The 121,896-nt window shown below is 36.0% G+C and overlaps 5 protein-coding genes, 4 long non-coding RNA genes and 2 pseudogenes across 9 annotated transcripts; 6 read left to right on the top strand and 5 right to left on the bottom strand.

Moving 5' to 3' along the window:
• Positions 1-2,360: 2,360 nt before the first annotated feature.
• Positions 2,361-7,115, top strand: LOC103407879 (ankyrin repeat-containing protein ITN1-like). The gene is made up of 4 exons (XM_070827431.1): positions 2,361-2,433; positions 2,958-3,116; positions 4,497-4,732; positions 6,519-7,115. The coding sequence occupies exons 1-4, from the start codon at positions 2,361-2,363 to the stop codon at positions 7,113-7,115; spliced, it is 1,065 nt and encodes a 354-aa protein (XP_070683532.1).
• Positions 7,116-13,234: 6,119 nt separating this feature from the next.
• On the bottom strand, positions 13,235-20,753 carry LOC114826735 (uncharacterized). The gene is made up of 2 exons (XR_003775781.2): positions 13,604-20,753; positions 13,235-13,527 (listed from the first exon to the last, which is right to left on the bottom strand). It is a non-coding gene; the product is annotated as an uncharacterized lncRNA (long non-coding RNA).
• A 1,138-nt stretch (positions 20,754-21,891) lies between these two features.
• Positions 21,892-23,524, bottom strand: LOC139188113 (uncharacterized). The gene is made up of 2 exons (XR_011571286.1): positions 23,213-23,524; positions 21,892-23,047 (listed from the first exon to the last, which is right to left on the bottom strand). It is a non-coding gene; the product is annotated as an uncharacterized lncRNA (long non-coding RNA).
• A 1,707-nt stretch (positions 23,525-25,231) lies between these two features.
• LOC139188072 (uncharacterized) lies at positions 25,232-25,924 on the top strand. The gene is made up of 2 exons (XR_011571227.1): positions 25,232-25,425; positions 25,513-25,924. It is a non-coding gene; the product is annotated as an uncharacterized lncRNA (long non-coding RNA).
• Positions 25,925-35,067: 9,143 nt separating this feature from the next.
• On the top strand, positions 35,068-36,536 carry LOC114826943 (xanthohumol 4-O-methyltransferase-like). The gene is made up of 2 exons (XM_029107936.2): positions 35,068-35,946; positions 36,130-36,536. Exons 1-2 carry the CDS (start codon positions 35,152-35,154, stop codon positions 36,427-36,429), a joined length of 1,095 nt encoding a protein of 364 aa, XP_028963769.2. The 5' UTR covers positions 35,068-35,151; the 3' UTR covers positions 36,430-36,536.
• Positions 36,537-49,850: 13,314 nt separating this feature from the next.
• LOC103442882 (ankyrin repeat-containing protein ITN1-like) lies at positions 49,851-57,641 on the top strand. The gene is made up of 6 exons (XM_070827430.1): positions 49,851-50,148; positions 51,033-51,149; positions 51,251-51,751; positions 54,093-54,200; positions 54,290-54,696; positions 56,909-57,641. The coding sequence occupies exons 1-6, from the start codon at positions 49,851-49,853 to the stop codon at positions 57,461-57,463; spliced, it is 1,986 nt and encodes a 661-aa protein (XP_070683531.1). The 3' UTR covers positions 57,464-57,641.
• A 243-nt stretch (positions 57,642-57,884) lies between these two features.
• Positions 57,885-59,751, bottom strand: LOC103429065 (uncharacterized). The gene is made up of 3 exons (XR_003775963.2): positions 58,757-59,751; positions 58,212-58,659; positions 57,885-58,118 (listed from the first exon to the last, which is right to left on the bottom strand). It is a non-coding gene; the product is annotated as an uncharacterized lncRNA (long non-coding RNA).
• Positions 59,752-61,765: 2,014 nt separating this feature from the next.
• Positions 61,766-65,790, top strand: LOC103411414 (uncharacterized). The gene is made up of 6 exons (XM_008350050.4): positions 61,766-62,701; positions 62,828-62,960; positions 63,461-63,564; positions 63,670-63,841; positions 63,958-64,089; positions 64,317-65,790. Exons 1-6 carry the CDS (start codon positions 62,661-62,663, stop codon positions 65,520-65,522), a joined length of 1,788 nt encoding a protein of 595 aa, XP_008348272.2. The 5' UTR covers positions 61,766-62,660; the 3' UTR covers positions 65,523-65,790.
• Positions 65,791-69,162: 3,372 nt separating this feature from the next.
• LOC103411245 (LOB domain-containing protein 41-like) lies at positions 69,163-70,748 on the bottom strand. Its single transcript, XM_008349892.4, has 2 exons — positions 70,248-70,748; positions 69,163-70,131 (listed from the first exon to the last, which is right to left on the bottom strand). The coding sequence occupies exons 1-2, from the start codon at positions 70,435-70,437 to the stop codon at positions 69,404-69,406; spliced, it is 918 nt and encodes a 305-aa protein (XP_008348114.2). The 5' UTR covers positions 70,438-70,748; the 3' UTR covers positions 69,163-69,403.
• Positions 70,749-106,511: 35,763 nt separating this feature from the next.
• On the bottom strand, positions 106,512-107,697 carry LOC103421666 (AP2/ERF and B3 domain-containing transcription repressor TEM1-like; annotated as a pseudogene).
• Positions 107,698-107,860: 163 nt separating this feature from the next.
• LOC103411413 (AP2/ERF and B3 domain-containing transcription repressor TEM1-like) lies at positions 107,861-108,739 on the top strand (annotated as a pseudogene).
• The last annotated feature ends 13,157 nt before the right edge of the window (positions 108,740-121,896 follow it).

Below are 121,896 nucleotides of genomic sequence, written 5' to 3'. Positions count from 1 at the left end.
TCACTAGGACTGTGAACCTAGTCCTTTACCTGAGCCGGATTCGCTTCCGGGTCCTGCCGAGACTCCTTATCGCACTAGGATTCGACCTCTTGCGTTATGACCTAGCCGACCTAGGTTTGGAGGCCCACGTACTGAACGATCCATGGTATTCTTGTCGCAAGGCCTCCCGGGCCGAGAATGACCCTACACTTGGCCCAAACTGTTATTTTGGGCCCAAACTGTTTCTACAACCAATCATTTGGTACGTATATAAATTTATAAAAAAAAAATTAGATTTTAATCCTTAATGAACATGCAGTTTAGATTAATGCCGTACAATATTTAAAATTGAGTTTAGTCCCTTCATCTATTTAAATGCCATTTATATTCCAAATTTTTTTGTTGGTAATTTCATGATTATTCTGTTCCAAGTCTATACTAATTCATTATAATATATTTTGGTAGAGATATTTAGGTACATTAACTTATTATAGCTACTTAGTACTACGGTTTAGAAGTATTCCTCTTCACTTGTAAATGAGAGATTTTAGGTTCGATTCTCACCAAAGTCGAATTTGAATCACATTATTGTTAGCCAATTGTGAGGCTAAGCTCACTTCCTCCTCCTCCTTAATGTAGATAATATCGTTTGTTCAAAAAAAAAAACCCTCATTATAAATACACTTTGGCACAAATATTTAGGTACACACACATTCATTATAATATAATTCGGTAGAAACATTTAGGCACACTAATTCATTGTAATTATTTCGTACAAATATTTAGGTACAAATATTTCAGTACAAACAAGTCAATTTAATCTAATTTGGTACAGTTCTTTCTGTACACTTATGTATTTACATATTGTTCCTATGTGTCACTAATTTCTTTTAATGTTTTCTCATTTAGGCCTAGTTATAATTGGAAGAACTAAAATGTGCATATTAATAAAATCAAAATTTTAATGTGAAGACGTTAAATAAAAATACATATTAAACAACAAAAATAGAATTTGAATTTGTTTAAAGTACACTTCAAAAAATTAAAATTATAGAAATGTTAGCGACCTTTCTCGTTTACTTTCACCTTTGTGTCCCTCATTCCTCTTCGCGTAAATATCATTTGTTACAAAAAAAAAAATCAAATAATACAAACTAGGGCCCACCCATTTATCTCTCTCACCCTCTCTCCTCTTTTCCCAAACTTTTCGTCTTCACTTTCCTCCGTGGGCACTTGAGCTGACTCCAGGGCTCAAGCCTCAAGCTGCTATCACCCATAATCCTCCTTTTTCTATCGCATTCACTTTCACTCATTTACTTCCACTCATCCCAGCAAATTCCTTTCATACCTTCGAAGATCTAATTGGGTATTCTCACCTGTGTTTTCTTAAAAACTCATGAAATAATCAGTCCTGCCACTAAAGTCCAATGGGAAAATTAAGCTCATAAGCAATCTGTGGTTCTCTATTTTGGGTTAACAATGCTCATAATCGCCGTGATTTCCAACACCTACGAAACCCAGTCGTGTTCATGCAGTATCAAACTTCTGTTAATGGGTTGAAAATGAAAACTTGGTGGTAGTTAGCCGACGCCATAAAGGCTGCTCAAAGAAAAAAGGGTATAGGGGTGGGAGCTCCCAAAAAAAAAAAGGAAAAAAGGGTAGAGATGTAAATGGATGGGATGGGGATAATTGTTTAGTTTAATGTGTAGCTATGACAATTTAACCCGTCAAACCCGATCTTCGTAGGTAACCGATCCGAACGGTTCGGTTTCGAGGATTAATTTTCGGATTTTTTACGGTTATGGACAATAGTCGGGTAAATTTTTTAGTTTCGGATTCGGTTATGGTTATTGATGTATCCACACAAACCCATACTTAAAACCAAACCATTTTAATTTTTTAACAAAAAATATGAATTGGGGAAACGGATTATCATTAATCATGCGTTATTAAACATGTTATCAATAATTATACATTATTAAATATGAAAATCTGTGCTAGTAATTATATACAGTATATAATTAAAAATATAAATAGTTAATAGTTAATAGCCAGAATTAAATACACATGCGTGCATTATGGAGGGTGCATTTGCATTCAATATTCACAACTAAATGGAGCGGCATTTGTTTGAAACAAAACCCCTCACTCGTTGGGTTCGTCTTTTTAATCCAACATTTCTTTTTACGTGTAATCCACAAGGATGAGAAAATTCAGTAGGTGATGAATAAATATCCCAGATAACGGTAGGCCATTTGTTGGTAACAAAGGGGTAAAAGAGCCCCAAACAACCTAACCCAACTCATCATAACGCAACTTACAAACACCAAGGACATCAACCATCAACCATATAAATATCAAATGGGGAAAACCGTTACCCGATGGTAATTCCGATATCCAACGGGTTTTGTTATGGAGAAAACCCGTTCGGGGATTCTTCGGTTTTGGGTTTCAGTATGGGGAGAGCACATTCTAAACCGATCTGCCCCCATTGACATCTCTATTAATGTGCAAATGAAGGCCGGGGAAGGCACAAAGATGAAAGGAAATGGAGAAAGTAGCTAACATTCTAAAATTAAGGATAATGTTAGAGATACCAAATTTTTAAACCAAATTTGCAAGAGTAGTGCTACACTTACCATCTAGTTGTAAAATCACTTGTATCATACTCATTTTTTTACAATTCACTCTTATATTAATAGTTTTTATCCTAGTGTTATGTGTATATATACACACTAGATATTGCATGGAATTTGATTCAACGTTGCCCAAGCTTGACCCTTACTACTGACCACTTCGGGCATTCCCCTCTAAATGCATTAGTTGGTGCGCGTTCTGCATTCTTATGTGGCGTGAGACTCAATTTCTGGCAACAATGAATCTATAACTGTTAGAACTACTCTCTCTCTTTCTCTCCCTCAAGTTATGATCATACTTCTTGTAGAAACCATTTATCTTGTTACGTCTTATCTCTACAGTGATATACGTAAAACCTACTGCGGCCGAAACATCTACCCCCACCAATGATCTTTGTCTAAATGTTGAGAATCCACAAGATGACCAAGGGGATCAAACGGGTCTAAATGTTGAGAATCCACAAGATGACCAAGGTGATCAACCGGGTCTAATTCACTCAGGTACGTTGCCCGTTGGAAATGCCATTTGCTTTGCATGTTATTTGGACTCTTGATCAATAATTCTAATACGTGGATACTACATATATAAATGCGCTTAGAAGTGTGTGTAAGAAATGGTCAATAATTAGATTTTTTTTTCCTTTTAACATTGAAATAAAAGCATTCATAGACAGTTGCCATGAGGCATCCGTCATGTATATAAAACATTCATGTCTTGAAGAAACCCAAAAAAGTTATAAACAACTAGTAAAGCACAGTACTAGGAGGTTCATATATATTCTCGAAAGATAATGCGAAAAATAGCTTTTTTTTTTTTTTTTTTTTAAATGTATACTCCTCTTTGCTTAGTATATCTCGGAATGATAGCCAGTTTAGATGGTCACGAAGCACAAGCTAGCAAGGGATACAAACGTAACCCGTCGAAAATAATGCTCTGAAATCCACTAAATTTTGAGAGAAAACCGAAAGGTTTATTTGAGTAATTCTTGAACGAAGTATTACAACAGGTGCCAAAAGGCTTAAATAGACTTAAACCCAACCCAAGGGAAGTTCAGGGGTCATAGGGAATTCAATTGACATAAATCGGATAAAAAACTAAAGCTCAGATTTTTTTTTTTTTTTTTTTTTACAAACTTTAAAACGCTGTTTTGGAAGTTTAAATGACTTTGAATCGGGAAGGTATATGCGCCCAAAAAGGAGCTCGGATGCCAAATCTGTAAATTCCTGTTGCGTCCTTTTGTCTTCCTTTGATCCATTCCATTTTTAGTCCACTCAGTCATCTCTTTTACATATGGTACTCTACATGCCACTAATTGATATCAAGGAAAAGAAATATTCTAAAATAAAATTGCGATTGTTATTTTTATTTATTTTTTATTCTAAGAAAAAGAGGAGAAGCCAAATTATGCATGAGTAGATGCTTTTAAGCTCTTGAAGTACAACTGTTTGATTGAAAAGCTCTTGAAGATTAAGCGCCTTGCAAAAGTTACAAATGTATTGTTATCTAATTAACATACCCTTGTATAATTTTTTACCTAACATATTTTTGTACTAATCTGCAATGCAGTTGTGGGTTTATTTCCAGGACTTGCTAAACTTTTGGGTATGCTACACCTACATTGTTGATATTATTTTTCCATTTTAATTTTAATTCTAATTCTTTTGATACTTTGCTTGCTGTTTCCATTTTTAACCTAGGTGTCAATCATATATATGAAATGAAATCGGTCCATCTTCGAACCCGAGAATTTTTACGTTTCATGGGTGAACACTTTACATATGACACCCCAAAGCAATATATGTTCCTGCAAACTGCAATCTTCCGAGCTGTGGAACAAGGACAAGTTGACTTCATTTATCATCTTTTTAAGGTTTATCCAGGTTTTGAGATACAAGATGGAAAAGGCAAGACAGTGTTGCCATATGCCGTGGAATGTCGTCAAGCAAAAATTTTCAACCTTCTACTCAGGATGCTGAAGGAAAGTGGTAGAACTTTGATTTTGATTCCAGATACATTTAACAATAGTATTCTACATTCAGCGGCAAATCTATCTGCGAACCTTAATCATATTCAGGGTGCAGCGCTGCAAATGCAAAGCGAACTGCAATTGTTCAAGGTTAGTCTTAATTTCTCACTGCATATTCACGAGATAAATTGTTCTCGCCCAACATGTATATATGGCCATGGCTCTACTTGCCAGCTAACAAGTCTAACCCAATATCAACTGACAGTGAGTGAAGCTAGCGGTCTAATTACTTTTGATATAACACACAAATACTTTAAACTGAAAAGCCGAGAAAACTACATCTTCTATTATAGTATTAAGAGAGAATAGCTATTGTTAAATTCATTATACATGTGCATAATGAATTGTCCATAGCCTACATGTACAGCGACGGTTCTACTTGTGAGCTTACAAGCCTATAGGGAGGGCGATTAGAATGTGATGAGCATCAAACTCAAAATCAACACAAAATGTCCTCAAAAAGAGCCATAGGCCAATCATTAGTTTTTTTTAATTATATAAAACATGTATAAATACAATAAAACCTCTATATAGTCAGTGTTTAGTGTTTGGGACCAAACCAATTTTATAGCTACAGGGAGGTTATTACTTAATAGAGATGTTGTCAAAATAAATTTTTTTGACTTAGTTATACTTAATGAAGTTTGTGTGTACAAAAAGAACCACATTAACAGTAGTGCAGTAGTGGAACATGCCAATTTGCAAGATGTAACGTTGGAAGTAAGACATCTAATCTCTTAATGAAATTTGTATGCTAATTTACAATATTTACCGGTTAGTTAGGGTACCCATTAAAACAAGGGTATCAATATCCTTTAATTGAAACGATGATTTTGTAATTATGTTCACACATAAGATCCTACCTTGACAATGTAATAAGATGTTCACAACGGAAAAACCAACTTTGTTACAATAATAACAATGATATTTTGTGTTAGTAACTATAACGTTACAATTATTATGTAAGGCTTCACTGTAAACTTTGATGATTATAGTGTAACTATACATTTTTTTTGTAATTCAGCTGAATGTTGACGTTATATTTTAATATTGTTTGACAAAAAACCACATTTTTACACTAAAAAGTCAAACATGGTACTATTTATTTTACCCTTTATTTTGTCCTTATCGTTAAAACTCAAAGTTTTCAAACCCTTTTCATTAGTTTTCCTTATATTTTAATATTGTTAAACATAGAAGTAAATAGCTCAAAAGTCAATAACGATGATGGATAATTTCACATTTTTAGATTTTTATTGGAATAAATGGTAGGTGATCTGTAAGATATAATTATAAAATAAAAATATGTTTGAAGACACAAAGCATCGCATATTTTAAGGGTTTTTTTGCAGGGTTTAGAGTGGAATTGTATATATATAACCCAAAACTCAATATTTTCACTAAAACGCACGGTTACAATATTTACATATACAAAACCTAATTTTATAATAAAAGAAATATACATAATCTTTTTCCTACTAAAATAAGGACTCCTGAAAGACCTAGAATCCCTACAATTTAACTCATGCCAACATTTTTTTTTTAACAAACAATATTATTTACATTAAGAGAAGATGGCGAGATAAGGGTTAGCCTCTAGATTAACAAAACCTATAACTATTTAGAGGCTGTGAAAATCATCTGACCTTTTACGATGGGTTACGTGGACACTGGACACCCCTGATATACAGTAACCCATGGCTCTGATAACGACACAAGCCATGAAACATGGTTCGGCCATGGCAACTATCGCTATTGCGCACGCTTTTCAGTAGTCTTATGAGACAATTGTTCAGACATGCGCTTCAAGAAACTACTATCCTTCATGTACCTCTTAAATGGCGTAGTTAGTAAGTTTTTATTTAATGAAATGTAGGAGGTGGAGAGCATTCTACCTGTCATGGCCTCTGAATTGATGAACAATACTGATCGCATGACAGCTCGAGAATTATTTACGAAGAACCACAAAGAATTGGTGAAGGAGGGTGAGAAATCAATGAAAGTGACTGCAACTTCTTGCACGGTTGTAGGTGCTTTAATTGTTACAATGATGTTTGCTGTAGCATTTACAATTCCTGGAGGAAACACTCAAGACAAAGGCTATCTCACATTTTTGGGTAAAAAGTTGTTCATGGTTTTTATAATGTCAGATTGTATATCGCTATTTTTTTCCACAACTTCAGTAATGATATTCTTAGGAATGCTCACATCGCGTTATTCCGAAGATGACTTCCTTAAATCTTTACCCAGAAAAATGATATTTGGCCTTTTCACCCTTTTTTTCTCTATCGCCGCTATGATGATTGCCTTCTCTTCTGCCCTTATGCTTGACAAACAATCATGGATTGTTTTCCCAATTATTCTTCTTGCGACTCTTCCAATCGCCTCATTTGTGTGGATGCAATTTCCCCTCCTTGTTGACACATGCATTTCTACTTATGGACCAGGAAAGTTTGACAAAAGAATACGCTGAAATTAAATTCTTCATGCCATGTAATTTTATGTATTTTTTTCCTCTTGATGTAATATGTGTGATGTTTATCTTTGGTTTTCCAATGTTAAGATGCTTCAATGACTTATCGAGCTAAAATCAATTAAGTATTTCAATTATATTTGATTGATTTTGTTCAATGTACGAAGTGATTAATAATATCCAGTTACCTCTTAAGCTAATTTACTGGTGTTTTTGTTGTAATTGTTGGAAGAGAAATAAGTAATGATCTGTTTTTATTTTTTAGAAATTGAATAACTAATTATTAATCGAACTCTTCTTACGGTAGACTCGCATATTCTTTGTTCTGCTTAGAGTATAGAACTGTTCAGTCAATGGCAAGTCAAAGAGCTAGACTATGAGCTTGTGATCGTACTACTTAGAGTTCTTAACAAAATAGCAAGAAGAAATGACATATCAGAAGGAGAGATGAGAGAGAAAGGAAAAGAGATTTCTGCATTTGACTGTGTACAATCACATAGGATCCAAATTTAATCTTCTTAGATGTGGAGACTATATTGAAATATCCACATCCTTTATGTAATTATTATTAGAAGATATGAACATCTTACAAAATAATTAATGAAAGCTCCCGAGGCATGGGTACCCCATGACTGAAAATTTCTTTATCTTATGCATTCATAAAGAGACTTGTAGAATTATACCAACCATGAATGATACTAGGCATTTTCCCCAGTGGATGAATTATGCAATTCTGAGAGAGAGAAGGCATATGAAAGCTTCCTGTTCCTATCTTCGGTTGTCTTGGTTTCCCAGCGAAGCCAACCAAGTACCTGATTGCGTGGCATCGCTACACTTGAGTCATCTGACCCCAACCTCCCTCGTGTTTTTTCTCTCGACGGCATGCCTTCTCCACCGCCTTGCTAATGTGTGAAGAATTGCTGGTTTTGTTCTAGTTTTTTTTTTGACTTTGAGGGTCTAGGACTGCTCTCCTCTGTTCAGTATTTTGGAGGTTTCAGGTATGTTAGTTTACCGTCGAAGTTGGTGGGTTGTATCTCAAGTCTGTGTATGGTTTTTCCCTGTTCCATATTTTTTAGATAATGCTAGGAAGATCAAATTTACAAATCAAATTTGTAAACGAAATAATGTGGTTGTAGATGATTGAATTATTTATTAAATGACGATTAACGTGTTTATTTTTTATTGGTGACGCATCATTTAATTTTCAAATTTGATCGATAAAATTTAGCCTTCATAACATTACTCGTACTTTTGTTATTGGGAGTGGCCTTTTTGAAATGAAGCTTTTCTTTACCCAAAAAAAAAAAAAATTGAAATTTTGGTTTATTGGAGAGCGATCAATCCACATTAATGAATATGAACTGGAAACTTAAACCAAGATCAACAGTTATAATCTTCCCCAACCCACCGCCGAAAAAACTCAGAAAACCAAAACAAACTAACATTTTACAACCCAACTTCACTTGACCCACCACGTGAAAACCCTTAAAATCCGGAAAATCTTCAAATAACAAATCAAAGAATATAAATATAAATTTACATCTCAATCGGATTAGAGTTCATCTTGGATTCAAAATTACTTCTCTTCGTGGCGCTGTCGGAGTATCAAGAGCTCAAAGAAGAGCAGAATTTTGAGATCTGGTAGGGTCGGCTGGCGATGGTGGTTTTCTCATCAACGGTGCCTGTGGAGGTGGTGACTGAAACTGAATTCTTTTCTCTCTTCCGATTCGAATTCCGGGTTCTTCTGCCTTCAAATTTGTTTGAACGCCGTTTGGTTCTGGGTTTGCAGCGCACTGCACTGCTGCGCTGAACTGCAGCGTTTAATTTTATTTTTTCAAAATACCCAGGCCAGACTACGTCGTTTTGGTCCTGGGATTTAAAAAAATAAATAAGTGAAACGGAGTCGTTTTGGTTATACAAAGCAGCATCCATGAAATGAGGCAGAATCTATGTTCTGCCATTGGAGAGCACGATAGTCAACAGCAACAGCAAGGCTGAAAGCTACCGCCGTCCAGCCATCTGAGAAGAACCTTTGTTCTGCCACTCGATCTTTGCTTGTTCTTAGAGCCTTCCACTTAATACAATTTGCTTCCAATGCAATAAACCTGCAAAAACTCTGATGGGTTTTGATGTTTTTCAATTTCCCTAATGGGTTTTTTATGTTTTTCGATTTCTCTGATGGGTTTTTTAGGGTCTTCAATTTTGCTTCTGATTTGTTCTTGTGGGTATGCTTTATTCCTTGATGGGTTCCTTCTGAATTTGTCTGTGAGATTAAATCTTTAAATTTCATCATTTTGTGTGTTGAATGTACCCACATATTGTGCTTATCTGTGATTGTTATGGACCATCCAACTTTAAATGGAATTCCTGATTACATGAATAGTTTTAAGTATTCCTGATTACATGAAGGGGGAAGGAGGGTGAGGATGGATGTTCGAACGCCTTCCCGGAATCCCGGCGTCAAAATCTCTGGAATTCCATGGTTCGATCCGCCATGAACGGCGGCCAAACAACGGGAAATCTGAGTGGGTCTTGTTCGTGTCACTGAGAGCAGTGGAACGGTGGTGGTGGCGACGGTTCTTGTCGCAGGAGTTCGCCGTAAAGTCACCTGCGAAACTCGCCTAGGAAAAGGGTCGGGGCAAACGGAAGGGGAAGGAGGGAAGGTTCAGGGAGACGGAATGGGTGAGGGTAATGGGTTGGTAGGGTGGGTCCACAAAAGAATATCCATTATGTGGTCCGCTGGATCTGAGAGAAGCTCCCCAGCTGATATGGATCCCATGGTGATGATTGTCGAAATGCATTATTTTGATTTATAATTAGGCATTGTATCTAATTAATTATTATTTCGGTTTAATTCAAAGACACATACATATATTTTTGAAGTACTTGACAACACAAATGCGTGGCCAAATGGAACTGGATTCGAAGCTACAACAAAGATTTAACGAAACTATAAAATTGAAAGGCACTTTAGTAAATTTATTATTCTAGATATTTTTTCTTTTTATTATTTTATACTTTATTGGTGAAATTTTGTGTCTTGTGGGGCCCACACCCCACTTCTCCCGGAATTGGATTCTCTCCGAGGCAAACCTTCGGGATCCATTAACATGAACAGTTGGATTTCGATCAAACGGCTACAATTATTATAATTTTAGATAGAACTCCTGTTTGTAGTCGTTGGATTGAAATACAACGGTCCGTGCTAGAGGATCCGAGGGTTTGCCTCGGAGAGAATCCAATTCCACTTCTCCCTTGTCCCGTGTCCCCTTTCTCCCACCTTCTCGGTCCTTCTCTCTCATTTCACTCACTCTCCCTCTCTGACTCACTCTCCTGCTGTCTCTACTCTCTAATCTCAGACTATCTACTTCCTCTGCAAACGCAGAAACAACGGGATCACCACCATCGCCATTTTCATGGCCGAGAACCACTCAACCACCACACCTCGTCCTGCTCTTCCTCTCCTCCTCATCTCAAACTCTCTCACCTCACTCTCACTCTCACTCTCTCGGTTTTGCACAGATCCCCCGAATCACACCACCACCTAATCTCGCCAGCTCGACGAGGTTTACCAACCTTCGAGCCCAGAAACCTAGACCTCGGGCTCGGAACGCGAACCCAGACCGTGACCTCCATCTGATTTTGGGACTGGTTTTGTGATAGATTAACCCTGGGGAAATTTCCCCAATTTTTCTGGCGATTGATTCGAGTTTCAGGCCGTTCTCAGGCCATTCTCCGGCCACGGCTTGGCTTATTAAGGATATACTACTGTTCCTTGCTCTTTGATCTGCATTTTGATATAAATTGTGTGTATTTTGGTGGAGATTTCAGTGTTGAACGGAGTCGGAATTGTGTGTATTTTGGTGGAGATTTCAGTGTTGCAGCAGTGCAACCCGCGACTCAGACCAGGTCGACCCGACCTGCGTATCAGCGAACCGACCCAAATTCGAATCCGACCCGGATTCGACCGGGATCCATTTCTGAATCCGGTTTGGAATATTCCTAGAAATATTATGTTAACATAATAAACTCTACAAAATCTTGTAGTGTCATGGATACGTCGTCTCAAGATGTAAAAGCATAAATAGCATGATAAATAATTTATGCTTTTATTCTTACTAGCCTCTCTGCCCGCATTAACGTGCGTGAAAGAAACATTTTTGCATCACGGACGCTACGCGTCCCTAATGGTGTATTGTGATAATTTTTCTTCCATTGTAATTATCAAAATATATTTTAAGTGTATTGTGCAAAGATGAACTTTTTCTTTACCATGTACGTCCCAAAAAATTGTCATATTTTTCGTTTTCACTTTGCGTAGTTCATGCAATTGTCAAACAACATGGAATTTTAAATGCAAGTTCCAACCTAAAGTCCATGAACATTAGCAAGTAGCATCCACTTTCCAACACATATAAACATAATTAAAATTTACAAAAATATTAACAGGCCGAATTCCTGGATTAGAGGAACATAACAAAATAAAAAAGATAGTGTAAAACAAAAAGTTTAATTATCAAAAACGTAAAATAACCAAAAGAAAGAATGGAGCAAATTCCCTCACAAATTGCATACCAATTGATTGTTTGCAAGAACATTCTCTCTCTCTCTCTCTCTCTCTCTCTCTCTCTCTCTCTCTCTCTCTCTCTCTCTCTGATTGAGGCAAAAACCAAAATGAAAAACCTAATAACAGTAATGGGTAAAAGACTGTTTACTACCATAATGTTTCGTGGTTTTCAACATTTAGTACATCAAGTTTTTTTCGTCTCAGAGTCATACCTAAACTGTAAATTTTGGGACAGTCTCATACATCCGTTAGTCAAACTGTTAAGTTTTTCGTTAACTTTGACGTGGCGCACTGACTGGGCGCCACGTGTCATCCACGTTTTTTTTTTTTTGCTTCTTCCTTCTCCTTCTTCCTTCTTTCCTCCTTCCTTTCCCTTTCTTCCCCTTCTTCCTTCTTCTTCCTTCTCATTCTCCTTCTTCTTCCTCCGAAATCTGGGGAAGTTTGTTTGTTTTTTTTTTCTTTTGTCTTCTTCCTCCTTCTTCCTTCCCCTTCTTCCTTCTTCTTCCTTCTCCTTCCTTCTCCTTCTTCTTCTTCTTCTTCTTCTTCCTCCGAAATCTGGGGAAGTTTGTTTTTTTTCTTTCTTTCTTTCTTCTTCTTCTTCCTTCTTCCTTCTTCCTTCTTCTTCTTCTTCTTCTTCCTCCGACTGCAATTTTTTCTTCCTCCTTCTCCTTCTTCCTCCCCCTTCTTCCTCCTTCTTCTTCTTCTTCTTCTTCCTCAAAAAAAAAAAAAAAAAAAACACTTTCATCTTCCCCCAAATTCGGAGGAAGAAGAAGAAGAACGAAGAAGGGGAAGGAAGAAGGAGAAGAAGAAGGAAGAAAAAAAAAATAAATTGAATTTGGGCAGATTTGGAGGAAGAAGAAGAAGAAGAAGAAGAAGAGAAAAAAAAAAAAAAAAAAAAAAAGCTTCCCCAGATTCGGGAAGAAGAAGGAGAATAAGAAGGAAGAAGAAGGAAGAAGGGGAAGAAAGGGAAGGAAGGAGGAAGGAAGGAAGAAGGAGAAGGAAGAAGAAAAAAAAAAAAAAAAAAAAAGTTGCAGTCGGAGGAAGAAGAAGAATAAGAAGAAGGAAGAAGAAAAGAAAAGAAAGAAAAAAGAAAAAAAAAGAAAAAAAAACGTGGATGACACGTGGCGCCCAGTCAGTGCGCCACGTCACAGTTAACGAAAAACTTAACAGTTTGACTAACGGATGTATGAGACTGTCCCAAAATTTACACTTTAGGTATGACTCTGAGACGAAAAAAACATGATGTACTAAATGTTGAAAACCACGAAACATGAGAGTAGTAAACAGTCTTTAACCCAACAGTAAAATACCAATCAAACATTCAAGAGAAAGGAGGAGAGAGAGGGAGAATTCCCGACTCTAGGAGTGTGCTTGAAATGTTGTAAAACCCTGAAATTGGTGTAGTCTAAAGTTTAAGTTCGTATGAGTAGAAAAGCAAATGAGAAAGAATACACATATGAATAAAATTAGATATCTATAAACCTTTACCATCCTGACCATTGTGGAAAATCTTCATTACAGCCAGAGTCATAAAAAAAGTACGACACTTCAATACTTTTTTAACAATATACTTGTAGGCTTGTAGCAATGAAAAGATTAAACAATTAAGCGGAGAATTACCTGTTAGAACTGAAAAATTATTACAAAAAGTTTGAAAATTGCCTAGTTAGATACTGAAAAAGAGAGTGATGAGATGGAGGATTTCAATCAAACTAAAAATTTGCAACATGCAAATGTAGTGGGGGTGAAACTCTTTGGAATCATACTCTTCCTCTTCATACTCTTCGTCATCCTCATCGTCCTCGTATTCCTCATATTCATTGCCTGACTGACCATATTCCTATGCTAAAAGAACAGCAAACAATTATCAAGCTAATCTCTACCAAAAATAATAGAGTATCAAAATAAAAAATTTACATACCAAAACGTAGATAGATGAAGATTGGAAATTTGCTTACATCTCTATCATATCCTGCAGTTCCCCTTCAAAATTAAAAAAGAAATTCACACATAAATCCAAATTTCAGATCATACCCAAAAAGAGAAAAGAAGGTGAGAGATTTTATGATACATGCAATTGTTTTTCTGGATACATGATTTTCCATGGCAATTTTGTTAATTTGGTTGGGAAAATTGACTGATGAAGGCGGAAGAGCATTTTGGAGTTGAAGAGAAAATAAATTTTTTTTTTCTGCAAGAGTGAACATAAACCAATGAAAAAGAAACTACAAGTTATTAGTGAGATAACTGTTGTAACATCCCACATCACTCAGGGGAGTGGATCCTCTATGCTTTATATGTATATTCTCATCTCTACCTAGCACGAGGCATTTTGAGAGCTCATTGGCTTCGGGTTCTGTAGGAACTCCGAAGTTAAGCGAGAAAGGGGCAAAAGCATTCCCAGGATAGGTGACTCACTGGGAAGTTCTGCTCGCATGAGTTCCCAAAAACAAAACCGTGAGGGCGTGATCAGGGCCCAAAGCAGACAATATCGTGCTACGTTGGAGTCGGGCCCGGGATATGGTGGGGGCCCGGGCTAGGATGTGACAACTTGGTATCAGAACCAATCCGTGGCCGGAAATGTGCCAACGAATAAGTCGGGCCCCTAAAGGGGATGGATTGTAACATCCCACATCACTTAAGGGAGCGGATCTTCTATGCCTCATATGTATATTTCCATCTCTACCTAGCACGAGGTCTTTTGAGGGCTTATTGGCTTCGGGTTCCGTAGGAAATCCGAAGTTGAGCGAGAAAGGGGCAAGAGCATTCCCAGAATAGGTGATCCACTGAGAAGTTTTGCTCATGTGGGTTCCCAGAAACAAAACCGTGAGGGCTTAGTCGGGGCCCAAAGCGGACAATATCGTGCTACGGTAGAGTTGGGCCCGGATGTGGTGGGGGCCCAGGCCGGGATATGACAACTGTTATTCTTATTCATCTCTAAATACTGGTGGTATGTGGATGATTAGTGTTGAACCTCCCACCAAACTCATATCGATTATCGTGGAATGTTTGGAGGAGAAAACTGTCCACTATTGCAGCAGTTTGTGACGGTTATGCACGTTCGTTCTCTTTTCTATTTTTTTTTTAATTTTCTTTTTTTTTATATTTACTGTAACTGTTATTTTGAACAATACTGTAACTTTTTTAATTTCAGTGTTGATTTTTTTGTATATTTTTTTTTGCACATGTGGTAAAGATGATTTTTTTATATTTAATTTGTGTTCTTAAATTGCCCACTACTGCACATCAGTTTGTGAGGGTTAAGCACATTCATGTTTTTCTTTTTTTTCTTTCAAGTTTTTTGTTTTCATTCCAACATTATTTTAAATTTTCTTATGTTTAATTTTTACTGTAACTTTTTTAATTTTAGGTTTTTGTATTTATATTTGTTTTTTACATATATAATATAAAAAAATTAATTTGTGTTTTTCCATTAAAGTTTTCATATTTGTTTTTTTTTGTATTTATATTCGTTATTTACATATATAGTAAACTTTTTTTTTTAATTTGTGTTTTTCGATTAAAGTTTTCTATGTATTTTTTTTTTACCAATTAGTCCTAGTTTTTTGAATTTTTTTAGGTTTGATAGTGAAGAAAACATAGGGGCGTTTTTTTGAAATTGAAGGCCGTTTTAGTAAATTTTCTTTTCTAGATATTTTCTTCCTTATTATTTACTAGCCTTCCTGCACGCTCTCACAGGCGTGTAAAACATATTTTTTGAATCACTACTTGTTACGCATGATTTATATATTTTAAATGTATTTATATGTATAAATTGCTTCATTATTTTTTTTTTATGAATCAAATTAGAAACATCAAAGAAACGCGCTCATCATCACTGACGATTCAGTTTATTTTGATTTGCATCGTGAGAGAAAGGTCCCTATATATCATATTTCTGCTAACCTAGTAGCAATGATTTCGATTGACACAAAGGGCCAGGTCTCAATCACTCCAATACTTTTTTTTTTTTTTTTGGAAACAAGGGAATCACATTCCAGGGCTAAGAAGCCAAACAAGCACAAGAAAGCCTACAAAGAGGCAAACACCAAGAAGGAAAAACCAAGACTAAGGCAGTGCAAGGGGATACAAGTTAAAGACACTTCTACCAAGCAAAAGAGTCACCCCAAACACCACCACAACAGAACTAATGAGGACACGGAAGACCATCATTACATAAAACATGAATTAACGAAGATGGGGGCATGTCGACCTACACAACATCACACATCTCCGTAAAACCAGCCGACGCAAGTATATCTGCTGTAACATTGGCCGATCTTGACACCCAAGACCAGCGACAGAACTGGAAGGCCCCACTCAACCTTTGAACCCTTCCCAAGATGGGGAAAGCCTCCCAACTGCCATTATTAAGAGAACCGCTGAGACAAGAAATCGATTCCCAAGAATCAGATTCGAAAATAACAGAGCTCACACCCAACGAGGCACCCAGCTCACAACCACGAAGTAGCGCCAAAGCCTCAGCCACTGCAGAAGAAGGAGCCATCAAAGGGTACCTCACAGTAGCCACAAAACGCCCTCCCTCAGATCTAGCAACCACACCCGCGAAACCCAATCTAGACACCTTTGACCAGCTAGCATCCATATTAATTTTGATAAAAGGAGAAGAATGAGGACACCACCTGGAAACTTGGGCCTCCCGAGCACCACCCTCAAAGCTGATGGTTCCCGAATCCTTCACCACAAGCAAAAAAGATCCCACAGCATTAACAATAGCAAAAAGCACCTTTGAAGGATTAACAGGGACTTGATTGAACACAAAATCACACCTGGCTTTCCAAATAAACCAACAGGTAAAAGCAACATAAGCCTGAAACCAATTCCTATTTGGCGGGTTAGAAGACATAACAGCTTGCAACCAAAGCAGCCACGAAAAAGTACCGGCTCGATCAACTTTATAATTAAGAGCACCTCCAAACCAAATAACCTTCACCCAAGGACCTGAGAAAAACATACTCAATAAATTCTTCATTGCAAAGACAAATAGGACAGGAAGGGGAAAGGGAGACCCGCCTATTGAAAAGAGCAACTCTAGTAGGAAGACTTTGATGCAACGATAACCACAAAAAGTGACGAATTTTAGGAGGAACCTCCAAATGCCAGATTATTCTCCACACTTCCTTCGGGACTAAACGAGCACCAGGGAATCTGTGATCCCTCGAGGCTAATGACCTCTATTGGAGGCACCGATAACCCGACTTAATCGAATATCTACCATTCTTGCTAGCAACACAAACTAAGCGATCCTTCCTCCTAGGGTCTCCGACTAGTATGGCTTTAATAGCCTCTTGATCTGTTGAGGAAAGAAAAGGTTGCAGAAACTCAATATCCCACTCACGGGAAGATGAACTAATAAGAGAGCTTACCTGAAGATTTTTTGTGATCTCGACCTCTCCAAGTGGCTCTGGGTGCCCCGAAGGTAAGTCTGGCAGCCATCTATCCACCTAAACACGCACATCCTCACCCCCCATTATCTGCCGATGGGAACCATTGCAAATTAGCTCCCTACCCAAAAGAAGACTGGTCCAAGCCCATGAAGCTCTGCCCCTTTTATTAGCCTCCCAAAAAGAACAATTCGGGAAGTAACGGGCTTTGATAATCTGAGCCCAAAGAGAATGCGAATCCGATATCAAGCGCCATCATTGTTTGGCAAGTAAGGCATTATTGAAATCTTGGAAGTTCCTAAAACCCAATCCACCCAAATCTTTAGGCAAGCCTAAAACCTCCCTAGCCACCTAATGGATCTTCCTCTTTTCATCCGAACTTCCCTACCAAAATCTAGCAACCATGGCATCTAATTCCTGACAAACAGCCACAGGAAATTTGAAAATACTCATAGAATAAGCAGGAATTGCCTGGACCACAGCCTTAATCAAAACTTCCCTACCTGCTCTTGACAGAGTGCTCTGCTTCCACCCTTGGAACTTCCCTAAAATTCTCCCCTTAACATAAGCAAGGCCACCCTTCTTCAAACGACCCCAAATAGCAGGAACACCCAAATAAGTACCCGGATTATCCACCACCGACATACCGAGAATACTGCCCAACTCAGCAGCAACCTCATTTGGAACATTCGCTCCAAAGAAAACACTGGATTTCTGTAAATTCACTTTCTACCCGGAAGCATCACAATACCTGTCAATAAGATTGATTAAATTCCTACAGTTCTTAACATCTGCCCTAAGAAAAAGAAGAGTATCATTCGTAAAAAACATGTGCGAGATGATGGGCCCCAAACCTCAAATCCGCACCCCGTCTAAATTTTTCGCATCAACCGCCTCCTGAATCATCCGGGAGAGAACTTCCCCAACCAATATAAAGAGATAAGGAGATAAGGGATCGCCCTGCCTGAAACCCCTAGAAGGAACAAACTTATCGCCAGGTTGCCCATTTAAGATAACATCAAACTTGACGGAAGAAACACAACCCATAATAAGCTTCATCCACAATCTGAAAAATCCCATTCTCTCCATGATCGCATCAAGAAAATCTCGATCATAGGCTTTCATCATATTAAGCTTAATGCCTAGATCAAACTTTCTTTTCTCTGTCATCCATTTGAGAAAGTGAAACATCTCATGGGCAATTCCAATAATGTCTTGAATTTGTCTACCCGCCACAAACGCGTTCTGAGAATGAAAGATAATCTTAGGCAGAATAACCCACAATCGATTCGCCAAAACTTTTGACAGAACCTTATAGGAGTAATTACAGAGACTAATAGGCCTGAATTGCGAAACCGACTCCGGATTCGGAACCTTAGGGATCAAAACAATATGGGTAGCATTGATAAAGCAAGGTCTAGGAGAGCCCTGCATTAAAACACCCACCAAATCTATGACATCCTCATGAACATGCTCCCAAAAAGACTGATAAAAATCCCTTGGAAACCATCAGGCCCAAGAGCTTTAAGACCCCTCATTTTCAAAGCCTCCTCCTTAATTTCAACCTTAGAAACCGGCTTCAAGAGGGCCTCATTCATATCAGCAAAGACGCTCGGAATGACACAATCTAAAAGCGTTCCCCAATTCTGCGACCCCTCTGAAGTGAAGGTATGCATGAAATGGTCCTCAACCAATTTACGAACTCGATAAGGGTTCTCCACCCAATTCCCCTCCTCATCCTTTATTGTGAAAACCTTATTCCTTTGCCTTCGTTGCAAAGTAGAATGGTGAAAAAACTGAGTATTCGCATCCCCTTCACACAGCCAATTAACTCTTGATCTCTGCATCCAATAACATTCCTCCTGAGCCCACAATTCATCAACAATCAAGGTATTAAATATCGATGATATCGGAAATATCGGTAGTTCAAAAACACGGAAATTTCGATGGAAATATCGAGATATTATCGATATCGATAAAAATTGAATAAAAACCACGGAAATTGTAAGAAAAACTTGGAAATTTTTATTGAAACTTAGCAGGATGTTTATTTAGTCAATTATCTATTAGTTTATCACAAAAAATTGGAAGGAAATGCATTGCATGATAGATATAACTTATTTAAGTTGATTATATAGCGAGCTGGCAAACATTGTGAGTGTAGAAAATATGTAGTAATTAATGAAAGAAGTTTAAACACACCATAATCATTTATATAATGAATTAGTACAATATTTTACACTTTATACATTGCATGGTAAGATACATGAGTAACTTAGCAAGGTCTAAAATATTGATGATATCGGAAATATCGGTAGTCCAAAAACACGGAAATTTCGGGATATTATGGATATTTTAGACCATGTCAACAATGCGTTAAAAGCCGTAAATGGAGGAAAAAGCAAAGGAGAAGCATTGAAGAGATTGAGGCTTGGGAAGTGATAGTCTTCGCCGTAGCTGTTTAGGTTTTAGACCTCTATATTTTGATCCGAGTGAAAAAGTGTGTTTTTTTCTTTTTTGTGAAGGTAAATGAACTATACTAATGTAAACAAAATGAAAATTGAAACGTTAAACAAAAAAATGCTAAAATTTCTTTTAGATTCCATCATTTTGAATTTCTTTGATCTCCACTATCAGAATGCATTGTTAGAGCAAGTCCACCGGAGTGATATTTTCCCAGCACCCAATCCAAATATCAAGCTAAGGGTCAGTGAATTCACTCCAGCCCGTTCAGTTGCCTGGCACCTAGCCCAAGCCAGGCAACAGACCAGCCCAATTTTGACAAACCCAAGAGCCGGCCTATTTGGCTGGCCCGTGGCTTTCACTCGCAAGTGGGCCCGAGTAGGAGACAGGATTGCAGACGGCGGGGCCCGCTGTCAGCGCACTCGCCCATCACTCGGAGCATGGCGACGTGGCCCTCTATTTGCCATTGGATTTCCAACGGCTAGTTGTTCTAGACCGTTGGATTTCCAACGGTAAAAAAAATTTAAATTTTACTTTTAAACTAGACCGTCCGATCACATATCAACGGTCCACATTTCCCCCCCCCCAAAATGACCCAACGGTCAGATTTATGACCGTTGGCCACGTGGCAGATCCTTGGCTCTTGGATTTGAATATTTTTCAAATCCAACGGTTCAGATTAATTAACTACATTAAAATTAATTAAAAATTATAAAAAAATACAATTTTTTTTTTAAAATACAGCAAAATTTTAAAAAAGTTATTTTTTTTTCTATAAATACCTAACCCTCATCTTCCACCTTACACCACATTTCAATATTTTCTACACTTTAAGAGAAAAAAAAGTCTTCGTGGATGCTTATTGAAGATGTTACATTGTGTGAATGTTAGGTTCACACTACTCATGACCCGATTACGGGTAATGAGATGGATAAGCGAGAAATGTGGAGTAAAATTACGAAAGCGTTTTGCGATGTACATGGAAAAGACGCCAGAACTAGTCAAGGTCTTCAAGGTCGTTGGAAAAAACTCAACGCATCCCTTACTTATTGGAAAAACGCCATCTCTCATGCTTTCAGTAACCTGCGTAGTGGGACAAGTTTAACGGATCAGGTGACAATATTTTTATTTATTTATATGCATTCCACCCACATCAAAATTTTAATTTATTTAATTTCGTATGTAATTTTTATGTTATTTCTTATGTAATTTTTATATGCATTCCACCCACATCAAAATTTTAATTTATTTAATTTCTTATGTAATTTTTATTTAATTTCTTATGTCATTTCTTATGTAATTTATATGCATTCCACCCGCATCAATATTTTAATTTATTTATTTATTTGTGTTACACCTACATTTTTTAACACTATCTTATCCCACATTTTTATAGACACTACAAGCTCAAGCATTCTACAATTCAAATAACCAGAACAAATCATTCAACAAATGGGAATGTTGGGAAATTGTCAAAGATTGCCCTAAATACAGAATTGTGGCAACCGGTCCAGAAGTTGTCATGCACGGCATGGGTCTACATAGTTCGCCAGAACCAGACATGACCGAACAAGAAGCCAACACATTTGAAGACACGAAAAGGACGCCTGAACAAGTGCCCGAGACCCAACCGACTCGTCAGTCCCTCAGGCCTCAAGGTAAAAAAGGCATCAAAGAAAAAAGGTAGTTCTTCCCAAAATGACTACACTAAATATATGGAGGAACTTGCTCGCCAAGGTGAACTGAACATGGCACGGGAAAAGGCTAGAGATGAGGAAAAAGTTGCTGCTATGGCAGTAATAATAGCAGCTACTAAGGCCTGTGATGCAGCGGCTGAGAGACAAAGAGAAATAGTTAATCGAGAGAACGAGCTGGTTAGACAAGCACTTCATCGAGAAAATGAAATGCTTAGAGATGAAAGGATGGCTCAAGCAGATCGTGACACTATGAGCAAGTCTCTAATAGGACTGTCTCTAAATTCAAAATATTTTTGGACATCGGAAAAAAAAAAAGATGTCGTGCGAAGGAGGCGTGCAAGAGATGCGGAAACAAGTCAAGGGGGTTCTAGCTACACAAATCATAGCAACCAAGATCCTAGCACCACATATCCTAGCTCCAGAGACTTTGTATAATTTTTATGTAATTTCTTATTTTTTTTAGAATTTTATTTAATTTCTTATGTAATTTTTATGTTTTTTCTTTTTTTCTTTATTTAATTTCTTATGTAATTTTTATGTTTTTTCTTTTTTTCTTTTGAACTTCATTTAATTTCTTATGTAATTTTTATGTTTTTTCTTATTTATTTTTAGAACTTTATTTATATTTATTTAATTTATTATGCAATTGTAATGTAATTATTTATTTATATTTGTACTTTATTTAAACACATGAAATAAGATTACATAAACTCACCAAATAAACTTAAAAACAAAACACACTACATAGAATTACATAAACTTAAAAAAAATAATACACTTTATTCTTCAACCACAAGCCTCATTTTAATTATCTTCACCTTCTTGCAATCCCCACTAGTGCTCAATCAAGTCATTCTGGCGAGTTACGTGCCAGTATGGCTCTTGCAAGTTCGTGTACCACTGAACGATCAATTCATTGTAACGTCCATCCCGTTCCAATGGGTCGTGTCGCACGGGATCTTCAGGATTGTCATGAGCACAGTAGATACGTGTTCGTGAGTTGTTGATCAGATCCAGCTCGTATTCATTGATGGCATCATAATCATACTCATCTTCAACAATCATGTTGTGAAGAATAATACACGTCATCATGATGGATCGAAGAGCCTCGACATCAAACATTCTAGCTACATCCCTGATAATCGCCCAACGAGCTTGCAGGATACCAAAACAACGCTCGACATCCTTCCTACACCCTTCTTGACATTTTGCGAAGTGTTTTTCCTTTTCAGTCTGTGGATGTGGCACTGTTTTGACAAACGTTGACCATCTTGGGTAAATGCCATCTGCAAGGTAGTATGATCCCTCTTATTGGGTACCATTAACCCAATATGTGCATCTCGACGATTTTCCTTGCAATAGTTCGTCGAATACTGGGGATTGGGCAAGGACATTTAGGTTATTCTGAGCTCCTGGAACACCAAAAAAAAGCATGTCAAATCCATGTATCAAATGAAGCCACTGCTTCCAAAATGATGTTTTTGGCTCATTTTCTGTCGTCATAAGCTCCTTGCCAAATGAAGCCACAATTTTTCCAAGTCCAATGCATGCAGTCGATGCTTCCAATCATGCCAGGGAAGCCTCGCATCTCACCCTTCCTCAGAAGCCTTCGCATGTCCCTTGGCGTGGGTGTCCGGAAGTACTCATTGGTGTAGAGGGCTTCAATTGCAGAGGAAAACCGCATCAGGAACTCTAGAACAGTTGTTCTTCCCATCCTCGTGATCTCATCCACTTGATCTGCAGATGCTCCATATGTAAGCATTCGCAAGGCAGCCGTAATTTTTTACTCGGGAAGAAGATCTAAAACATGAAAAGCATCATCTTTTTGCACAAAGTATGAATCAAGGTTGCAAATGGCACTCATGATTTTGTTGAACAAACTTCGTTGCATTCTAAAACGACTTCTAAAAACATGATTAGGGAATATACTGTTGGGAATAAAATAATCTTCCAAGAGATCTTTACCTCGTCTTTCCCTTTTTCTATCGAGGTTTGCAGCACGTCTGGGTTTGGCTATCTGACCCACGGCTTCGATGACACGGCGGGAATGTGAGGCCCTCTGCCTTCTATGGTGATCATCCTCATGCTCCTCCATGAAGAAAGCCTCATCTCCACCTCCACCTTCCTTGAGATTGGCCAATTCTGCCTGTTGTGCCAACAACCTTTTCTGTTACTCCTGCAATTGTTTATACATTCTCCTTGAAGAAGACATTGTAATAAGAACTCAAGATTTGAAAACGATGAACAACGATTCTGAGCTAAAAAGAAGGATTAAGCTTGGTGTGAGGATAAATGCAGGGTTTATATAGACAAAAAAAGAAAGGATGAGGTTATGGACAATGCCACGTGGCACTACGTGATTGGTTGAAAATCTTATCGAAATATTGGCTAAATTATTGTAAACCGGAATGACACGTGGCGCGTTGGAATTGGTCGAAAATCTTAGCGGAAATCTATCCACAAAATAGTACGTTCGGATAATGACAAGTGGCATGATGTGATTTGTTGAAAATCATATCGAAATCTTGGCTAAATTATTGTAAAACGGAAGTGACACGTGGCACGTCGGGATTGGTTGAAAATCTTAGCGGAAATCTATTCATAAAATAGTACGTTCGGATAATGACACATGGCATGACAAGATTGGTTAAAAATCCTATCCGAAATTAAAACTATTTTATTTTTTTATTCTTTTAGAAAAAATTTAAAAATATTTTAAATAGGTTGGTTGCCAGTGCATTTTGTAGGGGTGGAGATCGTTTGTGTCAACGTATTTTTTCACTGGGTGCCAACGCATAGGGGTGGAGATGCATTGACCTATTACTATTCATTGGAGTCTATTACTGTTCACTGGGATAGATAAATTGGCTGGATGCTGGTACAAAGTCCTTATGTGTGGACTTGTTCTTAAAGGTCCGAGAGAAGTGTTTTTACTTTTAACAGTGACAAACACTTTATTCCAACATTTGAAAGGACCACAACATACACAAATAAAGGTTTTTGGTTCAACTCTTATCTATTATCTACTCAAAATACCCAATTCCGCAAAGTTAAAAAGTGAAATTTTTATAAACAATTAAGATTTCTAAAGTAACATTTGGAACTTAGATCTTTAAAGGGTTACTCACACTTTTACTTTCTTCACCCCATCATTTTTTCTTCCTGACACCTCCACGACTTTTGTCTACTCTCTGGATTCCGCACGTTATGTATGTCCTTTCTGCCATCATATGTCCCCTCCCATTATTTTTTCTTCCTCACACCTTCACGACTTTTCTCTACTCTCTGGATTCTGCGCGTTATGTATGTCCTTTCTGCCATCATGTGTCTCCTCCCATTTCAATTTGCCATCATTACACACACACACACATTTATGCACACACAAGGGTGACATGACATTTTTGTTACTAAATAAGCATTTATGTGTAAATTGATAATTTTACATAATAAATAATTTAAGTTAACTTTAGAGGGGTGAATTAGTTGTTAGCAACCAACCTATATGAAATGTTAAACGTTTATAAACGAGAAAATGATAGTATTACAATCTAAAATATGCTAAATGACTTAAATTAAAGAAAAATTAGATAAAATAGTTTTAAATATAATAGTAAAAATGAAATTAACAACTTTGAACGAATTTGGACACTTATTTTATCAAAAAATAATTCAGTTAGATATTTTTTATTGATGTGATAGTTCAGTGACAACCGGCACTTCACCATATATACAAGGGAACTTTAACGAAAATCAAGGGGAGATACTCATCAGGAAGAGCATTCAAAACAGATCAAGATTTTAAAGAGTTAATCAAATACTTGTGGCCATCCAAGGGGGAGTATTGTGATAATATGTGGATGGTCCACATGAATAGTTTGTTACTATTTATGTACAGTATTTTCACTATTCATTTGTGGAAAAATTGTAAAGTGAATAGTGCTTTTTTTTGTTTATATAAAGGAAGAAGATAAGATGAAGTGAGATGGGTTCGCGGGGGAGAGAGAGGAAGGAAAAGAAAGAAAGAAATAGAGGAAGGGAGAGGAAGAGAGAAAAGAGAGGAAGAGGAGAGGAGATAATAGAGAGAGTTATCTTTGTACTCCTATTATTCTAAATTATAATGAAAGCATCACTGCTGCCCCGATGACGTACTTCAGTCACACTGACTGTAGAGGAACCTCGTAAATTTTGTATCTTGTTTCATTTATTTCACTGCACCCGCCGTCGATTTTACAACATTAAGGGTTTTTTTTTTTTTTTTTTGTCAGCAATTACTCAATAGTATGAACAAGTGGATAGATATCCAGCACAGCGTTGATGTGGGAATGAGTTGATCTTGAGATTGAAAATGAGAGTGGGTCCCTTCCAGTTTGACGAGTAGCTTGATGGCATTGTGTTTTGTCGGTGATAAGTCTGACAGTGATGTGTATGAACAAGTAGGAGATCATATGCATCCGAATTTTGTGCAGATAACAACACAAAAGATTAAGACATTTATTTAATCTTAGTTTAGAAGACAAAGTTTTGGGACTTGGATTGTCTGCCCTCCCATTTCGGTGCCCTTCTCGTGCCTTCCTGTTTGTGTGATCACGGTTAAGCCACGTCAATATTTTATATTACTATTTCTTTTTGTTTTATTATTTTTATAAACAAACAATATAAAATATTGAAGTGGCTTAACCGTGACCACACAAAACAGGAGGGCACGGGAAGGGCACCGAAATGGGAGGGGCAGACAATCCAAGTCCAAAGTTTTGGGGTGTGATGTGTCTTTTTGGCAACATGTTTCACGCTTTCTATGCTTCCTTTTTGAATAAAAAAAAAGAGGGTCACTTTTATCTCATTTTCTTCAGTTACCTTTGTACTATTTCAAACCTAGAATTAGCTTAATTAACCTAATGGATGGCTCGGAATGATGATTTGATATTAGCGATACTTAATTTTCACTTTGCTAAAGAGAAAATCTTGATTACTGTGTTACCATGTGAACTTAGAAATAAGCATAGTATTAAAGTAATTGAAATTATGATGGAGGCTAGCTAAACCAAAGCTTTATAGTTGTTATTTGTTCAGAAAAGTTATTGGTGATATCACATTAAGCACGATTTGAGTCTTTAAGTTAGTAGGGCACAACTCCATCCAATATATACGTAACAAATCAACTCATCTCACCTTGAAAAAATCTCGAGTTCAAATCATATAGACAATGATTGTGCGATGAATAATGAATAATATAAGCAAGTTGTCACATCTCTCTAAGGATTGAGATGCTAAATTCAAAGTAAAATTTTAAAGAATTACTACCATTGCTCTGGCTGAAGTAAAAATGAAGATCTGTCGCACTTTCGGTGTCAATGAGGTTTTATAATAGAGAGAGTTATCTTTGTACTCCTATTATCCCAAATTATAATGAAAGCAACACTGCTGCCCCGATGACGTACTCCAGTCACATTGACTGTAGAGGAACCTCGTAAATTTTGTGTCTTATTTCATTTATTCCACTCCACCCACCGTCGATTTTACAACACGTTATCAGCACGAGAAGCTCTTGTGACAGTGGAAAGCACAACGTCACAAATCCTATTCACTTCCTTCAGCTGGAATCTCACAGATAAGAAAATCTTTTCATTTCATCTTAAAATATTTGTACTACTGGTTTTCCTGAAGCAAATATATATATGTTGTTGCATGACTGTATATCGTCCTTTGCAGAAGCAAAAAAGTACAGACTCAAAATTCGTAAAGAATTTGACAGCCGTGTAAACAGCCTCGAAACTCCAAGTTATGGACCTCGGATTGAAATACTTTCTTCTTAAAAGTTGTTCATCCGTTCAGTATCTACAACATATCAAAATTTCAGAAAACTTTAACGGTGCGATCGTCGCAGATGTCTGAAATACCAAACCAGTTTCCAATTTCCGCATAAAACTGGACAGCCACCTTATGAGTACCACAACTCTATTTCGGTAGCTCAGATCGAAATTGTTTCTTCACGAAAGTTGTTTGGTATCCTCTTATCCATATCATACTAAAATTTGAACTAAATCTAACGGTTTGATCTTCTCATAAGTTGCAGACACTCTTGACTACAAAACTTATGAGAACTGTTTCGACTTTTTCGAAACTCACCGGAGGCGGAATACCAATTAGAACTTATTGTTACTATTATTTACTGAGTAACCAAAATGACTTCAGAATTGTGAAATAAAAATAAAAATAAAAGGAATCAAACAAAAGAAGTGGCAGACCAAGAAAAAGAAAAAGTAAAAGATGAGGACTTAATCATTGCATTTTCTGTTTTGGCATATTTATGTGCATGGTGTTGGTTTAAAGCCCATGTCATAAGTTCTATTTATTTAAAGCAATTTATTTACAGTGGGTAGAATTATTACCCTTTGCTTTAAAGCTTTGATATTTATGTGAATTGTGCTGAATCAAATCCCTTGTCACAAGCTTTATTACTTTAAAGCAATTTATTTACCATGGACGGTTTTATCGCCTATTGCTTTAAGTTTTGATGGTGTTGAATTAAAGCCCTTGTCACAAGCTTTATTTACTTAAATGCAATTTATTCATTATGGTTGGAATTACCGCCTATTGCTTTAATTTATTTATTGCACTTATCTTTTGTTACAATGAGTATATATAGGACCTAAAGTTCATTGATCAGATCAGAACCTGCAATTTCTTGATCCTTATCATATAAAAATGATTGGGCCTGAAGTTCCATCACGCAAAAAGATCAGGTATGAAGTCATTTGATCCTGAAGATCAGGACATGAAGTTCCTAGATGAGTACCGTAAGTTTGAAGTGCCGCAGTACCTTAACTTAATTGTAATAAAAGCCATAAGAGTCTCAGTTTATAGACTATTAAATAAGGACCAGAAGTTCCTTATGTCCATACTCAAAATGGTTTAGCAGAAGCCTTTATTAAGCGAATGGAATTGATTACCTGCGCTCTGCTCATGAAAATGAAATTGCCAATTTTGACATGGGGACATGTAATTTTACATAATTCATTATTAAGTTTGGTTGAGACTAGTTGTCAACCATCAATATTTCTCAGTACAACTCGTGTTTGGGCACCAGCCAAACATTAACATTTACGAGTTTTTGGTTGTGTTATCTATGTGCCTGTAAGACTGCCACAACGTACTAAAATAAAGTATCAATACAAACTGGGAATTTATGTTGAATTTGATCCACCATCTATCATTCAACATTTAAAACCCTTGACTAAAGATATATTTACCTCATGATTTGCGGACTATGATTTTGATAAGACAGTTTTCCCGCCATTAAGGGGAGAAAATAACATTGTTCCAGAAGAACGATGAGAAAATATCATTCCAGAAGAATGATAAGAAAATATTGTTCCAGAAGAACGAAGAGAATTTGTCTTATTTTGATTCACGAAGCAATCAATGAGAAAATGAAATAGGAATAATTGAATGATGCAACAAAAGTGATGAAATCATATATACTTGCTGCAAATGTGCCTACAAGAATTGATGTCTCTGTTGGACAAAATAATGAGACAGTAAATGATTTATCTGTTGCACGCCTGAAACGTGGCAGACTTTCAGACTCAAAAGGTTTAGTCATTTGAAAGAAGAAGAATATAGCATTACTGAACTATTGCATTCTCGAAGCATAACTGTTGCATGCCAGAAGCATGACAGTCGCCGCATGGATACACATCCCAAATAGGACAATCCACGGACATGGGAATATTGATGTCTCATGCATGTAGCATGATAGACGTATAGGTTCCAATGACTTAACTCCCCGGAAGTGGAGATTAAAATCCAAGCTCTATAACGCTCAAGAGGAGGTTATGATCAACATTCTCTAAATTATGACTATCCTGGAAGATATAGTGTAATGCCCTTGAAGAGGCAATGGATATCCAAAGAAATGAAAAGCTTTTATGCATGCGCATGCACATGAGAATATGGGATCACGGATTGATGATAACCAATGGTAATTTTGGTTTTTATAAGTAGCTAATAAATTCATCAATGAGTTGTATTAATATCGAGTCACGTTCTTTTGTTCGTCGACAAAAGGAAAATTATTGGCCAAAATGGAGAAAGGCAATTCCATTACAATTTTGTAAGAACGTGGAAAAATGGACCTATATATTTGAATACAATACAAATAGCCAAAAGATTTTGAATCAAGAAGGTTACATATGGGCATTTGTAATACAGTGTAATACACTCACATGATATGACATAAGGTTACTAATTGAAACCTGAAATTATACTCTTGTAAACGAGTTCATATAAATGGAGAATTATATATGAAGGGTTGTGAGTCGCCCACATCATATCTCCATAAGTAAATCCCTCAAGTATACATGGGAGCAAATTGCTTTGTATAAATTCCAAAGGAAAATGTGTCATGAAGTGTAGAAAATTCTTGAAGGATTCAAATTGCTTGAAGCAAGCCTCCGAAGGGTAAAACATAAAATATGTACTCAATACCAAGGGATGGTATAAATTTCCTTAGTGGGTACTATCATTATGATATTGTTGCAACATACTAAAATCTCTTGCAAAAGTCAATGACATTAAATTAGAATTCCTGAAGAGTTGATGATATTAAATTAAGACTTCTGAAGAGTCAAGAAAGATTATAAAATGTTGAGAGAAATATTGTCTCGAACTGCAGATCGAACAATCTACCAACACGAATCTTACCCATGATGTTTATGATATTAAAAGAACCATATGGATTGAAGATTATGAGTTGAATACTCAAATGATGTAGACACTAAGAATAATCATTTATCTTCGTGAAGGTAAAGATAAATTAATATTTGGTCCAGAAGTACCACATCTTAATAAAGTATATGCTTTATTGTATTTGGCACAATACATGGAATGAAATAAAGTTTATCTATTAATATCTCCAAGAAATTACAGATATGTACATACACATGAGTTAAAACAAACAAACAGGATAGAGCCTTCATAAATGTTGCTCATGTGAAGCCTCAGTACTCGGAAGTACCCCAGAAGGGGGAGGCATTGGAGATTGATCAAGTGGCACCCCAGTACTTGGCGAAACACCAGAAGGGGAAGGCATCAGCTGCTTTCGGAATCTAGCAACGAACCTCTGGTGATCACTTTGAATCCGACTTTTGGATTCCTGCAGCTGGTCGAGCTTTCTTTTCATACTCGTCGAGTAATTATTTGCAAGCACGTGTAACACTATTCTCGTGCTTGAGCCCTTTAATCTCTTGGTTAAGACTTGCCACCTCAGCTATCAATGATTCAACTTGGCGAGTTTAAGCAAGTAGGTGTTGGCCCATATTGGAAACAGAGCCAGCATACTGAACATTGAGAGCCAAGGAGTCTTGAACGGCCAACTCGTCAGACCGTTTTGAAAGGATTCTGTTATCCTTTGAAGTGAGAAAATTCCTAGCTACCACAGTAGCGGTTATGTTATTCCTCATCACAGAGTCCCCAACCGTAAGATGACCATTAGAAGATAAGAAGGACGGGCGCAATATGTTATCATGATGATGCTCATCTGTATCACTCATAATACTCAAATCCAAGCAAATGTTAGATGGGCAAGTCATTTTCAGAAATGATGAAGGAAAAAAGAGGTCAAATAAAATTTCAGAAGTGCAAGATGGGGGAAATTTCTCAAGCAGCAATTTTATGAGCATACTCTTGAACACAATTGATGTCTTTATAAAAGAAGAGGCAACAGAGCCACTTGTTCAAAGATCGAAGTGGCATGGCTCTCAAAATTTCAAAAGCCAGATTTTTCTGAATAAAGTTCGTTGGCATTTTTTAGACGTAATCTCAGCTTTTTCGGATATCGCGTGCAACTTTGTCAAAGATCTCTGACAAAGTTGAAAACGCGTAAATCTTACTGTTCTAATTACACCACATTTGTTGACAAGAGTAAAAGCACAGCACCAGCACTTGCTATTGAGAAATCTCTATATATGTCGACCTCCGTTCTCCATAACAAGGCAGACTTGCAAGAATGTCCAACCCTTCCTCATCTCCGAGAATGCATCTTCAACAAAGCATCTCAAAATACTCAGTTTTCTTCCTATCCGAGAATACATCTTCAAACAAGTCACACCAGAGCAAGATTATCTCATATCTTCAGGGCCGAAAGCAAGAGTATCTCATATCATGCAATCTCCATATCTTTTCCTTTGTTCTTGTTCTTACTTGCAAAGATAATGATAAAGAAAGCAATATGTCGGAACCTCCACTCAAACTCCCGATAAGGAAACGATTGCCTGAAACCTTTCCTGATTGCTTACCTAGCTCTCGAGTAGTCATCTTCAACTGTTGTTGGAGCTGGATCTCCAGTCACCAAGAAGTGATGAACCATCCAAATGCAAGGGTTGCATTCTACTCCTGCATCAGAGGGCAAATACTGCAGGAGAATATGCCACACATGCATAGGGGAAAACCAGGGAAAATACTACTTAAGCCAGGGGAGCAAGTAAGGTAAGTGAAAAAGATACATTGAAGCATGTGGAGACAAGTGTAATGAACACGTGCTGATTCATCCCCAACTAAGCCGAAGATCACTTGTCACGTGAAGCTCCTCATGGTCCAATTTCATTCAAGATCAAGCCTCGAAGTCCTTGAAGAAATCACAAGTCCGATTCAAGATCAAGTGTCCACCACCCTTGAATCAAACTGCTCCGGATAAAAGGAGTAAATTCAGATCTTCGATGCAAGTCTAGCAGAAAGTCCTACAGCCCAATTCAAGAAAAAGCCTGTGGAAAGTTAACAACAAGTAAAGCACCTCTTTCGGCAACTCTCCCCGCTAAGAGACTGAAGCAGAATTATCAACGATCAGCCTAAATGATTTGAAATCAAGGGGAGATACTAATCAGGGGAAACATTCAAAACAAATCAAGATTTTAAAGAGTTAATCAAAGACTTATGGCCATCCAAGGGGGAGTGTTGTGATAATATGTGGATGGCCCACATGAATAGTTTGTTACTATTTATGCACAGTATTTTCACTATTCATTTGTGGAAAAATTGTAAAGTGAATAATGCTTTCTTTTGTTTATATAAAGGAAGAAAAGGAGATGAAGTGATATGGGTTCACAGGAGAGAGAGGAAGGAAAAGAAAGAAAGAAAAGAGAGGAAGGGAGAGGAAGAGAGAAAAGAAAGGAAGAGGAGAGGAGATAATAGAGAGAGTTATCTTTGTACTCCTATTATTCCAAATTATAATGAAAGCATCACTGCTGCCCCGATGACGTACTCCAGTCACATTGACTGTAGAGGAACCTCGTAAATTTTGTGTCTTATTTTATTTATTCCACTGCACCCACTGTCGATTTTACAACATTAAGGGTTTTTTTTTTTTTTTGTCAGCAATTACTCAACAGTATGAACAAGTAGATAGATATCCAGCACAGCGTTGATGTGGGCATGAGTTGATCTTGAGATTGAAAATGAGAGTGGGTCCCTTCCAGTTTGACGAGTAGCTTTATGGCATTGTGTTTTGTAGGTGATAAGTCTGACAGTGATGTGTATGAACATGTAGGAGATCATATGCATCCGAATTTTGTGCAGATAACAACACAAAAGATTAAGACATTTATTTAATCTTAGTTTAGAAGACAAAGTTTTGGGGTGTGATGTGTCTTTTTGGCAACATGTTTCACGCTTTCTATGCTTCCTTTTTGAATAACAAAAAGAAGTCACTTTTATCTCATTTTCTTCAACTACCTTTGTACTATTTCAAACCTAGAATTAGCTTAATTAACCTAATGGATGGCTCGGAATGATGATTTGATATTAGCGATACTTAATTTTCACTTTGCTAAAGAGAAAATCTTGATTACCGTGTTACCATGTGAACTTAGAAATAAGCATAGTATTAAAGTAATTGAAATTATGATGGAGGCTAGCTAAACCAAAGCTTTATAGTTGTTATTTGTTCAGAAAAGTTGTTGATGATATCACATTAAGCACGATTTGAGTCTTTAAGTTAGTAGGGCACAACTCCATCCAATATATACGTAACAAATCAACTCATCTCACCTTGAAAAAATCTCGAGTTCAAATCATATAGACAATGATTGTGCGATTAATAATGAATAATATAAGCAAGTTGTCACATCTCTCTAAGGATTGAGATGCTAAATTCAAAGTAAAATTTTGAACAATTACTACCATTGCTCTGGCTGAAGTAAAAATGAAGATATGTCGCATTTTCGGTGTCAATAAGGTTTTATAATAAATTAATTACTGAATTTCTCTGCAATATTTTTGTGACATGTCGTGGTTACAGAAGAAGAAAATGACACCAGGGATGCTTTTGTAAGTCTGCAACTGCAAGGTAGTGGTGCCACGTTTATCTGTAGAACTTTCTCGCAATGTCACTGTACATATCCATGTGCCTTGGATTTATTTTCGAACAATATTTAGCTATTCAAATATGAGTAGAAACTCCTATTTAAAATTTTTCAAAATTGTTAGTTGTCAATTTATAGAATTTTATGTTTATAAGCATAACTGTTCATATTATAAATCACCATAGAAAGATCGCCTTTGCAAAAAATCAATTAAAACTAAGGTTGTTTAGTCATCAAATTATTTAAAAACAAATTAACATTATTGATAAAAGCATTATAAACCGTCTATTTATTTGTTATAGATTGACTAAACGACCTTAATTTTATTTAATTTTTGCAGAGATGATCTTTACAATATGATTCATAATATGAACAGTTCTGATCATAAGCACAAAGCTCTGCGATTTAAACACTAAGAATTTTGAGTATGAGTTCCTACTCATCTTTGAGTAACCAAGTATTGTTCTTTATTTTTAGGCACCTCCTCGGAAAGGGATCCGGATTCCTCCTAATCTACCAAATCAGGGAATTCGTGCCATTGAAATTTGATCAAATGGCCATAAACAATGACCCACTTTAAAAGTTATAATAACTTCAGCCGTTGAATCAATTTTCAATGGCATGGATTCTTTGATTTGGTGAATTAAGAAGAAGGGATTCGGAGATGATCCATTTCCCACCTCCTCCATCACTAAACAGTATCAGAAGCAAGCAACCTGCTCCAAAGGGGACCCATCTGCAACATGTTTTTTCTGCATATTTATTTGACGTGGTCTTCCACCTATACATATATCACGATAATATTCTGGAAAAGAAAACAAATCCTAGTTGCCCCCACTTCATGAGTCTACCGTCTGCTAGCTAACAAGAACAAAATAAAGTGTTGCCGAATTGTTTGAAACTGAAATACACAAGTAACCAAGATAAGTGTTGCCTGTAACAAACACTAGCTAACAAGAACAAGCTACTTCCAACATTGTTTAAGGAAGTTAATTAAGGGATCCTAGATGATGATTAATTTCTGAAAACTGTATATATATATATATATATATATATATATATATATATTACAAAATATATAATAAGAAAATGGATGACACAGACTTACAAGTTTATTGTTTCAATCATGTGATCGGTTTTGAATAGAAATATATGTATAACTGTGTTGCTAAGAGCACTTCTAGGATGAGAGACTATTGCTCTAATTGAGTTAAAGTTAAGGAATTATTACTAAAATTTAATCAAAGTATAACAGCTGACGTGATGATACAGTACTATCTAATGATTTCTTCAGATGCTTTTGGGTTCATCGAAGAGGAAGAGAAAAAACTGAGGTAGAGAAAGAAAAGATAAGTTTTAATTGCAACATTACTTGCACCACCAATTGAGCATTACACTTTACCAAAAGGTTTCAGCATTATTGAGATTATATAATATTTTTTTCCCTTATCCATATAACTCGGATACATCATTGAGATTATATAATATATGTTTCCCTTCTTTATATAACTCATGTAATTAGCACATCTTTTCAAAAGCGCTCTATAGATGGAAATGCAGGAAGCAACAGAAGTTGAGGCAAGCCTAAGAGGCCAAGCAGATATATGGAAGTACATGTTAGGTTTTGCTGATTCCATGGCCTTAAAATGTGCTGTGGAGCTACGCATTGCCGATATCATACACTCCCATAGTCCTACTGATGGTGCCTCAAACTCAAAGCCTATGATCACTTTGTCCCAAGTAGCCTCGTCCATAGCACCCTCCCCAGACATGACGTACCTCACACGCATCATGAGACTTCTTGTCCGCCGGAATATATTTGCCATACATCACCCATCTGATGGTGGGGAACCACTTTACGGGTTGACACACTCATCAAGATGGTTGTTACATAACGCAGAGCTGAGCCTAGCCCCAATGCTTATGATGGAGAATCACCCTTGCCTAATGGCCCCTTGGCACTATTTCGGCCAATGCGTCAAAGAAGGAGGTCCATATGCCTTTAAGATGGCCCATGGACTTGAGATTTGGGACTATGCGTCCCAAAATCCAGAGTTCAACAAATTGTTCAATGATGGTATGGCCTGTACTACTAGGGTTGTGATGAAGGCAATACTCACAGGTTATGAACATGGGTTTGATGGTGTGGGATCGTTAGTGGATGTAGGTGGTGGGACTGGAAGTGCAGTGGCTGAGATTGTCAAGTCCTATCCCAACATCAAAGGTTTCAATTTTGATCTGCCCCATGTCGTAGCCACAGCACCGGTGTACCATGGTGTGTCACATGTAAGTGGTGATATGTTTGAGGGCAGTATTCCAAATGCTGATGCAGTTTTCATGAAGGTAAGTCACCATAAAATCTTTTACATTCCAGTTATATGGTTTGGTTGTAGCCTTGTAGGTATAAATTTCTTTCCTTTTGTGGGTGATCTCGTAGCTCTTGGTTTTGAAGAAACGTTGTTAGTTAGACATAGTATTATTTGTTAAATTTGAAATGACGAACTAATTAACTTTTGATTAATGTAGCGAATTATGCACAATTGGAGTGACAATGATTGCATCAAGATTTTAAAGAATTGTCGAAAAGCAATACCCGAAAAAAGTGGGAAGATCATTATTGTTGATATAGTTCTAGAGCCAAATGGTGAAGGGATTCTGGATGACACACGATTGGTCTTTGATTTATTGATGATTGCACACGCGTCAGGTGGAAGAGAGAGGACTGAGACTGAATGGAAGAATATATTGGAAGAAGGAGGTTTCCCTCGCTACAAAGTCATCAAAATTCCAGCTTTAGCATCCATTGTTGAGGCCTACCCTATGTAAACTAAATTACATTATCATGCAGATGTTTTAGATATTATGTAATGCCAATAAAACGGTGCTTAATCATAATGTCAATAAAACGGTGCTCAATCATAGCATTTCCATTATGAGAGGTTAGGTTTATGTCCCTCTGACTAGATGTAACTTCTTTTTCGTTATCAATAAAATTACTTCGTACCGTCGAGGTTTTCTTTGAAAAAAAAAACATTTCCATTGGACCCAACTAAGATCATGTATTCAAATAATTACATCATACAGTTTACTTACTGACAAACCCATGACAAATAATTAATTAAACTGGTTCAACCCTGTAAATATTAGGTTTGGGAATCTTGATCATCCAATACTCTTGTTTGGGTTAAAACTTGAACTTTGGGCTCAAGAAGGAGTTGGCCCAAAAGAAGGTCTAGAAGGGGAAAAGCTCGAAGCCCAGCCAAAGCCCAGAAAGCAGGAAAGGCCCTTTTCTGATTAGGTGCAGGCCATTTGAACCACTTGCTCACCTACTTAGAGGTTAAGTGGTGTAGACCAGCCAGCTAATCAACCCAAAAGCACTTTACAGTGGCAGTACAAGTAAAAAGCTGATGAGTCATTGTCATTCAAGCTGCATTCGAGCAAGATTACTGCTACAGGAGGCCAAGCCGAAGTGTCTATAAAAGAAGAAAGAGAAATCAGAGATAAGGACACTCAATCAAACAAACAAATACAAGCACAAACTCTGCTCAAAGCCAGATTTGCCTTCAACGAAGCTGTAGTCAGCCCAAGCCTTCATCCCTTTCGGGATCAACCCTCACCCAAACCCTTTGTAATAGCTCTGCTACCTTGTCTTAAACTTGTTGTAGTATCGATTTCCTTTTGTAAACTCATCTCCTTATCCCTCTTTCTAAACTCTCAAGCCCCTTTATAAATCACAAAGATAGGAAGTTGCAAGACGACCAACCTTGCCCGACAAGGTGAAACCTTGCCCGACCCTTTTTGTTTTTGTCTTTTCAGTCATTAGTCTAGTAATATGTTGTATACTTCCATTTGTATCCAAGTTATTTCTAGCAAGCTGATGATTAAAAGACTCCTCAGTTCTTGAATCCGATTGATATATGTATTCATAGTTTAAATTAGATCTAGGTTATAAACCCTTGTGCATGTAAGATTGATCATTCAAAAGTCCTTGGTCTCAAGGCATAAAAAGAACCTTATGTGGACTTAACCCATCCACGATAGTCTTTGATAACAAGAAGTCCGAAGTTACTTGGGGTGCAAGTAATCGACCTATTTCCTAGTTTTATGTCTGTTATATTATGATTATCGTAGAACGTTTGAGTATAGAAGTAATTCTGATGGGAAGCCTCAAGGCCTATATCTAAGGCCCTATAAAGGCACCTATTTGGATTCTTTCTGCTCTTCGGACTCGGGTAATCAGAAGTATAATAGTCATAATACTTCTGCAATCAATGAAACAAACATTATATATTCGAGTATTGGGTTAGTTCTTGATTGGAAGCCTCAAAACCTACACCTAAGGCCCCACAAAGGCACCTTTCATAACTAAAACAGTCTCTCGGGTATATATACAACTAAAACTCAACATCCGTTTTACATCTGCCATGCTAAAGATGGCAGTGGCACGCCTGAACACTTAAAAGTTAATCTTGATTGTGAGCCTCAAGGCCTATACCTAAGGCCCCACAAAGGCACATTTCAAAGTTAACTCTGTCCTTCTCTTTCAGCCTTGTCCGACAAACTTTGCCCGACAAGCCCGCCAGTGAAGCAGAAACCCGACAGAAAGCATCGACCAGCGCCAACCTCTCGGGGAGCTGTGTGCTCATCTGCTAGGAAACATCCCAACGGAAATTCTAGCCACGAACAACTCTTCAAAATCCCTGGCTTCGTATGGAATCCTCAAAACCCCATCATTGCAAAACCCATATTCCTCAGCTGATCTATATAGCAGTTTCAAGAACTCTACATGACGAAGCAACTTGGAATGAATCATGAAACGCTTAGTATCACCATCCACACCAACACAAACAGGCACGTAACGTTTCGGTGTTGTAGAATGAGAACTTTTCAGTCTTTTTGCTCCTATTAACTGGCTTAATTTACTGCTTCTTCTCACCCCCATTAGCAAATAGCAAAGCACTCTCTTCATCTGCAATTCTGGATTAGTACTTCAAAAAATTTTGGTAGGGATAAGTATAATTCATTTCGGTACGTACTTCCTCAGTACATATTCAAATTTAAGGTTGTGCTATCTTCGTAGACTATCTACGTACCGATTAGATGTTGGTTAGTTAACGATGTTTTTAAAGTCAATACCTTAATGATTGTGACATGCATCTTAATTTACATGTCATAAGTAAAATGGTAAATTGCGAGGTACAAATAGTCTTCGTAAGGACGCAACATGTCATGACTACAAAGTTGAAAATAGATTTAAATATTTTATTTCTCCGGCTACTACTATTTTACTTTGTGATTGTCACATTATTCGTGTTTTAAATAATAGTTAATGACGTTAGTTGCACATAATGTAGTGTCTAATGTGGGTATTAGCCACCAGCATACTTTTCATACAGCTCATTAGTTACCAATAGATCTTTTATTCACCTCATTATGTGCAACTAACGATGATAATAATTGCCATTTTTTCTAGCAATTAGAACATATTATGTCTCTGTCATTTGAGTTTACCTCAAACCTATGAATTCGATGTGATGACTTTAAATTCAACCTTGCCATCTAGGAATTTCGAAAGCTAGATAATAATCTTCCAAGGTGTATAATTATGTATTTAACTACAAGTGAATATAAATAATCGAGTCTGTTTCCTTTAATTTGGTCACATAAGCTACTTCCCTATCTTTGACCCATGGTTATAATTCTGGCTAGCTTGTGGCTGCACCATGAATGAATTACTTAAAAAAAAAAAATTGGTGCCGTACGTCATCGACCACTGCCTCGGCGACAATGCCTCCTTATTACCAGCAGCAGCTCAACCAGATCAGCATCATCATCATCATCATCTAAGCGACAACGTTCGCCGTTCTACTAATTCTTCGCATGTTTACTATTTTGACCAGTAATAATACACAAGAAGAGGAAGAGGATTATGCGGAAGCCACGAGGCTGCTTGAAGGATGAGAAATCGGGTTGAACCTAGCATCTTTTGTTTTTTTTTTTGGTCAAATGAAAACTTCATTAAAGACCCGAAAAGGGGCAGCAAGTGCAAATAAAGGCTATGATAGCCCAAAGGCAAAACCCAAAATAAAAAAGAGAGTGCAGTCGATACAAACTAGACAGTAGCGAAATACGGCTTATACAATCAAACAAATACTACTGAACACTACTCAGGTGAAACAAAAGAGGGAGAGGCTAATAGTGATTCCACTATCAGACATCAATCAAAAGATGGCGGAGGACATGGAAGCCCATCCGAGATAGCACCATAACCATTGAGGGAGGGGGCAAAGTTGCCCATGAGAGATTATGTTTCTATAAACTAAGCCTAATCCTGAAGGTATTTTTTTTCCAACTACTTTAGTAAAATAATTAGTACAAAATAACTAGGACAACTCATAATTTGTGTGAAAATAATATCATGACAGGTCACAGTTTTAGTGAAAAGTTCAATCGATGAGTTTTAGCAAGATCTTTTAAGTGCCTTCTAAAAAAAAGGTTATTAGGGATTCGGAAATGGTCTTACAATTCATTATGTGACATAAGTAATAAAAAGTTTATCATGATTCTTGTACATTTTCTCAAAACCAATAAAAAAAATGGTGACTTGTAGCTCACAATTTTTGTGAAAAGATCGACGGTTAAATTATAGTTAGATCTTTTGATTGTAGCAAGAAAAATGTTGTTATCTAGAGTAAATCTCAGAATGTTGATCTTCAAACTGGTGATCCAAAGCAAATGGGGAAGGAGTTGAGAAAAAACTAAAAATTAATAATCATAATAATTTAAAAATGAACCACCTTCAAGCTCTTCCTCCTCGAATTGGAGTTCCTCAGAATGTTGATCTTCAAATTGGTGATCCAAAACAAATGGGGAAGGAGTTGAGGAAAAACTGAAAAGGAGGAAGAAGGGGACGCACAGATGAATTGGGGAAGGAGAAGAAGAAAGTTTGAAATTGGGGGAGAAATGAAAACACGGTTGAAATGGGAAAGAGAGGGGTTATGGGTACTTTTCTGACACACTTTTTGAAATTCACATAGCGTTGCTTTAATGAAACTGGCGTCGCTTTAATGAAACTAGCTTCAGTGTAAACTGACGCCAACTTCTGACACACTTTTTGAAATTCACATAGCGTTGCTTTAATGAAACTAGCGTCGGTTTAAACCGACGCCAACTTCTGACACACTTTTTGAATTCACGTAGCGTCGCTTTAATGAAACTAGCGTCGGTTTAAACCGACGCCAACTTCTGACACACTTTTTGAAATTCACATAGCGTCGCTTTAATGACACTAGCATCGGTTAAAACCGACACTAAGTCTCTCCATCCATTTCCTCATGCAAACAAGCGGGAAATTTCCCGCCTAATATTTCAAATACTATAATTTTATATATATTAATTTTATAATTTTATAACCCTAAAAAATACTATAATAATTATATATATATATATATTAATATATATATATATATATTAATGTAACAATTTTATACCCCTAAAAACTATAATAATTATATATATATATATATTATTAAATTAAATTTTAAATTGGTGACCATTGGATCAGCTTAAATATACATACCATTCAATTTCTTAAGTGTTATACATACAAAATAAATAAATTTAAATCTACTTAATAAATATATATATATACACACACCATTGAACTTAATGGGATACGAATTCTATGAAACTAATTTCAACGATCCAACCACCAAACTTGTTTGAATATACTTCGAGATCACATCAGCCAAAAATCGCAAAAAAAAAAAACACTTAGAGATCAACTAACGAGACAAAACTTTTCGACGGTTATAAAACGAAAAATCACGATTTAACGGTTATTTTAACTCCGATTTTGATTATTTTTTATAGCTACACTCCTTGATCCTATATGAATACAATGAATAAATTCGATCTTCAATTTAAAACATTTACATTAGTGGATACCACACAAATCTTATGTTATTCTTAATGAAAGTATAAATAAACTCTTAAGCGTTAATGAATCTATTGTTTTGATGGGAAACACATTCTACGAAACTAATTTCAACGATCCAACCATCAAAATTGTTTATATATGCTTTGAGATTGCATACGCCAAAAATCGCAAAAATTAAACATTCAGATATCAAGTAATGGGACAAAACTTTTCAACGGTTAAAAAAGAAAAATCATGATTTAACGGTGATTTTAACTCTGATTTTGATGATTTTTTACAGCTACACTCCTTGACCCTATATGAATACAATGAATGAGCTCGATCTTCAATTTAAAATATTTACCCTAGTGGATACGACAAATTCTTATGTTATACTTAATGAAAGTATAAATAAACTCTAAGAGTTAGTGAATCTATCATTTTGATGGGATACACATTCTACGAAACTAATTTCATTGATCCAACCGTTAAACTTGTTTATATATGCTTTGAGATCGCATACGCCAAAAATCACAAAAAACAAACATTCAGAGATCAAGTAACGGGACAAAACTTTTTTACGGTTACAAACAAAAAATCACGATGTAACGGTTATTTTAACTCTGATTTTGATGATTTTTTACAACTACACTCCTTGACCCTATATGAATACAATGAATGAATTCGATCTTCAATTTAAAATATTTACATTAGTGGATACCACACAAATCTTATGTTATTCTTAATAAAAGTATAAATAAATTATTAAGTGTTAATGAATCTATCGTTTTGATGGGATACGCATTCTACGAAACTAATTTCAACGATCCAACCACCAAAATTGTTTATATATGCTTCAAGATTGCATACGCCAAAAATCGCAAAAAAAAAACATTTAAAGATCAAGTAACGGGACAAAACTTTTCAACGGTTATAAACGAAAAATCATGATTTAACGGTGATTTTAACTTTGATTTTGATGATTTTTTACAACTACACTCCTTTACCCTATATGAATACAATGAATGAGCTCGATCTTAAATTTAAAATATTTACCCTAGTGGATACCACAAATTCTTATGTTATACTTAATGAAAATATAAATAAACTCTAAGTGTTAGTGAATCTATCATTTTGATGGGATACGCATTCTACGAAACTAATTTCAACGATCCAACCGTCAAACTTGTTTATATATGCTTCGAGATTGCATACGCCAAAAATTGCAAAAAAAAAACATTTAAAGATCAAGTAAGGAGACAAAACTTTTTTACGGTTATAAATAAAAAATCACGATTTAACGGTTATTTTAACTCCGATTTTGATGATTTTTTACAACTACACTCCTTGATCCTATAGGAATACAATGAACTAATTTGATCGTCAATTTAAAATATTTACAGAAGTGGATACCACAAAATCTTATGTCATGAAGATCGATGAAAATTGAGGATTTTGTAAAAGGAATAACATGCAAGCTTTGAGTCCATTGGCAATGTTTTAACTTTTGAGAAAGGCTTCACAACAGGATTCAGGCAAACAATCCCCTTCATGCAACATTCTTTTAATTAACTCCAGTAAAGTGGTGAAGATCTCGTCTGACATTCCTGCTAAACACTTGATCTGATACAGTCTTACAACTGCTTCCAATTTCTTAAACTTCTTACAACCTGGCCATAAATCTTGATCCGCCTCTTCAAGCAACCTAAAAAAGTCTCCATTTCGGGGTATCATCAACCAACTCTTGTCCATGTCTTACCACTTTACAAGGGCAAAATATTACGTTAACACTAAGATGCCTACAATCTTTCAATCCCTATCATGTAGGCAAAACTATTAGAATTTTCAATTTCTATCTTTCAACCCTCGAACTCTACCACGATTGCAATTTTTTAATTTTCAACACCTATTATAGTAAAAACAAATTAAAATAACAACAAAAGTTATCAAACTTATGCTCATCTAATCTATTCTAGTAAATGACAACCAAAAGTTATCAAAATAACAACAAAAACAAATTAAAATAACAATTAGAATGCAAAACAAAATAATTTAACATAATATATTCTTATATTACTAAATATTACAAGTTCATGTTATATTTAATATTGTTAATTTAACATAAATGCTTATAAATATTATTCATTTCCATTTTCTCAGAACAATTCAAGTGACAAAATTAATTAATTTCACTAAATATTTATTAATTTAACAAAAATAGTAGAAATTTATCTAAGTACTTAAATTAGAATTTTTAAATAAATAAACTTGTGTATCATACAATTTAAAAATTAAAGAATTTAGTGATAAAAACCTGAATTATGGAAGAATTCCGTTGTCGATCAATTCTTTATGTACTCAACTAGCTTAAATAAATTCCCTACAAAAAATAAATTGTAAATAAAAATTAAACATAAGAGGTGAAAATAAAAATATTACAAGCAAGAAAAACTTACTGCTCTGAAGAAGGAATAAATGAAGTTGGAAGAACAAATAAGAAAGATGCAAGAGAGAACACACGGGAAGGGGTTTGTCAATTAGAAGAACGAATAGGAAAAACGCAAGAAAGGAAGAAGAAAACACGGGGGAGAGTAATCAATTTGTCGCTTAAAACCGATATTGGGTTTCAAAATATTTAAAAAAACTAATTTAAAGTGACATTGTGTTTCAAAATATTTAAAAAAATAATTTAGTGTCGGTTATAAGCGACACTCATATTTTATGTCGCTTAAAAGCGACACTGTTATATTTAAAGCGACACTAGTATTTAAAAATTATTAAAATGTATGTCGGTTTTAAAGCGACTCTAAATGTTTACGTCGGTTTAAAAGCGACATTAAATGTTTATATTAAACCGACGTCATGTTCAATAAGTGTCGCAACTGTCTAGTCCGCCACTATATTATATTAAACTGACACCATCTACTGACACTATAAGGCCCTTTTGTAGTAGTGCATGTCAACATTTTATATTATTTTTTTTATAAAGATAATAAGATAAAAAGCAATAAGAATATAAAATATTTACGTAATTTAACCACAAATAGGAAGGGATAGGGAGGGCACTCAAACAGACAGACAATCTACCTCCGTTGCTTTGGTGAAGGCTGCCAAGAGACAGCACAACCACCAACGCAACACTCTCAAGAACCACCTTCTAGTCTCACCGTTCATTTTTTTTTCCTTTGTAAATATCTCACAATTTATTCTTATATGCTTAAATCAGAGATTCCGCCATTTCCAACTTCTAAAATTATGGACCCAAAAAGTGCAAGTATTATCTCTCTTTTAGGAAGAAAGTGCAAGCAATTTATCACTACATCTCATAATAGCATCATTTTATTTTATGCCGATAAAATAAATAAAATAAAATAAGTAGTAATATCATCGCATGTCTCCTAACACAATAAAGAAATAAAATAGTCCAATCCTTCTACACTTTTCATATCATATTAAATTTATGTTTATAATGTCGACAAAAACTTATCATTTTTGTTTAGAATGTGAAGAAATTGACAAGAAAATATGGATTTTAGGCCTAGGAGAGCAAGACTTAGAAGGCGAACCATACCTTCTCCAATTGAATTAATTTGTAATTATTTTATTAATACTGTTTTTGTTCCATAGCTGCAGAACATTAACTAGTTGATTTCACTTATTAATAATGTTTATACCATATTTATGGCCTCCGTATTTAGATATCGTATAAATACTCAGGGGACTCAAATGTAATTATGTAATAAAGGAAGGGGAAAATATGTAATAAGTGAGGAGCCCTTATTCTATAAAATGACCCCTCACCCTCACAATTGGGGGAGGTCTCACTCTCACCCCCAAGAGGCCAATTCTTAGGCTTTAAGCTCCCTCATCCTCTCACATCCCCTCTCACATTAGAGAGGTTCTCTCTCCCTCATAAATACATAATCAGTGTGGACGTAGCCCAAACCTTGGCGTGAACCACGATACATCTTATGTTATTTACATTACTTGCAGATTCACGGTCGGATTTACGTTGTTCCAAGACCTCCAGTTTTGTGCATCAACATTTGGCGCCGTTTGTGGGAATCGACACAAAAAACTATGTCGGTTCTCTTTCATTTCTTAACATCCACCGTGAATCTGAAAAATCTGCAAAAAAACCAAGGAAACCAAATACTCTCTCTCTCCCTTCCGTCTCTCTCTAAACACACAGAGAGAAGGACAGAGGAAGACTCAGATACACTCTAAACCCTCGCATCGCATCTCCCTCTCACACGATACTGCTTCTCTGTATTATCCATTTCTGTCACAGTCAGAGCCAAGCAACGAGAAAATGGCAGCCATGGCTGCACTTTAGAGCTCCATGACCTATCTTTCTCTTTCTTTCTCTCTCTCTCTCTCTCTCTCTCTCTCTCTAGAAGCTCACAAAAGTAAAAAATGCTGAAGACTTCATACGGGTTACGACAGATTTGGCCCGTAAGAGTATATCAAGATGGTGACGCGGCTGGTGGGCAGGTAAGATGCAAGTTTATGGTTGGTGGTGCGGGTCGAGTCGGGTCTAGTGCGAGAGAGAGCAGAATACCGATTCCCAAAGAGCCAGGGTGCCAGGAAAATGGATGCAGAAGCCTTACCTGCCACAGCCAACCCCGTCGTGCGAGAGGCTCTTCTGGTACTAGGACTACAGGCTTCCGGCCTCGTCGACCATGTTGTCTGCGTTGACTGTTCTCTGTTTGATCAACTCCCCGGCGAGCGCAGTGGCTCTATTCCACGTTGACGACCTGTTTTTAGCTCGTGGGGCTTCATTCATCACCACCGTCGATTTCCCAGATCAGCGGAAGAGCTCATCCTCACCGTCGCCGCCTTTTTCTTCCTCTTCGCCCTCTCCCACGCCCACACTTCGTCCGACCTACTCGCCAACGAAATCAGCGATCGCGATCCAGCCGGCGCCAGGTTACCCGAATCCAGGCCCAAGCCTAGACAGCCCACCTTCATCGTCCCCGATTATCTGTCTCTCTGGATAACGGTACGTATATTTAAGGAGGTGGAATATCGGGTTGGATAGCGACACCATTACTTTTGCTTTGAAAAGTATCGAGTTGGGGGATTTGGGATTTGGACGAGGGATTCATGGGGATGCTTTGAAGTCTGGGTGTAGTTCAAATGGATTTGTGGGTTCGTCGCTTATGGGGTTGTACTCTCGATGTGGGTTTGTTAAAGATGCAGCTGAAGTGTTGGATGAAACTGAAAAGAAAACAGTGAGATCTTAAAGAACAGTGTATGCCATTGTTGTCTTTAAGAACGGTGTATGCCATTGTTGTCTATGTTCTTCTGATAAGCGGTGTGGATGAATGTTTTTTTTCTATTCTTCTATTTTCAGAGAATAGGTATGAAACTGAAAAGAAACCCATTTTCCCGAAAATACTGTGGATTCAGAGGAGCCAATTTCTAGGCAAGTTCCAGGAGATGGAGATTAGGACCAAATACCTCCACCAAATGGAAAGTGCGATCTTTTCTCCGCGACAGTCCCTGTTCCACGTCCATGGCTCCACCGCTGGTGACATATGACTGGAAAAGCAGTGAAGGTAAAGCAGGTTCCTTTAAACACACAGCTGGAAAGTGGCCCAGCGACCACGATGATAAAGGAATTCAGACATCTAATGATGCCAAGCTGTTTGCCATCCCACTACAAGGTCCCAGCAGCAATTAGGCCGAAAGCAAAAGAAAAAACAGAAAAGAAAAGAGAAAGCAAAAGCAAAGAATAAACACCCCACCAAAATGATGTGATTTACTTTTCTTGTTTTTTAATGATGTGATTTATTTTTCGGAGACATCTGTATAAACCTCATCAGAGGGTAAAAAAAAAAAAAAAACGTCAAGCCCAAAATAATGGGCTGGAATGTTATGTGGAGGGCCAAGGCCCATATGCCCAAAAGAGCTAGGCCTTATGGCACCAAAATTATCCGTCAACTTGCCACCCTTATCACCAACTAGGTGATCAAAAGTACGCCCAGTACTCCAAATTTATTCAGGTAGCCTGCCGCTATTATCACCAACCAGGTGATCAAAAGTATGTCTAGTACTCCAAAATTATTCAACAGTCTGCCGCTATTATCACCAATCAGGTGATCAAAAGTACGCTCAGTACTTCAAATTATACATGAGCATTACTCATGTCAATCATACATAAACATTCATGAGTATTACTCATATCAATCATACATAAACATTCATGACCATCACTCATGTCAACATTCAAGAGCATCACTCATGTCAACATCCATGAGCATCACTCATGTCAATCAACATAAACATTCATGAGCATCACTCATGTCAATCAGCTTCAAAAACTTCATTTACAGAGCTCTAGCTTCGAAAGCTTCATTTACAAAAACTCTAGCTTCAAAAGCTTCATTTACAGAGCTCCAGCTTCAAAAGCTTCATTTACAAAAGCTCTAGCTTCCAAAGCTTCATTTACAGATCTCTAGCTTCAAAAACTTCATTTACAAAAGCTCTAGCTTCAAAAGCTTCATTTACAGAGCTTCAACTTCAAAGCTTCACTTGCAAAGCTTCACCTACAAAGCTTCAGTGCAGGGTATACAAATACCGCATCCGAACAACCGCCACTTCGGCCCATACATGGATTCAATTTGAAGTCTCCAGCCAACAGACTCTATTGACCGAAGACTTGGGGGACTACACTATACACCATATATTGGGCCTCAACTGGGCCTCATGAAAAATACTTGGAGGACTCTAACCCATTATTTATGTATTGAGGAGCGAGCCCTTATTCTATAAAAGGGACTCCCTCACCATCATTAGAGAGTGTCAACTCTAGCCCATTATTGATGTACTGAGGAGCGAGCCCTTATTTTATAAAAGAGACTTCCTCACCTTCATTAGAAAGCATCGCCGCCAGCTGAGCAACCGCCTCGCCGCGAGCACCAACTCTAACCCATCATTTTTGTAATGAGGAGCGAGCCTTTATTCTATAAAAGGGACTCCCTCACCTTCAAATGCCACAAGCCGAGCCAACCAAGGCAACATAAGCCACAAGCAGAGCAACCTCGCAACATGTGCTACTTCTGGTTGAGCATCATTTCAGATTGGGCATCGCCTCATATCGAGTATCAATTCTAGACGACATCTAGTTACTTCGGCCCACACATGGACTGAATTTCAAGTCTCTAGCCAAAAGACTCTCTTGACTGAAGACTTGGGGGACTACTGTTTATACCATACTTAGGGCTTCCGTATTTAGATATCGTATAAATACTCGGGGGGACTCAAATGTAATTATGTAATAAAGGAAGGGGAAAATATGTAATAAGTGAGGAGCCCTTATTTTATAAAAGGACCCCTCACTCTCACAATTGGGGGAGGTCTCACTCTCACCCCCAAGAGGCCAATTCTTAGGCCTTAAGCTCCCTCATCCTCTCACATTACAGAGGTTCTCTCTCCCTCATAAATACATAATCAGTGTGGACGTAGCCCAAACCTTGGGGTGAACCACGATTTATCTTGTGTTATTTACATTACTTGCAGATTCACGGTTGGATTTACGTTGTTCCAAGACCTCTGGTTTTGTGCATCAACACCACTTTTAGTTTGCAACATTTTTTTTTTTAATTTGTAGTATTTTCTTTTTAGTTTTACTTTGTACCCATGTATTAATTTCTTTTAGCGCCTACATTTTTAAAAATTCATTTGTATTCATAATTTTTAATCTTTTATCTGTACCCTAATTTATTTCTAATGTACCCATTCTTCTCTATTAATGTACCACTTTGTTATATGTGAAATGTACCAATTTTTTTGTAAAATGTACCAATTTTTTTAACACTATGGATATATTCTTTTGCCATTTATTATTTCTTTTTTTTTACATAGTTTTTATCCATTTATTTAATGTTTGAATTTTTTTATTGTAACCGTTTCGAATAGTATTATAATTAGGGATTTTAAATTTATAAGATTATAAATCTCATAAAATATCAAACAATTAATGTCGAAACTATAAAAATATAAATAGTAATAGTAATATAATGAGATGTACAAAGTCAAGGGATCTTGATCAAACTTTGAATACTATTAAGGTTTTAATCAAAGAATGTTAAAGATTAGGGATCGCAACCAAAATATCCTTTTTTTATTTGTAAATGTATTATTGTTCGCCTGTAAATCAAAAGCTTGGCCACGGCCCACTGTAGGCTGATTTACCGGAATTCACAAGCTGCTGCTTTCTGGAGATTTTTTTGTTTTTTGTTTTAGCACTACTTTGTTTTGATTAGTTTCTACTAATTTCTTGTTTGATCGGTAAATCACATTTGGGTAAATCAACAGATTGAGCATGGCTTGTGGAATTGGACCTGAAGTTCTTAACCAAAATAATTATACACCTTGGAGTATGCGAATTAAAACCTACTTGGTAGCGAAAGATCTTTGGGACGTTGTCCAAACTGAACATCCAGAAGTTGGTCCTAGTGATAAACATAAGGTTTGGAAGCAGAGGAATGCCCAGGCTTTGCATGCGATCCAGCTTTCTTGCGGGGATGACATTTTAAGTTTTATCAGTGACGCCACCTCGGCCAAATCCGCATGGGATATTTTGCTAGACAAGTTCGAAATACACCGGAGATTTTTCAAAGGTAGTTTGTTCTAAATATTAAATTAAAGAAAGAAGCCAAAAATAAAAACTAATTAAACTCAAAATATTTTGTGTGCGTGTGTTTTTGTTCAATTTTTTATTTTATTTATACAACTCAAAATACAGGTCGCCTGCAGGATACTAGCTGGTTACTCCCACTCAAATAGCAGTAATTTGAGTTTTTTTTCCGGTATTTTTGGTTTATATGATGAAACTGGGTTTTTTTTTTGAAAAAAAAAAACTTTCTTTATGAATTTAAAGTTCTGAATTAGAAATTATTGTGTAATATTGGAATATGATTGTGTGGTATAACATGTCGGTGTTATAATATGAGTGAATATATATTTGAAGATATTATAATTTTAAAATGAAAAAAGAGGAATATATCTAATTCTATAGTTCATTCATATTATAACTCATGGATCTTTAAAAAAAAAAAAGGATTAATTACATATGAAACTGTTGAAACATATGAAGACATCAAGTAAAACATCGTGAAAAAGTATACTCTTTTTTACAAAATTCATTTTTTTGGATTTGATGTTTACATGGAAATTGATAAAATGAATAGTTTCTATTTACAGAATAAGTTGACTACTACTGGGTGGACAAATTAAGAGGGGTTGTGTTATCCAAACACATTTTTTTACTTCTCACACACCTTTTGTTGATTTTTGTCCTTTGATCTTCTTCAATTCATCCAATCAGACGGCCGAAAATTAAAAAGGTGCGTAAGAAGTAAAAAGGGGTGTGTGGATATCACACCCCATTAAGAGATGCCACCCACGGAACAAACGCAAGTTTGGTTGCATAATTTTTTACACATGTAGAGTAGTTTATTGGGTCATATAGTATTGTATGGATATCTTATCCTTCAATTTTCAGGCAATGGATCATCCAAAGGTGAAGATGTAGGTGGGAGCCAGCGTAGTATGAAGAAGTTGACGTCATTGCGGTCGATAGTAATTGGGACTCCGGTGGAATTAAAATCCCCGACTGATGGTATGAATTATATATGACTCTAATGCTCCTATAATTATCAAAAATCGAAACTTACTATTGAGAAAAAAATATTATTAATTTTATTTTCCATCCTCTGTTAGATAAAACAAGACATGGCGTTGACGACTCCTACCTTGGACCTTTGTTCAGTGATGTGTGGCGCGGTGATTGGAAAGCTGCAAAGGCGTTTCTTGACCAAAATCCTGAGGCAATCGGAAAAGTATATTCTAAGGATGGAGGGACGATTATTCACAGTGCAATTTTGTTTAAGCGGTTTGATATAGTGAAAGAGCTGCTGCAATGGATGAGAGAAGAAGATTTGGCGATAACAGATCAACATGGTTGCACACCTCTGATTTATGCTATAAATCAAGGAAGTATCGAAATAGTTGAAAACATGATTGAAATGAACAAGAATATAGCGGCCATGCGAATTCCTCCCGACAACATGACTCCTGTTCTCTATGCTTTTTCACTGGGCTTCAATGAAATCGCTCGCAAGCTTTATAAAGTCACTCCTCCCGAAGAACTAACATGTGGACCCAATGAAGGCCGTGACGGCGCTGAACTTATTTCCAGTTGTTTCTATGCCCAATCATTTGGTACGTACATAAATTTATAAAAAAACTAGGTTTTAATCCTTAATTAACATGAAGTTTAGATTAATGCCGTACAATATTTAAAATTGAGTTTAGTCCCTTGATCTATTTAAATGGTAATATTTATACTCCAATTTTTTTGTTTGTAATTTCATGATCTTTCTGTTTCCAAGTCTACTAATTTATTTTTCCCACCCATTACTAGAGTTTTAATGAATAAATGATAAGTTTGATACTAAGTTATTATGGCAAGCCCATTATGTAATTTAATCTAAAATCTCTCACCTCCTAGCTAATAAAAACACCCATTTTGACTTTTCAACAAGCTCAAAATAATTCCAGTCTCATACAAACACTATAAATTGGTTAATGCTAGGGAGACCAAATTTCTAAACCAAATTTTGTAAGTCTAATATGTGGATGTAGATGATTGGATTATTACTTAAATTTTGATTAACATGCTTATTTTTTATAGGTGGTATATCATTTAGTTTGTAAATTTGATTTAAAATTTTGGTCTGCCTAGCAGTACCCTTATAAATTTATCGTTAGGTTTTTCTTTCTAAAGTTAAGTTTTTCCTTCTCAAATTTCACCTAAGTGTTTACTGCAGTTATATACACCATGATATATAGTACTGGTTTGGTACTGAGGTGATTTAAAAAAAAATAGGTATAAAAAAAAGTTGAGCTCAAAAAGGTGTTTGGTAAACACTTAAAAACAGCTTTTTTTCACAGTTTTCGGTGAAAAAAAACTGAAAACGTGAAGCAGCAAAAATGAGCTTATTCTCATAGCACAGCAGAAGAAGTTTTTTTTTCAAAGCACAGCAATACCAAACCAGCCCATAATTGTGTCATTAATTATATAATAAGTATCACTTGTAATTAAAAATGTAATCATCATATCGGTACTCTTTTTTTTATCAATACACTTTTATGTTAATAGTTATTATCCTCTCACCCTGTTATCTTCATATACACACACTAGATATTGCATGGATTTTGATTCAAAGTTACCCAAGCTTGACCCTTACTATTGACATACTTCGGGCATACCCCTTTAAATGCATTAGCTGGTGCACATTCTGCGTTCTTATGTGGCGTAAGACTCAATTTCTGGGAACGATGGATCTATAAGTGTTAGAACTACTCTCTCTCTCTCTCTCTCTCTCTCTCTCTCTCTCTCTCTCTCTCTCTCCCCTCAAGTTACGAGCATACTAGCATACTTCATGTGGAAACCATTTATGTTGTTATGTTCTTATCTCTACAGTGATACAAGTAAAACCTACTGCGGTCGAAACATCTACCCCCACCAATGATCTTTTACAAGATGACCTGGTGATCAAGCGGGTCTAATTTACTCAGGTACGTTGCCTGTCGGTGTCGGAAATGCCATTTGCTTTGCATGTAATTTGGACTCTTGATCAATTCTAATACGTGGATACTACATATATAAATGCGCTTCAGATCTATTAGAAGTGTGTAAGAAATGGTCAATAATTAGAGGGTTTTTTATTTTATTTTTTACATTGAAATAAAAGCATTCATAGACAGTTGCCATGACGCATCAGTCATATATATAAAACATTCATGTATTGAAGAAACCTATAGTAGTTATAAACAACTAGTAAAGGACGCAGGAGGTTCATATTCTCGAAAGATAATGCGAAAAATAGCATTATTTTTTGTTTTATGTGTACTCCTTGCTTAGTATATCTCGAATGATAGCCAGTTTAGACGGTCATGCAGCACAAGCAAACAAGGGATACAAATGTAACCCCTGAAAAAACAATGTTCTGAAATCCATCAAATTTTGAGAGAAAACCTAAAGGTTTATTTGGGTAATTCTTGAATGATCAGAAGCCAAAAGGCTTAAATAGACTTAAAACCCAACCCAAGGGAAGTTCACGGGTCATAGGGAAATAAATTGACATAAATCGGACGGAACACTAAAGGTTTGATTTTAATTACAAACTTTAAAATCTAACATACTTCACAGTGAACCAAGACGTAGCACTCTTTTCATGAAGTGTATGCGTCCAAAACGAAGCTCAAACCAAATCTGTAAATTCCTGTTGCATCCTTTTATCATTTTTTGATCCATTTCATTTTCAGTCCGCTCGGTCATCTGTTTTGTATATGACAATCTACATGCCACTAATTGGTATCGAGGAAAACAAAATATTCTAAAATAAAATTGCGGTTGTTATTTTTATTTGTTTATTCTAGAGAAAATAGGAGAAGGCAAATTATGCATGAGTAGAAGCTTTTAACACTTGAAGTACTATTGTTTGATTGGAAAGCACTTTTTAAGCGCCTTGCAAAAGTTACAGATGTATTGTCATCTAATTAACATACCCTTGTATAAATTTTTACCAACATATATTTGTACTAATTTGCAATGCAGATGTGGGTTTATTTCGAGGACTTGCTAAGAATCTCCTTAAACTTTTGGGTATGCTACATCTACATTGTTGATATTATTTTTACATTTTAATTCTTATTCTTTTCATACTTTGCTTGCTGTTTCCATTTTTAACCTAGGTGTCAAGCGTATGTATGAAATGAAATTGGTCCATGACCGAACCCGAGAATTTTTATGTTTAATGAGTAGACACATTACGTGTGTGACGGCGAAGCAATATTCGTTCCTGCAAACAGCAATCTTCCGAGCTATGGAACAAGGACTAGTTGAGTTCATTGATCATCTATTTGAGGCTAATCCAGGCCTTGAGATACAAGATGGAAAAGGCAAAGCAGTGTTGGAATATGCCGTGGAATGTCGTCAAGCAAAAATTTATAACCTTCTGTATGGGATGCTGAGGGAAAGTGATAGAACTTGGGCTTTGAGTTGTAATAGTATTCTACATTCAGCGGCGAATCTATCTGGGAACCTTAATCATATTCAGGGTGCAGCGCTGCAAATGCAAAGCGAACTGCAATGGTTCAAGGTTAGTCTTAATTTCTCACTGCATATGCATGAGATAAATTATTCTCACCCAACATGTATATATGGCCATGGCTCTACTTGCCAGCTAACAAGTCTAACCCAATACCAACTGACAGCGAGTGAAGCTAGCGGTCTAATTACTTTTGATATAACACATAAATACTTTAAACTGAAAAGCAGAGAAAACTGCATCTTCTATTATAGTATTAAGAGAGAATAGCTATTGTTAAATTCATTATACATGGGCATAATGAATTGTCCATAGCCTACATGTACAACTTCGGTTCTACTTTACAAGCCTAAGGGAGGACGATTAGAATGTGATGAGCATCAAACTCAAAATTAACACAAAATGTCCTCAAAAAGAGCCATAGACCAATCATAAGTTTTTTTTTTCTAATTATATAAAACATGTATAAATACAATAAAACCTCTATATAGTCATAGTGTTTAGTGTTTGGGACCAAAACAATTTTATAGCTATAGGGGGGTTATTACTTAATAGAGATTTTTTTTTTTTTTTGACTTAGTTATCCTTAATGAAGTTTGTGTGTACAAAAAGAACCACATTAATAGTAGTGGAACATGCCGGTTTGCAAGATGTAACGTTGGAAGTAAGACATCTAATCTCTTAGTGAAATTTGTATGCTATTTTACAATATTTACAGGTTAGTTAGGGTACCCATTAAAACAAGGGTATCATCAATATCCCTTAATAGAAACGATGATTTTATAATTAATGCAATTATGTTCACACATAAGATCCTACCTTGACAATGTAATAAAACAGAAAAACCAACTTTGTTACAATAATAAATGATATTGTGTTAATAACTATAACCTTACAATTATTATGTAAGACTGCACTATAAACTTTGATGATTATAGTGTAACTATATAGTTTTTGTAATTTAGCTGAATGTTGACGTTATATTTTATTATTGTTAAACATGGAAGTAAATAGCTCAAAAGTCAATAACAATGATGGATAATTTCACATCTTTTAGATTTTTATTGGAATTAATGGTAGGTGATCTGTAGGATATAATTATAAAATAAAATATGTTTGAAAACACAAAGCTTCGCATATTTTTAGGGCTTTTTTTTTGTAGGGTTTAGGGCTGGTTTGGTATTGCTGTGCTTTGAAAAAAAACTGCTGTGAGAATAAGCGGCTGTGCTGTGAGAATAAGCGGCTGTGCTGTGAGAATAAGCGGCTGTGAAATAAAGCCAGTAGAGTGTTTGGTAAACTTTTTTGTGAAAGTGCTTTTGGAAAAAAAAGTAGGATGATAGTGTGTCTTTTCATTAAAGGAGCACTGTAGCTCCGTGTGCTTTGAAAAAACTGGCTTTTTTTCAAAGCAACAAATAGCAGCTTCAGCTTTTCCTTTGATTTTCAGCTTATTCTCACAGCAGCTTCCAAAATAAGCCATTTTTTTTCAGTTTACCAAACACAAAAATGACCCTCAGCTTTTTTTCACAGTGGCTTTTTTTAAAATCACCTCAATCCCAAACGGGGCCTTAGAGTAGAATTGTATTTATATAACCCAAAACTCTATATTTTCACTAAAACACACGGTTACAATATTTACATATACAAAACCTAATTTTATAATGAAAGAAATATACATAATCTTTTTCCTACTAAAATAGGGACTCTCGAAAGATCTCCTAGAATCCCTACAATTTAAATCATGCCAATATTTTTTTTTAACAAACAATATTATTTACACTAAGAGGGGAGGAGATGGTCCTTAGTGTAGATAATATCGATTGTTAAAAAAAAAAAAAAAAAAAGGAGAGGGGGTGGAGGATTAGCCTCTAGGCTAACAGAACCTAGGCTGTGAAAATCATCTGACCTTTTACGATGGGTTACGGTTTCTGACTTAGGGCTCCCCAAATATGATAATTTCTTTGCTTGGTCACTGGACACCCCTGATCTACAGTAACCCATGGCTTTGATAGCGACACAAGCCATGAAACATCGTTTGGCCGTCGCAACTATCGCTATTGCGCATGCTTTTCAGTAGTTTTATGAGACAGTTGTTCAGACATGCGCTTCAATAAACTACTAAACTTTTACTTGCTAGCAGCAAAATGAGAAAAGGTCAAAAATAGGAAAAAAAAAAAAATCCTAAGATGCCTGGTTTTATTTCTACTAACTTCCATGTACCTCTTAAATGGTTGTAGTTGGTAAGTTTTTATTTATTGAAATGTAGGAGGTGGAGAGCATTGTACCTATCATTGTCCCTGGATTGATAAATTATACTGATCGCATGACAGCTCGAGCATTATTTACCAAGAACCACAAAGAATTGGTGGAGGAGGGTGCGAAATCGATGAAAGCGACTGCAACTTCTTGTACAGTTGTAGGTGCTTTAATTGTTACAATGATGTTTGCTGCATCATTTACAGTTCCTGGAGGAAGCACACAAGACAAAGGCTATCCCACATTTTTGGGTAAAAAGTTGTTCATGGTTTTTATAATGTCAGATTCTATATCGCTATTTTTTTCCACAACTTCAGTAATGATATTTTTAGGGTTGCTCACATCGCGTTATTCCGAAGAATACTTCCTCGTATCTTTACCCACAAAAATGATACTAGGCCTTTTCACCCTTTTTTTCTCTATCGCCGCTATGATGATGGCCTTCTCTTCTGCCCTTATCCTTATGCTTGACAAACAATCATGGATCGTTATCCCAGTTATTCTTCTTGCGACTCTTCCAATAGCCTCATTTGTGTGGATGCAATTTCCCCTCCTTCGTGCATGATTTATACTTATGGACCAGGAAAGTTTGACAAAAAAAAAGAAACGTTGAATTTAAATTCTTCGTGCCATGTAATTTTATGTATTTTTTTCCTCTTGATGTAATATGTGTGATGTTTATCTTTGGTTGATTTTGTTCATTGTACGAAGTGATTAATAAGATCCAGTTACCTCTTAGCTAATTTACTGGTGTTTTTGTTGTAATTGTTGGAAGAGAAATTAGTCATGATCTGTATTTATTTTTTAGAAATTGAATAACTAATTATTAATCGAACTCTTCTTACGGTAGACTCGCACTCGCATATTCTTCTGTTTAGAGTGTAGAACTGTTTGACAAGTCAAAGAGCTAGACTATGAGCTTGCGCTCGTACTAGTTGGAGCTCTTAACAAAATAGCAAGAAGAAATGAAATATCAGAAAGAGAGATGAGAGAGAAACGAGAGAGTTTCTGCATTTAACTGTGTATAGAGCTAGAAATTTAAGACAATGGGGTCAAAGAGTTAGCACCATGATCATCATTATAACACGAAACAAGTAAAGCAACGGAAAATAATCAACAACAGAGTCGGCTGATTAGAAGTTGGGCATACCAAGCATACATAGCCTCCAAAATGTTATAAGATGCCCACACTCTACTCCCATAAGAAAGAACGGAGCTACCTGTAACTCAGAAAAGTTGAGCTTCCATTACTAATCACCCAAAGCAAGCAACTTCGAATTCAAACGCTGCCTTAATGTTTTGTTTGCCATTACCTTGAGGGTCATGGATGGCTCTCCTGAATTAAGCTGAAATAAAAGAATGAGCATTGGATACAAATGAAGCCCCCCTGAAACAAAGAAAATAGTGGCCGAAAGGGAAACAACAAGGACCTTTGATAGATTGAATTGGAGACAAATGAAGCACCCAAAATCAAAAGTCCGATTTGGGAAATCTTGAGAAAATGATGAAATGATTGAATTGGTTAAGATCAGATGTTTTTTTATAAGCTAAAATTAAAATAGGGAAAATGTGGGAAAAGTGAATGAGAGTAGCAGTAGACTAGTAGTCACCTAAAGTTGATTCCTTTGGCAAAGCAAGAGGAAAGGAAGAAGAGCGACCCTAAACCAAACCAAATGCTCGACCTTTCAACATCTCTCCACATAATCAGATCAGTCATGAGCTGCCCGATTCGATCAAGATTACCCTGATACTCATCATTGACTGCAAAACCAAACAGCGAAAACACAAGAACCTGAGAAACATGTAAAGACCAAAGAACGAAAAAAAGAAAAGAGAGCAATTTCCAATTGGGACTTACTTGATAATGTACTTGGGGATGGCAAACTGAGAACCAAGTCCAGCTTTTCCTTCTTGGACCGCCTTTTTCTTGGCTTCACAACCTCCTCCACCAAGCCCAAGACTTTCTCTTCTCAAGTCTCATTCTCCGACCACCTCCGCGACCTCCGGTTCCTCGGCGAGGCACCCAGTAGGCCCACCTGTGAGCCTCAGCTTTTGCACTCACTGCAAACCTCATCCCTTTGCTCTTCCCACCCCTCTTTCACTCAGATTCTCCCCTCCCCAAATTTAAAAACCCAAACAAATAAATAATGAAATTTTAGACAAGAGAAGCTTACCAGAGGAAGGACGTCGAGCCGAGAGAACGCGACCTGGAGAACAAGAGAGATCGCTGGAAGGAAGGATGGCTTCTTTCAGATCTGGTGTGGACTGGGTTCTGAGAAAAGTGGCGAGACTGATAGCGTGAGAAAGGGGAGGGCAGGATTGGAAAATTGGAAGGGATAAAGGGGTCAAATTTTTTTTTTAAAAGGGATAAGGTACAAATCTATTGGCTCCGCTTGTGGGCATTGACATTGTTCCAACTGGGTGAATTATAAAGCTTCCTGTTCTTATCTTCGTTGGCTTGGTTTCCCAGGGAAGCGAACCAAGTACTGATTGCGTGGCCTCGCTACACTTGAGTCATCATACTCCAACACCCCTCGTGTTTATTCTCTCGACGGCCTGCCTTCTCCACCGCCTTGCTAATGTGACAAGGATTGCTGGTTTTTGTTCTGGTTTAATTCTCTCGACGGCCTGCCCTCTCCACCGCCTTCTCCACCTCCAATATCGTTGATGTTGGCGGTGGGCCTAAAAGTTTATAATTACATCAAAACAGATTATTCATTCGATACGTCCTAATTTACTGGTTTCAAATTTGCTTCCTTACGTCGAGATTTCGAAAATACGCTAGCTCTCTAGCTTCAGGTATTGGATGACTGGGCTTTCAAAAAACACACGTATTGGGCCCGATTTAACAGAACTTTTCTCTACGTGTGTGTTTTTTTGTTCGAAAAATTTGAGTGTTATTAAAAGGTTTTTATCTGATTATCTATTTAATAAAATAGAACGACAATTGTTTTATATCAACCTGTAAACTATCGACGCAAATGCCGGTCAACCGTCACTGTTTTCGACCGGGAGCTTCCTCGTTATTTGAACTCTTGAAAGTGCGTACAACTGTAATAGTAATACGTAGGAGCATCTTCTTAGCCTTTTTTTTAATGTTATTTTGAGTCCATCTTCAAGTCTTTTCTAATTGCTTATTTTTGGTTATTGTAAATGTATTATTGTTTGCCTTATAAACCAGAAGATCGTTATCACCAGCGCAACATGGCCTGGGGGCTTTATCACACTATCACAAAAAAATATTGATGACAGTATAAGTTCATTTTATATATTAAATTATAGAGCTAACTACATTTTACACAAGTTTGAGATGATTTTTAAATTTGGCCATGAGGTTTCAATATTCACTAAATTGATGACATGGTTAACATGATACCCGTAACTAGTATGACATGTAAGCCACATTTACACCATATAACGCAAAAAACTCATCAATTTAATGGATAATTATACGTTCAAATATACAAAAGTTGTGTCACTTAGTACTACGGTCTAGTGGTATTCCTCTCCACTTGCAAGTGAGAGGTCTTAAGTTCGATTCTTGCTAAAGGCGAATTTGAACCACATTATTGCAAACCGATTGTAAGGCTTAACCCATCCCTCAACTCCTTAGTATAAGTAATATCGTTTGTTCAAAAAATATATATATAAATATATAAAAATTATAAATTGATATAATTTTAAAATATCAGATGCAAAGAGTGTAAATGTAGTTAGCACTAAATTATATTTTATCCATTTCTCGAGTAAAATTCTTTATAATATTTAACAAGGCCCTCCACGGAATGGATGATAGTTGTGTTGGAAAAGGATTCTCTGCTGAGCATATGCTCAGGATCCTGCTGAGCAGGACACGAGGATTGTTGGATGAAAATCCAACGGCTATAAAAAGGTGGATCCCTTTAAAGTTATAATAATTGTAACCGTTGGATTTTCATCCAACGGTCCTCGTGTCCTGCTCAGCAGGATCCTGAGCATATGCTCAGGAGAGAATCCTTTTCCAGTTGTGTTGTGCAAATTCGGATCCTAGCCGGATCTTCTTTGTGAGGATTTTGAGAATCTATGAATCATATTCGTTCATCGTACATTGTACGGTGAGAAATTATTTTAAATATTTTTATTTAAAATTAAATACAAACAGTATTTGATAAAAATTGACCACACAATATACGATGAATAGACATAATTTATGAATCTCCAAGATCCTCATAAAAAAGATCCGAAGAGGATCCTATTGGGTGTTGTGCCACCGCGCGGTGTGCACTAATGATTAGCAAAACAATAAGCCCTATAAAAGAATGTTGTGAGAGTCAGCAAGCCACCTTTTTGGTTTTCTTATAAATTGAGCATCATCGTTCATCATTGGAGCTTTGCCTTTATCCGCCACGCCATGCTTGCTCCCCACACTCAACCCTGCAGTTTATTGCATGCCATGTCTCATGTATGCAGCATACCCCTGTGGCATCAGTTGGTCACCAGCTCAATATTTACACATAAATTACTAGTTTAGAGAGAGACACAGAGGTGGGTTTGATTACCTATTCCTAGAAAACAACCAACCACGCAGCCATTTTGTGCATTTGTTTTGGTGAAGCAGCTTCTGTGTTTGCATATTATTTTTCTTTTTCACCTTTATCCGACAAGGAGGGGAATGAGCAGATGGGGTCCAATGTCAATGCGTGTGTGTTAAGGTTGTGTGCAAAGTACAATAACGTCCAACTTATACAAATTACAAAGGTCAGTTGATATGCACAAACTACACCAACCATACCAATCTTTTCGGCTCAACAATGTTTATGAGTAATACGTATTCCCATTGTACTTTTTATTCGTGATTACAGGATTTCTCTTGTTCTTTCAGAAAAGAAAAAGAAAAACTCACACTTGTGTCATTTTATTTCTATGTTTTAATTTTTTTCTAACGATATTCTATTTTATTGGAGAGTCATTAAACACCTACCACTCAAAAGAGCACAATTTCATTACACAATAATTTCAACATCATCTAAAATTAGGAATCTTGATGCCTATATAAACTTTCTGCTACCAAAGTTTCTGTTACCAGTTTTCGTCCGATTCGTTTTTTTATCCCGTGTTTATATAGCTCTTGTGTTTTTGTGATTTTTCCACTATCTAATTGATTCATGACCACGTACTTCTGGGTTTTAGGAGCCGGCTGACTTCATTCTGATGAACTTTTAGAGATATTTATGATTTGGCTTGATCAACAATTTCTTCATTGTCTCCTCCTGGAGTCATCAAATATCATCATTATCCAATCTTCTTTTCCCAGATTATCTCTTCAATGATAAAGAATGAGCCTTTTTCCTTTTCAACACAATTATCAAATTATATGTAGAACCGGACCTTCGCAAAAAAAAAAAAAAACAACCCCATGTCCTGTTGCTCTAATCTCTATTAACGAGGGTTTCCAGAGTGGCCTCACAAGTGTCCCAAACGACTTGTAGTAGCGGGAGCAGTTTTTCAAGGAGACCAACAACTGTCTCGTGGCTCCACAATCTCTCTCTCCTCTCTCCCACTCTCTTTCTCTCTCTAAACCTTTTCAAACCCACTCCTAAATATGAAGTGATCAACCCAACTGTCATATGGTGGTTACTAGTTCTTCAACTTCTCTCCTTCACATTTTCTCTCTTTCCCATATTCCTCAAAGCTTCAGCTGCAAATGATGCTGGTTTTCCTTGCTACCATTTTTTGTTCTTTCACCTTCAAAACAACCCAAAATTTATTCCGCAACTGTAGACATGTTCGACATCTTATTCGGGTGGCGAAAGGCTTCGAAGTGGTAACTTAATTCAATGCAATCTTTGAAGCTGTTTCTTTTGTTGGAAATGTATCATAGCTTTATCTTTTATAAAACCAAACTCATTGTATTGTTTTGTTATGTGTGTGCTTGTTTTTTGGGTTGCAGCAAGAGGCTGATCAAAGAGGTGCACTGCCGGCTCAAGTTGCTGAAAAACAAGAGGCAAGCAATTGTTAGGCAACTACGTCAAGACGTGGCGGAGCTGATCAAACACGGTCACGAAGACAAAGCCTTCAACAGGGTATGAATGTAACAGTAGAAATCCCGTGACATCTTCTCTGCTTTTCTAATTTTAATTCGTCATGAATATTCTAGTTAATTAATTATTTCGTAGTACATATAGTTGGTTGAACTAATTTGGCACCTGGGTCTGTTCACATTTCTCAACTTTTGGTTGAGAAAGTTGAGTAGTTAAAACTTAAAAGTACAACCACCAGAAAGCATGTGTTCGTTGCAATTTCTTAATATTATTGTGCTGCCAACAATTCTGTGTGCCTCTGGGGTTTTTTTATTTTTTTATTTTTTTTGACCTTTTTTTCTCGTTGATTTTAATTCTCTAATTTTTTTTGCGTTTGCCATACTAAATCCAATTTTATGTTTTCTGATTTGGGATATTGAGCTTCCCCCAAAGCACTTTTGGGTGACAAAAGTGGTGCGGTTAAACCAAAGTGCTACCAAGAACAATTTGAGTATCAAACTACTATCAACACTTTTTGAACTTTGGGCCATTTTATTTTTCAGGTTGAGCAGATAATCAAAGACGAATCCGTAGTGGCATTGTTTGAAGTGTTGGACAATTTCTGTGAATTCATCCTCATCCACCTTCCTTACATCCGCAGACACAAGTATGCCTTGATCTGAATTTTTTCTATTTTGTTCCCAAGTTTTTTTTGTTTTCCTCATTTGATCTTAAGTAATTCTGTTTGTGCTGCAATTTGGTGGTTTTTCAGGGACTGCCCAAATGACATAAATGAAGCAGTTTCAAGTCTTATTTATGCTTCTGCTAGATGTGGGGATCTGCCTGAGCTTAGGGGGATCAGGAAGCTATTCGGAGAACGTTACGGGCAGAAATTCACAATGAGTGCTCTTGAACTACTCCCTGGGAATCTTGTGAGCCGTGAGGTACGATGTCAAGTATTACGATTTTGCAACAAATTTTTTAAGGGGTGTTTCTGTTGATCTCATAAGGTTATTGGAAGTTATACATGAGTGTGAACTAACAAAATCCAAAACTACAGGTAATAGAGAAACTCTCCCAAAAGTCAGTAACAGATGATATGAAGCATATATTGGTCAGTGAAATAGCAAGAAATTACTGCATCAAACCACAGGTTTTAGCTATTGAGTACCATTCAGAATGGCAACAAAAGGTAGTTACTCATTACATACTTCAATAAATATGTCTAGAACATTTATGCTATTATATATCTTTTATAAACAACAACAACAAAGCCTTATCCCACTAAGTGGAGTTGGCTGTTTGAATCCTAGAACGTCACTGTGCTTGGTTTTGTGCATATCTGTTAGCTCCCAGTACTCCATGTCTTTTATCATACTTGAAATTAAAATATTAGTCCTTTTGTTCAATGCATATTAGGTGAAGGAAATTAGTGGACATCAAGTACTGGATGCAGATTATTATGGACGAACCAAAACATCTAGAATGCAAGTTTTAAATGTCGAGGAAATGGAAAGAGAAGCCGTAGATGCTGATTCTAATGTACATAGAACTTCTGCTAGTTCTTCATTAGTTATGCCACTAATTGAAGGGAATTTTTCTGAAGTTGGTTCTCCAAATATATCAACTCCGGGCACTGAAGAAAGTCGGAGCAGTACTTCTGGTAGCACAAGTCACGCTAGAACAAGAGATGGAGATATTGTGATTTACCTTGATGACATAGAAGAGGTTCAGTTTTCTACAACAAGAGATGCAGACTCCCAGGACCAAAGACTCTTCAAGTTCAAAGGTATCGCACCGAAGAGGGAGAATCTTGAAAGCAATTATGATCTCACTTATGTGGAATGTTATGAGACTTGGAGTGAGAATTGCGAGTCAAAAAGCCCAAGGAGATCAAGTTGGAAGGGAAGTGGGAAAAGACCGAGGAAGAGATCGATTTCTCAGGAAAATCAATGCTTTAAGGATAATGAATATCTAAATTACTATGGCAGAAAGCATCTGAAAAATCAAAGCAATTGTGGATTTGATACTAAGGGATTAAGCTGTGGCTGCAGCCTGGGAAATCCATGTTATGTTTGCACCCGGAACGACGAAAATATTTCTTGTGAAGTTCAACCGTGGAAGCAAAAGAGAGGGATTACAGCTAGGGTTGGATTTCCAACTTATGGACATGGACAATTGAACAGGGGAATCGAATGGCCTGCAGTGCGTCCAGAGCCAATGAGGAGGAAGAGTTATGGCAATGAAGCTATGATGTATAACGTTTTCACGTATCCGGATCATCAGCATCCCACTATGCAAAACATAGTGCTCAAAGGAAGAGTGGAGGAATCGAATTTTCGATGCAGGCGTGCCTCATATAGTTCCACATCTCCACATGTGACTAATTCTTGGAGTGCAAGAAAAGAGACAGTACCTCCTTATTCCAGAGCCGTGACAATGCCGCCCGAAAGAGCTAAGGACAATCACAAAGATGACTTCCGACGATCTTATTCCGACGCCTTCCAGTATCCTACTCATGTCCACCCTAAGCTGCCTGACTATGATGATATAGCAGCTAAATTCATGGCACTGAAGAAAGAGCGTCTGCAAAATAAGCCTCATTGCAACAACCAGAAAATTTAGCTTACAACAAGGTAGTCTGTGCTATATAGGATCACTAGCTTTGTAATCTTTCAATTCAATTTCACATTTCAAGTCTTTTCAGGATGTCTTATTTTAAATTTCCATGTAATAGAGAGTACAAGGCAATGTCTAGAACAACTTGTTCTCATCATTCATTTTAGTTGGTTATTTTATAGCGATATTACTAGGTTAAGCTAAGAAGAAAGGGAAATGTTTAAAGTTTAAACCCGGGACCAGTTTATTTGATATAAATTTTTGTTTGATTGTTTTGAGTCCCAAGCGTGGGATGGTGGCTTAATCCAAGAATTTAGTGTACGTTTGTTTCACCGGATTATCCTTATCCGCTTTTAGTCCTTATCCGCTTTTCATCAAATTTAAATGATTATTTAGTGCTATCCTCCACCTACTCCAAAGTTACACCAAACATGGGACAAAGTTACGTCCATGCTAAATCAATCCAAGCTTCTTGCTAGAATTTTGATAGTGCAGACGGCAGACCAGATCTTATGACAAACTCATCAATTCTGGTATTCGTTTTTCACATAATTTTCATGAAGAACTTCACAGTTTAGACACAGATGTTTATAAAAAAACAAAACAAGCAAAAGAACAGGGTTAAATATAACCGTGTTCCCTAAAATACTCTGATTCCTCAGTTGAGGTTAAATTTTGTAGCCCTCCGGTATGGTCATTGTCGCACTCTAGTCCTCCTCCGTCATTTTACTCCGTTTGTTTTGGGTTCAGTGGCCAATTCTTACGAAAATTGTGGTATTTCACTAAATCCATAAATTTTCTACATATAATTCAATCAAATAGTTGTCAAAGAAATTAAGAGCATGTTTGGTACTCTATTTGAATCCAATTTTTTAAACTCAAAAACAATTTTCAAGCTTTAGGCCTTAAAAACTTATTTGGTATGATTATTTTTAAAAACTGAACTCAAAACTAACTCAAAAATATAACATATTCTCAAAAAACAAAAAAAGTAAGTTTTTAGAGTTTTTAAACTTAAACTCACTCATTTCTTTTCTCTCCCTTCTCCCCTCACTCCAAATCTATATCTCTCTCTCTCTCACCCTTTTCTTTCCTTTTTTACCTTTTTCGTCTCTCCTTCAATCCGCTCTCTTCATTCTCTCGGTTCTTTTTCTCGCTCCTTTTCCTCTCTATCTCCTCCGATCCTCTCACTTCTTTCTCTTTCCTCCAATTATCTCTTACTTTCTTTCCTCCTCTATCCTCTTTCTCTCTCAAACCCCATCTTTTTGGATCTCTTTGTCCAGTTTAAGTTGTAAGATTTAGAATTTTTAAATCGCAAACCAAACAAGTTTTTGAGTCTTAAAGAAAATTGTTTTCAAGAAAAATTCTTAAGAAATGTTTTGAGAAATTATCAAAAAATTTAAATCGGATACCAAACAAGCCCTAAACAATTCAAGGAGTGTTATACTTATACAACAAATCCAAAGGCCCAGCGAAGTGTGCAGAGTATTGAAATATTATGCCACTTAAACGAAAGCAAACCCAAAAGGCAAACAAATAGGAGAGTACAAAATTAAACAATTCAAGGAGTGTTATAATTAACACAAACACACACACACAACAAAACACTTCACAACTTGCAAAAGTTTACAATACTTAGGCCTTCCACAGTAGTTTAATGAGTGTGATGCCTATATATGTGGATTAGACACTGTAAGTTGAATTCGTATCGTATTGTACTGTTATCACAGTAGTGTGAGTTGATAAAGTGACTTTTTATAAATTTTTGTTTGATTGTTTTGAGTCCCAAGCGTGGGCTGGTGGCTTAATCCAATAATTTAGTGTATGTTTGTTTCACCGGATTATCCTTACGGATTACTATATTTAGTCCTTATTCGCTTTTCATCAAATTTAAATGATTATTTAGCACTATCCTCCTTCTACTCCAAAGTTACACCAAACATGGGACAAAGTTAAGTCCATGCTAAATCAATCCAAGCTTCTTGCTAGAATTTTCATAGTGCAGACGGCTTGTATTCGTTTTTCACATAATTTTCATGAAACACTTCACAGTTTAGACATAGATGTTTATAAAAAAACAAAACAAACAAAAGAACAGGGTTAAATATAACTGTGTTACCTAAAATACTCTGATTCCTCAGTTGAGGTTAAATTGTGTAGCCCTCCGGTATGATCATTGTCGCACTCTAGTCCTCCTCCGTCATTTTTCTCCGTTTGTATTGGGTTCAGTGGCCAATTCTTAAGAAAATTGTGGTATTTCACTAAATCCATAAATTTTCTACATATAATTCAATAAAATAGTTGTCAAAGAAATTAAACAATTCAAGGGGTGTCATACAACAAATTTAAAGCGTACAGAGTTTTGAAATATTATGCTTCTTAAACGAAAGCAAACCCAAAAGGCAAACAAACTAGGAGAGTACAAAATTAAACAATTCAAGAAGTGTTATAATTTAACACAAACAAACACACACAACAAAACGCTTCACAACTTGCAAAAGTTTACCATTCTTAGGCCTTCCACAGTAGTTTAATGAGTGTGATGCCTATATACGTGGATTAGACACTGTAAGTTGAATTCTATGAGTTGATAAAGTGACTTTTTATATATTAAATTGTTTATCTCTTTATCTCTCTTGATTATCATATATTGTATATGCATCACAATTGTAAGTTCCATATATTAAACTCAAAACTAAGAGTAGCACTCATATTTTGCGGCCCACAGTAGAAGTTTGATACTTGTATTATTAGCATTACGTTCGATTTTTCGATCCACTGTGGAATGCCATAGTGCCATTTCCACTGTAGTAAAAGGAAATTGAAAAGCCATCGACTTGGATTTAAGGCTTTAAATTGCAAAATATTCCATGCTCCAGAGTATTGTAGTCTCACCGTCCGAGTACTTCTATGCCAACTCACCTCATATATTTCCCAACCACCTCAAAGACATTAACAAAAAGATTTACCAAATTACACTAATAGTAACAGGTAAATAGATACATTAAGAGAACTTGTATAAGACGAGCATACTAACGTCCCACGAAACAAATTTTTCTCCCTATCAACGCTCAAAATAACTCGAAGGAAACATATAAGGGAGCCTACAAAATTTGACTAATAATAGATTAAAAGGGAAGAAGATAAAGATAAGCGTCCATTCTAAGGTAATCCTTATCCTTAATTTTTGTTTTATAGGGCAACTAGATAATCCTTATCCTTAATTTTTGGCAAAACAACCCCACAAAACCAGACAAAAGTCTCTTGCATGCGCAATGCCACATGTCCAAAGGAAATGGCGTTTCTCTGACAAACCAACCTTTTTGTACTTTACAACACTACACTAGTATTCATGCGGCTACGGTTTGAAATTTTCTTCAATATATTTTCGTGAAAATATCTAAAAAATTAAAGAAAAATATGAAACAAAAGAGATGGAAGTCTGAATTTCCATCTATTGGAAAAACTTCTAATTTGAAGCTAAAATCAATAAATTTCCGTATATTCACATATCGATTAAATATTGAAGAATATCTACCGATGATATTTCAAATATTGCTTGTAATAGGCTTCTCTGGATAAAAGCGTAATTCTTAGTTAAGACGTTATCCTCTTATCAGTAAAATATAAAAAAATAAAAAAAAAATATTTTGATATTTTGTCCCTCTGTTCATTTACCATCTTGTATATGCAAGTTCAAGGTTCCAACCGCATTTGTACATCTGATTTCACCTTCACAAAGGGTAAAAAAGTAAAAAACCGATACTTCGAAACTAAAAACAACTCTGAACAAAAGCAAGGGTCTTGATCTCTTCAAAGCTAAACATACGAGCCGATCTGAGTCGTCAAAACTGAACCATTTTTTACTTTTACTTTTTCCCCACCGCTCAGGCCACGAAATCGAGCCCCAGCTCCATTTTACACGCGCCGTCGCCGGCCGATGATAAGCTGCCGAATTCAGCCTCAATTCTTCTCTTCTTCACCGGAACGACGTGGTGGGCCCGTGATGGCGGCTCCAACCCAAGCGTCAGCTCTAAAGCTAGCTCCCCATCCTGAGCCGGCTCCCTCCGCTTGCGAGCCGATTGTGGCTCGGCTCGGGAAAAGAGTTCAGCCTCAGCCGTCTCGGACGAAATCATGCTCTCCGATTCCTTGCTGTCGCCGTCCACGTTGGCAGCCACCTCGGACTGGTGACTCAGCGACGACTCGTGACTCGTCGATCGGTTAAACTCGTTCCCACAGTACCCGGTACAACTCGGCTTGGCCGAGTCATCAGCTCCTGAGCCACAGCCCGACCCAGAACCGGAGCCTACTTTGTTGGTCTTGGGCTTGACAACGGACCGCTTGAACCGGTACCGAGTCTTAACCTTCTGAGGATCGTTGGACGCGGCCGAGTTCTCGTCCTTGGACACATGGCGAATGTCGTAGGCCTTGAGAGGCGGGCCATGCCCGTCCGCCGCCGCTTCGGAAGTAATCGGCGTAATCGGCTGGCCTTTCAGCACGGCTTCAACGGCGGCTTGGCAGAGCTGCCAGCTCCCGGACCACAACAACCCGACCGACCCGTAAATCGGGTTCACAATCCGTCCGCATGCCTCGTATAGCAAAGACCGAAAGATCGCTGTAAATCCAAAACCAAAAGCTATTAGTCCCAAGTCTTCTGTTTGTTTCTCGGGAAAAACAAAATGCCGGAAAGTACATGCAACCGGAAAAAAGCAAAAGAAAAAGAGAACTGACCAGGGCGGAGATGTTCGGGGCCGGCGTTGACGAGGTTCATGAGTCCGGCGCGGCCGTAGAACTTGGCGAGGAAAACGGTGGCGTTTGCTTGGGCTTCCGGGCTCTTAATCCACTGCAGGCAAGGCCGGATGCTGCAATTTTCGCTGCAGCCCTTTCGGAGTATTCGGCATCCATTACAGCTCATCCGCATTTTCGCTTTCTTCTTCTTCAAAACGGAGAGATGGGCTTTTCTGGGTATTTAGAGAGAGAAAGTTGGGAATTTTAGAGAGAGGAAGTGATGGTTTTGGGTTTAGGATTTTGGAGAAGAAATGGGAGAGAGTGGTGGGTATTTAAGTGGGGTGCGTGGTGGGGTTTACGGGTTGAGCTGCTGGGTTTACTCTTTTTCTCTCTCTGCCCACTGGCTTGCGGGGACGCAGCTGTTTTTTCAATTTTTGTTGTGTGCAAAGCAACAAGACACTGGTTTCCATTTTCAAGGAGGGTTGGCTTTCAACCCACCCTTTCATCTCTCTCTCCTATCCCTTAAATTAAGGACTCGTTTAAAAATATTTTTAAATAGCTAAACGATTTTTTGATAAAATTATTTTTAGAATTAATTTTTAATAAATTATTAATTAACTTGAAAAATTATTTAAAATGTTTTTTAGATGCTTTCTATATAAATTTCAATCTTTATTTCAGTACTCCCAATCGAATCTAAATCATTTACAAAGTTATTATATTTTAATCCTTTTATTATTGTTTAATCCATTGTACTAATTTCCTCCATGACTCTCGTTTTCAGAGCGTGAAACGTACTCCCAGTTAGTGGGAGCCCCTTGCTTGGATGAGTTTCAACAAGTTGGGAAAACCATTTTATTTTTTCTTCAAGAATTGGAAGTAAAATTTTTTTTTTTTTAAGGAAATCATGAATTAAACAAAACATCATGGATGCATTAGTATTATATAGTGTAATAGTATTTTTTTTCACTAATAAACGAAAAATTTTAATAGTCAATTTATATAAATAGTGAATTCAATGTGTTGTACATGGTGAAGTTTAATTTACATCTCAACTTGATACCCTTTTATAAATAGTGAATTCTAAATTTAAGACATTTGAAAATTCTTTTTGAAATGACTGAAAATGTTTTTAGTGAAAATATTTTTGAAACAAATCCTAAGTCTTTAGTAAAACTCCAAGTAAATTTCAGAAAGTATTTGAAATGCTTAAATGTTTTGAAACCAATATCAATTTTTTCAAAAACACTTTTAATCATTTTAAAAGTATTTCTGAAAGAGCTATTTGAAAAATCAGGTCACTTTTCATATTATAAATGATGATAAAATTACGTTGACATAATTCAAAAATCTTGAGTTTGAATTGCTCTATATTACAAGGAACTTGTGTATGAATTCAAAAAGATTACAATTGCAATGGCGAGGGTAAGATGGTAAATCGACAACAGAGGCTCCAAAGGCAGATGCAAGTGGGGGAAAAGGGTGGATAGGCATGCAGATAGGTACAAAACCAGAGAGGGGAAGAGAGCGGCGCGTGGCAGTCACGTTGAAGTGTCAGAGTGCGGTCGAATCGCCACATATCAGTGATGTGGGGTCCTTAATTATTTAAAAAAACAGGAGTATAAAAACACAGAAAAGAGCTCCTGGTTTTCGGGAGGTCGTACTGGTTTCGGGGAAAACCAGGTGAGGGGAGAAAAAACAGGGTGTCGGTTTCCGGTTTTGTACGGGACTGTGGGCGCCCTACAAAATACGTGACCTATTCGCCAACGGTTTTGGAGGGCTCTCTCGCTCACGATTTACACACTCAAATTAGTATTTAATTAATTTTTTTAATATTTGGCCTTATTTTTTTATTTATTTTTTGTTTATGAAATTAAAATATGATGCTTATCCTGTAAGGCAGGACCCGGACGTCCTAGTTGGATTATTTTACGTTGACACCGCCAACACCTACGTCCAAACACTACGCCACACGCAACTCCAATTTTATGGGTTTATTTTCATTTTCTTTTTATTTTCTTTTACCAACAATCTATCAGTTTAACATTTTAAATTACAAGTTGTCGCATATTTTCAAGATCTATAGAATATCTTACCATAAATGTTCTTAACTAAACTTGTAATGATTCAGCTATTTTTTCTTACTGTTTAACTTTTATCTTAAAATGATTTGGTCTGGTTTTACGAGAATTTATGATTGTGTCATATCGTAACAATCAACGTATTACTATCAAGTCATTAATATAATAACACTAATTCATTTTTTATGAGTGAGTTTTTAGGTGTGAGCATCATACCGCGTAGTATTTCGATGTCACTTGTATTCAATCAATAGTTGATAAAACTACACAATAGTTTGATTATAACACCTAAAGATCTTATTGATTTTATGTCTATATACTTTCATATTTATTAATTGCTACTATTGACATTCCAATAAAGTCGTCATACTCATCTCTAGTGAAAATAAGGAGTGAGGAGTACATGATAATTACTTTGTAGTGCTAATAAAAAAAATTATCTATTAAGAGAACATCTCAAATCATATTCTCTATTTCAAAGTTAAACGTTCATGAAAAAGACTTGAAAATTATCTTGAAAGCTTTATATAAAAATTTAATCCAACCATACTTCCCAGTATAGTAAGTCATAGACTTTTAATGAGTTCACTGATGTTAAAACACTCAAATACTGATAAGGAATAACTCGGAGATCGGAGATCTTTTTTAATCTCTTCTAAGTTTAAGAGTTCTCGAAGGTTTATAGGGAGCTTATTCAAAGAGAGCATTGGATATGTTATTATTTTGTAAGAGTAATCTGACGTTTAAAATAACAAAGAAGATGAACTTCTAGTCAACTTCAATAGCAAGCTTTTCCGTTCTTGCAAAAACAATATGTTCTACTTGCAATAAGTTTAAGTTCAATAACGAGTTAGTTTTTTTGTGAGAGTAGTATTCACAATATGTTCTACTTACAATAAGTTTAAGTTCAATATATAGACCAAAAATCATATGATTCTCCTATTAGAATTCACATAGATCACCAAAATTGTCTCCTTATCAAATTATAAGTGGTAAAAACAAGTTTACATACCAAGTCCGATTTCATACAAATTAAGAAAGTAATTTGCTTTTCTTAAGACTTTTATGCACCAATTTGAATTAGCTGATTATAACAATCACTTTCATACTCATATTCTTATATATGTTCATTAGCTAAAGAGATGCTTGTGAAAATTTAATTTTTCTAGGGGCATTGCTTCTGAAATAAAAGAATTCATACGTTCTTGTCTTTGTTGTCAATCGTAAATTAACATGAGTGCATAAATAACTTACTATAAAAGAGAAGAATAAAATCATATCGTGATTGACCTTCATGTAATTCCTATTTAGAAGGGAATCAGCAAATTTTCCAATTTTTAGGAATGTACTATATGATCAATTTTTGCAGGCAATGAGGTAAAGGACAAAGTTAGTTGAAATTTAGCCATTAGCCAACCCTCCTTGAATGTGGATTTATCTTAATTCTTGCTCATTCTTATACACCTCGCACTAACCACTAATGCATGTGGACTCTTTTCTTTGCTTTTCTTTCTTCAAGAGTCAGTAATTTCGTAATGCAATAGAGATGCAGTGGTACCAAATAAAGAAATTAAATAGTTGTTGTTTTCTTTGTTTAGTATTACCAAAAACATGAGGTGAAATGCATGTATGCATCAGATGATGTTTTATTGCAATGGGTGAAAATAATAATACTTATGCACTCCGGTACGAGTTCGATGCTCACCGATCTTCCTCCCTTTCAACTTTTAACAATTTAATCTATTATTGGTAAAAAAAAAAAAAGAAAAAAAAAGAAAAAAAAAGCATGTATGCGTAAAGAGTGTAGTCCTATCCATTTTTTATCCTTCCTAATTTCTTTCAAATGCACGCTATCAGTGGGCGGCTACAAAAAATTCAAGAAAAAAAATAAACTTAATTTAATGAGATTCCTCGGTGCCAATTTCATTTGGTTGAAAATTTATTGACCTTCTTTTTAATTTACCTCCCAGATTGAACACAAGTTTTGTATCTGTTGTTTTTTTTTTTTAATGTTTAATGCGATTTTTTTTTTCAATTTATTTATAAACTTTTCTTTAAAAATTATTTCTCAAACGTAGAAAATTGTAAAAATATAATAATCTTTAGAAGGTGTTAATGTGTTATTGTAATTAAACTTATTTTTAATTGGAAAATACACTCGTGAATCTTTTGGAAGGCTGATCGATCGGTTACATGCACAAGGTTCCAAAGTTGTGGATACCTAATCATATACGGTCATATATCACGGGGAACCGACATAGTTGCACAGCAGCTTCGGTCCCGGTTTTTAGGAGGCTCAAAATACCATTACCACCTTTTACATAATCTGTGTCCTGCCTCCTCCTTTTGTTGAAAACAATGGGGACAATATATACTTATTCTTAAAAGCAAAAGGTTTGGTGAATGCAAACCCTGCTAATTTGGAAATTTATCTTGTTCTCATCGAAAAATGTTTGCGCTTTGCAACATATCCATTAATTAAGACTCGGACTATGATTATGAATTCACTAATGTTAGGAAATACGACATTTTTGTACTATGTATATATTAGTATCATATAATGCGTTTATCGTCAGTAATGAATGTACATATTATGTTTATTAATAATTATAACTCGTTGATTAGGAATGGGCAACAGTTATGACGGGCGGGTAACCGCAATTATTTTCCCATAACCGTTTATGCTCATACCCGCGTAACCGTTTACCCGTTGGGTAATTGCCTAAACGGTTATACCCATACCCATAACCGCATACCCATTTAACCGTAATCGTTTAATACCCGTTTACCCATTTATCCTTTTTAACCCGTTTATCTTCTTTTTTTTACCATTACCCATTTTTCACCCGTCTACATGTTTTTTAACAACTTAAAAATTAAAAAAAAAATTGTCATAATTTTTTTTTTTGACAATTAAACACCGTTATAAGTACATTCATCATACATTTCAATATTTTAATTTTTGAAGTCCTTATACCATTCCAATAAGTGAAATAATAGTTTACGAACAATATTTTTAACTGTTACCAATGAAGGTAAATATAATATTTGCTAAGTATTATTGGGTTACAAAAATTGTTTAGAAGACATTTATGTCAAAACATTTCTGTCAATTTCACGATTACCCGCAAGGAATTTAAATTAATTTGTCCAATTCCTTGATGATGAGAATCATCATTCCTGTAGTAGTGTTATTGAGAGAATGACCGATGAATTCCTTGCTAATTTATTGGGTGCTAAGTATTATTGGATCGAGAACATGGTTTGTGTTAGTTTTACATATATAAAATAAATGGTTAAATAGTTACCCGTTTATAACCTCGGTTAATACACATAACCGCCCATTTAAATTTCACGGGTAAACGGTTATACCCATAACCGTTTATTTATCTAAACAGTTACCCATAACCATAACCGTTTAATTTAAATGGGCAGGTAACCGCGGTTACCCATAACCAAGGAACAAAATGCCGATAATATCGACGATATATTGCCGATATTATCGGTTTTTCGCCGGACCGATATTTTAATAGGTATCCAAAGGGTTTTCATCAAAATATCGCGATATTTCCGAAATTATCACGATATTTTTGGAACTAGGCTACTTGGAGAAGAACACTGGAAATGGGTGTGCCGATTCCCGAGCCGATTTCGTCCCAAAAATCTTGCAAAAACACGATTAAGATCAAGATCTAAGCTACAGAGTGATTGAAAACACAACCACAATTCATATGCATGAATCAATCGAAGAGGTAAGAAGGTGAGGGACCGGGGAGTTGACCTGACCACCGACGGCGATGGCGACAACGGCGACGACGAATGCGCTACCTTCGCCATAGTCCCCTAGAACAGTACAAGCTCTCTGGATTTTGTTCACCAACAAGATCAGGTTCTCCATTCTTGGCTTAGGAAGCGCGCTCGAAATTTTGACGTTCAAAGACCTAGATCTGTGGTGGAGACGATGACGATGGGCGAGGGGCGAGGTCTCTGTGCGTGTGTGTGGGTGACGATGACGAGGGGCGATGTCTCTGTGCGTGTGTGTGGGAGAAGGGAGAAGAGAGATCAAGAGATCTGTGTGTGTGTGTGTGTGTGGGAGAATGAAGAAGGGAGTGAAGAGAGAAGGATCGAGAGAGAGAGACCTCAGTCTCTGTCGGAGAGAAGAGAGAATGACCGAGAGAGAGAGAGAGAGAGACCTCAGTCTCTATCAGAGAGAAGAGAGAAGGATCGAGAGAGAGAGAGAGAGAGACCTCAGTCTCTGTCTACGTGTGTAATGTGTGTATGCGTGTGTGATCTGTGTGTGCGTGCGTGTTGGCGTGTGAGAGTGTGTGTGTGTGTGTGTGGGGGTGGCGTGTAAGAAAAAAAAGCATCTAAATAATTCAACTTTTACAGCTTTTACATGTATAATTTTTGATAGTTTGTGACTGTGTGTTTAAACTTCTTTCATGAATTACTACATATTTTCTACACTCACAATGTTTGCCAGCTCGCTATATAATCAACTTAAATTAGTTAAATCCATCATGCAATGCATTTCCTTCCAATTTTTTGTGATAAACTAATAAATAATTGACTAAGTAAACATCCTACAAAGTTTCAATAAAAATTTTCAAGTTTTTCTTACAATTTCCGTGGTTTCCATATTATTTTTATCGATATCGATAATATCCCGATATTTCCATCGATATTTCCGTGTTTCTGGACTACCGATATTTAATACCTTGCCCATAACCAATGGGTATTTGCCCATCCCTACCGTTGATAGTTAATTGTATGTAGCATTTTGCGGTATTAAAAACTGATATAAAATTGTAGTTTTCATAGCACTATTCTTATAAGGCTTTTTAGCCTAAATAGTCATTGAGATTCACATAACTCCTTACTTTGATCACTAAGATTTGAAATCGATAGAAGTGGTCTCTAAGTTTGTCAACATCAATCATTTGGGTTCTTCCGTGAAGAATCTCCATTATATAATGATAAAATAACAAAAATACCCTCAATTTTTGTCAAATGATTTTGACCCATTGTTTATTAATTGAGGGTATTTTTATTATTTTGGTCCTTATTTAATAGAATTTTACACGGAATGACCAAAATGATGGATGATGAACAAATTCATGGATTACTTCTATCGATTTCAAATCTCAATGACTAAAGTAAAAAGTTATGTCAATCTCAAACCATTTTGACTAAAAAGTCTTCTTATAAATCAAGCCTCCAACTAAACATTATATATATATTTTTTGTCAAAACTAAACAATATATTTGAGTTGATCATAAACTAAAAGTAATTAGTATTTTGCTAAGAAAAAAATGACAAGTTGTGTTAGAAAACAAAACACGGGTGCTTTAATATTGGGGGAATAATTCAGGTACCTAATAGCACTATGTATCTGTGCGAACAAACTTGCTAATGTTATGTTTTATTACGCACAACTTGCATTACGATATATTAATTCGTGCATCAGTTAGTTCAAAGTTCATGTGAACTCGAACACAAGATTTGGATCGTCCCATTTCTTTTATTTGGACATTATTGCAGTGACCCTAATGATGTTTTTTCCTTACTAAATAATTAATAATATTCTTTATAATGATGGAAGCACAACCACATAGATTATATATATATATATTATGAATAATGCTAGGAAGATTAACTATCTAAATCATATTCTGTAAACTACATGACGTGAATGTTGATTATTGAAAATTATTACTTAAGTGTTTGGTTAATGAACTCATTTTCTATTGGTGACATATCATATGATCTATAAATAGGCTAAATAGATGGTCTTCGTAGCATTTTTCATTAATTAATGACATAGTTGCATTAGTTTTAGTAAGTTTGGCTTTCTCAAGATTCGAAATTTGTAGGAACCTTTTCGGACTTAAATTCAGCTAGGCAGAAAGAGCACTTATCAAGCTTTTCGGACTTAAATTCATGAGTTGAATAGTTTATTTTTTAGGTCCTTGTATTGAATGATCATTCCAGTAAAAAATTCACTCAAATAAAAAATTATTTAGTTACATAATTGTGATAAAAATAGATATACGAACAAGTGATGAACGCTGATGCCTTATTAACAAGTGAATTGTATAAGTATATGATATGATATATCATTTATCACATATCATCTAGTGAAAAAATAGACAAATTCAAATCATTAAAAACAACTAATTGTATATATTGAACCAAATAGATGAATACGGTGCTCCAAAGGAATACTAAAATGACCACCATTTAATATGATAGTCATATATTTATGTAGGGTTTTCGATTTGGGCATATCTAAAAGATAGATCATTAGATCATTGAAATACAATGCGGAGTGTGCGATGCCAAGGTCCTGCTAGGTCTCAGGAACCTAATGAAGTCGGGAATTTTGGGATGAAGGTTGTAGGATGGCCTATGGTCATTTGTTATCAGACTTGAATATGCCCGCAAACTATTCGATTAAATGTCTCTTTAGCATAATTTGGCAAACCTTGACAAGCAGGGCCGGTCTTGAGTGATGCATGCTCGATAGGCCTTAGTAGCTAGGCGATGCTCGACATCTAGCCTTGGAAGCTATCGACATGTCTCGGTAAATAATGACATATGCCCAGTAAGTTCTCGACTAATGTTATCTTGTGCAAAAAATTGAAGAACTTTTACACGCTGCGAGCTTTTGATTTGTTACACCATGACCCCACAAGGTTAGAGTCTTAGATCCGTCACGGCCTATAAGTAGTGTCCCTTAAATAAGCTTATTTGAGGAGGTCCTTAAACTAAAGTTGAGTGTATATATATTTAACAGATAAGAATACCAATTAGGTATTAGTGTATCATTAGGAACTTTAATAACCTTCTCATTTGAAATTTCTTGTTCTACCTTCTTGGCTCTCATTCTTATTGTGCAATGTTGCTTGATGATAAGGGAACCTCATGTATTTGCAATGAGAACCGTCTACTTTCTAGATCACCCTTTCAAGATCATATACGAAAATATAAACTAAACCTAAAATCATTTAGTCATCTAATAGCTATCCAATAAATAGACGAACTATGTTTCTTACTTAAACAATAAAATTTTGACAACCTTAATCAAATTGTTAAACAATTTCTATTCTGCTTATTTTTGCACACTTGATCTTTAAATGGGGATCTATTATATAGACGGTTTTGATCATCAAAAACATTATTGGGGAATGAAAAAGAGAGCCAAGAAGGTAGAACGGAAATGTTCAAATGAGAGAGTTGCTAGCATTTCTTAGTCTACTTGTACCTCCTTATCTTATTGTTAAAAAAGTTTCAAGTTCAAATCCCATTTCATGATAAAAATTACTACACAAGATAGAAATACATTTTACAACATTTCACTCTAATTAATGTTTTCCCACACAAAGACGGAAAGTTATTCTTCTGATTAACTTTATAGTTAAATCATGAGAAAACTAAATAATTGTCTATACGATCTTACTTGGAAGACAAAGACTTGCACCAACGTCCTGCCTTATCACCTTATTTATTTGGTTTCAATCAAAATAAGTATAATGTGTCTCATTTAAAATGACCATAAAATCGACAGTGTGGACATCCCCTTCCCTGTATTACTTTGTTATCTTTTTATCCAGTCACAGATTCACAGCAAACAAAGTGCGCGTGGGATAAAAACAAGAATAGTTAAAATGTGCCTTTCATGCACAGGTTGTGAACAGAGACGAGTGGCGATTAGATTCTGAGGAATGACAATTGGCTGAATGTCCAATCAGCCGTGTGTCATCCACCTTATCAGCTCCTGGTTTTTGGGAAGCTTCTCAAATTTCCATGGTAGAAGTCGTTTGTTCAACTTTTCATCACCTGGTCAATAGACTCTCACAAATACCACTCGCTAATGCCCCTAGTTTTAGTTTTCTAATCCATTGCCTTGCCTAGCCTGTGGGCGACTCATCAGGAAAGTTAATATAATTATATTTGCCCTCGCGGAAGGTGGATGGTGGCTTGTAGGAATGACTCTGCCTATATACAACATGATTACACTATATGTACACTTCTTTTATCTTTGCATTCCCTTTTTAATTTTGAAAAATACTAAGGAAATTTTCTTGAAATAGAACTCTCTTTATGAATTATTTGTCACCTCACAATTTAACGTTGATTCTCATGTCATTTTACTTTTTTTTTGTAGAATCATATTCATCCATTTTTTTTACTACAAATAAATGTCTCAATAGTTTTGGAGTTCTCTAATTTTTAATATAGACTGGTCATATCTTTGAAAATTTTACAAAATAGGAACTAGAAAAAAGTGTGTCAAAGGTGTGTCACCTGATCCTGACTATATATATATATATATATATATATATATATATATATATATATATATATATATATTTATTTATTTATTTATAGGTACTATATAATCTTATTATTCATTTCTCAATTTTATTTTTCTTTCTTTTTGGCCTTAGCTATGACAACCTGTTCCTAATTTTACGCATGTCACATCCCGGCCTGGGCCCTCACCACATCCCGAGCTTGACTCCGTCATAGCACTATATTGTCTGCTTTGGGCCCCGACCACACCATCACGGTTTTGTTTCTGGGAACTCACACGAGAACTTCCCAGTGGGTCACCCATCATGGGATTGCTCTCGTGCGAACTCGCTTAACTTCAGAGTTCCGATGGAACCCAAAGCCAGTGAGCTCCCAAAAGACCTCGTGCTAGGTAAAGATGAGAATATACATATAAGGCTTATAGGATCCACTTACCTAGACGATGTTGGATGTAACATTAGCATTGATCTATTATTTCGTCTAGAATAATGATTGGTACCCTGGTTAGCAAGAGTTATCACATAAAGAAATATTTGGTATACAAAAACTTCTGTTTTATATAATTAAGAAGAAAAAAAACTTTTGTGTTACGTGACTAGATGAGTAGCAATGCAGCATACATTTTCTATTAAAATAAGGACACTCAGCTTATAAGTTTGGGTTCCTATAAATTGAGTTCAGTATGAATGAGTTTAATTGTTGAGTATATATAATCATTGTCTTATTCAGTAAATTATTGGATTGCAATCAATAAACTCATGTCACTACAACCTAGAGAAATTAAACCAAGACATTTTAATTCTTATATAATTAAACTCGTCATTTAAATGAATAAAATCTTTGATGTCTCACTAATAAATTAAAAACCACAAACTAATAATGGCAATAACCTCAACTAATTCAAGATGAGCTAATAGTCGTGTGCCATGACTCAAAGGAAGGATGTACAAGAAAACTCACCAAAACCAGAAGTGGAAATATTGTTAAAGGAGTTAACTTAGCTCGCAAATAAACGAGGATGAGGTCTTCTCCAAAATGTCTTGTTACTAATTTACGGAACTTTGTATTATGCTCAGGTTCGTATTATAAATCATTTTGTAGAAAATATTTTGAAACATTAATAAAATCGAAAATGTTTAGTCATCAAATTGTACAAAAAAATAATTAAATTTAATTACGAATTATCTATATACTTGTTAATCAAATAACCTTATTAAACTTTTGTAAAGTAAATTATAATATGAATAATTTCACTCATAATATAAAAATCGAGGGAACAAGTTTTCCATACCTTTGGGCTTTGGCGTTTGCGGAAAGATGGACACGAGAACGTCGAGGAAAAGTTGTGTAATTTTGAATTTTGATAAGCTATACCACGTGGAGGAACGCAGAGGAAAGGTGGGAACATGTGGCAACCATGCAATATGCAAATGGCTTCCAACAACACATGAACTTCACGATAACTGCGCGGGACCACCAATTTTCTGATCTGAGAATGTCAGACTCCACCCACGTTACGTGGAAAAACGTCACCTGTGTAATTATCTCCACCCCCATCATCACAACTTCGACTCCTAAATTTGAGGAGGTCTTTGCAATACCGCTATTGGGTCTATGGACGCTTCCCAAACCTATTTGCATTTGTTTTTTAAAAAATGATTAGGAGGCTCTCTTAAGACGATTTTAGATAGATTATTTGTTATTTAAAAGTGTAAAGTTAATTATTATTATTTTGTGTAAAAAAAATATGAAGTGACAAATTTTTAGTAGAAAGTCTTCTTTTTTAGAGTCTTTAGCATTGCTCATTTTTTAATTTGTTTACTTATTTATTTATTGTTATTTTTATTTGTGGAATATGGTTTTTTTGTGTGTGTCTTTCCGTTTAAATTAGCTTAAGCATCTACCAAAAGTATAATCTCATTGTTTATTAGTTCATAATCTAGCTTAACAATACTGTGTGCCAATAAAATCTAAGCACACAATATTTTGTTTTGTTGAATACAAAACTTCTAGTTACATTAGAAAAATATGTTGACTCTGCTGATTGTAGCAAGGTTCAATGTATTCAACTTATATGTTCTCGCATGCATGTGTATTTCCAGCCATTTTTTCCTTTTTATTTTGTTTTTTCTGTTGCTATTGTACTTTTGTATGAAATGATGTATTTCCAGCCATTCAAGGATATGGAAGGTAGATGAGAATTATTTTTCGTTTTGAGAGATTGTAAGAGGATTAAATAAGAAGAAAATTTTCCCTTTCTTATTCTTTCATTTTGGAGTTGATCGGAATAGATAAGTTTACTTGTTGAGTAATCCTACTCCTACTTTTAAGTTGGTCTTTAGTTTTTTTATTTCTTCTTTCAACATACTTTGTAAATAGTCGCTTATTCATTTCAGTCTAATTCCTCGTACTAAGCGAGGCCTTAGGGTTTATGAATTTTTATTTATACGGAAATGTGCCCTCTCTCTTTTTTTTTTCCAGAAAATTTGTATATTAACATAGTTAAAGTATTTACAAAATTCCTATTGAATTTTTAAGTTCTTTTCCTTCATTTTTTTGTTTGTTTTCTCACTCTATAATATGTATAAAACAGTGTTGAATTGCATATTTTTGTTAGTATGAGTGAGTGTATAATAATACAACAATTAGAGAAAATATTTTAGAAACGAGTAAATTAAAAAAATTAGAGTTTTAGTAACAAGTTGAAGAAATTAACTTAAATTGTCACGAAAAAGATACTTGAATTTTTAAAGGTGCCTCCTCTTGTTTCAAAAATGCTCAAGCAGTAAAGCTGAATGAATTTCTTGATCCAAAAGGAAAAGAAATAACAAACATGATCTATCTCCATAAATGTGGCATCTCAAAACGTTGCTAATTGGGCTTTAGGTAAAGGATGCCTTTTTTGTGTTTGGATAAGGGCCTTATGCATAAATCTTTTTATTTTTGGGTGGAGCATCAATAAACAGATTGTTGGTCCTCTTAATATGTCACTTAGCTGTTTACCATTTGGTCCGATTATGTGCTATATGCTAATCCTTTTTTGTTATTGGATTATTCATGTCCTAGTATCCATAGAGTGGTTCTTTGTACACCAAAGTTTCGTTTTTGTGAATTTGACTGGGCTCGGTCCTCCGAGTTTTGGAAGATTTGGAACATGGCTCTTGTACTACAAAATTATTAAAGCAAATTATATATACTAAAACTCAGTTTCTTAATACTGTTTATTAATAGTGAAATGGCGAAATTGCCCTTAAAATTTTTCCTTTTGTTTGTTATCTTTCTTGCTTTCCACAATTAAATGACGGTTGTGCCCTTCACTTCCACGCGTCTCTCATCGCCGCGTTTTGCTTTCTCTTCGTTTTTCAGTTCCTTTTGACTGCTTTTAAAGTTTTAATGGAATTTTTGTCCCATTGCGTTTGGTTCTCTTCTTTTCCACCCGCCTGCTCTCTCTTCCAGATTTAGCTTTTTTCCCCTATTCGGTATCTTTTGGCTGATTTTGTCCAGATTTAGCTTTTTTCCCCTATTTGGTATCTTTTGGCTGATTTTGTCCAGATTGAGCTTTTTTCCTCTTTTGTCTGCTCTCTCTTCCTCTCTCTTCCAGATTTAGCTTTTTTCCCCTATTTGGTATCTTTTGGCTGATTTTGTGGGTTAGTGTCGTGGGTCTTGGTGAGTTATTTGGTTTTCTTGCCACAGAGCGTAAGGATTAGTAAGCATGGTTGGTTAAGAAAATTGGTTTTCTTATGTAAGTCGTTGGACAAAAGTTTAGTGGGATTGATGGAGAGTATAATTTTAAAGAGGGTATATGTATGGATTGAATACCAAGGCAAAAAATTGGTTGCTGACAGTGCCATAGGGATAACTTTGCTTAAATATTTTTGAAAACAAGAGTGTTGTAAAATAATAAAAGAAAGAGATTTTCTTAACTGATCAAATTGTTTATCATGACTAGCTTGCTTTTTTTGGGTTAATAAATGTTAGATGCATTTAGATTTTTGCGTTGTGAATTTTGAATTTTCCATTTAATTTGGATTTTCGTGTTTTGTATTTTGAATTCGTAGCCTAATTTGACAATGAATTAGGATAAATGATTGCTACTTAAACTGATGACAATGATAGAGCAAAAAATAAACCGAGTTTTTTTTTTTTTTTTTTTTTTTTTTTTTTTTTTTTTTTTTTTTTTAAGAAAAGCAAAACAACAATTATATATATATATATATATATATATATATATATATATATATATATTTTTTTTTTTTTTAAATAGTTTTCGGCATCGAATTTTGATTTATTTGTTTGTAGAGGAAGGAGAATGACACCCGATTAGCTATAAGCTTGCAGTAAACTTTTTGTGTATATGTTTTTTATTAAGAAAAGCAAAACAACAATTATATATATATTTTTTAAAATAGCTTGCAGAGGAAGGAGAATGTGACCTGATTCACATTTTTTGTGTGTAAATAGTTGATCCTAACATGAATTCCTCATTCTTTTTGTGTATATAAACAATGGGCTCTTTAGGATCATTGTCAAGGGGAAATACTAGGTTAACCATTTTTGTATACTGATGATAAGGCATTTGATAATGTCTTTTCTGTAAATTATATAAACTTGGACAGCTTTGTTTTAATATTTGTTCCATTTTCTGTTTAGTATTTATAACACTCTTTCCATATTTATATGTTAAAAACATAATCTATAGTCATGTTTTCGCTCCCGCAACAATGTGCGGGTAAAATTTACTAGTATCTCTCTAAACGCCTCTGCTATGAAGAATGAATTCACTCTGACCTGAATAGATATATAAATTTTCAATGGTGTGGTTAATCACATATTTTAAAAATGTGGATATGCCGTTGATCAAAGTTAACGTTAACAAATTTTGATGTAGATAATTGATATAAAAATTCAAAAAATAATCAAAATTATATGAGGAGAGCGTTGTTTCTGCCGATGATTTACAAGTTATTTCTGAAATGATTTAAGAAAATTGAAAGTAAATAAAAGAGATCAACATTGTTCCCATCACCCGAGCTCTCTACTCTTCGTAGTTATTTTGGATAAGAAGTCGATAAAATTTTGTACCAGGGAAAAGTGGAACTACAATGCTCCAACTGTCTCCCCAAGATTAGAAGTCCAACTATTTCCGCCTTAGAAAAATTCTTATGTTTGAAAGCGATTGGTGGCAGGGCACTTTGCAGGATACTGTAACTTTCTCTGTGATTGCATTTGCATTTGGAGAGATCACAATTGGAATATGAGGAGAAGAAACTGATGCGTGTAGAGCTAGTGAGAGTCAGATAACTGCATGTTAAGAACAGATGGCTTTGGCATTTTCAATTTCAATGTTTTGCTAATTTTTTTGGTGGTGTAAAAGATGAATCTCTTCAAGCTATTGGTGTGAGACTAAAGAATTTGTCGATGGAAAAAGGAATGTAGGGTTATGTATGTGAAGATGTTACCGTTCCATCCAATACTACGGAGGAAAAGCGTGTTGAATTACTCGATACTTGGCAAATGAACAATGCTAAAATTATTACTTGGATCAGCAATGCTGTTGTAATTGACCGTTGGTGTGCAACTTGCTAAGTTTTCTACATTTAGAGAAGTTTGGGATCATTTAGCAATGTTGTACATGAAATCTAATTTTGCTTGGAGTTGCCCTTAAAATGGCGAAATTGCCCTTAAAATTTTTCCTTTTGTTCGTTATCTTTCTTGCTTTCCACGCGTCTCTCATCGCCGTGTTTTGCTTTCTCTTCGTTTTTCAGTTCCTTTTGACTGCTTTTAAAGTTTTAATGGAATTTTTGTCCCATTGCGTTTGGTTCTCTTCTTTTCCACCCGCCTGCTCTCTCTTCCTCTCTCTTCCAGATTTAGCTTTTTTACTCTCTTCCAGATTTAGTTTTTTTCCCCTATTCGGTATCTTTTGGCTGATTTTGTCCAGATTTAGCTTTTTTCCCCTATTTGGTATCTTTTGGCTGATTTTGTCCAGATTGAGCTTTTTTCCTCTTTTGTCTGCTCTCTCTTCCTCTCTCTTCCAGATTTAGCTTTTTTCCCCTATTTGGTATCTTTTGGCTGATTTTGTGGGTTAGTGTTGTGGGTCTTGGTGAGTTATTTGGTTTTCTTGCCACAGAGCGTAAGGATTAGTAAGCATGGTTGGTTAAGAAAATTGGTTTTCTTATGTAAGTCGTTGGACAAAAGTTTAGTGGGATTGATGGAGAGTATAATTTTAAAGAGGGTATTTGTATGGATTGTCTTTCCTCCATTTTTTCATGCTCCTCCATGCCCTCATGTTTTGTGTGATCACGGTTAAGCCACGTTAATATTTTATATTATCTTTTTATAAAGATAATAACACAAAAATGAATAGTAATATAAAATATTGACATAACTTAACCGTGATTACATAAACAGAAGGCATGGAAAAAAAGAGTCAGACAATTCTTGTCCTTTTGATCCAGAAAAAGATAAAAAAATTGATGTCAGGACAAAGAAATATTAAATAAAATATGATAAAGCAACTTATGGCAGGAAAAATTAATGGCAGGACAAAAAAATTATTAAAAAAATGTGATAAAGCAATTGATTGTAAGGCAAAAAAAACAAAAAAAAATCTTGAAAAATGTGAGTTAAACCCAGCGTGGCACGACAATGTAGATGGATTGTTTGTCCTCCCCTCCCCATACTCTTTCTATATCCTTCTATTTTATGCGGTCACGGTTAAATCACGTCAACATTTACTTTTTGTCTTATTATTTTTATAAAAAAATTAATATAAAATATTGATGTGGCTTAACCGTGATCGCACAAAACATGAGGGTATGAGGAGGGTATGGGAAGGGAAGGGCAGGGCAGACAATCCATCTCCCACGACAATTCCTTCGTAAGGCAAAAAAAAATATAAGTTAAACCTGGCGAGGCACGATAAGTCTTTCTTTTAGCCAGAAAAAGATAAAATAAAATAAAAATTGGTGACAGGACAAAAAAAATATTAAAAAATATGATAAAGCAACGTATGTTTATAAGCTCTATTCTCCTCTTTTCTTTCCTACACGTTTGCTGTCTTATTTTCCTTTCTTTTAGCTTTGCTTTTTCTTTCATTTTTAGCTTCCTTTTTTATTTTTTATTTTTTTTCTGATGATCAATGCTGGTTTTTCTGCAGTGACTGCTTCAACCAAAAAACTTTTGCTCATGTGTTAAAAGGGTGTTGGCATGTATTATCCAAAACAAATAAGTATTGATTCACATTTTTTTGTGTGTAAATAGTTGATCCTAACATGAATTCCTCTTTCTTTTTGTGTATATAAACAATGGGTTCTTTAGGATCACTGTCAATGGGGCATACTAGGTTAACCATTTTCGTATACTGATGATAAAACATTTGATAATGTCTTTTCTGTAAATTATATAAACTTTGTTTTAATATTTGTTCCATTTTCTGTTTAGTATTTATAACACTCTTTGCATATTTATATGTTAAAAACATAATCTATAGTCATGTTTTCGCTCCCGTAACAACGTGCGGGTAAAATTTACTAGTATCTCTCTAAACGCCTTTGCTATGAAGGATGAATTCAATCTGACTTGAATAGATATATAGATTTTCAAAGGTGTGGTTAATCACATATTTTAAAAATGTCGATATGCCGTTGATATATGGTTAATATGCCGTTGATCAAAGTTAACGTTAACAAATTATGAGGTAGATAAAAAAAAGGTCATACCCAGTGCACAAGGCTCCCACTTTACGCAGGGTCTGGGAGAGGTGAATGTCGGCTAGCCTTACCCCCATTTATGGAGAGGCTGCTCCCAAGTCTCGAACCCGAGACCTACCGCTCATGGGCGAAGGCACTTGCCATCGCACCAAGTGCGACCTCTATAAATTATGATGTAGATAATTGATATAAAAATTCAAAAAATAAACAAAATTATACGAGGAGAGCGGTGTTTCTGCCGGTGATTTACAAGTTATTTCTGAAATCATTTAAGAAAATTGAAAGTAAATAAAAGAGATCAACATTGTTCCCATCACCCGAGCTCTCTACTCTTCGTAGTTATTTTGGATAAGAAGTCGATAAAATTTTGTACCAGGGAAAAGTGGAACTACAATGCTCCAACTATTTCCCCAAGATTAGAAGTCCAACTATTTCCGCCTTAGAAAAATTTTTATGTTTGTAAGTGATTGGTTGCAGGACACTTGGCAGGATACTGTAACTTTCTCTGTGATTGCATTTTCATTTGGAGAGATCACAATTGGAATATGAGGAGAAGAAACTGATGCGTGTAGAGCTAGTGAGAGTCAGATAACTGCATGTTAAGGACAGATGGCTTTGGCATTTTCAATTTCAATGTTTTGCTAATTTTTTTGGTGGTGCAAAAGATGAATCTCTTCAAGCTATTGGTGTGAGACTAAAGAATTTGTCGATGGATAAAGGAATGTAGGGTTATGTATGTGAAAATGTTACCGTTCCATCCGATACTACGGAGGAAATGCGTGTTGAATTGCTCGATACTTCGCAGATGAGCAATGCTAAATTATTACTTGGATCAACAATGCTGTTGTAATTGGCCATTGGTGTGCAACTTGCAAAGTTTTCTACAAATCGAGAAGTTTGGGATCTTTAGCAATGTTGTATATGAAATCTAATTTTGCTTGGAGTTATTAATTAGAGATTGACATACGGTCTAACCGTCTAACCAACAAGGCGATAAAAGCATTGAAGACTTTAATAATACAATGACTGGGCTTTTGGGATCAACATGCATAGAACCTGCAGGACTTAGCTTTAAGACTGCAGTTGTTGAATCTAATACACCTATGCATTGTCTGTGTTGTCTTCTTTTGTTTTGCCTACCAATCCATTTGATATCTGCATCTATTGCCTACCAACTATGCTTCTTGCTGACCACTTGTTTGACAATGCCTATCAACTATAAGGCAGAGCAAAATGATTGAGCCTAGGTGGGGTGAAGTGGCTGGTGTGTTACAACCGAACCACCTACAATGTTTGCCTAGCTAAAATGATTGAACCTCGTTTTGGTTGACCTGATGAGGCTAAAAATGATTGAGCATGGTAGTATGAATAGCCAAGTCTGGTACAGCTGAAATTTTATGCTTACTTTGTTATTAGTAACACAGTAGCTTCAAGTATGCGTACTTTTGTTAAAGAGATTGTATAAATCTGTCAGTAGATGCTTGCGGTGAAGTTTAAGTGTCGCACAATAACCTGTTAGCTGTCTGCAGTATTAGTTTCTTGCCATCCTTTTTGTGTATCGTGCTATATGAAAGTTTGAATTAAGACATCTATTTTTCAAGTTGCAGTACAAGACTGTGAGACCAGATTATGGGAAGAACATATGGAAAGTCATCAACTGGAAGTGTGCCAGCGAAGTATATGAGAAAGAAAGCCCTTGGCTAAACAAGGTGGCGGCATTTGTAGCTGGTTGAGTTCATGAAAATTAAACGATGTACGCGACAATTGAGGAAGCTTATTTAATCACAAATATATCCCATCAAATGTATGAAAACCAGATTAGTGTATGAGTTTATGTACTTATTTAATCACTTTTTTTAAGTTCCAGTATTTTGACGGTTTGATACAATAAGCCACATCATTATTTGAGCTTTTGTCTATTTTATTGAACAACTTTTGGATTGTTATTCTATTTGAAGTATGTTTTAGTTCGTTGATTGTGTTTGAGGTGCAACACCAATGTTGTGCAGCTTGTGCTAATGAATCCTAGCTAGGGCTGGGCACGGGCCGGGGCGAGCCGGGCCGAACCTAAGTTTGTAGGAACCGGAGGTTAAACGAAACGGGCCGGGACGGGGCGGGGATTGGATTTTCTTGTATAGGAACCGGACATTACCCGGCCCGGTTAAAACGGGCCGGTTCGGGCGGGTCCACGGGTACCCATTTTTTCTTTTAGCCATAGAAGAGAAGGGACGACCTCGTTGAGGTCGTCTTCCCCACCACATACGAGAACAAGCAGCACAGCTGCACAGCAAGCAATAAATGAAAGCCCAGATGCAAAAACAACAAATCAAACCCCTTTAATCATGCACACAGACAAAACCAACCACCAAACAATGATCAAAACATCAAAATTGAAAAGAAACAACAATCAACATATAAACAGGAAAAAAAAACATAACAGAACCCAGAACTCGCAAGGATGATACTGTCCTCGATAGTGGTGGTGGGTGGTGGTTGTCGCGCCGGCGATAGTGGTGGTGGGTGGTGGTTGTCGCGTCATCTTCGTCGATCTGGAGCCCACCATCATCGATGAGCTCGCTATCGTCGTCGCGCCATCATCGTCTATCTTCTATCTCTACTATCCCTCAGGTCCCTCGGAGCATCTCCGATCAGGATTCTGGAGCCTCATGTCATCGTCGACGCCATCTTCGTGTAAACCCTAGAACTCGAGAGGACTCTGACAGAACGAATCAGACAAATTGAGAGAGAAATGGATCAATTGCCGTCGGATTCAAGCATCGCCGACACCACCTCAGTGTAAACCCTAGTTCTCAGGCCCACCTCGCGGTACCCTAGCTCATCGACGGCGGCGATAATGATGATGATGGTGGCGGCAATAAAGGAGAGGAGATTTTGCATGTTGGAAGGTTGAAGGAGATTCAAGGAGGAGAGATCGAGGGAGGAGAGATCGAGAGAATGGAGGAAGTGAGTATGAGAATGAGAGTCTTGGGAGTCTCGGACAAGAATAAGAGAGAGAGAGAGGGTGAAATCAACGGTAGGAAATCAACGTAGGAAATCAAGGTAGGAATCAACGGTCCGGGCCGGGGGCCCGTATTTTCCCATTTCTGTACCCGCCCCGCCCCGTTATTTACATGTACCCGCCCCGCCCCGCCCCCTTTTGAATTTACAATATCTGTACCCGCCCCGTACCCGCCCCGTACCCGCATTACCCGCGGGTCCAGGACCCGTTTGCCCAGCCCTAATCCTAGCTATTTAGTTTAAAATGTAGTTTGTTGTACTAATTAGCATTTGAGATATGTTTAAATTAATATATAAATATTTTTTAAAAGTATATTTAATAATTAACCTTTATTTGTCAAATAATTAAATTAATAGCACATCCAACATTATGTTTTTTTGGTTATTTTACACAATCTCAGCTGTTTTATATAAATGTTTAGCAAATACTATGACAATATTTTCTTATTCTAAAACTATTTTTACAATGACAGTTTATCAAAAACTTTACTTCTATATTTCACAACTGCTTATTTTCACAATATGACAAAAATATTTTTTTTTTCCAAAGCACAACAATACTAAACTAGGCTGTAGTGTACCATCTTGAGTTTAAGGCGATATTAAGAGTACTTTGTTCAACAGTAGTTATTTAATTCTCTATAATTCGTAGATTTAGTATGTTGTAAAACAATGGGTATGTTTGCCCACATGTATATAGTAAAGGTTCACAAGTTAAATAGTGAACTTTTTGTTTGCTTTCATAATGTTTGCTCTACAAATAAAGCATTACAAGGAGATAAGTAGGGAGAGGTTCACGGGATAGAAAGGAAGGAAAAGAAAGAAAGAAAAGAAAGGAAGGAAGAGGAAGAGAGAAAAGAGAGGAAGAGGAATAAAAGCACCATTGCTGCCCTGAGGACGTACTCCAGTCACACTGACTGTAGAGGAACTTCGTAAATTTTGTGTTTTGTTTAATTTATTCCACTGCACCCACCGTCGATTTTACAACATATGTAAGAATATCTTTGCTCTTTTGGCTATCCCATCGTGAATGGCTGGGATCCATCAGGCACAGTTGAAAGTGTTGTTTAGGGAGGCAGTATTTGATAATGAAGTTAAATTCACACTGTTGGAAAAAAATCTTCAAGGGAAATACTTACTTAATTAATAAGTTAAAGAATTAACTAATAACCTTGAGAATATACAACATTTGTTACTTCTTCGAATTAACAAATTGATTCTTGCAACATATTTATTTAAAAGTATTGTTTATAAAAAATTTGAAAATAAAATTTAAACCTACAGTATAAAGATAGAGTTAACATGTCAATATTTTCGGCGCTTGTGGCAAAAGAACAACACTCATTGTTTCCAAACAATTCTATGTCGGCAGAGTTGAAAGTGTAAGAAAAAACGGTTTGGGTGCGGTTCCGGCCTTCTGAAACCAAACCAAAACCGAAATTGCATACCTTTATTAAATGTTAAATTCTAATTGGTTATTTCATTAAGTCTATACATTTAGTATGTGTTGAGCTCCTGCTGAGGGAATCTGTGCTGCTCGGACCCCATTAAAGTAGTGTGTGTTGAGCTTTCAACTACAAGCTCATTACTCTTGTGCTACTCCAGCATTCCTAGCAAATCAGGAGCAGCAGACGCCGCCGACTACCGTTAGGAACCACTCACCGCCCACCAACACTGCTTCTGTTTGTTTCACTCCCACTCTCACTCTCAAGTGACCAATTTCTTGTTTCTTTAAAATTGGATAAATATAAGGAAAAGATGAAGTCTCAAAGTGAAGGATGAAACAATCAATCAAGGATGCGATCCCGATGCCATTCCCATTCCCAATTGTAAATGGAAAATGGGAAATGGAAGAAAAAGGGAGAATTGCAGTGTAGATCAAAGACAGGGAAAGACAAAAGCGAAAGGGAAGGCAAAGATCCAAGTGAAGTGATAGGGAAAGAGAGACGACTTAGACTACCTGCGAGTCTTTGAGTGAATATTGATCAAAGACAGTGATTACTTGTATCTAATTCAAGAAAGTTGAAATACAAAAACTTTTTTTTATTAAATTGGATGAATGTTGTATGAAGCTATGCTCGATTGAATTTTAATATTGTGTGCATGCTTGAACAATGCAGTAATAGAAGTGTATATCAAAAGAAAATGAAATGAGATACAACTAGGTAACCATAATAGCTTTTTCAAATAATGAAACCAAACCAAAACCATTTAAAACCAAATCGAACCGAACCAAATGGTTTGGTTTCATTTCGATTTTAGCCTTAAAACCGCACCGAACCAAACCGCAAAAACTTGCGGTTTTGGTTTTGGTTTCACTCAAAACTGCACCAAACCGAACCACGCCCACCCCTATTTACTTCATCACTTCTTCCATGAGTTTCACGTGGTATATATATAATTCCTTTCCCCAGACAAGTAGAGCTAAAAATGGTCTCTGAGATTGTCCACTATCCATGATTTTGTTAAAAGCTCTTTGGGAAATTTTCAAAGCTTCGTAACTCAATCGTTTATAATCAAATTCGACCCATAATATATCAAAATGAAGATAGGAAAGTGTAGAACAAGATTATACCTATTTGGAAGCCCAATGGTTGCCGGAGATGGCCGGAAAATAACCTAAAAGGTGACTGATCCACAGGAAAACTGGAAAATTCGCCGGAAACTAGATAAACTTTAAACATTCATAACTTCTTCAATACTCAACAAAATCGAGTGATTCAAAAACGAAAGCATACTTCTCGATAGGACGAAGAGAAAGGTACCTTTCTCGACAGCTAAACCACGACAAGTTAGACTACAATTATTATTTTTCCTGTTTAAACCCGTCCTAGCAACGATCACCTTCTTACTGCAAGGTGAGGCTCTGCCTTTCCCCTTGAATCCACTCCGGATCATGGAGCTCTCAACTCAGTTGTTTGGTGAGAGAGTTGTTAGTATTTCCTCGTCTAATTGTACCTCTTTATCTTATTATTAAAAAAGTTTCAAGTTCAAATCCCATTTCATGATAAAATTTACTACTTACGATATAAATACATTTGACAACATTTCACTCTAATTAGGCGAGTGTCAGTAGGTACACACACAGAACACATGGTTGTTTAAAAAGACGGAAAGTTATTCTTCTGATTAACTTTATAGTTAAATCATAAAAAAAACTACAAAGACGGAAAGTTATTCTTCTAATTAACTTTATAGTTAAATCATAAAAAAAACTAAATAATACACAAAACACATGGTTGTTTTCCCCAGTGGCGAAGCCACGTGAGGGCGAGGAGTGGCGTCCGCCACTCCCCTCGCCGGAAAACACAGCCCCAGCGCAGGTTCAGCCCCTCCCATCCCGGAAAACCCAACCCCTCCATGGCTGTTCTACCTCCGCCACTGTGGTGCACCACGGACCTGTCCTCGGTTCGAGTTCTTGCTTGGGAGGGTCCTAGGGTGTGCGTGTGTAAAAGATTGTGGGTATGGATGTTGCTCACGGGTAGAGAGGGAGAGGGTGAGGGCGACTTGAGGGAGAGAGAGCTCGGGGAGCTTCGAAGAGCAGAAGAGGGAGTGAGGGGAGAAAGGAAGAGATATGAGAGAGGGAGTACGGGAGAAAGGGAAAGATATCAGGGGGTGGGCCCTTGGGCTCACCAATTAAGACCCAAAAACTATTTTTAATTAGGAATGGGGTGTGACATCACGTGTAGGCTTGTTTGTATTAATACATTATGAACGACAACAGTTGTAACTTGTTTGTATTAATACATTACAAACGACACTTAAATTTTTTACTATATAAAAGGATTTTGTTGTCTACATATTTTTTGGAATTTTGTACGCTTTTAAATTTCGCCCCTCCCCTTGAAAATTTCTGGCTTCGCCACTGATTTTCCCACCCAAAGACGAAAAGTTATTCTTCTGATTAACTTTATAGTTAAATCATAAAAAAATCTAAATAATTATCTATATGATCTTACTTGGAAGACAAAGACTTGCACCAGCGTCCTGCCTTATCACCTTAAGGCCTCGCTTAGTACGAGGAATTAAACTGAAATGAATCAACACTATTTACAAAGTATGTTGAAAAAAGAAATAAAAACTATGACCAACTTAAAAGTAGGAGAATGATTACTCCACAAAGTAAGGCCCCGTTTGAGATTGAGGTGATTTTAAAAAAAGCCACTGTGAAAAAAAGCTGAGGGTCATTTTTGTGTTTGGTAAATTGAAAAAAAAAGCTTATTTTGGAAGCTGCTGTGAGAATAAGCTGAAAATCAAAGGAAAAGCTGAAGCTGCTATTTGCTGCTTTGAAAAAAAGCCAGTTTTTTCAAAGCACACGGAGCTACAATGCTCCTTTAATGAAAAGACACACTATCATCCTGATTTTTTTTTCCAAAAGCACTTTCACAAAAAAGTTTACCAAACACTCTACTGGCTTGATTTCACAGCCGCTTATTCTCACAGCACAGCCGCTTATTCTCACAGCAGTTTTTTTTTCAAAGCACAGCAATACCAAACCAGCCTTAAGTATAATGTGTCTCATTATAAAATGACCATAAAAATCGATAGTGTGGACATGCCCTTCCCTGTATTACTTTGTTATCTTTTCTTCCAGTCACAGGCTCACAGCAAACAAAGTACGTGTAGGATAAATACAAGGATAGTTAAAATGTGCCTTTCATGCACAGGTTGTGAACAGAAACGAGAAGTCAGGACAGTGCACGTGGCGATTAGCTTTTCTGAGGAATGACATTTGGATGAATGTCCAATCAGTCGTGTGTCATATTAGCTCCTGGTTTTTGGGAATCTTCTCAAATTTCCATGGTAGAAGTCGTTTGTTCAACTCTCCATCACCAAATGGTCAATAGACTCTCACAAATACCACTCGCCGATGCCCCTAGTTTTAGTTTTCTAATCCATTGCCTAGACTGTGGGCGACTCATCAGGAAAGTTAAGCCTTGTTTGGCATGTCATATAAAATCATCGGATAATACTAATAATACGAAATATGTGTTTGATAAGTTCTGCATTAAATAAGCATCGAATTATTTAATCTGATCCCATCATTTTAATACCTCTCCCACCCGTTTAATTATCCTCTCCAAAACCTTGGTGGTGCGTTTACGTACCCGTAATCGGAATCAAATGTGGAATTGAATTCCGATTACAGAGTACTCCAGTTGTTTGGGTTAAAACTTAAACTTTGGGCTCAAAAGGGAGTTGGCCCAAAATGAGGAGAGAAACCCGAAGCCTAGCCGGAGCCCAGAAGGCAGAAAAGGCCTTTCCCAACTAGGTGCAGATCATTTGCACCACTTGCTCACCTGCCTAGGGACCAAGTGGTATAGACCAGCCAGCTAATCAGCCCAAAAGTACTTTATAGTGGCAATACAAGTAAATAGCTGATGAGTCATCACCATTCAAGCTGCATCCGGGCAAGATTATTGCTACAGGAGGCCAAGCTGAAGTGTCTATAAAAGAAGAAAGAGAAATCAGAGATAAAGACACTTAATTAAACAAACCAATACAAGCACAAACTCTGCTCAAAGCCAGCTTTGCCTTCAAACGAAGCTGTAGTCAGCCCAAGCCTTCATCTCTTTCGGGATAAACCCTTACCAAAAGCCTTTGTAATAGCTAATCGGATCCAAGAGCTGAGAGAGTCTTATAATAGTCATCTTATTTCTAAGTCATCTTATTAGAAATAACTTGAATACAACTTGAAGTATACAACATATTGCTAGGCTAATGAATGAAAAGACAAAAACAAAGAGGGTCGGGCAAGGTTGATCGTCTTGCAACTTCCTATCTTTGTGGTTTATCAAGGGGTTTGAGAGCTTTTAGAAAGGGGGGGTAGGGAGATGAGTTTACAGAAAGAAATCGATACTACAGCAAGCTTAGGACAAGGTAGCAGAGCTATTATAAAGGCTTTTGGTAGGGGTTTATCCCGAAAAGGATGAAGGCTTGGGCTGACTACAGCTTCGTTTGAAGGAAAATCTAGCTTTGAGCAAAGTTTGTGCTTGTATTTGTTTGTTTAATTGAGTGTCTTTATCTCTGATTTCTCTTTCTTCTTTTATAGACACTTCAGTTTGGCCTCCTGTAGCAATAATCTTGCCCGGATGCAGCTTGAAGGGTGATGACTCATCAGCTATTTACTTGTACTGCCACTGTAAAGTACTTTTGGGTTGATTAGCTGGCTGGTCTATACCACTTGGTCCCTAGGCAGGTGAGCAAGTGGTGTAAATGATCTGCACCTAGTTGGGAAAGACCTTTTCTGCCTTCTGGGCTCCGGCTGGGCTTCGAGTTTCTCTCCTCCTTTTGGGCCAACTCCCTTTTGAGCCTAAAGTTTAAGTTTTAACCCAAACACCAGTGTTTACTAAATCTAGAGTCCCACAAAATTTTTGGAATTCAATTCCTTCTTTTGGAGGAATTGGACTCCTGAGATCTATAAGGTACTTCAATTCCGCCTGCTGTGGGGAATCTGGAATACAAATTTTCTACCACTTGTATCCTCACTTCGAATATCTGGGTTTGTGGCTTAATTGCTAATTGATTTTGTTGATGTGAGGGAATTAAATTCAAAATTGGGAGAGATTTCGCGTGGGTAAGGTGTAATGACTGCTAGGTTTTCAAGAATTTCTGATTTGGATTAAGGTCTCAATGGATTAGGGACCACAACGAGATACGAGGAAGCCAACTGTGGCGGTGCCACCGATTGGGTTTTATTTCCAGTTGACAACTTTGCTATGCATCTCCAACTGGCAGATGACAACTTTGTTTTTTAATTCTTGTTCTTTTTATTTTTCATTAATCATCGATTTTTCAATTAAAAAATAAAATTTTGAAATTCTCCTATCCGTTACAGTATAAATAATATTACTAATTTAGTCAATATTATCCGATGACTAATTATCATATCCGACTAAAATACTCAATATTATCCGAACTGCCAAACAAAGCCTTAATATAATTATATTTGCCCTCGCGACTGGTGGCTGGTGGCTTGTAGGAATGACTCTACCTATATACAACAAGATGATACTATATGTACACTTCTTTTATCTTTGCATTCCCTTTTTTAATTTTGGAAAATGCTAAGGAGATTTTTTTGAAATGGAACTCTCTTTATGGATTTGAAAATCTTAACGAAACATTCTTAGTACTGTTTACTTTTAAAGTTAAGGACATTTTTACCTTGAAAAGTCACTTCATGTACTATTCACCTACACCTTTATTTTATCATTTTGATTAAAACTAAAGTTGTTAAAGACTTTTCGTTAGTTTTTCTTATAGATTCTCTGTCACCTCACGCTAATGTTGATTCTCATGCCAACGTTTTAATCTAAAATTATATGACTTTTGAATTAAAAGATAGTCATTTTACTTTTTCTTTATAGAATCATATTCGTCCATTTTCTTCACTACAAATAAATGTCTCAATAGTTTAGGAGTTCTCTAATTTTTGATACAGACGGGTGATATCTTTGAAAAATTTACAAAAAAAGGAACTAGAAGAAAGTGTGTCAAAGGTGTGTCATCCGGTCTGACCATATATGTATATATTTGTTGCTAAGGTACTATATAATCTTATTATTCATTTCTCAATTTTATTTTACTTTCTTTTTGGCCTTAGCATTGATCTATTATTTCGTCTAGAATAATGATTGCTACCCTGGTTAGCAAGAGTTACTACATAAAGAAACATTTGGAATACAAAAACTTCTGTTTTATATAATTAGGTAGAAAAAAATACTTTTATGTTACGTGACTAGATGAGTAGCAATGTAGCATACATTTTCTATTAAAATAAGAATACTCGGCTTATAAGCTTGGGTTCCTATAAATTGAGTTCAATATAAATGTTTAACTGTTGAGTATATATAATCATGTCTTATGAATTTGATTTCAATAAATTATTGGATTGCAATTAACGAACTCACGTCACTACAACAGCGTGCTAGAGAAATTAAACCAACCCATTTTAATTTTTATATAATTAAGCTCTTCATTTAAATGAATAAAATCTTTGATGTCTCACTCGTACATTACTAATATAACCCTCTAATTGAAATTGAACATAAATAAAAATAATAGGTAATTTAGTAATTTCATAAACACAAATTTTACTCTTTTTTTTTATGAACCTCACAGTCAGGTGATGATAACATGCCATGTTTGGAAATTCAATTTCTCGCCACATTCCTCTCTTCTCTTCCCTCTCATTCTATCTCTCTATTTTCTTCTTCCATTGTCAATGTCACAGATCCGGGTCGGGTTTGGGTGGGATGGGTCTCATAGGACGGGGAACAAGATCATGAGTGGTTCAAGGGGGGGGGGGGGTGGTGGATCTAATTATGGAGGTTCGGTCGTAGAGGGTGGGCTAGGGCTAGGTAGGTCGTGGAGGGGTGTGCGTGTGTGAGCGTTGGATGAGGCCACCGCTTAGATGGGTTTCACTGGCCACCATTTGACATAGGTGACGGGGGTGGAGTGGTGGTATTGTGGTTTCCTTTTTTTTTTTTTTTTTTTTTTAGTTTTTTTTTTTTTTTTTTTGTAAGCTCATTAGGGATTTTATAAATTAAAGAATAAATAGATGCTCATAATCCAATGAATTGAGTGACAAAAATTAAAAATTGGCACATACATCAAGCTTAAAAAATATGAGTGTGACAGTAGATTTAATGGAAATAGGAAAGAAGGCTTTTCGCAGTGAGGCCACAAAGGATTTTCACACTCGCATTGCTTTAGGTTGTACATATTATCAGAAGAAGGGGACATGGGAGTTAGGTTGTACATATTATCAGATAGTTACTTCTTCCACCCATTTGACGTGGTATTGCACGGTATTGGTATTGGTATTAGTACTATCACTGACATTACAATCTTGCACTGACATTGATATTGAAATCTTATTGGCACAGATATTGGAATCTTTTCCTTGCACCAATAAACTTTCGTAGGGAAATTGGCATCGGAAGTTAGCATAACAAAGCTTGCATCCATATCTATCCATTAGTATTAAGTTTTCATTTTCTTGCCTATTAGGGTTAGATTAATTTTCTATATATATGACTTTGTAACTCCCCAGAAAAACAAGTCGCTCACAATGTAGTCTCTAAGTATAGCCATCTCGCCATTCGGCAATACAGTTTCTTTGTTTTTCTGTTAATGTACTAACATAATTGGTAATCTATTTGTTTGTATGTTTGTTATGTGTACTATGATATTCTACTAATGCATGTGCCCTTCATTGGATTTATTTGTCGCCTCACTTACAATTAATGAACCATTATCACATGAACATCATAACTGAAACCGTTCATTCTCTTTATCATCATTTAAAGATCATATGTAATAAAAAAAATCATTCAATTTTGGAGATCGTTTAGCCATCAATACATGTTAAACTAATGAACGGTTTATGTATATGAATGACTGAAAGATCTCCAAATAGATTTTTATTTTTATTTTTTATTTTTTTGTAGATCTGATCTTTAGATGAAGATAAAGAGATTGAACAGTTCCAATTATGTTGTTCGGGTTGTAAAGTTCATTAATCGTAAGTGAGGGAACAAGTAAGTCTTCTCGTGGGGGATACAAGCAATATCCTTTTTCTGAAAATTCCCCCTGAAATTTGACTTCAATCCGATTTTATCCCAGAAACAAAAATAACACCACTTTGCACTCTGAAAATTAAGGTTTGCTTTATCGAACTGTATTAAAACAAATTGACGGATTTAATAAATAAATTACAGAGTGTCTATTTATTTGTTACAGTTGATTGACTAAACAACCTTAATTTTAATTTAAAAAAAAACCTTTGCATATTGATCTATAATAATAAACGATTTCGATCATAAGAACAAAATTTTATGAATCAGCAACTAAGTGATTGAGAAAGAACACCTCAATTTTGAGGATCTAAACTCCTCTCTTTAATTTTTTGAAGTTCGGTGAAGGTAAGCATGTTTTGTATTTTTATATGTTTTTGTAGTTCTAGATCTTGTAAAGAGAGAAAATATGAGAATACAAGTGGACAAAAAAAATGACATCCAGCACACCAGAGGTGAGATTACACTTTCCCTTTCATTTCTTCTTCTCTTTTTCGATTAAAATAATGAGATTACAAAAGATGATTTATACACATTATTTTTAGCATGTCACTAATTTCTTACGGGAAATTATATATATAACCTTTTTTTATATTCAATTTAAACTTTAAAAATTAATTATCTTTTTTACCCTAGTACATAATTACCAACAGGTACAAGATGAATTTAACAATACAACTAAAATTTATTAATAAACCCAAACAAACACCAAAATGCAAACAAATCTACAACAACAACAATGGGAGATGCCATAGTGCTGAGATGCATCTAGGGGAGATGCCATAGTGTTGAGGTCAAACAAATCAAATGACATGCAGAAGAGGATTCTATGGCTCGTTCCTTTGTCTCCTCATGGACTTGTACTAGTATATTTCCTATGACATATCGGACGGAACAACCATGAATCGTTGAAGTTTAAAATGCCGAGGGCTTGGAAATCTTGGGGCAGTTGGAGCTTTGAAGAGAATAATTATCTCTTTGATCCAACTCACCATCACAAACATATATGATATATCCTCCTACCTTTATTTTCATCCATGCCTGCATGCGGTAAATCAAATTAAAAGATATGAAATTATTCATCCAACAAAATACATTCTAAAGATAAATATTCATCCCTAAAAATAGTCGGTTAAATCCTATACTTAATTGATAGATAGTCACAACCAGAGAGAGGACTTCAACTTAAACCAAAGTGGGGAGAAAAATAAGAATAAAGAAACAATAGCATTTAGAATTTAGATTCAGACCATTTGAAACAAACAAAAGATCCTTAAACTAGTGCAACAAGCTCTTTTGCAATATGATTGCAAGGACGATCATATTGTTTGGATTAAGAATTTGTACACTTTTTCGTAGTCCTAACTTGAAATGGACTTCTCTTTGCAAATTTTGGGTTTTTATGTCTAAATGAGTGTGCCGATAAATCTACAAATTGAATTGAGTTTGTGAGGGTAATTTAGGTAGTAAATATAGGTTTAAAGAGATATTGATAGTTTAATTAAAGTTAATATGGATGAAAAGTGTAAGTTGAGTGTAGAAATATGTTATATGGGTTCAAATAAAATTTTCATTTTCTTACTTGCAGTGGTATTTGTTCTAATTTCTCAAGTTTGCCTTTAGTAGCCAGTAGTCCTGAATTTTTATCCATTATTATTTTTTCTAATTTTATCATAATTTTTTATTTTTTTCTACTGCTAAATAGTTCTGACTATTTCTCATCTCGCATTTTTTGTGAGAAGGCAAGTTTAATTGCAATGAATTTATGACTTCTAAACCGGCACCAACTCAGTCAATCAAATTGCATGACTTTTAAACCGGCACTGTTGAACAACAAAGGAAAAGTGCATATATTGACAAATGAACAAAAGACAAAAGAAGTCCACAATACAACTTTGACAAAGACAAGGAAAGGAAAATTTTCCAATCTTTGAATAAACAGCTGAAAGAAGGTTCAAAGTCTTCTTTTCACTTGAAGATGGGAAAAAGATTTTCATTGTGTCAAAAATTTTCACCTGCTTTTCTGTCACGTGAAGACGAAAAAAAAAAGGGTTCAAAGCCTTTATATTAAACACTAGTCATCCCAAATTTACAGAAGAGGAAAAACCCGCTGTCAAAATTCCCAAATTAGTATGGAAATTCACTCACAATGACAACCTTTACATTAAACACCAAGAAGACTTGGTAGACAAATCCAAACTACAAAAAGATTGTTGGGAAAAGGCATCACTTTGTACAAGTGTTAATGAGAAAGAATGAAAAGTATCAAAGGCAACACACAAATAGGAACAAAAAAGAAATGAGTGCGTTACTACAAATTTAAGGGAGAGCAATTCTCACATTTGGAGCCATGAATCAACAATTGTCTTCAACAAGGTACTGCAAAATAGTTTGTTCAACATCCATGTCAAAAACCAAGTCAAAGTGGTACTGAAAGCTACTAATAATAAAAGAAAAGTAAAAAAAAATTTACTACAGAGACTACCAACATCAAGTCAGGCTTATCATCTACCATTAAAATAAGAAGAAGAAGGGTTTTTACAACCCAATCAAGTTCATTACCTGAAGGACACAACAACCAAGTTGCCCTGGATGCCTGCATGAAAGAATTGATAAATTCTAAAACATAAACAAAACCGGAACATAAAGAAAACAAAAATGGGTAACCTGCTTGATTTCTCCCCCTCTTCGTTTTGAGTCTCCAATCCACAAAGGAAGCACACAAAAAATAAGGCAGCAGAAGAAAAGGCTCTCGTGACCTGTATAAAAGAAAAAAACCTCTGCGATTTAGGAGGAAAAGAGGATAAATTAGAGCAATTCAAAAGAGTTTGAACTCCACCAATCTTACCCATTTTTCATTTGAATTTCAACGGTCTTATAAAAAAAAAAACCAAAAGGAATTTCAAAAGAAAAAAGAAACGTTGCGAAATCAACGCAACCCCAAGAATTGCAAAACTGCCTTTTGCTTCTGGTAGAAGAACACTGTGTGTTAGAGCCAAGGAAAAAGAGGATTCTTTTGAAACCATCTCGCAAGGGAGTCTGTGTTGTAGAAGAACACTGTGTATTGCGAAACCATCTCGCAAGGGGTGAATAAACTGAACCCCTCACGTGGGAGTCTGCTCACATAAACAAATAGTAAAGTAAAGCATTGTTGTCAGAAATATTAAAGTCCCAGTTTGCCTTCCAGTCTCAGCCACAAAAATGAGAAAATGGTACCTCACGTGAAGAAAAAGGGTAATTGTTGCAATTGGAAGCCAAGTTCTTTTTGGACTTGGAAGCCTTAAAATCACATGAAATGAAAAAAAAAAAAGTAAAAGTAAAGCTTGCTGTGAAGACTCTTGGAGGTCCCACTTTATGACAAAGTACTATTTCACTTTGATTCGAGCATCTCACGTGGAACTCTGCTTAAGGAAAAGATAAAATCCTATTTCACAAAAGTCTATTAGATATTACCAAAGGTCATAGATGAGTTTTAAATATATCCCTCATTTTGCCAAGTCTGAATACCCACTTCTCATTTTGCCAAATTTGAACACAAGAATGCAAATCCAAATCAAGCATTCACGGACCAACAATTTTGTATTCACGTGAGCTTTATATTTTTGGACTCCGTGAATAAAAATAGGGACCAACAACACAAGTCATGTCAAGTTTCAAATGGAATGAAGCGGTATCAAATGTCAAATGACACGAAGCCGAAGGAAAAAAAATCTCAAATGGCATAAAGCCGTATTAAATATCAAACGGCACGAAGCCGCAACAAGATTCAAATGACATGAAACCACATCAAGCTCCAAAGGCTTAAAGTCCTTGTCTGCATGAGCTGAAACTGCACAAGGCATCAAACTCTAACAATACACATAAAGAACTACGAATGACTTGATCCCTCAATGAGGGTACGTAGGCAATCTAGGGCTCTACCTAGACGCAGTCACAAAATCAAATAAACACCCAAATCCTCAAGTTACGATTTATTCATATTAGAATCAAAGGGTATTTCTTTCCCAAAAGAAGGGTTGTAATTAATAGGCGCGTAGTCTAGAATGGGTCGAACTCAAATTAATAAAACCCTCTTCGAAATAAATGAACGAGGATGAAATTGTATCGAGTGAATTATTTGTTTACCTATTGTGTACAATTTTTACTCAACATGCACCAACTCAATCAATCAAATTGTATGTGTTTTGGGGTGAAAAAAAAAAAAAAAACAGGAACCTACACTATATGACCAACAGATCACTTGTTCTGCAGATTTCTAGTAGAGAGTGTCCCAAAAAAGCGTGTCTGGCGCGTTCAACGTTGGAGAAAAATGTGGGAGATGGGTAGATAGATAACATATAAAATAATAAATAATGTAAAATATGTATCTGGTGTATAAATTATTTTCCAATTTCTTTTAACAAAAATCTTCCATGAATTTCACGTGAGATAATTTAAAATTTTACAAATTTGATGAAGGTGACCATTTTCGTACTGTGGATTTTTGGATTTAAAGTTCAAATTATCCAAGAAAGAAAGAGACATCTGGGAAAAATGAAAGACAACACATCAACGGTGAGATTACATCTGTCTTTTTTTTTTTTTTTTGCAATGAGATTATTATTATTTTTTGAATAGTTGCTGGAATGAGATTATAAATAGCGCCAAAGCTCGGGGGTAACGGATATGGTTTCTTTGATCCCTTTTTCTTACATGCTTTGGTGGTTGTTCAAGTTTGTTATCTCACATTTGGGTCGTCTAGTCACTGATTTCTTGATCTGCTCATCGTTTTAGGTATATTTACGTATACTTAGACTTCCTTTTGTTTCAAACTTTTTACCTTGTATTTTTTTTTTCACATATGATCAAAGCTCAAATGACATAATCTCATTCAACAAATAGGCAGATTGAACATGGCAGCATATAGTTTTGTTGCTACAGTTCTTAACCTTGAGAACTATGACGAATAAGTTCTCGGGTTAAGACTTGATGGCAGAAGATCTTTGGGATATTGTCGAAGGCACATATAAAGAACCGCCTCTTATAGACCCCTTTCCAACTGATGTATGTTCTATGATATTCATTTTGTTTGGAAATTAGATTGTATATAAATTCATACTTATTTCATATATTCTCATTTTCCTATTTTCTCTAGGGATCAAAACAGCAGAAGAAAAAGAAGCTGAAATTAAGGCTTGGAAGGCTGCTTCAGCTTTTGCTGGAGCTGCTATATGTAGAAGGTTCAACGGTCATGTTGCCCTTGCCTTTGCTCGCTTATTTATTTTTCGTTACAACTCTATTTCGCAAATAACCTTTGGCTACACATTCATGTGATCGAACTCTATCCGAAAATACTAATATTGACCACGAAAGATTTACGGAGTTTTAATGCGTAACTATGGAAAATTAGACTTTGTAACTAGTCAACTAAAATTCTAAAATGAACAAGAAAGAAAAAGAAAAAAGTGCTTTATCATTTAAACTTACTGAACATTCTACAAAGCCTCAAATACCTGCTATTCTCTACAATGCACAGGTTTCCATGATATGTTAACTCCGAACAGCCTCACCGCTCCATGATCTTAAACCGTCCTTAGAGGATCACCGACCCTACCATGCATCTCTCTGATCCCCGACATGTCGAGGTTTCTAAGTCTACAGTAAATGAACATCTTCTTATCCTCCCCTACCGATCTCTCAAACTTCACAACATCACCAACTTTCAGCTTCTTCTCCTTCACAAAAAAAATCCAACCTTTGCTCAACACGTAACTAGCTCTGACTACTACTCCAATAACAATATCCAAACCTCCACACTTTCCCCACCTCATCCTCAAATTTCAACAAGACCCCTTTGCCAAACCCTACACTCAGATGAACCTGAAAATGCCTTCTCGGCATGTTGTTTTGGTATAACCATGCGGTTCAATCTCCCTACGTCGCTTGGTGTTCCCACTTTCTCGAAGAGCAATTCCCTCCCGCGACTACACATGTCCCTTAAATCAAGGTAATGCTTCATACGCTTTCCACCATCATCAAGGCCTACGGCACCACCATTGTACAACTTATACTTGTAAATCTCGAGCTCGTTGGCATAAGAATGTTTTCGAAGCATGTCAACGATCTCAGCCTTGGAATGAGACACCAAGAAAAGAACCTCGGTGACATCACGTTCGTAGGGTTTCATTTTGTTTCGACTGTTGTTTGTGATGGCATCAAGACCCCGGGCGAGGCAATGTTGTAGGTTTTGGCAGCTTCTTCTTCATCGTTGAAGGTTCCCAACCCCACACGATGACTCTTCTCGTATATTTGAGCACTACTCCTTTGTACCTAGAAGAAGCCATGCAACTTGTTTGGAGTTGCACCATTTGCTCCATTCATTGTTGAGTAATCACTAGGATGGGAAGATACCACGGATATGAATAATCGCAGTTACCCGTCCATATAAAATTTACGGATACAATTATGGATAACCGTTTAAACAAATACACGGATATGGGTATAACCATTTACCCGTGAAATATAAATGAATGATTATGGGTATTACCCGTGGTTACAAATGGGTATCCATTTAACCGTTTGTTTTAATATTTGTAAATTTTAAAAAAATTAAAATTTCACGGGTAAACAAACGGTGATGGGAGTCTGGGAGAGCTTGAATAGTTTTTAGGCTTTTTAATTTTAATTTTTTAAAATTTTACAAATATTAAAACAAACGATTAAATGGATACCCATTTGTAATCTCGGGTAATACCCATAATCATCCATTTATATTTTACGGGTAAATGGTTATACCCGTATCTATGTATTTGTTTAAACAGTTACCCATAACTGTAATCGTAAATTTTATATATATGGACGGGTAACTGCGATTATTTATATCTGTGGGTATCTTCCCATCCTAGTGATTACTCAACAATGAATGGAGCAAATGGTGCAAGTCCAAACAAGTTGCATGCCTTTTTCTAGGTACAAAGAAGTAGTACTCTAGTAAAATGGAAGATGGGGAGCTCAAATATACGGGAAGAGTCATCGTGTGGGGTTGGGAACCTTCAACGATGAAGAAGAAGCTGCTAAAACCTACGATATTGCCTCGCTAAAGTTCCGGGGTCTTGATGCCATCATAAACAACAGTCGAAACAAAATGAAACCCTACGAACGTGATGTCACCGAGGCTCTTTTCTTGGAGTCCCATTCCAAGGCTGAGATCGTTGACATGCTTCGGAAACATTCTTATGCCAACGAGCTCGAGATTTACAAGTACAAGTTGTACAGTGGTGGTGCCGTAGGCCTTGATGATGGTGGAAAGCGTATGGAAGCATTACCTTGAGTTAAGGGACACGTGTAGTAGCGGGAGGGAGTTGCTCTTCGAGAAAGTGGCAACACCAAGCGACGTAGGGCGATTGAACCGCATGGTTATACCAAACAACATGCCGAGAAGCATTTTCAGGTTCATCTGAGTGTAGGGTTTGGCAAAGGGGTCTTGTTGAAATTTGAGGATGAGGTGGGGAAAGTGTGGAGGTTTGGATATTGCTATTGGAGTAGTAGTCAGAGCTAGTTATGTGTTGAGCAAAGGGTGGATTCGTTTTGTGAAGGAGAAGAAGCTGAAAGTTGGTGATGTTGTGAGGTTTGAGAGATCGGGGAGGATAAGAAGATGTTCATTTATTGTAGACCTAGAAACCTCGACATTTCGGGGATCAGAGAGATGCATGGTAGGGTCGGTGACCCTCTAAGAACGGTTCAAGATCATGGAGTGGTGAGGCTGTTCGGAGTTAACATATCACGGAAACTTGTGCATTGTAGAGAATAGCAGGCATTTGAGGCCTTGTAGAATGTTCATTAAGTTTAAATGATACAGCACTTTTTTTGCTTTTTCTTTCTTGTTCATTTTAGAATCTTAGTTGACTAGTTACAAAATTCGATTTTCTGTAGTTACGCATTAAAACTCAGTAAAGTTTTGGTGGTCAATATTAGTATTTTCGGATAGAGTTCGATCACATGAATGTGTAGTCAAAGGCTACTTGCAAAATAGAGTTGTAACGAAAGATAAATAAGCGAGCAAAGGTAGGAGCAACATGATCGTTGGACCTTCTACATATGCAGCTCCAGCAAAGCTGAAGCAGCCTTACCATTTCTGTAAAGGCCGACCGCGAAGCCAATCCGACGACCCGGTTTCCTGCCTCTCGACCCTCTTTTCTGCAGATTTTTCAGGTGCATTTTCTGGCAGAACCGATCTCGACCACCACCTCCTTCGACTCGTCTCAGTCTCTTGAACAAGAACCCACCAACGCTTGCCCTTTTCGACCACTGTTCACGGCAAGGTGAACCTCGACTTTTTTGAGTTCCCTAATGGCAAACTTGCTGTCTCCGTTCATTTAGACATTTTATCGAACACTTGGTGCAAGTTCAGAGGTTTGCTCTTCATGGGATTTTCCTATTATCGAAGGTGCGGCCGCAGCTATGGCTACAGTTAATCGTTTATAAATGGTTATGAGTATGAGTATATCTGTTTATACAATTACCTAATGGGTAAACGATTATACGGGTAAAGGTTTAAACGGTTATGGATATGAGTATACCTGTTTATACAATGACCTATTGGGTAAACGGTTATACGGTAAATACTTAAACGGTTATGGGTAAATAACCGCGGTTACCCGCCTACCATAAACGTTGCCCATCCTTAATAGTAACTTGTGGTCGCATTCCAGCAACTCATCAAATCCATTGTGATTTGGAGGAAGAGGAGTATTGGAATCATACTCTATTTCTAGAGTATTTTGACTCGTGGGAAGAGAATAGCAGAAATCAAACTTAGTTTCTAGAATAATGAAATTAAGGAGGAGGATAACGACAATTGACCGCTCGGGCTTCCAAACTTAGAGAAAATTTTCCAGATGACTGGCACATTAGTTTACTTGGAGTTCTCAACCAATATAACTTTAACATGTGCCTATTTCATTATTAAAATAAAAAGATTGCTACGTTTTGATATTAGTCTAAATGTAGAACTTAAAACTACGGTTTAGTGATATTCTTTTGTTGGATTTATCCAATATAAATCAACCTTTAAGTGGTCTACTATATGTAATAGGAATGTAATATTGGAGAATAATGTTAATTGTGATTTGATCTCTTAAAGATATCAATCCTATATAAGGTGTCTTATATTGGAAATAGGATTGATGGAATCCTTAATAATATATGATTATGATATATTACTTGAGAGCCAAGAAAGGAGAGTTTTAGTTTTCCCTTATGGACGGAATCTAAGACTTTTTGGCTAATATATAAACACCGGTCCCTGCTAACCCTAGACACGACAACTAAGGCTTCCCATAGAGCATTGTCATAAAGCTAGGAGTTTACAGAAGAGTTGGTGTTTTCTGTTTGTCATGGCAAACATAAAGATTGGAGTTTTATTGATCACGTCTTGCTTGCATGGCTATTGCATCTTTGATAATTACCATTGGAATCAGGTCAGTCACTCCTTCGTTTGTGTTTTAATTGTATAACCTTATAAGGCTAACAATTGGTATCAGAGCCATTGGTTATATGATTAAAACCTATTAAGTTTGAAGTTGGATTATATAATATTCTCTTGAACTGCGTGTTTAATCCAAATTATCATTGCATATACTCGGCAACATCACCCATGCTATTTGAATAAGTTCAATTGTTGATTATAATCAGGTTGCATAATTATTCTAAACCCATGGTCATGCTTTTGGGTCAATATTCAACTGGGAAAACAACTTTTATTAAACTTTTGTTACGGGAATTGATGGGTTCTCTTAGATCAACCTCGGGCTTTCCGTCTTCCATATAAAAAAATTACCCATGTCTATCTCTTCCTCTTCACGACAAGTGCTCGCGGATGATTCGTGTAATATATGCAATTAGCTTTACCTCCGTAGTTTGAGGATTCGACAGAAAAATAATATTTTTCACTAATGTTATGGTTGCAGTCAAGGGAAATTTATTAAGAACTATGCTAATTGATACCCTGATTATTATCAACAAGACAAGTTGCCTGATTACAGCACGAATCCACAATATTGTATTGTATGCAGTGTATTACATATAACCACATGGTTTTGCTTGCCAAGTGGAAATTGGACTATGCTTAGAGCTAGAGGCGTTTTTTTTTTATTTTTTTTTTATCAAAGCATGAATTACATTATGGAATTGAAGCATGAAATTTAAGAAAAACCATATAGGAATTGGAATCCTATAATCATATAGGAACTTAAAGAAGCATATATGTAAGGCGTGGTATTATATTATGTATTTTACAGTGGAAACCATGGCACTGAGAAGAAAAACAGTTTTGTTCTATTTCAATATTCATGCCAATGTTTTTGGTTGAATTGATTTAGTGGTAGATACAACTATTTTGGCTAACCTTGTTGTCTATTTTGTAAGCATATACAAATATGTACTTATGTACTAATCTTGCCAAGAAAGACTATGAAGGATCTCAAGTCAACAAACTCGAAATGTGCATGAATGAGCCTATTGGCTGGTCCCAGCAGCTCCAGTCGCTACTTCCAGGGTGGAAAGGCAACAAGGGGACACTAAGCACCTCTGAAATGTCTCACGAACAGGTTTTTGGAAATACTTCTTAAACCCAAAACCTTTATTGCCTCTGTTTTCCATTTGAATAAGAACTAATATTGTTTGCCATGAATTGCAATTGCATAAGTGCCAGCAATTGTTTGATCAAGCTAAGTATACGTAATTTTCTAAAGCCAATTATGCATATAGAAGTTCGCATTGCATGTGTAAAATTATCATGACACCAGTATCTAAATGGTATGTATATGATAGACATGCGGAGAAGCATATGTAAAAATTTTTGGTCGTACCCAGTGCACAAGGCTCCCGTTTTACGCAGGGTCTGGGAGAGGTGAATGTCGGCTAGCCTTACCCCCATTTATGGAGAGGCTGCTCCCAAGAGAAGCATATGTAAAAATGCATAAATTAAATTATTGTTAGAGACTATATTTTGTAAAAATAGTCTGGGTGTTTCGGCATTAGTACACGAGTAAGTCTATTGCTCTGTTTTTCATGGGTAGTAAGCAAAATGGACATATGGCGTGTTTTTATACAAGGATTGGGTGGTCATATATCGCTTTAAGCTTGAGATGATCCCATACAAGACACAAATATATGTATAATCTGGCAGATAAGCAATAGTTATTTAGTACTTTTGTTGCTTATGATCATAGTGATATTAACACGTAAGGAATAAGTACAATTTTGCTTTCATATCTCAGTATAGTCAATTGTATATGACTAGTTAATTATGAAATTGATGCATAACTTGTGAATTGACTGAGAATGACAGAAAGCATCCAATGGCAAGAGCAAGAACAATATATAAATAAAATGAGGTTTGTAGTAATTATGTGACAATTCTCATTTGTATTTTAACTATTTATTTGAGAATTGTGGTTGGTCATGTGATTATAAATATGTTTATAAAGAAGTGGTGAACATATGAAGGCATAAGGTATGTATTTCATTCAGAGCATGTGACTAAATTGATAAGCATAAGTCTTCAAACTTGTATATAGTTTATTAGTTTTTCCCATGCCTAAAGAATTTAAACAATGCTTTAATCAGTCAATTTTTATGTGCCATAAAGGGAGAAGAAAAGAAATTATTCAAGGCTAATGTATGGCATGTATTGGAGATGTTTCTTTTGGAAGAAAAGAATTTTGGTAGTTCCTTTATTTAATTTAGTATTTACAAGGCTAATGCACGATTTTGATGCTAATGTTTTAGGAGCCTTGTACTACGGAAAGAAAGGTACGATTTTGATCATAATTTTGTCACTTACAGTTAATTAATCCATGTGACTTTTGCATTGTTTCAGGGCGGAGTTGATAAATGTCTTTTCAACTAAAGGAAGCCACAACGGCTTAGTTGATGATGAGACTGTGTTTTTGAGTTACTTCGGTCAACTTTGCATCTTAATTAGAATAAAAGGGATAATCTTCTTGCCTACAGGTGTGGATTACTTCCTTTAGTTTAATTAAGATGGCATAGTGTGGGTTTTATTTTACAAAAGTTGTGAAAACCTTCATCTTGCCTACAAGTGTTGAAGTTTTTTCATGAAGGTACTTTTGTGACATAAAATATAGTACTAGAAACTAGTTAATTTTCTTGCCTACATGTGTAAATTAATTTAGTTTCATGAAGTCTATTGGGGATAAAGTTCCATGCCATCAGTTAAAATATTTCCACTATGAGCCCATAATAGGTTGTGGTTCTAAGGCATGGAAATCGGTTGCATCATGACGTATTTTGTGTCTCTTCATGAGACTTGTTGATGCAAAGTATTGGATCCATGAAAGTTAATCAAGGATTGCTAAGGTACACATTGTTTAAGTCTTATGCTTGTAAATCTTTTCAATTTGAATTATGATGTCGGTTTAGAGGATGAAATTTGACTACTAGAATTTCCTTTGGACATCAAAATTGAAATGATATGAAATTGAATTTGTTATGGGTGCATACATTCATTATAGATGCACATAATTGTTTCTGGCAGATTGCGTGCCTTGATTTAAATCGGGTGAATGACACGTCTAATGGTCACCAAATGACCTGAATTTTTTATATGTTCAACATATATATGTCTACTATGTGTCTACAAATTTTCGTAATTTTCTGCCATGTATTTTAATTATGGTGAATTTATTAGTAACCCATACTCGTATAGCACTTTTACTGGCAGATTATGTTGGTCTTTTTGAGACGTGACTTTAGACTACTATTTTGATCCAAAACGGCTCTATATTTTTATTTTATGAAAATTAGTATGTCTATTTTGATCAGTATAAATTTGGTAGCAATCAAGCTTATAAATTAATTATGATTAATTCTAAAGTAAGTGTAACTCGTTGCTGAAAATTCTGTTTGACAACTTTATGTTGGTTGTGATGTCTATTTTATTATGTCTAATATATAAAGAAATTTTCTTTAGGAACATCTTTGAAAGAATATATTAACTAGTATTTGCCCTAGTGGGAGAATTAGTGAACGAAAATTGGGCTTCACACTCGTTAACTTATTTGCAAGTATAAACTCTGAAAACCTAGTGGGAGTTGTTCTAAAATTTTGAGCATTAAGTGGACTTGCATGAATCTATTAAAGCGTTATTCTATCTTCCATGAATTTGTGTTACTTAAATGTCTATGTTTAAGTTGCACGAATGGATACTTGGTATATGCGTACGTTTTTCCTGTTATTTGCAATCATTTGGATTTCTTGGTTGATCATTTGTTTTGAGGCTCATAAGGACTTAGCATAAATGTGGACTTATTAATACATATAAGATGGTTGTTGGATGCAAGTTTTGTGTAACAGTGGTGAATGCTTTCAAGCTTAGTTGTACCTTTCATTGAGGTAATATGCATTCATTGACTAAGTAAGGCTACTCCCAAAGGCATATTTTCAAAAGTATGATTTAAGTATTGATTTGCAAATTAAGTAAGGATGTTGCAGATCAGTGGGAGTTTGAGTTTCGTGTTAGTAATGCCTTACAGTTGCAGATGACCTATAAGGTATGAATAGAATCCATGTATTCATTTTAATCTCCAGTTGGATTCATTAAGTCACATTTTTCGTGTGCTAGTCAATAATCTGATAAAATATATCAGATATCAAGTTGTTATCAAATTACATATTAAATGGCATGGCATGATTTATGCACTGGCTCAGTTGTGAGGATTTTCATCTTGCCCACAGGTGTTGGAAATCACTATGAAAGTAACTGGTATGGTGTATAGATCAGTGTCAAAAACATATTAATTCATCTTGCTCACAAGTGTTGAATTAATTTGTTTTATGAAGGTTTTGGATATTTTACTTGGACATGTGCCTATTTGGTATTTTCAGTTGTGTCCGTTGGTTACAAACATTGTTTGTATTGTTATCGGTCTAATGAAACTGATGCATGATTGTTTTGGAGATGTATTCACACCTACAGGTTATGGTGGTTTCATTAGATGAAGGATATCTGCATTGGCAGATTTAAGGCTTCGAAGAAGCATAAAGTGTAACTTGTGAGTTACAATAAGGTGGACCTGAGATGATATAAAGTAAGACATTTTGGTTAATTTAAAGTTTAATTTTAAAGTTTCATCTCTTGATCATAATTTGTGTTTCATGTGAATGAGGATCTTAGCATGTGTGATTATGAAGGTTCTGGGTTGTGTCAACTCTACAACCTTGTTAGTTCCATGTTAAGAAATGCATTTGACAGAAGCTGCATTAAGGACGAGATGTAATTACTGTTACATGGCCACTAAAGTGACATTAGTCTCCAATCTCAAGTATAAACATGAATATTACATTTTGTAGACCAAGTGGGAGAATGTTGGATTTATCCAATATAAATCAACCTTTAAGTGGTCTACTATATGTAATAGGAATGTAATATTGGAGAATAATGTTAATTGTGATTTGATCTCTTAAAGATATCAATCCTATATAAGGTGTCTTATATTGGAAATAGGATTGATGAAATCCTTAATAATATATGATTATGATATATTACTTGAGAGCCAAGAAAGGAGAGTTTTAGTTTTCCCTTATGGACGGAATCTAAGACTTTTTGGCTAATATATAAACACCGGTCCCTGCTAACCCTAGACACGACAACTAAGGCTTCCCATAGAGCATTGTTATAAAGCTAGGAGTTTACAGAAGAGTTGGTGTTTTCTGTTTGTCATGGCAAACATAAAGATTGGAGTTTTATCAATCACGTCTTGCTTGCATGGCTGTTGCATCTTCGATAACTACCATTGGAATCAGGTCAGTCACTCATTCGTTTGTGTTTTAATTGTATAACCTTATAAAGCTAACATCTTTTTCATTTATAAGTGAGAGGTATTAGGTTTAATTATTGCCAAAGGCAAATCTGAACCATATTATTGCTAGCCTACCTACCTACCTCCTGCTTCTTAGTGTAGATAATATGGTTTGTCAAAAAAAAAAAAGTAAATAAATAAAAAAAGTTCCTGTTATATATACCTTACCTGGTACGATCTCATGGTATTTCTGATTGGCTAGATCTGGAAGTTCCTGCATACTTGGCATTTCTGATTGGCTTTCTGCATGTTGTGATAGTCACTAAATATATCACGTCTGCTTTTTTTTTTTTTTTTTTTTTTTTTTTTTTACAGTTTATGCATATGGAATGTGAAAATGCACATATTACTGTTGCTCTGTTTATCTTCATTTAGAGGAATTACAAGAAACTTGATGAATTCTCCCAGCTTAAATAGATTAGTAGCTAGGTCTCAAATTCTTTTGATTGCCCTGTAGATCTTTTGTTTAAATAGAACGGTTAATATCATTGACTCTTGTGCTTCATTCCTCCCTCCCCACCATTGCTTGTATATATAATTGAATAATTAATATTATACATTGTTAACTATATTTAACAAGCTTCAGTTATATAAAAAAAGTATTTATTTGTTTACCACCAAAATCGCCTTAGACTTGGAAGTATGTTAGATGATTGATTGTGGAGCCAGCCACTACTAGATATTGCACTACTACATAGCAAGCCATTTTTGGCATTCTTAAAAATGACAAGAGACACAAATTCCAGTCGGATATTTGTATAATCCGACAAGAAATGGTTGCTAATTTTGTAGTAGTGTTGGAAGTAGACAAGTTGGATGAAATTATTTGGCCTAAAATGATATTGACTTGTAATTGGGCGGTTGTGCATTGGGTGGGAATGGACTCATTTTGTTTATTGAGCAAATTACATAAACTTACCTTAATTATGGGTCAAATTACAATCTCATACCTCATATTTTAAACATTGTAATGTCATACCTCAACTTATGAATTCGTTGTAATGTTACACCTTCATTAAATTCTTTGTTAATTTGGCTGTTAAATGATGATGTAGCAGGAACGGGGCCCACTCATTAGCCAACTAGAATAAAAAAAATTAATTAAGATTTTTTATTTAACAATTAAAAAGTAAACAAGTATTTTAATTAGTTATTTTGAAAAGAATATTTTTTTTAATTGAAAAGGCACGGTTAAAACTTCAAAAAAACCAAAAACGAAAAAAATCTAGGATTTGGATCCTCTTCGGATCCCCTCCCTGGGGATCCCGGGGATCAAGACACAAGGACCGTTCATCAAAGATCGTACAGCCACAATTAAATACTTTTTACGCAAAACGAGAATGCTTTAATTTTAAAAATATAAAAAACATTTAATTGTGGCCACACGATCTGTGATGAACGGTCCTTGTGTCTTGATTCCTGGGATCCCCAGGGGATCCAGAAAGGATCCAAATCCCAGAATTTTTTTTTTGGTTTTTTTTGTTTTATCACAAATGGTCCCTTCAAAATTGGGCCCGGCCCAGCCTGTGCCCACCCTTAAATTGTAGGGGTGGGCACGGACCGGGCCGAATCCAAATTTGGAGGAACTTGGCCCTACCTGTTATAAACTGTAACGGGCTAGGTTGGGTAAAGAGATTTTGAGTTTTGGAACCGGACCTAACCCGGACCTTTTCAAATGGGCGGGTCCATGGGTCCGGCTCTATTTTTTATTTTTTTTTGAAAAATACGTTTTTATAAAATTGCACTGCAGTGCATAGCAGCATTGCAGCAACACAGACGTTTTCAAAAATTACAAGAGCTGCCTCAAGCTTCAAACTTTTGCATGCTATTCCAAATCCAAAAAAAACATACACATTAAAATCGAAATAACATCCACATTAACATCTACAATAACATTAAACGTCCAACATCACTCCATCTTCAAGAGTGCAAGACAATTGCACCGCAACTGCACATATTGCACATAATTTCTGTGTAGTTGCACATATTGCACATTAGCTATATCACACAACAGCTGCACATATTGCATAGATTGAACACATAGATCACCTAGCTTATTCCTATATCCTTGAACGGATTAATTAAATAGAACAGTAAGCATATAATCATTTCTATCTATATATCAAGAATCAGACCCACCACATTATCATTTCTATTTTCAAGATATCAAGAGTTCAATATATTACAATGGTAATAGCTTACATTTAAGAGTTCAAGATATCAAGATATTATGATTCTATTCCTACTTGCACTAACATCTAAAATCTTAATTCATATTCAACCAATCAACACAATGAACACCAATGAACAATTTGACCCATCTCAATCTCACCAAAAATATATGACATACCACATAACTACAGTAGCAAGCCAACCCAGTGGCATTGAATTCCAATACTAACAGATTTATGGAGCATGTTTCCATAACTTAAGCTTCAAAGAGGCTGCTGCATAATCTTGCTAGTTCTCAGGAATAAGATCTTTCCCGTGGTGGGGGTGAATGGTTGAATATCAACAATACAAATATACTCAGAAGAGTGCTAGTATGTGTAATACGTTCACATATAAATACAACTTTGACAAATCATGAACCAAAATTGATATGGATCAAATTGTTCATTGGTGATCAGATCTTAGGGTTCAAATCCAAAACTATTTCATCTAAGCACCCTAAATTATTATTCTAAATCCAAAAAAGTATTCAAAAAATGAAACTAAAATCATCAAAATTGACTAAAACAAGAAAACCCACTACAAATAAAAAATAAGATAAGCTAACCACTACAAAGAGGCTGCAACAACGATCAGTAAAGGTTGAAGGCACTGATGCATGAGAGATGAAGGAGGGGGAAAGAGATGGAGCGAGAGGGAAAAAGAGGAGAGAAAGAGAGGGATAGAGACACAGCTGTGATTCTGGAATCTTGGCTTGGACTCGTATAGAATCTAGGGTAGAAACTAACGATTGAGATTGGATGATAGGTTATCATTCAATCTCACCCGTTCATTATAATTAGAAACGGGTTGGTCCGGTACCCCTTTTTCTATGTATTTGGACTTGGCCAGCCCTGTAAATGAAAAGGACCCGGTTCGGCCAGCCCTGTTTGTTCTCTAAAATATTAGGAACCGGGCCGTACCTGCCCCGAACTGTGATTACCGGCTGCACCCGTGGTTCCCATACCCGTTTGCCCACCCCTACTAAATTGTTTCCCCATTTGACGACAACAATCGTGTAACCCCACGATCCCTACCAACCAGAAAGGGATCCTCTCTGGATCCCTTTTTCCTAATTCACCAAATCAGGAAATTCGAATCATTGAAATTTGATCCAACAGCTACAAATAGGGGCTCACTTTAAAAGTTATAATAACTTTAGTTGTTAGATCAAATTTCAATGGTCCAGATTCCCTGATTTTATGGATTAGGAGAAAGGATCCTTTTCCCCCACTAGCCTACTTTGTTCGGGCATCGTTTATTGCCATGTCATCTTTAAAAATAAAGAAAACTAACAAAAAGTAAAAAAAAAAAAAAACTTTAGTTTTAATGAAAAATAACAAATAAAGGTGTAGTGAATAGTACTAGGGAAAGGTAAAAATATGATTTTTCGTTAAAAATGAACAGTATTGGAAGTATTTCGTTAAAATTCTTTTCAAAAATATGCCCCTAGTTGCCAACTAAGATGAAAATACCAAATTAGCATTAGTACAAAAAAAAAGTTTTAATGAAAAAGGTTTGAATGTTGTGAATAATATGTGGATGGCCCACATGAATAGTTTGTTACTATTTATCCACAGTATTTTTACCATTCATTTGTGGAAAATTTGTAAAGTGAATAGTATTCTCTTTTGTTTATAAAATGAATGAGAGGTGAAGAAGGTTGAAAGACGCACGGAGAGATAGGAAGGAAGAGAGCAAGAGAGAAAAGAGAGGAAGAGGAGAAGAGATAATAAAGAGAGTTATCTTTGTACTCCTATAATTCCAAATTATAATGAAAGCACCACTGCTGCCCCGAGGACGTACTACAGTCACACTGACTGTAGAGGAACCTCGTAAATTTTGTGTCTTGTTTATTTATTCGACTACACACACTGTCGATTTTACAACACGTTATTAGCACAAAAAGCTCTTATGTCCATGGAAAGTACAACGCCATAAATCCGGTGAAGCATTACCTACCTCCCACCTTTACTAGCCAAAAAATTTCACAGAATAAAAGGTATGTCCATTTTCTGTATCTTCCATCGCGCCAGAAGCGCCTCGTCGAATTCCGGTGAGAATTGAAATTTACAATGACCTGTAGTCGTCACGAGATAAGAAAACTCGTACCTGACAACTGGTTTCCAGAGATCCAAAAGAATCTTATCAGACTTGGAAACCCAGATCGCGTCGTTTTCGACGAATCTCGAGAACTCCCATGAATTCTCGGTTGTCTGAGATGGTGATGGCAAGACTGACTCCACTTAAGCCTCATTCTCTCATACCTCCATCAACTCCGCTGTCATCTATGTCCCTATAGGGAAGTTCTTGCTTTGCGAAGCCATGTTCTCTGGGCCATGCAAGAACAACGTTAGTCTCTGGTAGCCTTATTAGATTGAATTGGCTATGTGTGACCTCCACAACAACCCAAATGGCCCTGGGTTCAAGACTGGTAGAGACAGACAAAGAAAGAAAGAAAAATGGGAAGTTTATGGAATATGCATGGCACCATCTGAAAAAGACAATAGTGCATTTGCACCATTTGAAGGAGAAATAATAATTAAAAAGGGGGAAATGTGGCCAAAGCTCTTGGAAAGGTGCGTTGCACCATGTGAAAAAAAAAAAGAACAAAGGCTTCTTGGAATGTTGCAGCATGTGAATGAATAAGAAAAATAATAATAATAAAAACAAAAAAGATAAAGGCTTTTGGATGGTGTTGTACCATCAGAAAAGAAAGAAAGAAAAAAAATATTTATTTATTTATGTGAATGGTGTTGGCTTAAAACACTTTCACAAGTTCTATTTACTTTTAAGCAATTTATTTATCATGGACGGTTTTACCGCCAACTGCTTTAAGTTTTGATTTATGTGAATGGTGTTGGTTTAAAATCCCTTCACAAGTTCTATTTACTTTAAAGCAATTTATTTACCATGGACGGTTTTACCGCCTACTACTTTAAGTTTTGATTTATGTGAATGGTGCTGAATTAAAGCCCTTGTCACAAGCTTTATTTACTTAAATGCTATTTATTTACTATGACTGGATTTATCGCCTATTGCTTTAATTTATTTATTGTACTTACCTTTTGTTACGATAAGTATATATAGGGCTCAAACTTCCTTGATCAGATTAAAACCTGAAGTTTCTTGATCCTCATCATATAAAATGATTGGAAGTTCCATCACGCAAAAAGATCAGGTATGAAGTCCCTTGATCCTGAAGATCAGGACATGAAATTCCTTGATGAGTATTGTAAGTTTGAAGTGCCGCAGTGTCTCAACTTAATTGTAATAAAAGCCATAAGAGTCTCAGCCTACATACTATTTAATAAGGACCAGAAGTTCCTTATGTCCTTACTCAAAATGGTTTAGCAGAAGCATTTATTAAGATGATGAAATTGATTACCTACGCTCTGCTCATGAAAACGAAATTGCCGGTTTTGACACGGGGACATGTCATTTTACATAATTCATTATTAAGTTTGGTTGAGACCAGTTGTCAACCATCAATATTTCTTAGTGCAACTCGTGTTTGGGCACCAGCCAAACATTAACATTTATGAGTTTTTGGTTGTGTTATATATGCGCCTGTAAGACTGCCACAACACACTAAAATAAGGCATCAATACAAACTGGGAATTTATGTTGAATTCGATCCACCATCTATCATTCAACATTTGGAACCCTTGACTGGGGATATATTTACCGCATGATTTGCGGACTATGATAAGACAGTTTTCCCACCATTAGGGGGAGAAAATAACATTGTTCCATAAGAACGATGAGAAAATATCATTCCAGAAGAATGATAAGAAAAGACCGTTCCAGAAGAACGAAGAAAATTTGTCTTATTTTGATTCACGAAGCAATCAATGAGAAAATGAAGTAAGAA

This window comes from Malus domestica, chromosome 09 (genome assembly GCF_042453785.1).
Source record: "Malus domestica chromosome 09, GDT2T_hap1".
NCBI lineage: Eukaryota > Viridiplantae > Streptophyta > Magnoliopsida > Rosales > Rosaceae > Malus > Malus domestica.
This window is presented reverse-complemented; position numbering and strand designations above follow the sequence as displayed.

What these genes read in the sequence shown, in the direction of transcription:
- LOC103407879 (XM_070827431.1), top strand. Translation starts at nt 2,361, where the DNA reads ATGGTAATTCCGATATCCAACGGGTTTTGTTATGGAGAAAACCCGTTC. An exon ending in TTCTTCGGTTTTGGGTTTCA is followed by an intron (nt 2,434 to 2,957) that starts GTATGGGGAGAG and finishes TTATCTCTACAG; the next exon opens with TGATATACGTAAAACCTACT. An exon ending in ACCGGGTCTAATTCACTCAG is followed by an intron (nt 3,117 to 4,496) that starts GTACGTTGCCCG and finishes AGGTTTATCCAG; the next exon opens with GTTTTGAGATACAAGATGGA.
- LOC103442882 (XM_070827430.1), top strand. Translation starts at nt 49,851, where the DNA reads ATGGCTTGTGGAATTGGACCTGAAGTTCTTAACCAAAATAATTATACA. An exon ending in ATTAAAATCCCCGACTGATG is followed by an intron (nt 51,150 to 51,250) that starts GTATGAATTATA and finishes ATCCTCTGTTAG; the next exon opens with ATAAAACAAGACATGGCGTT. An exon ending in GCGAACTGCAATGGTTCAAG is followed by an intron (nt 54,697 to 56,908) that starts GTTAGTCTTAAT and finishes ATTGAAATGTAG; the next exon opens with GAGGTGGAGAGCATTGTACC.
- LOC103411414 (XM_008350050.4), top strand. Translation starts at nt 62,661, where the DNA reads ATGTTCGACATCTTATTCGGGTGGCGAAAGGCTTCGAAGTG. An exon ending in CCTTACATCCGCAGACACAA is followed by an intron (nt 63,565 to 63,669) that starts GTATGCCTTGAT and finishes GTGGTTTTTCAG; the next exon opens with GGACTGCCCAAATGACATAA. An exon ending in ATTCAGAATGGCAACAAAAG is followed by an intron (nt 64,090 to 64,316) that starts GTAGTTACTCAT and finishes AATGCATATTAG; the next exon opens with GTGAAGGAAATTAGTGGACA.
- LOC103411245 (XM_008349892.4), bottom strand. Translation starts at nt 70,437, where the DNA reads ATGCGGATGAGCTGTAATGGATGCCGAATACTCCGAAAGGGCTGCAGC. An exon ending in CCCCGAACATCTCCGCCCTG is followed by an intron (nt 70,132 to 70,247) that starts GTCAGTTCTCTT and finishes TTGGATTTACAG; the next exon opens with CGATCTTTCGGTCTTTGCTA.
- LOC114826943 (XM_029107936.2), top strand. Translation starts at nt 35,152, where the DNA reads ATGGAAATGCAGGAAGCAACAGAAGTTGAGGCAAGCCTAAGAGGCCAA. An exon ending in CTGATGCAGTTTTCATGAAG is followed by an intron (nt 35,947 to 36,129) that starts GTAAGTCACCAT and finishes TGATTAATGTAG; the next exon opens with CGAATTATGCACAATTGGAG.